Genomic DNA, 126,212 nt, shown 5'->3' with positions numbered 1-126,212 from the left:
GTATTCAGTGCCTGTATTTGAAGGGATAGCACTAAAATGCATGTTGCTACATTTTCAGAGGATAGTGTAAGATTTCCACATCTCTATTTCTCCTTCATGTCTTGGGGATCAGTTGGAGACAAAGTTAATTTGTTCACTATTCGCAATCCACCTATTAGATCTGACACGGTTTCACTCCCCCCCCCAACATTACTCCAATCAGAATGTCACATTGAAGGAGAACTAACCCTTAATTTAAAAAAAACCCTACCTGCTCCCACCCAGCCTAGCTGTTACCAGGGCATCAAAGTTCATGGGCACCATCATCTTCTCTTCGATCTTCTTCGGGAAGAAAGTGCTGTATCGGTGCATGCGCAGTTGGAGCAGTCTTCGGCTTTTTGACAACTGCGCATGCGCCTAAATTGACGGGAATTGCTGAAGCTCCAGAAGAAGACCAGAAGATTACCGAAGAGAAGAAGATGGTGCCGGTGAACTCCGATGCCCTGAATCTGCGCTGAGGGGTAAGTAAAGAGTTAGGGGCATTTACAAGGGATAACAGCTAGGCTGGGGGGAAGCCGGGAGGGGGGTTTATGTAGGGTAGGGTTTTTTAATTAAGGGTTTAGTTCTCCTTTAAGGAAAGCAGTTTAACTTGCTAATATAACAGCCTTCTCTATTTTACTATTAGGGATGCACCAAATCCACTATTTTGAATTCGGCCAAACCCCCGAATCCTTTGGATAAGATTCGGCCAAATACCGAATCCTAATTTGCATATGCAATTTAGGGGTGGGAAGGGGAAACATTTTTTACTTCCTTGTTTTGTGACAAAAAGTCACGTGATTTCCCTCCCCGTCCCTAATTTGCATATGCAAATTTTGATTCGGTTCGGCCAGGCAGAAGGATTCGGCCCAATCCGAATCCGAATTTTTATATTTTGAATTGTTTTTGACTCATTGGCTTTCCTATTGCCTGTTTCACCCAAAAACACACATTTGAAGGTCCAACTTTGTTGGTGTTTTCTTACTTATAATTGCTTTTCCTCTCTTCCTTTTGATTTTTTATTCTCCCAAACTTCTGCCTAGTTTCTAAGGCCTATAAAGACCCTTTACAAAAAAAACACCCCCCTTCATCAGAAAAACTAGATTTCAAATTTACCTAGATATGGAAATTTTTACATATATATTTCTGTAAATGTTGAAATATTTTGCATTTTAGTGTGAATGCCCCTTTAAATGTATAGTAAACGATTGACGCCATGAATAAATCATATCCAAATGTACTTGTTAACCTTTCCTCAACTTTTGCGTGTGTAATGTTAACTTCTCATGTTGCAGTATAAAATAAAGGAATTATTCATTTTTAACAGAGGAAATAATCTTATCCTATATCTTTCAGTAAAATGATTGCAGATGTTCAAGACTAATATGAAGCTTTGATAAACTGCTCAATAAACTTCTTAAGGCCTAGACCCTCGGATTGTTCATGTGAAATTTGCATTTAGTCAGCTGAAGTCCATCAGATGATATTTTATAGATAAACTAGATAACGCTCCTGAGCCACCTGCCTTATAACAAAGTTTTAGAATTTGCAAAATGCATAATAGGGGTTTCATTTGCTGAGAAGGCTGAAGCTTTTTAACTAATGGGCTTCCGAGCTCCACTGGGGGGGGCAAAACTGTTGTTTGTCTCTTACTCTATAATTTTGATTCATATATTGAATAAAAGTTACAGTTTAACTATTCCCTGATTACATGTACTTATAGAAAGTTGCCTTTGACTAATTGTGGTGTTTTATGCGCTAAGCTTTCCCTATAGAAAAGAAACACCGTATATAGATTGTTTATGTAGAAAGTGCTACAGAAACCCTTGTAAAGTGTTGACCAAATACACAATGGAGCTGTGTTATATGCAGTATAATTAATCGTAGGATTCAGGACGTGGAAGAGCACTCCCAAAGGCAAACTAGGCCCAACAACCCTGCAGCCAATAAGCTTATTGTAAGTATTTATTAGAATTGTTTAATTTTTTTACATCACACAATATTGCTTGTTGTTTGTACTCACATGACCATATTTATTTTTTACCTTTGATGTGAGTTTATTATTATAAAACATTACAAAAGGTAATTTTAATGTAAAACCACTATAATGAATTTGAAGCCAATAATAGAATCCAGTGCAGTTGTCAAAATGTTAACCTCACCTGGAAGCCTCTCATTCTGCTTGGTTTGCTGTTGTATTAAAACTGCTTCACTATCTTAGTTGGGATCTTAATGTGTGACGATGGATAGTAAATAAATATTGTAAAATATAAGGATATTAGAAGTTACAGAGGAGTTTCATGACCATATAAAAGCACGAGGCCGAAGGCCAAGTGCTTTTATACAGGACATGGAACTCTAAGGTGACTTCTAATATCCTTATATTTTACAACAAGGGGTACTTTATTTATTATAATACACAAGTTTAAGTCATATGACAGAAATTACATCACTAAGCTCCAATTATAAATGATGACATCATGATGACCATTTATTTACAGGATATTCATGGATCTTGTGTAATAAATATATATATACACATACTACAGAACAACAGTCTATCTATTGCACACCAATTAACTTATTCAGAACCGGCTGCTGATGCAGTCTCTTTCTCTGTCTCTTTCCCCACCCCCCAAAAAAAATCATACAGTCCAATAGCAGAAAACAGTCAAAGCACGGGTTTCTTGTAAAAGTTTATTCCATCTCCATTATTTTACAAGAAACCCGTGTGGTGAGTGTAAAAGGCATCCACACCATAGAAAAAAAACATACACAGTAAAAAGGACAACATTCCTAAGATTTAAAGAGTTGCCAAACAAAAATGTAAATGCAAACAATTAAAGTTTTTACACAGAAACAAGAGTGCTTCCTCCCCCCTCCACATCTACTTAAACTGTAGAGTTTTGGCGGCAAATCCCGTTGCTAGGCAACCAGAGACTCTAGATCTAAATCTAACCCAACATGATTACAGTCAGGAGCACTTCATTTGTGCACAAGATGTTTCACATATGAAGGTCAAGAGGGGACCTTTATGACTATACGGTTATGGCCATTATATAGAGGAAATGGTAATAATTCAGAGAAGTGAAGATCCTGATATTGCAGCTGGTAAAACTTGGGTTACATTATGCGTCATTTGTTTTCTTCATTTCTCAATTAGCATTAATTTGGTGAAAAAAATCTGAATGAAACCATTATTTTACTATTCATACTTCTCATTTATTATCATTGGTTGAAAATGTATCAAACACAAACATCATTTATAGTATTTTTCTCAAGAAAGAACAGTTCCACAGCCTTTGCCAAAAAGCTTTATTGGGGAAAGAGGAAGATCTGAAACCATGGAGAAATAAAAGCGGCAAAGATAACGAAAAAAATATTTTGATATACCATGGGTCTTATAAGTCGTGCAATTTCTCAAAACGGCCTTCCATGGCTGTCATTGATTCTCAGCTTAGGTGTAGCCATAAACACCTGTCTCTGTGTTTTTATCCTCCTTCAGGGCATGCAGTGGTCAAAATGGCAAAAGCCTGGGGATGTTAAAACAGTCACTGACTCATCAAATAGCCGTCTGAAGAGTCTTTGTATTCAAGCACAACTGACAGAGAGAACTTTTTTCTAATTTTGGTTCTGTACATTACCACAATGAATTTTAAATGAAACAACTCAGATGCAGTTGAACTGCAGACTTTCATTTTTAATTCAGTGCATAAAAATCGCTTCATTTAAGGGGCTCAAAAGTACGCGGCGATGCGTTTTCAATAGTCGCCCAAAGTTGCAACTTTGGGCGACTATTGAAAACGCATCGCCGCGTGTGCATTAGCGCAGGCGATTTTGCGCTGTAGCCTATGGGGAAAAAACGCTGAGGCAGTTCGGGGAGATAGTCGCGCAAAAGACGTGGCGATTAGTCGCCAGGCGACAACCTCACAGAATCTCCTCTTCTGGCTTTACCCTAAGGATGGCTTGTTTCACCTGCATTCTCCTTTGATGTTGTCAACTCCAGGGCTTTTTTCCCCAAATATTTATGGACCTAACTGTGTGTATGTATGTATATATAATATATTATATGATAGGCACTTACGTTTCAGCAGCGCTCTCCGATCAAAGCACTTTCGTGCTGTCTCGGATTTACCCTATACACGTCCTTGCTTTTTTCCTGCCACACATGTTTAAATGTGTATTTGTAACAATTTAGCTCGGTAGCTTTTGAGAAAGGCTACGGAGGTAGCATAGGCCAGGCATTACTTTGTAACACTAGTTATAAATTTAGTTTAAAAAGGGTTAAGGCCTGAGTATTGAATATGATATACTTATGAAGCCTTAAGGGAAAAAATTGAGAAATGCTGATCTTAGCCAAATTTTTTTTTTTTTTTAGAGAGAGCTTGCTTAAGATATTGGTGAGGTCTGAATGGACTCCTTGCTTATCATAGTACCAATTAAAGTCGCTCATACACTACTTCTCCCCAAAATACTGTTGCATAGCACTACAGAGGATCAGTATCCCTCAAACATACAGCACACAGAATGTAAGCGCTCATGGGGAAAATCCAATGTGGCTTATTTAGTCATTGGCAAAGTTTTGGGAGCATAGCCTTTTGTAACAATCCATTAGGAACAAAAACCATTATGGATGGACTTTTTTTGCTGAAAAAAGATGCAAATTCACAACCCCAGACAAAAAATGGGCATCTGTGTTGGATGCTCCTAATACTGTATATAATTTCTAAGGAGAAAGCATAATTACCATTCTCTGGATCAGGTCAATTCAAGTCAAACTCTGCACCCCATAAAGTGCTACTTTTATTCTGAACCAAAATGTATCTTGCATCATGATTTATACCAGAATAAAGATCAAAAATACATCTGTTTAAAAATTTGTGTAACTTTTGAACCTTACTGTTCACAACAAACGCCATTTAAATGAATTATCTTTGTGTGTGTTTGTGTCCCTTGTAACAATGTTATGCTGAATACAGTGATATGTCCTATACAATAATGAAACTAGGTCCATTACTGGTTCTCTACCAGATTTTGTTTAACATCATTTGGGTGCCCTTAATAAAATGTTAAATTACACTGGTTTTGAGGGGGCAATTGTGTTGCAGTATCCTGCAGAAAGAGGGCGATAGAGAGAGACTTTTGTTGGGGCTCAGAATATGTACAGGTGTATGATCTGGAATGATTGGGACTTGGGGTTTTCTGGATAAAGGATCATTCCGTTGTTTGGATCACCATACTTAAATCATGTAAACATTTAATAAACCCAATACGGTTGTTTTGCCTCCAATAAGGAATAATTATGTCTTAGTTGGGATCCAGTAGAAGGTAAGGTTTTATTATTACAAAGAAAAAGAAAATCATCATTAAAAATTGGAATTCTATGATTAAACTGTAGAAATGGCCTTCCCATAATTCGGAAATATATAGGTAACCGGTTTCAGGAGAACAAATCCCATACCTCTGCTTATCGTGCGTTTGACATGGTCTCTTCTTTGAAAAGACCCTTGGAAATACTACCGTAATCATGCAAAGGAATCATCTCAGTCCATTAGATTTGCTTGCATGTTCAACATATATGTCTTCTGATAAACCAGTAAATGCAATAGAAAGAGAAAAATCTATTTTTAGACTTGAAACATGCAAGAAAATAAAAGATCCCAGCAATGCTGAATGGTAAACGATACAGGATTTTAGCAGGATACATTAGTGCAAAGTAAATGATTGGAGCTCAGATACTTGATAGGAATCCATAGAGCCCATAGGCACATTGGGTATAGCCTGTGGACCTATATTTGCCTACATATTGGAACCCCCTTGTCTCGATATTTACTTAAGTGCTTTTTTGTCTGTACATGTATAGCACTTCCATGACGTAGGACTGCTCATAATCCCACATGAACAGACCAGAAAGGGATAAACTGCTCATTCTGTGAAAAGCATCAGCATTGTTTCTGCTATCTCACAATGTCTTACATACCGTACACACTCATAATCTTTCTGCTATGTCTGCGGTATATAGAAAACTTTTTCTAAAATGACCCTGAAATATCTTCCTGTACTTTTGCCCTTTATCAGTTTTTTTTGTTTTTTTTTTAAATATATTTTATTTGGTTGCAAATATTGCGCTTTTAAAGGAATTGTTCAGTATAAAAATAAAAACTGGGCAAACAGGCTGTGCCAAATAAAAAATGTTTCCAATAGTTAGCCAAAAAAGGCTGGAGTGACTGAATGTGTAACATAATAGCCAGAACATTACTTCTTGCTTTGCAACTCTCTTGGTTTCCACTGGTTATCAGGCAGTAACCAATCAGTGACTTGAGGAGGGGGGCACATGTGGCCCCTTCAAATGGCTTACTAACTCAGAGTTAGGGAGCTGAAAAGCAGGAAGAAGTGTTCTGTTATGTTAGACATTCGGTCACTCCAGCCTTTATAGTTTTTTTTTTTTTTTTTGCTATCTAACTATATTAGAAACATTTTTTTATTTTGCACAGACTATTTACCCAGTTTTTATTTTTACACTGAGCTGTTTCTTTAATGGTACAGTGGGGGCAATAAGAGCAGGCAAACTCCACATTGTGCACATGGGGCAGGTAATTATATTCCACAAATTAATTAAATTCCCAGGATTAAAAGTGCAGGTGATATAAGTGCTCCAAATGCCATGCTATGTAATGATTTATGGCTTATGATCATGTCACAAACATTTACATGACAGTAAGCTGTGTCTCTAGACTACAATATATATCATCCAAAGGCAGCGAGGGGCATCTTTCTGCTTAGCTCTTATTATAGGGGTGGTTCACCTTTTCGTTAACTTTTAGCATTTATTAGAATGGTCAGTTTTTAGTCATCATTTAATTTCTAGAGTTTTTTAATTACTTGCCTTTTTCTTCCGACTCTTTTCAGCTTTCAAATGGGGGTCACTGACCCAATCTAAAAACAAATGCTACAAACGTATTGTTATTGCTACTTTTTATTACTCATCTTTCTATTCAGGGCCTCTCCTTTACATATTCCAGCCTCTTATTCAAATCAATGCATGGTTGCTAGGGTAATTTGGACCCTAGCAACCAGACTGCAGAAACTGCAAACTGGAGAGCTGCTGAATAAAAAGCTAAATAACTCAAAAACCACATATAATAAAAAATGAAAACCAAATTGTTTCCGAATATCAGTCTCTACATCATACTAAAAGTTAATTTAAAGGTGAACAACCCCTTTTAGAAAATGAGTTTAAGCTATTTTATCTGTTGAAATAATACATTGTTTTATGTATAATTCTAAAGGTTTTTACCAGTTTTATATGGGTCATTATTACGCCAGTTTCTTACAGTAAAGTTTTCCTGGGTAAGAACCAAGTTATATTGCTCCATATACAGAATATCCTGAGGAACATCCTTATGTGAGAAGTTCCGGTCCAGTTTTTTGAGTGTGACACTGCGGTGATGTGACTCTTCACCTACAGGTAACCACTGTCTCCGTTCTTCCTCGTCTTTTGGAAGCAGAATGGTTTCTTTCTTTCCGGCTCCATCTAGAAGTCTATCAGAGTAATAATCCCTTAGAACAGACTCCTCTTGCTGCATAGATTTGACCCTTTCAATAAATAGTTTGAATTGCTTGTCAAAATCCGTGTTTTTAGAAAAAGAAATGCCTGTGGTTTTAGGTCTTCTCAGAATTTGGAAATTGCTTTCCGGCCACCTAATGCCATTTGTAGGCCTGTCTCTGTCTTGTGATTGACGAATAACCACCGGTTCTTCTTTCCTGTTCATTGACAAGGAATTGAATGTCTCTAAAACATGATGTTGAGCTTGCTTGTCTCCAGGTGTTTGCCCCACTGGTGCTGATTTTAATCGAGCAGCAGATTTGTCTGATTTTCTATTTGAATGAAATGATGTAAAATCCAGAGGGCTGGTGCCTCTCTTCATTCCATAGCTGATATCCGCTGTGTTTTTTGATTTATTGCTCCAAGCAGACAAGGGTCGGCATGGTGCAGATGCAGCTCTCAAAGGCTTGCTGCTTTTCAGCATTGCTCGTACTCCTTCCTCTGTTCCGTCATTGAGAGTGGTATTAAAATTAGAGAACATGGAATGTGTCAGGTTCCTGATCAGTTCTTTATTGCCAACTAGCCTGGCATGTGCCAGCTCTGATCTTCTAAGTTTTAAGAGAAATCGATTGTACAGTACCTTCTGGTCCAGGGACATAGACTCCATTGCTTGCTTTTTCATAGCTTCTAATGATAACATTTTCTTTTTTAAAAGGCATTCCTCTTTGGAATTGAAGGATATTATCAGGGAGGATTTCTCTGCTTCCCTGACTTTTTTTTCTGTCATTCTGGCCTTCAAGCAAGGCAAATACAGCAGCAACTGTAGGGATTTTACTCTGGTGGCAGGTGCTGAGCAACAGGCTTTCAAAATGCGATTGTTTCTCAAACCTGTAGGGAAGTAAAATTGTTCACTTTCAGTCCAAAGGCCGCTCGTGAAAGCCTTAAGATTGAAATAATAGTGTTCCTCAATAGCTTGCTCTTTTAGCAACGCCGCATTCCAAAACAATACACACCTTTTGTATGGGGAAACAAATCCCGCCTGTTGTTAGTAACCTGGATACAGAGTGCATAAAAGGCAAGCCTTTTTCATTGTTATACATTTATATTGCCTTTTAATAGTTCATTGTGTTGTCTCAGATGTATTTTGATTTGTTTTGTGACAATGTTAACTAATGGCTGTTTTTATTTGATACTATACTGCAAATGGTTTTCTCTGGATTAGGGAATCCTTGTCCTGATTTGATTTGCAGTACAAAATAAAAAATAATGCAGATTATTTGTAACGCCCGCTCTTGTCGTAGCTTAGATACAGAATATACAGATATACAGTAAAAAGCACAGAGTAGTACAGGTATGGGATCAATTATCCAAAATGCTTGAGACCCGGGATTTTCAGAGTAAGGAATCTTTCTGTAATTTAAATTGCCATATCTTTACATCTACTAAAAAATTATTTAAACTTAAAACAAAGCCACTGGGATTTTTTTTGCCGCCAATATTGATTGATATCTTAGTTGGAATCAGATACAAGGTACTGTTTTACTATAACGGAGAAGGATATTTTTAAAAAATGTATTGTTTGTTTAAAGTGGAGTCCATTCCTTTCCCGAATTTGGAGATTTTCAGGTTTCTGGATATGTAATATGAAGCTATCAAATTTGCAGTCTAGAAAATACAATATAATGACATAAACACATGCTGATCTTAAAAATGCATTAACTCGTATAAAAAAAATATACATGCATCTTACAATGTGTCCAGCGTCCATTTCAATAGACTAACATACATAGACACCCGTGTGTAAGAGCACCAATTGATACACAGCGCTTTCAAGTTTAAGAACCACCTGTCAAAGGTTGACTAATAATCAATTGAGAGGATTGATGATATTTCTATAGCAGATATTTCCTTCACTTCATTATTTGTCCTGTTACTAACTGATTCTTGATGCTGCTTTGCATTAGTGAGCCTTTGTTTTATCTCATATAAAGACCCCCTGACAGTAATCTTTTAAAAATAAATCATTTGGGAGTGGTTGAACAGCCTCTGGGATCACTGGAGGCAGGAATTGGATCAAAAGTATTGTAAATAGCAAAACATGGATTATGACCCAGGCACAGGCATGGGAATCCCCCTGGTACAACTGATCAAAAGCTATATTTAAACACATTAAGCCTTTCCTCCATTTTACAAACGTTACCAAAAAGCAATATCGGGAGAAACACAGTGGGGAATTCAAAAAAATACTGAGGGCAATCAGTTGTTTTTTTGCGCTTTGCTTTGCATTAGGCAGCACTTTATTCAACAGCGGCGGGGGCTTGTAGGTGTCCCCCCCTACTAGGTTACCTCTCCCCTTTGAAAGCTAATGGCGGGGGAGGACTAAGCCCTATGATGAAAACCAATGCCCAGGTCGGGAGACCTTATTTTTCAGGTAATGCTCTTATACCGGGAGGCTTTAGCATTTGAAATTATGACCAGAGGTCAATAGTTAGGGACCGCCATATGGGTTTTACCTTGACGTAGTATGGTGGCTTATCAATCTTATGATCATAATTTTGTAATTCCCTGGGTTTCTATGTCTGTAGTTAATTTGGCCAGATCAGTAGCACTTCCATTGTATTTCAGTACATTTTTATTAAGCCATGGAGTGCTCCCACAACCTTTCCTTTTTGTGTCCCCCTACTTTCCCCTAACTTGCATGTCATGCGCACGCAGTTAAGGAGCAGAAGGAGGTGCAGCCTGTATTCTTTTGCATGAAAAATCCTATACATTAGAGGTGCCAAGAGGTACTCACACTTCCATACAGTTACGCCCTGTGTCGCTTGACCCTTTCTGTCTCATTCTAAATTCCTCTGGTCCCACCCATAGAGGAGAACTAAACCCCCATAAATCAAAAATCCCCATCCCATTCACGCCATTGGCCCCATCCCTGCTTTCTCCCACCACAGTACCTTACTTGAAAAAGTGGCTCTGACATCATTGGTATATTCATGCAGAGTAGCGCAGCAGAGCTCTTGGGCGCGATCTTCAGTATCTTCGGATTACTCCCAGAGGTCAGTGACAACACCGTTTTTTCACACATGCGCAGTTGCAGCCAGTGTGGTATTTGTGCCTACTGAGCATGCGCTCGAAAGCTCTGCTGCCCTACTCTGCATGAATATGCCAACGTAGATGCCAGGGACACTTTTTCAAGTAAGGTACTATGGAGGGAGAAAGCAGGAAAGGGATGGGGGGGTCAATTTACTGGGGGTTTGTTCTCCTTTAAATGTTTGTTGTATATTATTTCCTCTGGAACCACAGGATTGGTGCTTTTAAAACCTAGGGTATTACTAGATAATTACGTTCCCTACAGCTACTTGTGTCAGTCAGATTTATTGCAATTTATTGTGTGTCAGAGTGTTTTTAACTGTACTGGAATCTTAGAAAGAGGGATCGGCATTGCTTAAAAATTGTCAATATGCATGAAAATGCCTGTCCTCTATCGAACGTGGGACCCCTCCTTGAAGTGAGTAGTGCTATATTTGTATGGCATAACTATTAGAATGCAAGCCTTTTGCATTACTGTATTTACTCTCATATTTTTCAGTGATTACGTTGTAGACATGTCAACTCACCTGCAATTTTAGGGAATTTCCCTGATTGAACCCCTACTCTCCCCCAGTCACCCACAGCAAAAGCCTGGTCATCCGATGTCCGTAATTTGCACTGGAATCCTTTACTTACCTAGCCTATGAAAAACACAGAAGTTGCACCCTAAATCCCTGAAGCAGTTGGAGCAGGGAGCATTATCAGGGAGTGTGGACCAGTGATGTAATTGGAATCAAGGTGAGCATGACCAGCTGCACCCAGGTCCCTTTATATCCAGGTTGGCTTGTCTGAACCAGTCACATTTGATGATAACGTCACTATACACAAGAATTCCACATAATATTGTAGTGATCTATCAGTTACCTTTCAAGTGTCAGGTGCTATACAGTCCATTGGCCCACCTGCCCTGGGTCAAATCAATTATCCAAAAATCCAGAGTTGCTGAAGCCCCCTTATCCATTATTGAAAGAGCTCAATGAGAAGACATCAATTCTGGCAACATTTCAGGCAGGCCCCTCTGGGCCTTTTATCCAGTTTATAGTCCCACACTAAGTACTGTGTTAATTAGTGCAACAAGGAGGTGGGGAAGAAAGTTGGGGATGGAAGAAAGGGTGGGCAAGGTAACTGCCAGCGTAGCCCAAAACATTGCCAGAATTGATGTCTACTATACACTAGAATTGTCTTAATTGTGTTTAATAAAGGGAAACATTTATGCTGTCACTGCTTTGTTACATAACCTAGTATGTTAGGTTGAAAAAGTCACCCACCCACTGAGTTCATACTTTTATATCTATATAAAACATGCCTAACTGCTAGTTATTCCAGAGGAAGACAAAACTCCTTCTGAAGCCTCTCCAATTTGCCTCGGGGGGGCATTTCTTCCTGACTCCAAAATGGCAATCGGACCAGTCCCTGGATCAACTTGTACTATGAGCTATCTCCCATAACCCTGTATTCCCTCACTTGTGAAAAAGACATCCAACCCCTTCTTAAAGCTAATGTCTCTGCCTGTACGACTGAAAAACCCTTTCTGAATACTAAGATGAAACCTCCTTTGTTCTAATTGCAATGGGTGACCTCGTGTCAGCTGGAAAGACCTACTGGTAAATAAAGCATTAGAGAGATTATTATATGATCCCCTTATATATTTATACATAGTTATCATATCTCCCCTTAAGCGCCTCTTCTCCAGTGTGAACATCCCCAATTTCTCCAGTCTTTCCTCATAGCTAAGATTTTCCATAGCTTTTACCAGCTTAGTCGCCTTCTCTGGACCCTCTCTAATACAATAATGTCCTGTTTGAGCACTGGAGACCAAAACTGTACAGCATATTCTAGATGGGGCCTTACCAGCCCCCTCTCACTCCCCAACTTCATCTGTGTTAAGGTGAAGTTTGGGAGAGAGAAATGGGCTGTTAGAAAACACAGTTTACCTCAGTCATCCAGGTAACATTCAGAAAAAACCCAGCAGGCAGTTACTTTTACTTACTCCCTTTCACCCAGCACACCAAGAAGGCACATCGAACACCAAACACCATCACCCAATCACTGCTTCGACCCCTTTTCTCCTCGCTGTGCTGCAACACAAAGCTATTGTACTCACTTCTCAACGTCAGGCCGCACCTCCAGCAAAAACTTAAAGATGGGCATTCCAAGGTACTTGCGGGAAGGTGACAGGGGCCAATAGGACTGAGGCCCACCAGGATTTTATTCCAGGTCTCCCTATGGGCCAGTCCAACCCTGTTGTGTGGGCTATGAGAGGGGAGTTGAAAGATGTGGCCGGCCAGCTGAAAGCAACTTCTACTGTATGTCAGAAAGACTATGGGGCAAATTCACAAACCGGCGAAAATTGGGCAGCGCTGGCTTCACGGACATTGCAACACTTCGCCAGGCGTAAATTCATCTGGACAACGCTAATTCACGAAGATCCAAAGTTGCGCACAGTGTAACGAATGCTGGCGAAGTTGTGCTAGCGAAAATATGCTCAGCAGTTCGAAGTTAGGCTAGTGTTGGCTAATTTGCATATGGCGTGCAGTTAAAGTACAATGGCCGTATATGCTGCAGCAAATACATTACGAAAATTTGCCTGGCATTAGTGTACGAAGTTGCGCCAGAGTCTATCTCATTAGCAAAGTGCCAAAATGACGTCACGCTGGCAAATTTTCGCCAGCGTTAGCCACTTCGCCCTTTAGAAAAATTCCCCTATAAACTGCAAGCTCAGCGACAACTTTAAGGGCCCTTACACATCACATTAGCTCTGTCTGGTTGTACCCACTCGGTTCAGATTTGCTTTTAGTGCTTACACAAACCATTCCATATTTACAAATACGGTATTCTGCATTTTTATGCGATAAAATACTGTAAATTTAAGGAATGCATGGAAAGATTTGTTTAGCGTGCATTGGGCGCATTCAAAAGCCTGTGTGCAATGGTCCTTAATGTTTCAATTAGAAAAATACAAAGGCAGTTAAATTAGGCATATAGCATTTCTCACCATTTCACTGTGCAAAATTAGCTGAGATGCAAAACTATGTTATAAGTAAAGGGTTTTTTTTACACTTTTTACTACTTCTCTAATGACCTACTGTGAGTGTGGATTTCCAGAGACCCTAATAATCATTCTCTTGTACTTCCTGAAGCTGAGGGTCTGGGGATGGGGCACCTGGACCACCTTATTACATTGGTGAGTTTTTCAACTGTGCCCCTTGTTTTCTGTGTAATGATATAAGGGATATTTACCATTATAAAAGAACACATACACATTAAGAAAGTCCAAAGAGTATAAATAGTCTGTAGAATTTTTACTATACAAGATTAAAATGTTGCAAACAGCCAATATATTTAAACTACTGTAATAAAATTGTAAAAAGAAAAAAAGTAAAAAGTTTGTTTTATGAAGCTATTCAGGCCTCCCCCAACATATAAAAGTTTGTAGGCTACTTGTGAATGAAAAGATCAGATGTATAAGCAGCACAGCATGTGTATAATGTATAGTTCAGAAATACAGATTGTCAAGGGGATAATCGTCAACATCGGATGTTCCTTTTAATGATAACATAAATCCAAAAGCAGGAAATCAAATGTTCTATGCCTAGAACCTATTTAAGGTCATAATATGCTTGTTTGATTTATAAACAAGTCAATTAAAAAAATCAAAAAATTCTACAAAGGGCTTGCATATAAAAATATATGAAGATAAAATCCATATTTCATCAAAGATTAAGATGGTGAGAACAGATAAAATATTTTGTTTCGAGTTAAATCTGTGCTTGAAATAGAGAAGTGAGTGGTTAATTATTTTCCTTGTCTTCTGTCCTTGGAGGATCTCCTTCTGCAGCACTGTCTCCACCTTCAGACACATTGTCACCATTGTATTTCTTTACTCTATTTTCTAACTTTGTTATTCTTTGTTTAAGTTTTAATTGAGTAGAGTTATAATCGGCCATTAGTCTGGCAAATCGAGTCTGTAAGCTATCCATTATAGTTTCCATTTTCTCCACCTTTTCCTCTATATCCTTCGGGTCTGCACCTGCCTTGGCTGCTTCTTCACCAATTAAACCATCTTTCATGAGGATCTGTCGTCCTTTTTCTTCTAAGACTGATTTAGCATCAGGATATTCAGTAAGCGCCTCCATAAGATCATCCTTAGATAAACAAAATAGGTCGGAATAGCCAATACTTCTGATGTTGGCCGTCCTTCGGTTACCTGACTTGCTTCCTTTGATGTTTAAGATGCTAATTTCACCAAAATAACTGCCATCACTGAGGACCACAAACTGAGTCACACCATCATCAGCTACTACAGCTAGTTTCCCTTCTTTTATGATGTACATCTCCCTTCCAATATCTCCTTTTCGGCAAATGTAGTCACCAGGGCTAAAGACTTGAGGCCTCAGTTTCAGTACCAGTTCTACAAGCAATCCAGCTTCGCAGTCTTGAAAGATCCTAACTTTTTTTAAAGTGTCTAAATGTACGTTTATTGCAATTTCAGCCTTTAATTTGTCTGGCAAGCTCTTTAATACCTCCTTCTCATCCATGGTTTTTTTGTTTGTCCAGAGATAGTCAAACCATTTTATGACCCTTGCCTCCAAATCCTTGGTTACCTTTCGGAACTGCATATATTGTTTTATTGAGTCAATCTTGGACTGAAATTCTGCCTTGGATGCATTCATATTAGAAATCATGGACCCAACGTTACCTACAATGGTTGCAAAAATCAGTACACCAATGAGAAAGTCAAATACAACAAAAACAAACTCAATATCCTTAACTGGCGGTGGAGTTTCCCCAATAGTGGTAAGGGTTAAGGTTGACCAATAAAGACTATAAATGTATTTTCTTGCAAGACGTCCATATTCCGGGTGGGATATATTTGGGTAAACCCATGTATCCGTTCCAAAGCCAATAGCTTTAGATATTGCAAAGTAGATGCAGGCATTCCAGTGTATAATAATGAGAATGTACAGGACCAGATTTCCAATACGAAAAAAATTTGGATAATTGGTTCTTGTCTCAGTGCGATCAAAGAATTCAAACATCCTACCAAACCTAAGCAGCCGGTTAAATCTCAGCTCCGGATAGTTAAGTCCTAATTTAACATAAGCCAGGTCTGTTGGCAGTAAAGACAACATGTCGAGCTTAAACTGCAAAGTCTTTGAGTAATTCTCTTTTAACTTCTTAGCATCTTTCACAAGTAATCCTTGTTCAAGGAAACCTGGTTGGGGAACAGAATTAACCAATAAAGATGATGAAATATATAATTTGACAAAGTAATAGAAAGTAGAGAATAACTTAGTGCTCATTTACTTTTGCAAGTGCAGTGAACAAAGTGCAATTTCGTGCACAATTGCCATGGTTTTTCCCCCCACAATGCAGCATCATTGCAGGCACAAAGGCTCACTGAATCTAATGCAATTATGCTGTGCCTGGCACAATTATGGATGTTTGCATGTTTGCTTCTTTGGAAATCGGCCCAGTTCCACCAAATAGTCTGTCTGGTGTCATTTCTGGTCAACGGAAGCAGTTGCACCTGATTTGGAATGGAAGACAGGTAGGACTGAGTGCTGCAGATTGTAACTATAGAGACATGCAAGTAAGGGGTTTTATGTGCAACTCACTGCAAGAAAAGTGCACGTAGCCCACTGCGCTTGCGCTTGTGAACGAGCCCTTTTGCCTTTACTTTCTGCCTCCTTACTCTGAACTTTCTTTATTTCAAAAAGAAAGAACATTAGTATCATTCTAATCACATTCCTGACTGTAATTTAAACTGTTAAATATGATTTGTAGGGCTATGGCTTTGCTTATATTTGCTTATATTCCTGCCATGTTCCCTACTAGCCTAGTGAATGGAAAAGATGCATTTTTTTTGATAGTTGTTATATGTAATGCAACATTTTACGGATAAAAGGGTTCTCATATGAAAATATGCTCTTATTCCAAACTACCCTTGGGCTCCACTGGTTTAATAGTACTTTGCCCAGGCAGGAGGTAACTTTTTTTAAAGGTTGGAATCCTGCCCTTCATGACAGAACCAGGTTACAGAAATGATTTGTACTTACCTGTTCTGAATCTTACTAGCGTGTCAATGATGTAAATGGCATCTGCTATGCAATCCAGAACCAGCCACAAGACAACAGACTTCCTTTGGAGCTCATCAAAACAAGCTCTACAGAGAGCAGAAATAATGTTGTTATTCTAATACTTACATCATTGTATGTGTGTTTATGGCTCTATGCAAATTTACCTGCATACTAGAAAACACCAATTGTAAAGCACTGGGACAGAGATAATTGATAGCCATCTGTAGTAGAGATTGCTTGAAGGGTCCACCACAAATATTTCTTTCTTCTTTCTGTAATAAAGATTGGAATACATTACTTAAACCATTTACAGTTTAAACGTTGATACTGGCTCCTCTTAATGAATAGCACCATTACCTGTGCACTACCTACCTGACACTTTTGCTTGCAATATGTAATATAATGTAGTTTTTTAAGGCCAAAGAATGTCACATGGGACATTATTCAGCGTCTTGTCACCTGTAGAATTTCTAGTTCAGTGCATGGGCAGTAAAATGTTGGATATTTTCCCTCCATTGACTTGAATATTTACCACCTGGACACTTTAACAAATCTCTTCTTCAGGGTGACTAATCCCGCCTGAACTGCCTTCCCCTCGGCTAGAATGTAAATCGCCGGCGGGATGGCACTCGGAGTGCTTAGTTTTCTGGAGTCACCAGAAGTTTCCTTCGTGAGGCGACTTCGGAAAATGAAGCTCTCCGAGTGCCATCCCACAGGCGAATTATATTCTAGCCGGCGGGAAAGCAGTCGCCCTGAAGAAGAGGAGATTTGTCGCCGGGCGACTAAAATCCCCGAATCTGACCGTGTGTCTCTGCCCTCAAGTGCATTTGTCAGGCAATTATTGCTCAGAAACATAACACTGAGCAAGGTAAGGTAAATCTTAACCCCAAACATAAGCATGAAATAGATAAAGCTAAAAAAAGACCCAAACCAATTAAGTTCAACCTTACAAACAAGGTCAGACAGAGCCAGTGGGGCACTGGAAAAAAACTCTGTTGGCTGGGGACCACTGACTGATCATTTTTGAATGGCAGCAAGAGTGCCGGAAAGAAGAGGGGCAGGGGTGGGGTTGTTTGTGCCAGATGGAGAGATAGACACTTAAGCTGGCCATAGATGTTGAGATTTTTAAAAGATCAGATCCTGATCGTGAGACCACGATCTTCTCAGAACGATCGTACGATCGTACGAATCTACCATCAACTAAAAAGACCAATTTACCAGGAAAACAAAGGGGAGCTGCCTGCTTGGCCCTGCAAACATAGATAGATTGCACTGGGACCGACAAAGATTTTTTGACCTGGCCGATCAATTTCCCGACAGATGTCGGCCGAAAAATCGTAAGATGTACGATCGTTCGAATACCACTAACCGCACGATAATTTCGAAGGATCGGTCGGGCCTCCCTAAAATCGGTCGTTCGGCAAGAAGAATCGTCGCGTCTATGGGGACCTTAAAGGAGGTGGCCCCAGTTTGCTTACAAAAACACTATGTTGATCCAGAGAAAGTATATTTGAGAATGCATTTTTTTTCAAGCCTTTTTCCTCAAATGTTATTTAAAATAAAGAAACTTCCAAAAAATTATAGCAACATACAATAATGAAGCAGTAGAAGCCTAATGAATCAGATGAAAGTTGAGTGTAGGGCTGGCTATAACAGGGATGACTTTGACGTAGTTGGCAAGCTTAAATATATGCACAAACAATCCCTGTATTGTATAAAGGAGAGGACATTTTTTAATAGTTTAATGCACAAAATGTACTCAAGCGATCATGTCATGATTTTTGTGTTGTAGTTTTTATTTTTAAATGACACTGTTTACATTGCAAATAATTCACTGATCAAATTTTATTCCTGAACAGACAATTTTTAATTTTAATATTGATGTGTAGGCAGCCATCTCAGGTAGTTTTGCTTGATCCGCTGCTTTGAGAAAGAGCCTGCATTTCATGATGGAACTGCTTTTAAACAGGCTATTGTTTCTCTTACTCAATGTAACTGAAGGAGTCACAGTGGGATTTCTACTATTGAGTGTTATTCTCATATCTACCAGGGAGCTGTTTTGTTGTGCCAGGGATCTGGTATCCGGTTACATTCCCATTGTTCTGCTAAAGGGCTGTGGGGGGGGGGGAGGAGGGCAGTCATATCACTCCAACTTGCAGTGTAGCAGTAAAGAGTGACTGAAGTTTATCAGAGCACAAGTCAATAACTGGGGGCACCTGGGAAACTGACAAAACGTCTAACCCTATGTCTGATTTCAAAATTTAAAAATCTGTTTGCTCTTTTGAAAAATGGATTTCAATGCAGGATTCTTCTGGAGGAGCACTATTAACTGATGCATTTTGAAAAAAACGTGGTTTTGAAGCGACAGAATGCCTTTAATATATTGATAATGTGTTGGGAGCAGAGGAGCTCTTTTTTTTGTCTGTATGGATTTTGTGGTCACAGCCTCATTGCACCCCTGCTTAATTGTTTACAATTTAATGGTGAGCAGAACTTTTGCTATAATTAGACAACTGTCCCACCATCATTATTCCCGTCCCAAGGAATCCAGGATCACTGTACCACATTCTGTAGGGGATTTGTTTTTAAATCACACTATCCAAACCACACATATTTAATAATGTTTCATTAGACACATTACCGATTTGTTCAGTACTTACTCCTCTTCCTTTTTTTTGTCATATTTTTTATCATCCTTTTTATCGTCCTTATCATCCTTCTTTTCTTCTTTCTTCTCTTCTTGTTTTGGGTCTTTGGTTTCATTCTTAGTGCTGTTAAGGGTAATGTATAGCCACAAGTGGTGATGGGGCACTTTATTTTCAGGTTGGCGGATAGGGGTACACTACAGCTACGGGGCTAGGATGCCTTTCGGTGAGTTAGAATATGTGGCCATTTTTTTCCAAGAGATCATTTGAAGTCTGTAACTTACATAATTCAGATTTCTTATGGTTATTGCTGCAGGTTAAGTTGCTGGTATATAGCTGTGTTAGCTGTATTGTTGCAGGCCCCTTTTAGGTGCCAGCTCTTTAAATGCCTGTATGAGCAGAAGCAGGAGGCAGTCGGCTTCTCTCCGGTCCCCCATCCATCTGTTCTTACATGGCAATAACAAGAGGATAGGTGGCACACACACTGTGCAAGAATAAATCATAATCAAGTTGCACTGCATAAAGTTTGAAACTAATCCCTGTCTCGGCGGAGCACAAGGTACATGCAAATGCAACAGTTGATTACACAAAACCCCTAAAGACATAATCAAAGCATTCTTTAAATACATACAGTAAATTATTGGAAGTGATTGCTTTTTGCATTCATTCATCTTTTTGTTTTGGAAATATTGTTCTTGATCTAAATCATTTCAAGATTTATCCAGAACTTTTTTCTGTTTTCTTTTAAAAACATTTCGAAGATTTCAATAAAAATACTATTGAGGTATGAAAAAACGCATTTACTAAACTAAAAATTACAATAAGGTCTTGGACACAGTTGTTGGTGCTTTCTTGTTGTCTTATGTTTCTAAAAAACAGTGACACAATTAAAACCATTTTAATTGCTAAATGCAAATGTTTTTCCCTCAAATCTGGATCAGATGTGTTAATGGCCACAATTCATTCTGTTTTCACAAGGTACAAAGGAAAGGAAGACGGGAAATTAGCTATGGGGAAAGTGTTTGGGTATACATTCTACAAGCGAGACAAAGGCTATCTAGTTTAAACTATGGTCATGAAGTCACTATGCTATTTTACATGAATGGGTAATATGCTATTTTTATAAGCAGGCATAATCTCCTATTTATAAACTGCCATGTTGCTTGCTTTGGCCAAGGCATTATCCAACATTGAGCCCTATATATTTATATACAGTAAATATGCAGCGCAGGCAACACACAGGTTATTGTGCCATCAAAGGCTATATAAATAGGATATAAGATCAACTTATATATGAGGCATATGGGATTTTACAGAATTTCATTCCTGTTATCACAGTACTTCACATACTGACTTACTCTTCTGTGTTGTTGCTGTTGTTGGCATTGAAACTGGCAAGAACCCAGTGACTGTGGCAATGTAAGAAAAAGAAATATGGTATGGCTTGAGGTCCTAGATACCCAATAATATAATAAAAACAAGAGAAGTCAAGTATACACTTTGGATATGTGCTGAACAGCTTACAATGATCTAATACTGGAGGCTCAATTAAACAAAAGCCAATCGTTTCTGCCTAACTTTGTCTATATGAGAGAAAGCATTTAAGCTATTTAGTTGTTTCATGCCCAGCTATCATCTGGAATATGCTAAAATTATAAAAATGATTTGTGAAAAGGGCCAGATATTTTGTCTGGTTCTACTTCCATTCTAAATGCAATATAAATACTCAGAGAGCTAAATACATCTGGCAATGAAGGTTAGGCGCAAACAATGAACACTCTGTTGGGCTTTGTGGCCCTTTTTTTCCCCATTACTGTAAAACAGCCCTGTACCACTGGCCAAAGAAGAATTAAATAAAATAATAAATCCCCTTAATATGGACACATTAATCTTAAACTGATTTTTATTGTATCTAAATATTTATAAACACACAAATTCTGCATAATTCATTATAAGCAAACCTTTTTTTAACGCATATCTCCTCTCCCTCAGCCTACACACACCCAAAATGCATGAAGCTGCTTCAACTCCTGCACATCATTATATTTTTGAGTTCACTTCACATTTGAATTTTAGCAGAAAGTAATTTAAGGCCCATTTTAGAATTATTCTGCATTTCCACATATTCTTTCATGTTATTTCTTATCACTGTTCTATGTTATAGTTTTTTTAGGTAGCTATTATATATTATGTGTGAATTGCAGGTATGAGGTGCTTCTTGCAAATTACCAAGTTCCATAGGCATCCCCACAAACCTGGAGGTGGTCCCTACATAATGCATGCCTCTATATATTACATATATTTGCATCTAGGGGATTTTAAAGTTATCAGTTTGTTCACTTTAGCAGTACCAATGTATCAAACACAGTCCAGCTAATGATATATCTACATCTATAATTTCTCCCCCCAATGACAGTTGCAGGGGTCAGCGACTATGGCATTACATTTTATATATGAATTAAGTATCTAAACAGAGCTAGGATAATATTAAGGCAATAGTAACCTTAACCTACCAGAGACCACCTCAAAGTAGAAATTAGATAAACTGTGAAAATCTGTGTCCAGCACTACTGCCCAAATTAGATGAAATGTGTGGCTAATAAACAATTTGCATACCTATTTACTCTTTCCAATCTCTCTTGGTTTTCCTGGAGTGACTGGATGTTGCTTTCTCTGCTGGACACTTCTTTGAGATCAGGCCCTCGAAACCGTTCCAGAAAGGAATCTGGGCGTTGGTCTTCCCGTATAAGGTGCCTCGTAGCCCAGTTCCTCAGTGTAATGAGAAGTCTTGATAACCTGAAGACCAAAAGACACAGCACTATGTCTACTAAATCTAAAATCTCCAAGTGCGTAAGATATTGGGTTCTATACTTAACAGTTTGGTATTACCCTTTCTCTGTCATTACAACCATGATTTGTATATATATATGTATGTATGTATGTATGTATGTATGTATGTATGTTTGTATTTTATATATCCAGAACCACAGTTGTACCCATTGCTTTACAAGGTGTAAACACAAACAGGGGTATAGTTATAATATGCAGTGAAAACAAATACATTTATGCTTAAAGAGGATGTAAAGGCAAAAAAATAAAATCCAATTTTTACTTTCTTTAATGAAACAGAAATCTATCTCCAATATACTTCAATTAAAAATGTGTACCATTTTTATAAGAAACGTGATTGTATGCAGTGAAATTCTCTCTTCGTTGTCCCTAACTGCTCTGCAGGGAAACAATCATGCTTTCAAACGGCATGGGGAGCCCCCCACCTTAATTCCCTGACCTCGAGCAGCTTTGTTTGTTTCCCTATATAGCAGCCGGCGAGATTCGTATCCTCAGACCAAGTGCAGTCTGCATATTCTGATTATTAATCAGTCTTGTTGTATTGACTTATGGCAGATATTATTTGACTTGTGCTGTTTTGATAATTTATGATGATTCCTAAGCTTAACCTCCCAACTGAAGCCCAGACCACACTGATCATGTGCATGGTCTTAGTCTTGCAAAGATGTTTAACATAGTTACAAGATAACAGCCCCCTGTAGCCAAATTTGAAAGCATACATAATTTTTTTAATTAGGCTTCTGGTGCAGTAAGTTCATGTTTATATTTAGTATACAAAATACAGCATTTCTAGCATTATTCTATTTTAGACTTTACTTCCCCTTTAAGTGCTAGGTGTTTGAGTACAAAGTTTGACTGAGATCCCTGCCCCAAAGAGGAAGAGGAGACAGAAACAAAAAGTGTTGATGAACAAGTGCATAGGTCAAGGGGTTATTGCCAGTAAAGTGCTTCATCGGTCTAGACTAAAGGATGATTTATAGGTGCTTTGAATAAAGTATAGTGCAGGAGCTTTCCAGCTTCAAGGAGGTAGAGCTTTCTAGAGGCAGGTGCAATCAGCAAAAAAGAAAGGTTTCATGAGCAACTTTTATCAGCTGTTTTGGTGAACCATATGGTTAAGCGATTCCTGAGCTGAGCACAATAGGAGTGCATTGAGAGTTGATGTAAACATGCTAGGAAAATTGCACCAAAGAGTTTGTACACAACCCTGTGAAATCATTTTAATGTTGTGATTCACATTTAAATTAACCTTTAAAATTATGCAGACATTCATATTCTAAGAATATTTGCATTTAGTTTTAATTTTTTTTTATAATTTTATGTTTTTTGAATTATTTAGTTTTTTACCCTAGCAACCAGGCAGTGGTTTGAATGAGAGCCTGGAATATGAATAGGAGAGGGGCCACACAGAAAGAAGAGGTAATGAAAAATAGCAATAACAATAAATTGTAGCCTTACTGAACAATAGTTATTTTGGCTGCCGGGGTCAGCGACCTCTATCAGACAGCTGGGAATAACAAATAAATAAAAAATGATGACAAATCTTTATATATATATATATATATATATATATATATATATATATATATATACGTTGCTTAGAACAGGCCATTCTATAACATACTAAAAGTTAACTTAAAGGAGAACTAAATCCTAAAATTAATGTGGCTAAAAATGTCATATTTTATATGATGAACTTGCACCAGCCTTAAGTTTCAGCTTGTCAATAGCAGCAATGATCCAGGACTTAAAACTTGTCACAGGGGGGTCACCATCTTGGAAAGTGCCTGCGACACTCACATGCTCAGTGGGCTCTGAGCAGCTGTTGAGAAGCTAAGCTTATGAGGCCTATGTAAGTCCAATCAAGAGGATCACAGTAGCATTCTGCCCCAATGTGACATGCTGTTTGCAGATGGCTGACTGTAGAGTGTAAGACTGTTAGTGAATTCAACACACAGGGGCCTTATATAAAACCCAGAGTTATGTCATACTGTATGTGTTACGTGAGAGCTTTTTTGTGCTTTACGTAATTTGGATCTTCATACCTTAAGTCTACTAGAAAATCATGTGAATATTAAATAAATCCAATAGGCTGGTTTTTCCTCCATTAAGGATTAATGATAACTCAATTTGGATCAAGTACAAGATACTGTTTAAAAATCTGGATTATTTGGATAAAATAAAGTCTATGGGAGTCGGCCTTTCCATAATTCTTAATAACGGGTTTCCAGAAAACAGATCCCATACCCTTATAACTTTGTATATAACAGCTAAAGGGGCTCATTTACACACAATAAGTACATTTGCACAAGGGCATTAGTAATTATCTGAAGGTATATCAATATGTTAGTAAATGAGCTGCAGACAGTGGCTTTTAGTCTATTAGGAAGCATAGCACAGTTTTGTGGTTATAAGGTATAGGTATGTAACCTCAGGCTGAACATGACAGCTTGTATAAAATGTAAAGCAAACATTACCTAGCCATTCCTCCCCTTCCAGTGAAAGAGCTCCTGCGAGACTCTGCTGGGCCCTTAGGCTCCAAGGCAATCACACGCTGGAGCTCTGATGAAGAGCCTTCACATAAGGAATGGTTCCTGCAACACAACACAATCACATTTATTAGCAAGTCTCCGCCTGGTGAAAGAAGCAGTTATCTGATATATACAAACGCAAGACAGAATCTGTCTGCTATTTCTCATTTGATTTGTCTGAATAATAAATAGGGAGGTGCAGATTAGTGTGTGGCAAAGTAACTATATATGCTGTCTGTTGCAATCATTCATGGATGGCCATTATAGTATTAGCTGCCATTTTGTCATATTTGTAATGAAAAGCCAATGATGGCTGCATGTATATTTTATATTCATATTATTATTATACAATACATTGCAAAAGTCCTATTTTATCTTCTCTATGTTATCCTTTGTCTGCTCAGTAGAGATGTCGCGAACTGTTCGCCGGCGAACTTGTTCGCGCGAACATCGGGTGTTCGCGCTCGCCGGAAGTTCGCGAACGTCGCGCGACGTTCGCCATTTTGGGTTCGCCATTGTTGGCGCTTTTTTTTGCCCTCTCACCCCAGACCAGCAGGTACATGGCAGCCAATCAGGAAGCTCTCCCCTGGACCACTCCCCTTCCCTATAAAAACCGAAGCCCTGCAGCGTTTTTTCACTCTGCCTGTGTGTGCTGAAGAGATAGTGTAGGGAGAGAGCTGCTGCCTGTTAGTGATTTCAGGGACAGTTGAAAGTTTGCTGGCTAGTAATCGTTTTGATACTGCTCTGTTATTGGAGGGACAGAAGTCTGCAGGGGTTTGAGGGACATTTAAGCTTAGGTAGCTTTGCTGGCTAGTAATCTACCTTCTACTGCAGTGCTCTGTATGTAGCTGCAGTGGGCAGCTGTCCTGCTTCTGATCTCATCTGCTGACTGCTGCAATAACAGTAGTCCTTGTAAGGACTGCTTTTATTTATTTTTTGTTGTTTTACTACTACTACTACTACTACTACTATAAGAGCCCAGTGCTATTAGTCTAGCAGTGTTGGGGAGTGGGACTGGTGTGCTAATCTGCTGCTCCTAGTAGTTCAGCAGCACCAACTTTTATTTTATTTTTTTTAATATTCATTTTTTTTTTATTTTACTTTTTTTTATTTTACTACCGCTGTAGTAGTGTATAAGTTGACCTTTTAGGCATTATTTGCCCTGTAGGCATTATTTGCACACTGTTTTCTTCAACCCGCCATCTAGCTGTGTGACCTTGTTCACATTCTGTCTAAATATCCATAATATTACCGTCTCCAGAAAAAACACCGGAGTGACTTTTTTCAAGCAGCATTCATATATTTTACGTAATCCGTATCCACCGCTGTAGTAGTGTATACGTTGACCTTGTAGGCATTATTTGCACAGTGTTTTCTTCAACCCGCCATCTAGCTGTGTGAGCTTGTTCACATTTTGTCTAAATATTGATAATATTATCGTCTCTAGAAAAACCACTTGAGTTACTTTTTTTCAAGCAGCATTCATATATTTTACGTAATCCGTATCCACCGCTGTAGTAGTGTATACGTTGACCTTGTAGGCATTATTTGCACACTGTTTTCTTCAACCCGCCATCTAGCTGTGTGACCTTGTTCACATTCTGTCTAAATATCCATAATATTACCGTCTCCAGAAAAAACACCGGAGTGACTTTTTTCAAGCAGCCATAATATATTTTACGTAATCCGTATCCACCGCTGTAGTAGTGTATACGTTGACCTTGTAGGCATTATTTGCACACTGTTTTCTTCAACCCGCCATCTAGCTGTGTGACCTTGTTCACATTCTGTCTAAATATCCATAATATTACCGTCTCCAGAAAAAACACCGGAGTGACTTTTTTCAAGCAGCCATAATATATTTTACGTAATCCGTATCCACCGCTGTAGTAGTGTATACGTTGACCTTGTAGGCATTATTTGCACACTGTTTTCTTCAACCCGCCATCTAGCTGTGTGACCTTGTTCACATTCTGTCTAAATATCCATAATATTACCGTCTCCAGAAAAAACACCGGAGTGACTTTTTTCAAGCAGCATTCATATATTTTACGTAATCCGTATCCACCGCTGTAGTAGTGTATACGTTGACCTTGTAGGCATTATTTGCACAGTGTTTTCTTCAACCCGCCATCTAGCTGTGTGAGCTTGTTCACATTTTGTCTAAATATTGATAATATTATCGTCTCTAGAAAAACCACTTGAGTTACTTTTTTTCAAGCAGCATTCATATATTTTACGTAATCCGTATCCACCGCTGTAGTAGTGTATACGTTGACCTTGTAGGCATTATTTGCACACTGTTTTCTTCAACCCGCCATCTAGCTGTGTGACCTTGTTCACATTCTGTCTAAATATCCATAATATTACCGTCTCCAGAAAAAACACCGGAGTGACTTTTTTCAAGCAGCCATAATATATTTTACGTAATCCGTATCCACCGCTGTAGTAGTGTATACGTTGACCTTGTAGGCATTATTTGCACACTGTTTTCTTCAACCCGCCATCTAGCTGTGTGACCTTGTTCACATTCTGTCTAAATATCCATAATATTACCGTCTCCAGAAAAAACACCGGAGTGACTTTTTTCAAGCAGCCATAATATATTTTACGTAATCCGTATCCACCGCTGTAGTAGTGTATACGTTGACCTTGTAGGCATTATTTGCACACTGTTTTCTTCAACCCGCCATCTAGCTGTGTGAGCTTGTTCACATTTTGTCTAAATATTGATAATATTATCGTCTCTAGAAAAACCACTTGAGTTACTTTTTTTCAAGCAGCATTCATATATTTTACGTAATCCGTATCCACCTCTGTAGTAGTGTATACGTTGACCTTGTAGGCATTATTTGCACACTGTTTTCTTCAACCCGCCATCTAGCTGTGTGTATTATCGTTTCCAGAAAAACCAACTGAGTTTTTGTTGTTGTTGTTGTTTTTTTAAAAATAATGCCAGGCAAAGGCAGGCCGCCACGCAGAGGCCGTGCTAGGGGCCGTGCTGCTATGCAATCCTGTGGCCCTAGCAAATTGCCCAGTTTTAAAAAGCCAATGACCCTGAACTCCCAAAATGCTGAAGAGGTAGTTGACTGGCTTACACAGCACACCCCATCCTCTACCGTTTCTAACTTTACCACAACATCCTCCTCATCCTCCACTGCTATGGCCACCCCACGTAACACTTCCTCCACCACCGGTGCCCCTTCTTCACTGGGGTCAGAGGAGTTATTTTCCCATGAGTTTCTTGAACTGAGTAATGCGCAACCATTATTGCCAGAAGAAGATGAAGGAGATGAGGACCTTACACCAGATTTAATTCTGGCAGAGAACACGATAGAGATGGACATAATGAGTGATGAGGAGGAGGTCCCCGCTGCTGCTTCCTTCTGTGATGTGTCAGAAGAAATTGATGCATCTGAGGAGAATGATGATGAGGAGATTGATGTTTTGTGGGTGCCTAGTAGAAGAGAGCAAGAGGAGGGTAGTTCAGATGGAGAGACGGAGAGTCAGAGAGGCAGTAGGAGAATAAGACTTAGAAGAAGCAGGGAGGACAGCCCGCAGGGATCAGTAGGGCAACAACATGTATCGGCACCTGTGTTCAGCCGGCCAACGCACCCGCCATTGCCGCCAATGCCGCCAACTTCTACTGTTACCGCCAGATCGCACACTTCCAAAAAGTCAGCAGTGTGGGATTTTTTTAATGTGTGTGCCTCTGACAAAAGCATTGTAATTTGCAATGAGTGCAGTCAGAAACTGAGCCTTGGTAAGCCCAACAGCCACATAGGTACAACTTCTATGCGAAGGCACATGAGCGGCAAGCACAAAGCACTTTGGGAGCAACACCTCAAAGGCAAACTAAAAGCCACACTCCTTCTGGTCCAGCATCTTACTGCTCTACCTCTGCTCTCCTTGACCCGTCTGAACCACCCTCCACTCCGCCTTCCACCTTGACCACCTGTTCCCATTCCCAGTCATCTGCCACCAGCCAAGTTTCTGTGAAGGCCATGTTTGAGCGTAAGAAGCCAATGTCTGACTGTCACCCCCTTGCCCGGCGTCTGACAGCTGGCTTGTCTGCACTCTTAGCCCGCCAGCTTTTACCATACCAGCTGGTGGACTCTGAGGCCTTCCGCAAATTTGTAGCAATTGGGACACCGCAGTGGAAGGTACCCAGCCGCAATTTTTTTTCTAAAAAGGGAATACCACACCTGTACCAACATGTGCAGAGCCAAGTTACCGCATCTCTGTCACTTAGTGTTGGGCCAAAGGTCCATATGACTACTGACGCATGGTCCTCCAAGCATGGTCAGGGCAGGTATGTCACCTACACTGCCCACTGGGTGAACTTGGTAATGGCTGGGAAGCAGGGAATGGGTAGCTCAACAACAACAGTGGAGTTGGTGTCACCGCCACGGATTGCACGCGGTTCTGCCACCACCTCTACTCCTCCATCGCTCTCTACCTCGTCTTCTTCTTCTTCTTACTCTGCTGCTGGGTCCTCCTTCTCCTCCTCCACACCTGTGCACCCCCAGCTCCCCCTAGGCTATTCGACGTGCCAGGTACGCCGTTGTCACGCTGTCTTGGGGATGACGTGCCTGGAAAGCAAAAACCATACCGGATCTGTACTCCTGTCATCTCTGCAGTCACAGGCCGATCGGTGGCTGACCCCACACCAACTGCAGATCGGAAAAGTGGTGTGTGACAATGGAAGCAATCTGTTGGCAGCGTTGAGACTAGGCAATTTAACAAATGTGCCCTGCATGGCACATGTGTTAAATTTAATAGTCCAACGTTTTGTCTCCAAGTACCCAGGATTCCAGGACGTTCTCACCCAGTCCAGAAAGGTGTCGGCCCATTTCAGACGTTCCTACACAGCCATGGCACGCCTTGCTGACATTCAGCAGCGCTACAACATGCCAGTCAGGCGTTTGATTTCTGACAGCCAGACTCGCTGGAATTCAACGCTCCTTATGTTGGAACGTCTGCTGCAACAACAAAGGGCCGTCAACGAGTACCTTTTTGAACTGGGTGGTAGGACTGGATCTGCACAGCTGGGGATTTTTTTCCCCCGTTACTGGGTGCTTATGCGCGATGCCTGCAGGCTCATGCGACCTTTTGAAGAGGTGACAAATATGGTCAGTCGCACCGAAGGCACCATCAGCGACCTATTACCCTTCGCTTTCTTCCTGGAGCGTGCCGTGCGACGAGTGACAGATGAGGCTGTAGACCAGCGTGACGAGGAGCTGGAAGCGCACGATTTCTGGTCGGAATCACCAGAACGAACCCAGGCACCTGCTGCAACGCAGGGAGAGGTGCCAGAAGTGGAGTCAGAGGAGGAAGGTGGCTTTGTGGAGGAGGAGGAGGAGGACCAACAGGAGCAGGCTTCCCAGGGGGCTAGTGGTGACCTTTTGGGGACCCCTGGTCTTGTACGTGGCTGGGGGGAGGAGACCGTGGATGATGCAGTCCTTGATAATGAGGAAGCGGAGATGGATAGCTCTGCATCCAACCTTGTGAGAATGGGGTCTTTCATGCTGTCATGCCTGTTGAAGGACCCCCGTATCAAGAGGCTTAAGGAGAAGGACCTGTACTGGGTCGCAACGCTACTAGACCCTCGGTACAAGCATAAAGTGTCAGAAATGTTACCAACATACCACAAGTCCGAAAAGATGCGGCATTTACAAACCAGCCTGCAAAACATGTTGTACAATGCTTTTAAGGGTGATGTCACTTCAGGAACTCATCAACATTCCAGGGGCAGAGGTGCCAGTAATCCTGCCACGAGCACACCTGCAAGGACAAAGCCCTTTGGCCAGTCTGTAACGTCAGACATGCAAATGTTTTTCTGTCCAAGGCAGCGCCACAACCCTTCTGGATCCACCCTCAAAGAACGCCTCGACCGGCAGGTAGCGGACTACCTGGCATTAACTGCAGATATCGACACTCTGAGGAGCGATGAACCCCTGGACTACTGGGTGCGCAGGCTTGATCTGTGGCCAGAGCTGTCACAATTTGCCATGAACCTCTTGTCTTGCCCAGCCTCAAGTGTGCTCTCAGAAAGGACCTTCAGTGCAGCAGGAGGGATTGTAACTGAGAAGAGAACTCGCCTAGGTCACAAAAGTGTCGATTACCTGACCTTTATTAAAATGAATGAGGGGTGGATCTCGGAGGGTTACTGCACGCCGGAAGACTTGTTCTGACTTCTATGCAGCTGTCCTTCTCTTCAAGCCTCATGACTCCACACACAGCTGTCCTTTAGCGTCCTCCTCCTCCCTCCGCCACCGTTACAAACTAGGGTGCAAACCCTACTGGTTTAATTTTTTCTGGCCTCTGTGCTTCAGTGGCTGCAACCAAAAAAACTGGGCAAACAATGTCTACAAGGTCAACGTATGGCAAAAAATGACTATTTTCAGCATTTATATGGCATATTTTTTCTGGCAACTGTGCTTCAGTGGCTGCGTCCAAAAAAATGCATATTTTCTGCATTTATATGGCATAATTTTTCTGGCCTCTGTGCTTCAGTGGCTGCAACCAAAAAAATGCATATTTTCAGCATTTATATGGCATAATTTTTCTGGCAACTGTGCTTCAGTGGCTGCGACCAAAAAAATGCATATTTTCAGCATTTATATGGCATAATTTTTCTGGCCTCTGTGCTTCAGTGGCTGCAACCAAAAAATTTATATTTTCAGCATTTATATGGCATAATTTTTCTGGCCTCTGTGCTTCAGTGGCTGCAACCAAAAAAATGCATATTTTCAGCATTTATATGGCATAATTTTTCTGGCAACTGTGCTTCAGTGGCTGCGACCAAAAAAAATGACTATTTTCAGCATTTATATGGCATATTTTTTCTGGCCTCTGTGCTTCAGTGGCTGCGGCCAAAAAAACTGGGCAAACAATGCCTACAAGGTCAACGACGTTGACCTTGTAGGCATGGTTTGCCCAGTTTTTTTGGCCGCAGCCACTGAAGCACAGAGGCCAGAAAAAATATGCCATATAAATGCTGAAAATAGTCATTTTTTGCCATACGTTGACTCAACGTATATGGCAAAAAATTACTATTTTCAGCATTTATATGGCATATTTTTTCTGGCAACTGTGCTTCAGTGGCTGCGACCAAAAAAACTGGGCAAACAATGCCTACAAGGTCAACGTATGGCAAAAAATGACTATTTTCAGCATTTATATGGCATATTTTTTCTGGCAACTGTGCTTCAGTGGCTGCAACCAAAAAAACTGGGCAAACAATGTCTACAAGGTCAACGTATGGCGAAAAATTACTATTTTCAGCATTTATATGGCATATTTTTTATGGCAACTGTGCTTCAGTGGCTGCGTCCAAAAAAACTGGGCAAACAATGCCTACAAGGTCAACGTATGGCAGTTGTTTAAAGAGAACAGTAGATTACTAGCCAGCAAAGCTACCTAAGCTAAAATGTCCCTCAAATCCCTGCAGACTTCTGTCCCTCCAATACAGAGCAGTATCAAGCAGATTACTAGCCAGCAAACTTACTATCATCTGTCCCTGAAATCACTAACAGCTCTCCCCCTACACTATCTCTTCCAAGCACACACAGGCAGATTTTTCAGATACATTTTTGCCCTTGATCCCCCTCTGGCATGCCACTGTCCAGGTCGTTGCACCCTTTAAACAACTTTAAAATCATTTTTCTGGCCAGAAATGTCTTTTCTAGATGTTAAAGTTCGCCTTCCCATTGAAGTCTATGGGGTTCGCGAACCGTTCGCGAACCGCTCGCATTTTTGCGCAAGTTCGCGAATATGTTCGCGAACTTTTTTTCCGACGTTCGCTACATCCCTACTGCTCAGATAACTATAGCTGTGGATGGGGGAAAGGTTGGTGAATATTTTTAATTGTATTGTGAAACCTGATTGTAAAACTGCTGTGTGTAGTTCTTTGTGGCCCCACTTGATGGCACTGCCAGACATTCAGTAGCGGTGGGGCCATAATATGGCCCTACGGTGGACTGTTGACAGGAGATGTGGTAGCAATTTGAATCTCTTACCCAGTCAACAATTCAGCTCCTTAGTTTCTAATACAGGTATAGGATTCATTATCCCGAAACCTGTTATCCAACAAGCTCTGAATATATTCCTTATTCTCTGCTGTAATAAAAAAAAAAGGTACAATGTACTTGATCCCAACGAAGATATATTTAATCCTTATCGGGGGCAAATCAGTCCTATTGGATTTTATTAATGTTATATGATTTTTAGTAGACTTGGGGGGCCATTTACTTAGTTTGAGTGAAGGAATAGAATAAAAAAAACTTTGAATTTCGAATGTTTTTTTTGGCTACTTCGACCTTCGACTACGACTTTGACTTAGAATCGAACGATTCAAACTAAAAATCGTTCGACTATTCGATAGTCGAAGTACTATCTCTTTAAAAAAAACTTCGACCCCCTACTTCGCCACCTAAAACCTACCAAAGTCAATGTTAGTCTGTGGGGAAGGTCCCCATAGGCTTTGGAACAATTTTTAGGTCGAAGTAAAATCGTTCGATCGATGGATTAAAATCCTTCGAATCGAACGATTCAAAGGATTTAATCGTTCAATCGAACGATTTTTCGTTTGATCGAACTAGTTGCGGTAAATCCTTCGACTTCGATATTCAAAGTCGAAGGATTTCAATTCGGCAGTCGAATATCGAGGGTTAATTAACCCTCGATATTCTACCATAAGTAAATTTGCCCCTTAATGTATGGTATCCCTTATCTGGAAAACCACAGCTCCCAAACATTCTGGATAACAGATTCCATACCTGTACTAACAGTAGGTGTGAGTTGCACCTATTGGCTTAGCCCTAGTCACAGGCCTTTGGCCTGTCCATTCAAAGTTAAAAGTGTTATTTTCATTATTTTTCCCTTGCAATACAAGTACTAGGAAATACTACAGAGTGCTGTTTTTGTTTTATACATTTCTGGGTGCTGGGTCACCTTTGCTTTGATTAGAGCAAATCATATGTTTGTAAGAGCAATCAGGCTGTAGAGGGGAAAGTGCATGTATTGCAGGGAAAGAGCTGTAGGTGGCAGTGTTCTGCAATAGGATATAGATGGTGGTTAAATGTCAGGCAATATCTAATGAACTTGCATTCTCTCCTGTTGCATTTGATTAGAAAATAAATTGGTTTCTGTGCTTTGCCAACACAAATGTATACCTATGTACTGCTTTTAAACAGTGTAATTTAGAAAACTAATTAACTCGTCAGCTCTGTTGTTAATGCATCAAGACAAACATTGTTCATTAATAAATATGCTGTATTTACAGTAAAAGCATGCCAGCAACACAAGGATGTTTTATTTATGTAATTTATGGTATAGGAGATCCACTCCATATACCTGATATGGGGTGTGCAAGGCCCATCAGGGCTGATACCCCAGAGGCTGCCACACCCCCTCTAGGGCCCCTGCCACCTGCATGCTCACCCAACGTCGGACCCTCCCCTATGCCCGCACACCATACTTTTGAATCGATCGGGGAGGGTGGGCAGTGGAGGAGTGAGGCCACAATTAGGTATGGATCAAGGGTAGCGTGTAGGGTTGCCAGGTTGGTGGTTTTCCAGCCAAATTTGGCTGCTAATTTAAAGCCCAGGTGGGTTTTGAAAGTACAAACTTTTGGGCATTTGGCTGGTTTGTAGTTTGTAGTTTCTTCCCCTAATGTGCCAAGACCGAGTCTCCCAATGCATGTTGGGTAATGTAGTTTTTGTTAGCCAACAATTTGATGGGTATTGACTACAATTTCAGACCATTTTGGGGAAAAAATCTGCTGGCCACCAAAATGTCTAGAAGTTGACCTGTTTCACCAATATTTCTTGAATTTTATAGGTATTAGAGCCTTATGGGTCCCCTGTACCTTATGGGTCCCCTTCTGTAATTATGCCCCTTGTTTTGTTTCATGAAAAATTAGTAAAACAGTGAACATTTTAAAAAGGCATATTTTCAAATCCATTCATTTATTTTTTAGCCACTGCACATATTGTGCTCTTTTTGGGCTACTTTGGAAGTGCCCCTTGGCTAGTTGTGGACTGGTTTTGTAGCTGACTAGCAATGGCTAGATCGGGTCTACGTTGGCGGAGCCCACAAAGGCCGGTGCCCACTTGGTTTTTTCCCCTCTGGCCCAGTCCATTCTTGAGCTGCAGTTACAGAAGGCAGCTGATGCCAACGGAAGGGCTGGTTCTGAGCCAGCATTTATCCACACAATCCAAAGTTGAAACTCCCCAATATACTAAGGTGGTCCATGTGCTCCAGGCAAGAGGACAAGCCATAACAATGCAAAAGAATGGCACTCCAAAGGATCCACAGATAGGTCAACAAAAAATAGTAAAAAGCCTTATACATTTTAAGTCCAAACAGCATTTAGTAATAGGCTTGAATGCGTAAAACACAATAACAGTATTTATAAGGAAAAAAAAACAATAGAAAAAGAAAAAGGGAAAAAACTAAATACAAAAATGTAAAGGAACAGTGTACATACAGCAAATTTAAAGATAAAAAAAGCCATATTTAAATGATCAAAGATGTATCATAGGGTACAAATAATACAATATAAAGTAATATGTCCAACCATTCCCATATCCATAGGAATATAATTGTTTGCACAAATTCATAAATAATTAAGAAGTCAAAAATGGATGGTAACTACTCTACAACTGAAGTCAGTTAACCAAAAGGCTGCAAATAAAGCATGACGTATCCTGCTATAGTATATTGGATTAGTAATAATAATAATAATAATAACAGGGCACATTAAAGTTAGCGTTCATACATCCTAAGTGATCTAGTTTCTTGAACACCATCATTAAACTGCATGAAGTTTGCATATATTACATACATATTTTACACCACATTTAATGTATGTAACTCTTGGCATTACAATTAATATATTGTTCAATATCATGGGATTTTCTTGTGACAAATGAAGTGAAGGAATCATTCATGTGTATGTAAGAGCAAACCATGCAGTGTATGGCCAACATTTGAAGGTACCTGCTTGAAAAAGCCAACTGGTTGTCTTTGACTTTTAAATTGCCACTCACACAGGTATAAAACCCCAGCCCAGTCAGTAAATGTTAATACTATATTATATGGCATTTAGCAGTGAGGGGTTGCCTTCATCTCTTCATCAGCCTATGAGTAAAGCCCATTTGGCACGAAACGCATTAGGCTATATATGTCCTAAAAAATACTTTTTATATTTTGCTACTGCATTTATTAATTGTGGATCTTCTTCACATACTTTGAGATGTACAGTATGTATGTATATGCACTCGGCTTTATTTGGAGGGGTTGAACTTGATGGAGTTTGACTTTTTTTTCCTTCCAAGATAATGATGCAACTCTCATCTCCCTTAACTATCTGTCAAAATAAACAGTAGTTAATGAGACACGTGCATCACTGGTTACAAACATCTTCTGGGCAAAATTTCCCACCTAAGGGTCAAAGATAAATAAGTAATGCCAGCAATAGCACAGGTGTGTTCTACACAGAAGCGGATAGAACAAAACCCTCAGTTCTTAGGATTTTCTTGCTGGCAGGCCTTATGCTTTCCCAAGGTTAAAAAAAAGAATCCAACAAGAGCAGAAATAGAGGGAGCAAAGGATACCAGAATGGAGGTGAAAATTGTCTATTAATGCTTTGATTCACTGTCCTCACACAAGGAAGGCGCACATACATGCTAGGCTATATCAGTCAATGAATGGACAGACTTTACTGCCACACTTCTTCCTGTTAGAAGTTAGAGCTGCATTATTTCCGGTCAGGTGATCACAGTCCATTGGTGGCAAAATGGTGGCTCAAGGTAAAGAATGCAAAAGGGGAATATATACTATGTATAAGCCAATATGGTAAGATTCTTTAATAGGTCATCTATGGGTGTAATAAATGATTTGTTGGTTAATTATTCATTTTATTCATCGACCACCAACCCCCTTTGACAAGGGGAGGTGATAGAGACCAAGCCCTATTGAGGAGAGAGTCCTGTTGGATTTTGAGACTGGACACAGTTGCCCCCCGTGGACTAAATGAAACCTTACCCCTCGGCTGTTTTCTTTGATTATATATTTTTCTCTCAGCTCATTTACCATTATATGCATAGCCTTTATGTTTTTTTCACTGTCTGATAATTCCATTGCTTATGTCTTTTTTGAGGCCCCATAATAGACCTTTGAACAGTACACTCTTTTTCTGCTTTTGCTCACACTCACCCTGCTGCACCCTTGTTTTCGCCCTAAGTGTGGTCTTAATAACCTAGGTGGCACAAGAATGGCCCGACATGGCTTTAAACCCTGAATCGTTACCCTGCCCTGCAAGTGGTTTCTCTCCCCCTGTGAGCAAAGTGTCAGCAGCATACTTGGCGCTTTAGAGGCTACCGTGACTGCCACGGAGGTAAATGGGCTTCTCTGCGGTGGTGAGGAGCTGTTGGTTTCAGTGGCTCCACCCCGCAGTGCCCCTCACCTCGTCTGCACTGAAGTGGTGCAGCCTTTGACACCTGAACGGGTGCTATCGGTTGCACGCTGGGCTATGTGCAGTTTTCCACGGGTTGCCTAGCAACGCTCGCAGAGGAGTCTTGGCACAGAAGAGTGACTGCATTTGGGTAATTGGGCTTCATCCTGGAAGTGGGGAGCTGTTGGTCTCAGTGGCGCCCCACTCCGCAGCGCCCCTCACCTCGTCTGCCCAAAAGCGCTACGGCCGTTGGTACCTGGAAGGGTTGCCATCGGCTGCATGCTGGGTTACGTGCAGGTCCTCACGGGTTGCCTAGCAACGCCTGTGACACTCCTCACAGAGGAGTTCCGTGCACTTCTGGTCCACCAATACAGGGAGAAGGACAGGTCGATTGCTGGGCTCTGAATATTGTTGCCACCTCAGGTTTACATCAGACTACACCAGGGTAAGGATATGTTTCTTCTTTCATATAAGAAATACACCTCTGCAGCGCATAGTGTTTGTTTGCTTAGTTGTTTGTTCAGTTAATGATGACTGACAGGCACCTGGGTACAGGTGTTTTGGCGCCATTTGTAACTTATTTAAGTTTTATTTCACTTGTGCACTGTTCTCCCCCTGACAAAAGCTCCTGTGTGGAGCCGAAATGTTGGACCACAAATAAAATCTCCACTTTATTTGCCATATTGACCTGCTGTGAATTATTGCCTTGGAGTACTGTAAATCCTTGCAGCTTTTTACATATCCTTTGGACTAGCACCCAGGCTGTGGATGAACTTTTGGTCGTGCACTCCATTCTGCCATTTTTATATATATTTATATATATATATATATATATATATATGTTTTTTATTCTACAAAATTAATATTATAAGTTTGTCATGAGCTGCTTTAAACCAGTAACAATTCTCATCAAACATGTATAGATGTTCTATCATCCCCAGCTTGCACCCTCTCTAATTATATGAAGATATACAGCACATTTCTTAACCTTGTCTGCCACAGACGTATAATCCTTTGCATTAGTTTAATCCTTTGCATCATTTACAGTTATATTTAAATATGAGCAAGTTGTGTGCAAGGGGGTGCACCTCCCATGAGACCTGCCAGAGCATTGACGTGTGCAACATGAGGGACACAAGTACAATGGGGGGCTATGGCAGGGGCACATCCAGCACCTGGGCCTGAGCTTCATTAGTTACACCACTGGTATGAGCTCTTCTGTGTATATTCCTGTGAGTCGTGTGGAATTAACATTCTTCTTTTTCTGTAGGCAGGAAATAATATTTTGGAAAAACACGGTTTCCTTTATACAGTATGTTGCTGTCAGTGCTGACCATTGTGTAGTGACTTACCGGCTTGTACCATTTTCTATTCTTTCTATTTCTTCATCAATGGTCCTGACAGATAGCCTGTGCGGCAGTGGATAGGAACTTTGGCTGCTGACAAGACTCGCCATCTTGACTAGGTATCACAGTTCAATGGTTACCTGTTCAAAAAAGTACAGTAATTATTATATTAATTGTGCTGTTTTTTTAAAAAAAAAAAGTGTTTAGAATCATGAATGTAAAATGGTTCTCCTGTAAGCTGTAAAATGTTAAACGTGGAAATACAAAGAAAGAAAAGTACCATTTTCAGCATGTTTTGTATAAGAAGAGCATGTGGGGGAGTAATGTATTATCTAGCCTTAAAATAACAGATCCTACAAAGTTGTCTTTGTACAATAACATTAAACTGCATTGTGCTGTACAGTGCTGTATATCCTGCAAGCCCTAGAAAGAGTGTGATATCATGGAGATTCTCTACATTGTGCATGGCTCCAGCAACTATAAGGTACTGTTTAATATTATATTAAACAGTATATTAAAAGTCAGGGAACGTCCACAGGAAGCAGTTGATTTCTCGGCGCTGTGCCCTTTCATGCGATACTGACACTAAAAATGTTCTTTTCAAAATATTAATCTACATTAAAAGTTACATATAGGTCACGTTGATCGTTTTGCTCATAGTTCTGCTTTTTAAAGTAATTATTACTTAAAGTTCCTAAACCTGACTGTTTTGCCAACCTGACTGTCCCATCTCAGTCTGTCAGTTAAAGTTTCTAATGCTAATGGACTCCTGCTGCACAAATATGGCAGCCCCCTCATACATGAACATGGGGCATCAGATAGGTAATGTAAAAGCATCAGGCAAATACTTTTATGAATTATGAATAGCATTCAAAGATAATGTTATAATAATGTTTTAATTGTTGTTCTATTAGTCTTTCGGAAATAATTGAAACACACCAGCTATGTATAAGCAAAGGTTTTATTACATACATAGAATGAAAAAGATATACATTACCAAGTGAGCAAAGTATGCAAGCAACTCCTTTCTGCCTTCAAGACTGGGAGATCCACAAAACAGTCTGCAGATCGAGGCTCAAACGGTTCCAAAGATCCTATGGCTATACCACAGGCCTTGTGGTTGTCACGCTTAAACCCCACAAGCGAATCTCAACTAACCAAATGGAGACCCCCAGTTTATATAGGCGTAGCAAACAATTAACTCATATAGTAATTTAGTAAGAAGATATAATGATTTGGTTAATAACAGATCTTGCTTCCCATGCGCTCATCAGGATCTGGCCAGACTCCTAACAAGCATATCCAAAACAGAGATCTTATCTTAGCTAACTGGTAGCTGAATAGCATATCGTGCCCCTATCTATAATAAAGAAGAGTCTGATAATGGCTTCAGAAATCATAAGCATATCAGATAATACACATGAAAGAACAAGTATTAGGTCATCGAGTTGATTAGTTCCCATGATTTCTCTTGCACAATGCTTCATTATACAGGATTATGGATTATATGGCTGCCTTGTATACTACGATACAAAGCTTTGTTATACACAATTATACGTCATAAAGTTGTCTTTTTACACTATATTGGGCTCAACATACGACATCGGGTTCAACAGTAGAACAGTTCTTTGTGTTATAGTTTTATATAGTTCTTGCAATGAGCTATTGGGTTTAATCCAAGTATTTCCATGAGCCATTATTGAAAAAAAACTCATATTATTACAAATAGATATAAAAAAAATAGTTTTTTCCTGGTGTCAGTATCTCTTTAAAGCCCAATAAAAAGGACAAGTGTTGTATCAGGTTGAAACAAACAGTTCAAACATTTTCATGTTCAAATGTTTTTTCTATATAGATTCACAAATCTGTAAAAAATACTTTGCATTTATCAGTTCTGATATATTCTGTAAAGTGCACTGGTTTCTTTGCACTATTGCATGTTTGAATTGCCTCAATCAGAGGCAGATTTATTCTATAGGTACAAGTTCTAAAACATTGCACTGCTGTGCACGTCTTTCCAGTTTTTGCGAATTCATATTATGAATAAGTTTTCGCAAATGAGACGGGTGTCTCACTGTTGCCCATTGTGCAAGGTTGCTGTGTGCAAAAATAGCGTCAATAGTAACTTAAATTCACAATTTGCAAAACTTTTTTGCAAATATTTTCTCCGCCACCAAAGCTGTGACGTAATTTAAATGCATAGTGTGCAAATAAATATTCACAATTTGCCATATTTTAAAAGCTCTTATAAACATTCGCAATGTTAAAAACACATTGCTTTAGAAATATAACCAGTTGGAGGGCAAATATATTCACGGTGCAAACCAATCTACCCTGCGCGAACTGTATAAATGACCCTCACAGCTTTTCTGTTAAACCTTCCAGTGATAAGACTTCTGCACACATATGGTACATTTATTGTGTTTTACACCTGACAATCAACAAATGATTCAGATGATAAATGTTCAGAAACTGTATTTATATTATCACGTGAAGCCTACTCGTTGCATTTTCAGACATAGCATTTTGTTGCAGCTAAAAAAAGAAAGGTGTGATGCTTTGCACAAGTAAACACAGTACACACTGGGCTAATTGTAAAGACAGTCTGCTAAGCAAGCCAAGCTGCATCTAAGTCTGAAGTCTGGATAATAAAATTAGTGCTTAAAAGGGATAATGCGGCATGGCAACGGTTGGTTTCTCTATAGTAATCGCACCCAATTAAAATAACAAAACAAGACAAATAAAAGTAAAAGAGGTACTGCAATGTATAAGCAAAAATAGAAAGCTGTTTTCATTCTTATTTTTTTAAGTGAAACAAACTCCAGCTTGTATTTCAAGCCAACATACAGTAAATGTATTTCAAATCAGATTATTCTTATTTGATGTTTTAATACGTTTAGCGCGAGCAGAATTTACCAAAAAAAAAATCCAATTAGAATTTTCAACACAAAAAGCCATTGCAAAGATCCCTACACATAGTTCTCATTCCTCTAAATAAATAGACTCTTTTGGTTTAAATAATGCATTCATTGAGCAATAAGGTATGTTGCATTCCTTTTAGTCTAGAACTGCGGCATGCGGCCCGCAAACCCCCCTTTTGTGGCCACCCAAATACTGTGTCTGATTACCATATGTAAACTTTAAAAGGTATCACTACAGAGATTAACTGGCCCCTGCATTGTTTAAACGTCAAATTCAGGCTAATCCCCCTGTATTGTTCACACCTGTGATCCCCCTGCATTGTTCACACTTGTGACACCCCTATTGTTCACTCCCCTAAAACCCCTGTACTGTTCTACCTGAGACACAGACTGAAACTGCCCACATTGTTCTCCTGTTCACACCTTATTCAAAATGCTAATGGGGCACCAGCACTGTGTCACTGTATGTAGTACATATTAGACTGATAGCTTCCCCTGTCTCCTGCTCTGTTCTAACAATGCATTCTCTGCTTACTCAGTGCTGCTTGTGTGTGCCATTCTCTGCTTACTCAGTGCTGCTTGTGTGTGCCATTCTCTGCTTGCTCAGTGCTGCTTGTGTGTGCCATTCTCTGCTTGCCCAGTGCTGCTTGTGTGTGCCATTCTCTGCTTGCCCTACGCTACCTGTGGAATGTAAGCCTATTAGGGGTTTGTTCTTGGGGTTTTTAGCATTTGGAAATTGTTGTTAAGGGCCCCTAAGGTTTTTAATCATGTGTTGGGGGGTTGTTGTATTATCCACAGGGGAGGATGAGGCATATGGATTTAAGGGTATGTTTTAACATGACTTCAATTTTTCACATATAAGTGATGAGGGATTTCCCTGCAGTGAGAACCAACCATTTGTTTTTTTGGTGTGCTACCACCGTTGATGTGGATATGATCTTAAAAGTTCTTGTGCTAATATGGGTGTGGTTTACAGTGACTGTGTTTTAAAAGGGGGAGTGGCCAACATAGAACATGGATGTAACTAGCAGCTTTTGACTGTTTTTGGGTTATACAACCCAGTTATTCACAAAGGTGCGTAACTATACATTAACTTGTGGCAAGAGGTAATGGACCAATCAGCCTGCTCTAATGATTTGCAGTAAGAGAAACATGTGCTGCCAATTTGGTGCATAATGCCAAAGCAGACATAATTAGAAACACGTGCTGTTTTACAAGTGCCCACAATGCTGGAATTCTGGGGGGGTGCTGTTTTTGGGTAAAACACAACAAGTTGTGTGCTAATATTACAGTTTGAACACAGGCAGCATTCTGGGTGTTATTCAGTCCTATTATGCATAATTCTTTATTGCATTCAGTCCATCTTTTCACAAATCTAAGCATTGTTTTGTGCACTGCAGGGCAAATTTATATTTATAGCATATCACTTCCCGCTATCTTTCAACCACAATTTAAAAAGCTAATCCTGGGGGTGAAGAGGTAGAAGTTCCCCATTACATGGTGTATTAATTAATTAATTCTTTTTTTCATTCTCGTTGGTTACTTAAATTAAGCCTTGTAATTTATCCATTTTTGTCCTACTGGGCATTTCTGTGTCTAATATGAATAAGAGAAATAGCAAATCTGATACAAATAAAGAGAAATGCAGAGAACATAATTCCATCAGATTTATTGACTTATGTGGTTTATAAGAGCACGTGATGTGAAAGGGGGGCCACATATTGTTAGCACTTTCTATGGATAGAGTCACAGGATTCAACACATTTTGAAAAATTCCCTAGTTGAATGATCCAATTTGCATCTTCTATAGAGGTCTGGTCCTAGATTTGTTCTAGGGAAAGGAAGGACTATAGTTTTGAAGGTTTCCTCTAGTCCATTTAGGGATACTTTGGTAAATCATAATAAGTAGGTCTGTTTAAATCTGATGGCTACTTTCACTCAGATAAACACATCTATAAGGCATTTGTGCAGAATAACCTCTATTTTTTAATTTTTAAAAATGTTACTACTGAAACATAGTAGCATGAAACATGACTTTATTTATTCATTGATTTCAGTTGGTAAAAGATGTGAAGATGCCTAGCTACCGCTTTTATTAATATATTAATGTCAGCATTTAATAAGATATGATTGACCTATATAATCCACACTGTGTGATCCTGATCTGGTAGGATAGTGATAGTGATTGAAGCTTGTCTTAAGATATGGCTTGTAATTACATCTACAGGAGGAGGAGGAGAGGGTTTTGATCCACTTACTATTTTTATAAAGCTCAATTTGGATTTTGCAATTGGGAATTGCCAATTTATCAATAACGTAAATGTAAAGTTGATATGACATGATTTACTTTTGATATTCTTTTAAAGGGGTTGTTCACCTTCCAAACACTTTTTTTCAGTCCAGTTGTTTTTAGACTGTTCCCCAGAAATAAAAACTGTTTTCAATTACTTTCCATTATTTATTTTTTACTGTTTTTCCAAAATCTAAGTTTAAAGTTGATGGTTCCTGTTAGTGATGTGCGGGTCAGGGTTTCCCTGACCCGCACCCGACCCTAACCCGCCCTGCTACAACCCGTGTCCGTCCGCACCCGCTTCCAGGGTCCCTTTATAGACCCGTCACAATGACGTCACAAAAGGGGCGGGGCAAGCCGACTTGAGACTATAAAACCGGAACCCAGAAGTTGGATGCGGCATTTGAAGGTGGCGGGGGGGGGGGGGAGAGCAGAAGAAGAGCTCAACCCGCACCGCCCGCCACCCACGAGGAGCAGTGCGAGGTCGACCGGAACCCGCGGGTCCCACAGGTATCGGGTCGGCCCGCACATCACTAGTTCCTGTCTCTGGTGTTTGAGTCTGGCAGCTCAGTAATTCAAGTGCAGACTCTAAACTATTACAATTTTGCAACATTTAGTTGATACATTTCTCAGCAGCATCTCTGGAGTATTAGCAACTATTGTATCAATTCTAACAGCTGCCTGTAATGAAACCCAGGGATTCTGCTCAGCAGGGACAAAGATAAGAAATGTATCAACTAAATGTATCAATTTAGAACAGTTCACTGGTTCGGCGACCCCCTTCCCAGGGCTGCTTCAGAAGGTGAAAAATGACATTTTACACTTCAATATTAGAAAAAAGGTGACACATAGAAAATAGAAAGTCATTGGAAAAAGTCATCATTTCTGGTGATCTATCTGAAAACAACTAGTTGCTTGAAGGTGAACCACCCCTTTAATAACAAACAGTAACATCTGATGGAAAACAATCATAATGGCACATCAACATTGCCATAGAAAGAAGCTGATACAGCACACAAGGACTGACTATATGTTTTACTCTCTAATTAGCAATACAATGCTTGAGAATGTATTGTGTACATATGGCTCCAGATAAACATGCAAAATAAAGCAAAAGTCCAATCAAAGTAAGAGTGTATGTGCATAGCAATTCCCAGATTGATTAATATTTTTTTTACAAAGAGATTTGCTATGTTCATACTACTTCCCAAGTGATTCAGTGAATCGGCATAAGCTGTGTGCCTATTACCCCAAGACAGTTGAGCAATGCAGGGCAAAAGGTGAGCTGTATTCCTACAATCTGATAAAATGCCAAAAAAACTATATAAAATGATGGGCCGTGTGCAATAAATTCAAAAAAACTAAAATACTTATCTCTTGTATCTTCTCCAGTTGGGGCTGAGGAACACAGCAAAGTCAACTCCACATTGTGAAATCCATTTTTTTTATGCAATTAGATCTGAAACTGATTGCAAGTCCCTGAATGCGTGGGATCTTCAATTCAGAGGTGGTCATGAACAATATTCTTCATTGAACTGGTTATTGTGACATTGAATGCCCTGAGGCAGTGATTGCTCAGCCCCTCTTTAATATTTAGCAAAGCAGTTTGGGGTAGAATATAAGATGTAGGACTAATTGAGTCCCCTAATGCAGAGGAATATTGGCCCCTCATTAAGTTCCAAAGCAGAAGCAACCAGGACCAGTAAAAAGTACAAAAATTAACAGAGGAAGCAGGCCCTGCAACTACATGGGGGCCCAGGAGGTATAGGGGCCCCATGAGGCCCTAATTCATATACAATTTCAATAAATATTGGTAAAACTGGTCAACCTGTAGACATTTAGGGGGCCTGAAAAATAATTTGCTGTGGCGCCAAATAATATCAAGTTATGCCACTGGCTAAAATAGCTTATTTTCCCCATGAACTATCAAGTTATTACAGCTATTATAATATGTATTACGATCTATGCCATCGGCAGCGAAAGGAACCATTTTTCTGCTGCAATTCTAGGACAGCATTTGTGATCTTTTAAGAAGCACGTGTTGTGCTCTAATCTGACAGCCATATGCAAGTGACCAGTGGGTACATGTTGCTGGCTTCTGAGGTAAGGCATTTAGCCAGACATGATTTATATATATATATATATATATATATATATATATATATATATATATATATATATATATATATATATATATATATATATATATATATATATATATATATATATATATATATATATATATATATATATATATATATATATATATATATATATAGAACTTCTATATAAGTTCCCATGAAGCTCATATCAGGTAATTTCAAAGACAAATCTGCAGAATGAGAAAGTAGGAATCTCCAGATGGTTGACACTAATATGAAGCCATTGATTGACATCTAATCAGATTCTATTCATCCCGCTAAACTGATTACAGTAATAATAATGCAAACAAACCCTGTTAAGTCAATGCATGGGACGTTACAGTTGAGGTTAAGAACCGCCCTGTGTAATTAACACGAAAGGAAGTCGGTCAAAGATGACTATAAAGCAACTGCTAACGGAACATTCAGATCACATTCAGGGCCTATTTTATTTGTTTTGTGCACCCAAAACAAAATGTCATGTCATATCTACATGCTGTGACTTTCTGGCTGAACCTGTCTAGGGAGAGTCATTGAAATTAAGGAGGCGTTTTTTCCAGTTGAGCAAACCTGTTGTTAGACGTGACAGAGTTCACTGGACACAGCCAATTCACAGCAAAGCTCTGGCTATACAGTGAAAACATCAGATACCACAAACAATAGAGGGCTAGCTATCTGTGGCACCCTCTATCAGCAAATCACTTGGCTGCTATACGTGGCTGATACAATTCACACAGACACTCTTAAAGTGAAAGTTCATTCATCTTAGAAGTTGCTATTAGAATGCTGTAGTCTGATCTACTGACAAAAAATTCCTAACAAAAAGAAAATCCCAATTCTCACTCAATGCTTTTGAGGCTACATTTATTCCTTATTTTTCTATTTGGTCTCTCTAATATTCATGTTCAAGTCAGTTATTCAGCACACTGCCTGAGATCTAGGGATGGTGGGATCCAAGCAACCATAACATTGCAAAGAGTATAGCTGTATAAAAGAGACCAACTGCAAATTGTTGTAGAATAAAAAGGTCTACAGTTTCCTCTTGCTGCCAGCCAGTCATAATGACAGACTTTTCTTTTTCTCACATTCGCTTTCTCCCCGCAGCTTCCTCACAGGGTACAATATGTCTGTTTTCATTTGTATAAATCTGTTTCTTTTCTTAAATTGCTGGGAAGTTCAATATAGCTGCTGTCAGTATTAATCAAGGAAACTAAGGGACATGCACTTAGACATATGTGCCAGCTCAGTGCATCCTACATTGTGAGAATATCTCACTGCTAGCTAGTGTTTTGATAATTACCGTCACTATGACAACTAGGACTATTTACATTTGAATATGTGTAAACCTGACTACACAACATTGTGGGATAAAACAAACAAACAGGATATATAGTTACCTGGTAAATGAGCTTGTTAGTGGCATGCTCCAGGTAAGGCGAAGTTTGCTTTTTCCACAGGTATAACAGATCTGCTGCACAAGTCAACTCTTTGGGACATTGTAGAACAAATCAAGCAGCATCCCATTATAATGAGATTCTGAGAACAGTAGATGGTTCTTTATTATACCCCTTGCTCCTGTGATGTGCTCTTAGGCTTTTGCCATTCATCCTTCTCTCCTCATCTACTGCTCTCAGTCTGTGCTCCAGAAACGATTGTCAGCCAGCCCTCTCATCCCCTCTGCTTCAGTAAGAAAACACATAGCTCCCTCCTCGGCTGCCCAAGAAATAACGACTCTCAGTAGCTGGGGATGTGAATGGATGCATTTTATTCAGGGGGTGGGAGCGGGCAGTGCAGCTAGGGCATGTGTTGAGATTTCAGCACTGTGTATGTGTGGACAGTTCAGTGCCAGGCAAATCCAAACACTCAGCACCATGGGGGATAATAAATGTGCAGCTGACTAGTATGGGGGTTATTATTATTATTTATCATTATTATCATTATCATTCCCCACACACATCCTTCATTCTGCATTTAAATAAATGGCAGCATAATCACAGGTGGTAAAAAGACCGGAAAGGCACTAACGGAAACATTGGGAAACAATATCTGATTAAGCCACAGGGGTTGAAATCAGGGGTCTCTAACCCCCCCCCCCCCATGTATATTTTTCTTAAAGGCACAGTTAACTGTAAACTACAACTGTGTAAAAAGGCTGTGCAAACTAAAAAAATATATATATATATATATAATTATTCAGACAAAAATGGAATCTATAAATGCTGGAGTGAACGGATATATAACATAATAGCCAGAACACAACTTCATCCTCTGCAGCTCTCTTAGTCAGTGCCTTGAAGGAGAGCCACATGGGACATAACTGTTCAGTGAGTTTGCTTTTGGTCCTTAGCATGTAGGTCAGATTCAGAAGTAAACTATCTGAAAAGTTATTCTCTATATGGCTCCTCTTCAATTCAGTTAAAGTCACTGTGTGGTTACTGACAGGTAAAAGGTTATAGAGCTGCAAAGCAGGAAGTTGGGTTCTGGCTGTTACGTTAGACATCTGTTTACTGCAGCCTTTATATATTACATTTTTGGCTAACTAACAATATTGAAAAAAAAATATATTTTGCACAGCCTATTTATCTAGTTTTATTTTTCCACTGAACAATTCCTTTAAGAAGCTCTAGCAGTGCAGTGGTCCCAAGACAGCAACTCTTTAATATGACAGCACTGTGCTGCCTGAGCTGCTGTTTGAATTTTATGCCGTTGAATGTGCAAGTTAGATAGTGTGACATGCCACTGGCCTGCACATGCACTCTTATGGGGGAAATTAGCATTTGGTAGGCAGGTAGCATAGGATTCAGACAAAAACACAGGTTTATTAAGCACTGGGCATTCCCAACAAAAAGGCAACAGAAAAAATGTTCAGGTTACAGTTCAACAACTTCACAATAGAACGTGTAGGGAACAGTTCAGAAAATACATTCAGGGTTTTCCCCCCTCTGGTCGCTTACCATCAAGGGAAACTCTCAACCTCTTGCACTTTGAACTATTTGGGCTTCACACTCAGCCCTGCTGGCTTACCCTTCTGGGACTCAGACTCACTAGCCTCTGCCAGTCCTTTCCTCTTTCTTTCCCCACAAGGGATTTAGGCTCCAAGCTCTGAAACTCTCTTGCTGGCAGCAAAGCTCCTTCTGCCCAGCTCTGTCTTTCATAGCACCTCACTTCCCTCCACTCTTGGAGGTGTTTGGAGACCCTGAACTGTGCTCACACAGCCCTTTTACATTGCCAGGTAGATCCTCTCTCAGCTGCCACTTAATTACCTGGCTGAGAGGGAATATTAACCCTACCTGATCCAAATATTCCTTTGCAGCACATACAATGCAGTTTAAATGCAGTCTTTTATGTGCCTTTTGCTCTAAGACAGTGGTGTTTCCCAAACACCCTGTCACAATAGCTTAGCTGATAAGCTGCCATAGTGCTTTAGTTGCTCCACTTTCAGGTAGGGCTGCAGGTTTCAGGCTCAGCTCCAATGAACTTGTTGGGGCTTTGGACAAGTGGAGGGGTACAGTAATACAGATGAATGTGCTGCTTTTCACTGTGGGGCAAATGTATTAAAGGGCAAATTTTCCCTTTGGGAAGCTTTGCCATACTTTGCTCAAATTCGTTGTTTTGCAGCAAATAAGCTTATTTATCAAAATGTGAAGTTTTGTCTCAGCCAATGAATGCTGGCATACTTTTTCCAGCAAAACTTTTGTCAGCGCAAATATTTCTAAGGGAATTTTTTCTAGTGTTACTTTCTTCCTATCGAAGCTATGGTAACATACGATTATGTCAATTTAAATATGGCAGGTACATACAGATTATATATATGTGATTGTTGCTGAAATTGCCAGAAATGGGCAATTATTATTAAAAATGACCAAGGAAGCAAAATAAAGACAAAATGGATCTTCTATTGTCCTATAAATAAGTCCACCCTTAAAAAAATTTGACATGACCTTCAATTGGTTAACAAAAAGTGTCAATAACATATATTTAACAGTTACAAATTGTAAACATAATCCCACATTAAAATATTACTTTTTAATTACTTTTTTGGTATGAAAGATATAATGTCACTGACATAATAATGTTGAGGATGTAGCTTCATCCTATCAATTTATCTTTGATAAATTTGCAGAGTAACGATCGATCGCCTAAGCGAAAATTTGCCTGGCGAAATGGTGAAAAAAATTCTCTATTGCTGAGCTTTTTCACTAGCGAATTGTCCTTTACACCTTTTAGTAACTTGGCAATGTCCCTGTGAATTGTCATTTGGCAGAATTTTCGCTAAAAAACCCCACTTCACTCTTTAGTAGATCTGCCCCTGTATGGGTTATTTACTTACTGAAAGTGCAGTGCACCATGTGCACATTTGGAAGGAAAATGCCATTTTCCCCCTAGAATTCCATTGTTATTATTTCTGTCAGGGAGAGTGTACCTGTTGCAATTAAGGTCACTGTGTCAAAATTCATATGCAAAATTCATACACAAAATGAATACACAACTAGGCACAATTGTGCACAAGAATGGCACCACTTTTGGTGCTCTCTATAAAAATGAAGATCACAGTTATTAAGGCTCAACTTCACTGCACAAATTGACACAGGCTGCTGCGGGAACTGTGAAACTACTTGCACCTTTGGATTGAATGATCCTACATAACACACATGCACAAAGTAAGAGCTGTGTCACACATAATGGGCATGAATGTGCCCCATCTACACTGGGAGCATCCAATGAAGAAATACTATGGTTTCCCCCAACCAGGGAGATCTGCTATCCCTGTCTTTTGTGGTTATCACATTTAGATGTAATAGATTCCCTTTAGTGTAAAGTACTCCTCTGAGTTTTACATTGTAAAATACATTTTCTGATTTTTTAGACTGCAAATACTAGGCTTTCAGCTCCCAGACTCTGAGGTGGTGTTCTTCTGAAAGGTTAACTGATTATTCAGGCAACAACTCCAATAGGTGCCACACTGCACAGTTCTCTTTGAATGCAAAAAGCTAATGTGGAGGTTTTAAAGGGGTCATTTCAAATACTGAAATATAATAGTGACTTCTTCAACATTGTTCCAACCTCAGTTGGAAACTTACCAGATACACGGTTTGTGTGGCTTACCTCTCTGAAATGAATATTGCACAGATAGGTCATTGTGAGATCACCCCTGAAAAGAGACATGCGAACTACTACTATATCTCTGTAAGAAAAAGCAGCAATTCCTCAGCGTGTTTTCTGTAATAGCTACTGTATCTGTACTTGTGCTTCTGTTCTCCCTCCTCCCCTTCCCTTCACTATTTGTCCCTGCAGGAGGGCAGGTGCATCAAATACACGGCACACTGACAAATCCATTTGTGTGATGATTAAACCACCTGTGCTTCTCTTCAGTTATTTGGGTAAAGCAGTCATGGTCAGGAAGGGCCTGAAGACACATTAAATCTAACTGACCTGGAATTAGGTTATTTGCATGCACAAATAATTTCATCCGAGCATTTTGAATTCTGCAATCCAGGAAAGGGGTTTAAATGATAGAGTATAGCTAATAAATGGAAAAGGTGATGCAGTGCCCATCTGTGCTTGAAATGATTCTTGGTACAGTGATGAATATTATTAGCTTAAACAAAATACAAATATTGTATCAAATTGAATCGCTAATGATATACAGTATGTAACATTCAGTTAATCTGCTAAACCAGTGCTCACAGCTTTACCGTAGCTGCTTAGTTATTGCACCCTTTGCTCAGAACAGCTGTAACTATTTCTCAGGGGAAAGCAGCCATCAAACCTGCAGCTTTCATATAGGTGCAACTGAGGAGTGGGCGACCCATATTTATCAGACACCTATCCCAAACCATGTTGTTATGTATGCAGCAATGCCAACTAAGTTATGTGATAAAGATCTAGTCCTAGATTTTTTAAAAGCGATTTCTTGTTTACAATGATTGATAATATGAAATAATGTCTCAGTAATACCCAGAGTGGATCATTATCACACCCGCCTTGTACAGTGGTTCACAGCCTGATGTGTGCAGATATCTTTTCAATATCCTTGTATTCTCATGCAGGTAGGTGGCTGTATACTGAGATATATATAAATCAACATTAGGGTGTATATGGAATAGAAAAGGCTTTACGAATGTTAAAGGGTGCATTTCAGCTTTTTTTTTTTTTTTTTTTTTAAACTGAGCTAAGCAATTATGGTTAATATCAGAGAAGTCAAATCAGGAAGGTAATAACCGGCTCCTGGAATATGAAAGTGTATTCCATGCTTTCATTTAGTGTAAACGGTGAGATTGGATCATTATCACCCTGATGACATGGAGTTTGCTGACATCTAGGTAATATGCTTTGCTAAATGTCATAAGGGTCTCATGGTAAGAGTATGCACTGAGAACTATTTGCCATTTAATGACATTCTAATCACAAACTGGAGAGCCCTCTTACTGCCCTGTCTATATTACTGCTGATTGCTGCTTTCATGTAATCATTAGCTGCTAGCTTCAGATTTCCACTCATGGCCACACTGTGGGTACAAACACTGAATGAATCAACCATTAATACATATGCCTTGCTCATGTCCGATTCTGCCTTTTCTGCTTTATATAATGTTTCCTAATGCAAGTGTTCAATATCATGTTTGTACCTGTCAGTTATGTATGATTAGATCACATAACATACTGTTTTATTCAATGTCCTTGGGAGAGTATTTGCCATGTCCTCTGGCATGTCACATCCGTGTTATTATCTGCTCAGCCTGAATATGTCTCTTAGCCTGTTCAACTCTGATGTGACTTTCACTTGCAGCTTGCTCCCTGTGTCACACACTTCCAATATTTACAATGTAAGCTTTGTTGTATGGCCTTGTAGTGTCACTTCCTTTGTCTACGCTCCAGCTAGGCTTAAAATTCATTACTGTTGTATCACTGCACTTTCCTTATAGTTACATAGTTAGATTGGGTTGAAAAAAGACAAAGTCCATCAAGTTCAACCCCTCCAAATGAAAACCCAGCATCCACACACACACCCCTCCCTACTTTTAATTAAATTCTATATACCCATACCTATACTAACTATAGAGTTTAGTATCACAATAGCCTTTGATATTATGTCTATCCAAAAAATCATCCAAGCCATTCTTAAAGGCATTAACTGATCAGCCATCACAACATCACCCGGCAGTTCATTTCACAACCTCACTGTCCTGACTGTGATAAACCCCCTACGTTGCTTCAAATGAAAGTTCTTTTCTTCTAGTCTAAAGGGGTGGCCTCTGGTACAGTGATCCACTTTATGGGTAAAAAGGTCCACTGCTATTTGTCTATAATGTCTTGTAATTAGACAACTTGTTATATACAAAGACCCCTAGATCCTTCTCATTTAAGGAAACTCCCAATACACTGCCATTTAGTGTATAACTTGCATTTATATTATTTTTGCCAAAGTGCATAACCTTGCATTTATCAACATTGAACCTCATTTTCCAGTTTGCTGCCCAGTTTTCGACAAATTACTCTGCAAAGTGGCAGCATCCTGCATGGAACCTATAGTTCTGTACAATTTAGTATCATCTGCAAAAATAGAAACAGTACTTTCTATGTCCACCTCCAGGTCATTAATAAACAAGTTGAAAAGCAAGGGACCTAGTACAGAGCCCTGCGGTACTCCACTAACAACACTGGTCCAATTACAAAATGTTCCATTTACCACCACTCTTTGTAGTCTATCTTTTAGCCAGTTCTCTATCCAGGTACAAATACTATGTTCCAGGCCAACATTCCTTAATTAAACCAGTAACCTTTTGTGTGGCACTGTATCAAATGCTTTAGCAAAGTCTAATTAAATCACATCCACTGCCATCCCAGAATCGAGGTCTCTACTTACCTTCACATAAAAAGAAATTAAGTTAGTCTGGCAAGATCTATTACGCATAAAAACATGCTGGCACAAACTCATAGTATTATGATTTGCTATGAAGTCCAGTATCTTATCTTTATTAACCCTTTGAAAAGCTTTCCTTCCACTGACGTCAGACTAACTGGCCTATAGTTTTGAGGCTGAGAATGGGATCCTTTTTTGAATAGAGGCACCACATTAGCAATTCACCAGTCTCTAGGCACTATGCCAGATCTAAATGAATCCTGAAAAATTAAAGGGATCCTGTCATCGGAAAACATGTTTTTTTCAAAACGCATCAGTTAATAATGCTACTCCAGCAGAATTCTGCACTCCAATCCATTTCTCAAAAGAGCAAACAGATTTTTTTATATTCAATTTTGAAATCTGACATGGGGCTAGACATTTTTTCAATTTCCCAGCTGCCCCCAGTCATGTGACTTGTGCCTGCACTTTAGGAGAGAAATGCTTTCTGGCAGGCTGCTGTTTTTCCTTCTCAATGTAACTGAATATGTCTCAGTGGGACATGGGTTTTTACTATTGAGTGCTGTTCTTAGATCTACCAGGCAGCTGTTATCTTGTGTTAGGGAGCTGCTACCTGGTTACCTTCCCATTGTTCTTTTGTTTGGCTGCTGGGGGGGAAAAGGACTTGCAGTACGGCAGTAAAGAGTGATTGAAGTTTACCAGAGCACAAGTCACATGACTTGGGGCAGCTGGGAAATTGACAATATGTCTAGCCCCATGTCAGATTTCAAAATTTAATATAAAAAAATCTGTTTGCTCTTTTGAGAAATGGATTTCAGTGCAGAATTCTGCTGGAGCAGCACTATTAACTGATTCATTTTGGAAAAAAATGTTTTTTCCCATGACAGTATCCCTTTAAGTATATCCATGTTATTTCAGTGCAATGGTTTTCAGTAACAACTTGTTTATTACACCATTTCTTGTAGAGAGGACCAGAGTCAATTCCAACAATAACAATAAATTTGTAGCCTTACCCATTGTTTTTTTTAGATGGGGTCAATGACCCTCATTTGAAAGCTGGAAAGACTCAAAAGAAAAAGGCAAATAATTTAAAAAGAAAATATGAAAAAATAATTGAAACAGTTTTTTTTAGATTTGGTCACTATAACATACTAAAAGTGAACTTCAAGGTGAACACCCCACCCCTTTACATGTAAAATGAAAGTCATCTTCAGTTTAACAGTTCTGTCCTGTATGGTTCAACTTGTAATAAAAACTAATGCTAAAAGGATTCATATCCCAGTAACCACAGTTTCACCCTGTGCTAGTGGCACAACCAATAATTTGGCTGGTTTCTAGAAAACCATTTTTTCTGTTGTTTAATTATTGTCCTTAGATTGTATACTATTAAAATGTAAGCTGTGTTTTCTTTTTCTCAAAATATGTTACATTTTTAATGCAGATTAAAGTTCTGAATAATATTTGTTAGCTTTATGCTCTATGTACATAAGCCCAAGCACAAGTATGCCAATTCTCAGATACTTGCTATCACTTGCCAGATGTCACCCATTCAGATGCAAAAAAGCAAAAATTATTTCAAAGCTTGAAAATATATTGTAATAAATCACCATGTTGTTTATTAAACCCTTTAGATCAGCCATAACTTTACACACTCAATCTTGTAGGCAGCCAAGGGATAAGAAATTTATCAGTCATACATGGGTTTGTTTTTAGATCAAGAATACGTAAAAGTTCAAATTGTGCTTGTGCATCTCTAGTCGCTCCTTTCACTTTCTGAATCACTTGATGATATGGTGACAGAGGAGATCTCTGACAGCGAGTCTTCATTCTCGGTATCTGAGCCAACTTCACTACCTTCTTTTTCATGGTTTTGTTGGTGAAAGAATGTCACAGCCAAGTTAAACTTCTTCTCAGACAGACCAAAGCAGTGAGGGGGTTCCACATTCTGGCAACTAGAAGATGTTAGCCAGAAACTCCATTACTCAAGAATGACTGCACAAAAAAAGACACTGCCAACATGTCTATCTATCTATCTATCTATCTATCTTTCTATTTAGCAATTTCACTCATGATACTGAAACCACTGCCAGGGAGCATCATCATAACACAAGTGTAAGGAATGTGTATGGGCATAAATGCCAGGAAAGTATGAATGCCTTTGATATGGACACAACTTTGTGTTCACTTTAGTACACTGTCTGCACTTACGTTTGTATTTGTAAATACACCTAAAAATTCCCTTAACAGCCTTGCCCACTACTTTGTTGCAACAAGCCATAAAAAAAGTTGAAAATGTTAGTTCATTGGATATTAATTACTGTGAGTGTAAAAATAACACATTTTAGGGACCAAATTCACTTACCTTTTGCCATTGCAAAATGCAACCTTTAGCCGTGCTCCATTGTACTCAGTAATAATGCCAGGTAAAAATGTGAGGGATGATGGATTTGCTAGAGTTAGGACGTGGGCACCAACTTTAAGTACACGTGGCTGGCTAAATTTCCCAAAGATCCACTCAATGTCTTGTCTTGCAGTTTTGCCATCTGCCCAGCAAATGATGTACTGCTTCCCATTCCCAATGCATTTCTGCACTTCAGCTGAGGGAACAGAAGCACATAATAAACAGCACAGCCTAACTGTGTATGACTGTATATATGAACACAATTAAGTTGCATCGTATAATACAGGTGTGGGATCTACAGCATTATCTGATAGCCAGAAATATCTGAAATAAGCCATTTCCTATAGAGACTCTTTTAAAAAATATTTTTTTTAATGGGAATTTCTATTTCTCTATTATAAGTAGTGCCTTGTACTTGATGGTAATTAAGATTGCATAATTCTATACCAAAGCTGGGCCAAGTAGTATTTGTGCCCACTGCAATACTACAAGGCCCCCCAGCCAACCCCCCATCCTGCTGCTCAGTATTCCTGCGGCCCCCCACAGTGATAATTCCATCTACAATTTCACTTCTACCAATTGCGTCTTAGTCATGTTTCTCTTAACGTTTAAATGTTTTATAGGATTTTCAACGTATGGTGTTTTATCATGGATTTATTAAATTATTATTGTATTGTATTAAATTATTATTAATTGATTCAATTATCATACATATTTGCAAAACCCAATGTCCCAAGCATTCTTTATAATAGATCCCATATCTGTTTTGTAATAGGATCATTTTCCTAACAGAATGAGTTCGTTACAAGCAGGTCACTGAATGAGATTTTTAAAAAATCATTATTTAAAAACAAATAACATTTTATTCATTTTTAGTAGGCCAATTAAAGAACCGGTTTCCTTCTAAGGTTTCATCAAATTCTGTAGCTGCTTACCTAGTTGAAAAGTTCCAGTTGTGTCATTCCTTGCAACAACCGGCTGACCAACCCATCGCTCTTCACACTCCATGATATATGTGGTGTCCCTCTCAAACCTTTCTATGGTTGTTGAATAAATCTGTTCTCTTGGGACCAAATCTTCAGTCTTATCATAATACTGTACCTAGAAATTTGGTAAAACTCATTAAATTACGTAGCAAAAACATAGGCTGAATAGGTAATTATATTAAACCACAGACAAGTTGCAATGGATATAATTTGAATACACCAATTTTTACGGCATCAGCCACAAGGGCACTAATTCAGAATCTTGGCTGAGGAAGATGAAAGCTGTTGTTCAGCAATAACTGCAATTTTGCTGGATTATCTTTTTTCAAGAATAATATGGTCAAGAAGCTGCTTCTTCATGGATGTCCATTCAATTGTGATTTATTGGGGCTCAGTTATAAACACTGGGCAAATTTGCACCTGGGCAATAACCCATAGCAACCAATATGTGATTAGATTTTTCACCCAGTATTTTTTCAGAAGTATAGCAGCAGTCTGTTAAAACACATCTTTGTGAAGAGGCATCGCTGACTCTAACTGACAAGGGACATTTATTTTCTAGTATTTTCTATTAACTGATATACTGTAGGTTCATTGTCAGCATGAAGGAGCTTGCATCAGGCTGTAAAAATGTTTTATTAATTCTTACCACCAATTTCAAATCTGCCATAACCTTCAATACGACCCCTGGACAGTAACTTCCTTCGTGCAGGGGGTGAGCCACAATCACTGGATCATAATCCTGCATAAAAACAATGGATGATTTGCTTTTTCATTCAGTGCCAAAACTGATTATTCAAAAACCTTTTGTAGAAAAGGGGTTTATATTTGTCGCTACCATAAAGAATTTCAAGAAACATTGGAAAAGGATTTGGTTGGGTGTGGGAATAATAGAGAGATGAATCATGTCAGTATAAGTCACATTTACAGCATTAAACCAATCTATGAAGCCATATACAACTAAAACCAGGCATATGGCATTTCTCTGTAACCCAACATAGAAACAGACTAATAGCGAGTGTTGTTTCTATTGTCCGTAGAAAGTTATGTCATTTTGCATTATGCATTCGTATGTGTGATGAAAGGTTTTTTGCATACAATGATTTTCATTAAGCAGAATAGTCAGACTAATAAAAAGTGTTCTCATATTTTATGGTATAGGAATGCCTGTAAGCAATATTCATAATTCATGCCTTGTGGTGAATGGGTTGGTAGCAGCATGTGGCAGATGTTGTAACAGGCCAAACTAACAGACCAGGCAATCAGTACACAAATAAGTTCCATTTGTGCATATATAATCTGGTTATCCAGTGGGTGTTATTTACTTTTTCCCAGCTAGAACTAACATAGTTTGATCCTTATTCTGCATGTTTCAACAAAGGGTTCAGTGCCTACTGCATCCATCCATTATTGTTTCATTACAGGAGAAATTATAGGAAGGTGAAGCGAAAGTCCCACCCTTCTAAAACATATTCATATACAGCAACAGAGTCAGCTTCAGTTTTGTGTGGTCTTAAATTTGCCACAGCTTCAGATCCCATTCATAGCAATCAATATTCAGGTACCAGACTGAAGGTAAAGGTATATAATACACAAAAGGCATGAATATCTTGTAAATTATATCCTTATAAATGGTGAGTTCTGATGTCATCAGTTATAAATGGTGAGTTCTGATGTCATTTCTGTCACATGTCACTGAAAAGTGTGTATTATAATAAATAAAGTACCCCCTGTTGCAAAATATGAGGATATTAGAAGTTACCTCGGAGTTCCATGACCTGTATAAAAACACTCAGCCTTCGGCCTCGTGTTTTTATATGGTCATGAAACTCCTCGGTAACTTATAATATCCTTATATTTTACAAGAGGGGGTACTTTATTCACTATATTATTCCCTGGAATGCAGAAATGTATTTTGCATTTAAGTTATCACTGGGGGATCAGAAACATACAACATGTAACACAGGGGAACATAAACCAGGCTTTATCTTTAGACCAGTAGCATTTATAATGTCCCTTGACACAAAAAGTCCTCTTTGTACTTCTCTTTACTTGTATACTGTATGCAGAACTTTTCTCTGAACAGGAAGAGATTCTGCTGACGTTTTAATAAATGTTCCAGTCTACAAACATCAGAGAAGCCGATTACTATTATTTATGATGTAGGCTATGAATTTCCACTTAATCATTCCTGTAAGTAAATGTGTTATGTTCTCATTTTTGTCCCAAGGGTTTCATTAATAAAATCAAATGTTACAGACAATTAATATGCGTCAGAAATGCTTACTTAAGATCCTGCTTTGCATACATTGCAATGCTTTTCTTTCAGGTTTTAATGCAAAGATTTCTCATTAGGCCTTGCAGCTTTTACTTGGTTCACTTGGTTGTTCAGCTTAGGGTTGTGGGAACAGGGAATGTAGTTTAGGGGGCTGTTGTTGTTGTTGGAACCCAGTTGTGACTATTGTAGAATATGTCATCACAACATCACCCAGTGTGGCATTCTCCAACCTGCCCTCACAGTGAACAATCCTTATTTCAAATTAAAGTTCTGTTCCTCAAGTCTAAAGAGGTGAACTCTTGTGTGTTGCTCTTTTCTAGGTAATAAAGATTCCCTGCTATCTGTCTATAATATCTACCCTCATTGTTTAAATCCTCCATTCTTTTCACCAGTTTAGTTGCACGTCGCTGCACTCTCTCGAGATCATTAATATGCTTCTTAAGGACTGAAGCCTAAAATTGCACTGCATACTCAAAGTAAGGCCCTACCTGGGACCTATAAAGAGTCAAAATTATGTTTTATGCCTTCAGTTATTGGCCTTTTTATGCAAGACAGAACTTTATTTGCTTTAGTAGCCATTGAATGACAATGCCTAGAATTGTGTAGTAACACTATTATTGTTTTATCTAGTACAATAACTCATAATATCCAAGATGTTGGTCCAATTAAAGCTAACTGCTCTGCTGCAGGTAAATGGACCAGGACAAAGTTCATAACTCGAAATGCCGGTAATGTAATAATAGATGAAATGTTTGGTCCAGCTCTAGAAAGCCATTTACAAATTCTACTGACTCATCAGTTGCTGCCAAATTACTTAAGATATTATATAACCCCAAAAAAACTGTTGCTATTCTTCTTCTATTTTTGGTCTATATAACAAATACCTTTATATCTTTCTCGTAGTCATCAGTATCACTAAACATATCGTCTCTCCACAACCTTGCAATCTCTCCAGATGGTCTCTTAATAAAATAACTGAAATCCCCGCAATCATGGACTATGGTTGCTAGAATGAAAATGTTAAAACAGAAATGAGAACATGGTAAGCAATCACAAAATTAACAGATCTGCCATTAAAAGTGTTCAATCTAAATTCTGCAAAAATGCTGTAGTTAGTAAATTTTTTTTAAATAAGTCACATTGTCCAGGATTTTACCTTTCTCATACCATCCAGTGTATGAAGATCGAGCTAGAACACTCTGTCCAGGAACAAGTGGGCACTTGTATGATTGGCTTTTATTTACAAGACTAGGATGGAGGTCTAGGAAAAAAACAGAGCATGCAGAGAATGCACTTCTGAATATTGCCATGGAGAGATAATCTTGATTTTCATTTACTTGCTCTTCCTAAACATTCCTATCTCTTCACTTCTGCTGGTTAGGTAGATAGATCTACATCCATAATATCATTGTTAGAATTCTATTCCATGGAAAATATTACTTAAATATTATATTGATTTATAAGAGAAATTATATTGCTATATTAAAAAAACAACAACAACTATTTCTTATATAACCTTATCAGAGTAACTAATAAATAATTATAATTATAATAATAATAAAACAGAAGGGTCATTTAGACAAGCTGTTTGTTGATAGTGTCTTGAGATCTACTGATCACCAGCCCGCTCTACCTTTTGGACACCCCTGCAATAAAGTATATATATATTAATATTTTTTGGAAGAATATAAGCAGCAACAGTCACATTATTGTAAGCAACAATAAAAAAAAACTAGATAGCTGGATAAATTCCCAGAGGAATGGCCAAATGCCATAAATTAGCCAAAACAATAGCTATAGGTGCTGCAATCACTGCAAGAACCATTGTAGACGTTATGAAATATGTTTGATAAAGATTAAAGTACAATATAGCCTGCAGTCCACACTGGTGTAAGGAATACCTGTACTAAATGCCATAAATTATTTCTACCAAGATGATGAGGCACAGGAAAGCCACCATAAACCTTTGCCTAGTGACATTTGAACAGGAAGAGCATTTGTGGCCCACTGAAATGTAAGAGAACCGAACTCCATACTGACTGTGTACTTTCTGTTTTGGCAGCACTTTTTGCACATTTACATTTGAAAAACATTTAAAGGAGAAAGAAAGGCTAAAATTAAGTAAGCTTTATCAGAAAGGTCTATATAAATACACCAGTAACCCCTCAAAGTAGTGCTGCTCCGAGTCCTCTGTCAAAAGAAACACATCATTTCTTTCCTTCTATTGTGTACACATGGGCTTCTGTATCAGACTTCCTGTTTTCATCTTAAACCTCCAGGGCTTGAGCATGCTCAGTTTGTTCCTCTCCCCCTCCCTCCTCCCATACCTGCTGTAATCTGAGCTCAGCGCTGTAAGTGAGCAGGGAGAGACTCAGGCAGGAAGTGATGTCACACCAAGCTTATATGGCAACTTCTATCCTAAACAGAAACAGTGTCTAGAGCTGTTTACTCAGGTATGGTAAAGCATTCTGCAGAATAAATAAAGCGTTTTAGCTCACACTTTTGTGGCTAATCTGTTGGCAATAAACTGTCTTGGAGCTTTCCTTCTGCTTTACATATGGATCTGGAACTATTTAAATGTTAGATTCTGCATTTTACACCATACAATTAAGAGATACATATTAAACTTAATGGGTTAGCTTAACTTCATAAAACAGTAGACACAAATTACTTTTTCAAATGCATATATTCATTCTTACAATTTTCCTTCAAATTTCTGAAGTGAATTTGTTCACTCTCCTGTTTCATGTCAACAAGCTTATCAACAAGCTTTAGTAAATTAGTTGCTGGCATTTTATAGCATTAGCCTATAAAGAGCATGTTTGCTGACCCTAGAGCTTTGACCAGTGTCAGACTTTGGGGGCCACGCCGACACAGGACCACTCCCTGCTCTGATCCCGGACTTGTGCGGCTACTCCCCTGCCCTACCTTGAATGCGCGGCAAGGCGGCCACAAGTAGAGATGTGTGTCGTGCTAAAAGGAGCAAGGAAAGGTGCAAGCTTGCTGCAAATAAAGTGACTGGGTGGGGGGGCCTTGAGGTGTCGTGGGGTGGGGGGGCTCCAGACAGCCCAATCTGACACTGGCTTTTATAGCATCTAATGCATGGAACTGAAATTGTTGCTGTGTAATAAACATGAATAAACTCATACTAAACATCAGTAAAGCTAAAAGTATTATTTATGGTTTACTGCTGGTAAACAAACCCCAATATGTAATTAAAGGCACTAAGTTTGCCCAAGAGCAGTTACCATTAGCTACAAATATGATCTTTGCTTTTACACAGGTGACTAGTGAATGCAACCTTCTGATTGGTTGCTATGGGTTACTGTTTCTGGGCAAACTAAGTGCCTTTTATTACATTACCCCCAATATGTTTTGTGAAGGTGACTTACCTTTTAAATGCAATTTACATATACATATATATTCTAACTGATATTATTTACTTTTCATGGCTGCACACACAGAAACTTAGTGTAATGGCAGATAAAAGCAGCATGACACAGTGTGCAGATATCATGGTTACCATCTCCTCTCTGCAAATGCATCGACACACTTACTATAGTTTATGTGGCTCTGCATATAACACAAAATAAAACCTCTCTCGTTGCAGGTTCTTACCTTGAGGATAATAGCCTGTTCTGATAAAAAAGCTACGTTTTGTTTTACAGACACAGCTTTCCTGTTCATGATGGACAAGGCAATAATCATCTCATACAGTCACTCATTTACATGCTTTGTGTTCTCTGTATTTGCAGATTTTTTATGTTCAAGGACACACAGAACTCTGTAGCTTCATTTACACTGCTGTGTCCTTCTGGTACTTCTTGTCAGTGGCATGTGACTAATGCCACAATAACTCAACCCTGTCTCTTATATATATATATATATATATACTCGTTAAAAATAATTTTTAATAAAGTGGCAACATTTTCTGCTGTACAATAGAGAGAGGTGTGTACATTAAATATGCAGATTACATAATACTGACTAACACAGGTTAAGTGGTCCTTGTACATCAGAGTTTACAGAGTTGTACAGAAACTAAAGTAAGCTCAGTACTTACCAGTAAGAGAAAGCACCATTCATGGAGTAGGAAAAGGGGATATTTCCACCTTTTGGGATGCGACATACAGAGGAGAACATCATAAAGTACTTAAGAGGTAGGGAGAGGTTGTTTGTAAGAATAAAACATTAGGCTTATGGCCACAACACAGCGAACAGAATGACCCTCTGGTGGTGAACTCAGGATGAACTTGTTATTCCTTATTAACAAGCTAACCCACCACTCAATGGAACACTACTGAGACTGAACTTGTTATTCACAATGCTATATCAAGTCTTCTAAAGTTCCATCTCTGAAAATAATCCTTTAATTGACATTAGGGGGCAGATTTATCAAGGGTCGAATTTAGAGTTTATGGGAGTTTATAAAGACTCCCATATGATGTATCATCTCCAGGGGCGATCCGGGCCCCTCCGCCACCTGAGGCAGCAGCAGTTGCTGCTGCCCCCCCCCTCCCCCGGAAATTCGCTCTTAAAGTACCAGGAGCAGCATTTTTGCTGGCCCTGGTACCTAGTGGGGTGCTGCCGTCTGAGGCAACAGCCTCAACTTGCCTCATTGGCGAAGCACCCCTGATCATCTCTTTAAAGCTCTGCAGAATATGTTGGCACTATGTAAAGGATAATAATAATTTCCTTGCACAGTAGGGGAATGTACAATTAGTCTATGATATACTGGTTAGCTCTATGACTTGCGAAAGGTCACAATCCTTACCTAACCACCACTATAGTTATGTTGTTTCTATAGTTACTAATTAACTATATCATGGAGCAAATGGGGTGTTGGAGCTTGTAAAAATGTACTAAAAAAGTATGAGGAAAGTTAAAGTGGAAATATTTTGAGTATGCTGTTGAAGCTTGAATGTATTGATGAAGGGCAATAAAGGTCATACATAAGGTGGTGTATTCTTATGGACAAGGCCTAGCTGGCAGCTTGTTCAGTGTGCACATGCAGAGTACATAGGACACGGTGTGAGTGCTAACAGCTTTCTGATCTCTCATCTTTGCAAGAAAGACTGTCACTTTCAGAAGCAGCCCTGGAAAATCCAGCAAAATCCATTAGGCAATCTGTTAATCTGGGATTTACGCCTTGCTTAGTATTAGTTTGGATACTCTTCTTTTTGTATCCCAGAGAACCACTATATGATTCTGATCTACAGGTTTCAGCAATGTAATTGTGCTACAGTTCATGGAACACTCACTGAGGGCTGACAATTGGCAACGTTTGTCATATCAGCTGTTGTGCTTCAGGATTGAGAGCAGGAGGATTAGGGGGAGTTGTGTAGTTAAGCAATGTCCAGGAAACAACAGTTAAAGAACTATTTTTAAAAAAGTGATTCAGATAAAATAAAAAGTGTTTTGTCAATATAACAGAGCAAGTTATGACATCAAACCAAACAACTGATAACCTGTGTTCCCTTAATATTGATATTAATTTGCATTGTAGGAAATTAACTCATATGTAATTAGCTGGGAGCAACTCTGATCTTGCAGTTTTATTCTATATTTATTTGTAAGGATTTTGTTGTATATATTTTTTTAAAGGGCTTAGAATTTTGCTGATGCTATAGAAATGAATCATGATAATAACATGACTGAGTCGTGCCTTCTTTGGGACTGCAAGAAATACAGACAATTTTTTTTCCGGTTTGCTGCTCTTAGACAAAAAAAAGTCGTATGTGCTCCTCTGTACCATGATAGGAATTAGTCGGAGTAATGGGCTAGAACTAATCTCCTGGTGTCTTGGGAAGGCTAAATGAGAAACTATGATCCAGCAGCCACCGTGAAAAGGGATTTCAGAGAGAAGTGACTGCAAAGTATAACAGGGAAAAAATGTTCTAGTTTGCTCTTGTTATAAAATCACAGCCAAATAGTACAGCCCAAAGCCGTTATCTGTTGTAAACCACAATAGTAAACAAAAAAAAGGAAAATGTATATTACTGTTTTGGGGTAAGATTTAAAGTTAAATTGTAAGCTGCTTGTGAGTAAAGTATATCCAGGCAAAGAAATTAGTCCAGCACCCACAATATTCAATAAAACGGCCTTTATTGGACCAAGGGCATTACAGCAACGTTTCAGACCAAATGGTCTTTTATCAAGCTAACCAACATGTGATTCAATAGTGCTACTTATACTCTCATACACCATCTAGTGGTCATTTGTGTAAACTAATTCAAACAACATGGAACAATTAATAATTCTTTTTCATTTGCCAGTGTAACATCATGTAACTAAAACAATACACAATCAAGTGCACAATACCGATTTGAAGCCGACCCAATGTCTAATGTGAAATTATCTGTAAGACATAAAAAGATAATAGAACAAATAAAATCAGAATAAAACCCAATCAGAAAAATATTAAAATCATCGGAAAATGGGACTCAAGTCATATTCTTTATTTAGGCCCCCTGGTTCTAGGGTTTCAAGTTTTCTAATCCAATATGCCTCCTTGTATAATAACTCCTTTAACCTGTCCCCTCCCCGACGCTTAGGCTCAATGGTCTCTACAATCTGAAATTTTAACTGATTGAAACTTTTTTCCGGTATTAATTGCAGATTTGTGCTCTCGTATCCGTTCACGAACCGTTCTCTTGGGTTGACCCATGTATGCTAGTCCACATGGACATTTGATCACATACACTGCATATGTGGAACCACAAGTGTAACGGCCTCTTATTTTTATGGGGTTACCTTTTCTGGGGTGAAAAATACATTCCCCTACTTGTACATTAGAGCAACAATTGCAATTAAGACAAGGATAGGACCCTACTCTCCCCCTAATTTCCATACTCTTTTGTTTACTATTTTTTCCAATATCTGAATGCACTAGCATTGAACCAGGTGACCTCCCTTTCTTATATGCTATAACTGGGGTTCTGTCGAATGCCGTTACTTGGGGTAAGTTATCCTTAAAGGGGAAGGAAACCTAGTCGCCCAAACCCCCCACCCCCCCTCCCGTTTGTTGCCCACCCTCCCTCCTCCCCCCTGGCCTACCCGTCCCGCTGGGCAAATGCCCCTAACTTCTTACTTACCCTTCTGCGCCGGTCCAGTCCAGGGAGTTCACCGACGACATCTTCTTCCACGCGATCTTCTTCCTGCTGTGAACGGCGCATGCGCAGTAGGATCATTTCGCCGGTACGATCTACTGCGCATGCGCGTGACTTTTGGCGCATGTGCAGTAGATCCGTACCGGCGAAATGATCCTACTGCGCATGAGCCAAAGCGCTGTTCACAGCAGGAAGAAGATCGCGTGGAAGAAGATGTCGTCGGTGAACTCCCTGGACTGGACCTGCGCAGAAGGGTAAGTAACAAGTTAGGGGTATTTGCCCAGCGGGACGGGTAGGCCAGGGGGGAGGAACGAGGGTGGGCAACAAACGGGAGGGGGGGTGGGGGGTTTGCGCCGACTAGGTTTCCTTCCCCTTTAACTAGTGGCCAGTGTCATCGTAAAATGTTAGCAACCTGCTTACTCAAGGTGTTGTATTGTGTTACAAATGTGACATGGTTTTCCCTATTCTTTTCTTTCCCTTTAAGCATCTCTGATCTTTCCTGACTTTTTACCTCCTCTAGTTGTCTATTTAAGAGACTATCTGGGTATTCCCTCTCACGAAATTTGTTACACATTTCCGTCAATCTCTTGTCTGCTATTTCACTTGAGGTCACTATTCACTTTACTCTACTTAATTGGGATTTGGGAAATGCCCTCTTTAATTGTGGCGGATGAAAGGATCGATAGTGTAACAGTAAATTTCGGTCCGTGGGTTTTACATACAGATCTGTCATTACCCATCCACCCTGCTTATAGACCCTGGTATCTAAAAACGGGATCTCCTCCAGATGTGCATTTAGGGAAAATTTTATAAAGGGTAAGGCATTATTTATTTCCTGAACAAACATCTCAAGCGTCCAATATGGCCCCGCCCACAGCGCAAACACATCATCTATGTAACGTAACCATTTTTTACAATGTGTTTTAAACAATTCATTACCATATACAAATTTAGTTTCGAATTGATTCATGAAAAAGTTTGCGTATGCGGGGGCCACATTGGACTAGCATACGTGGGTCAAACCAAGAGAACGGTCAAACCAAGAGAACGGTCAAACCAAGAGAACGGTCAAACCAAGAGAACGGTCAAACCAAGAGAACGGTCCGTGAATGGATATGAGAGCACAAATCTGCAATTAATACCGAAAAAAAAGATCAAGCAGTGGCCGGGCACTTTATCGAGCATGCTCACAGGGTCAATCAGTTAAAATTTCAGATTGTAGAGACCATTGAGCCTAAGCGTCGGGGAGGGGACAGGTTAAAGGAGTTATTATACAAGGAGGCATATTGGATTAGAAAACTTGAAACCCTAGAACCAGGGGGCCTAAATCAAGAATATGACTTGAGTCCTATTTTCCGATGATTTTAATATTTTTCTGATTGGGTTTTATTCTGATTTTATTTGTTCTATTATCTTTTTATGTCTTACAGATAATTTCACATTAGACATTGGGTCGGCTTCAAATCGGTATTGTGCACTTGTTTGTGTATTGTTTTAGTTACATGATGTTACACTGGCAAATGAAAAAGAATTATTGATTGTTCCATGTTGTTTGAATTAGTTTACACAAATGACCACTAGATGGTGTATGAGAGTATAAGTAGCACTATTGAATCACATGTTGATTAGCTTGATAAAAGACCATTTGGTCTGAAACGTTGCTGTAATGCCCTTGGTCCAATAAAGGCCGTTTTATTGAATATTGTGGGTGCTGGACTAATTTCTTTGCCAGTATTGCCAGTGCTAAGTGGCCATTGGAGGACGTGCACCAAGCCAAAGAAGGGAGTAATAAAGTATATCCAGGGTCAGACTGGGGGGCCTGCAAGTGCACACACACATGCACATATACACACTTTTTTGTCTCTTTTTGGTGCGGATCTGGGCCGGTGGGGCCCTCACCACCTTGTATGATGGTATATTTTCTAATACTTTTAATACAGTGAATGAGCAGATGGCAAAATGTTCATAGTACTTCAGGCATATCATGTTTTAGAGAAATTTTACAATTTCAAGTGCTTTAAAGGGGTGGTTCATCTTGCAGTTAACTTTTAGTATGTTATAAAATGGCTAATTCTAAAAAAACTTTTGATTGTAATTATTTGTTATAGTTTTTAAATTATTTGCATTGTTCTTAAACCTGTTTCCAGCTTTCAAATGGGGGTCACTGACCCAATCTAAAAACTAAATGATCTGTAAGGCTACAAACGTATTGTAATTGCTGCTTTTTACTTCTCTTTCTATTCAGACCCTCTCCTGTTCATAGTCCACTCTCTTATTCAAATCAATTCACGGTTGCTAGGGTAATCTAAACCCTTGTAACCAGCTTACTGTCATTGCAAACTGGCGAGCTGCTGAATAAAAAGTTACATTACTCAAAACCCACAAATATTAAAAAATGAAAACAAATTGTGAATTGTCTTAGAATATCATTTTCTACATCATACTAAAAATATATTGAAAGGTGAACAAGCCCTTTAAGTAGTGTAAGCAGGGCCATAACAAGGGGTACATAGGAGAGACATGTGCCTATGACGTAATAGTCGGGTGCTTGTCACTTATTTCTAACCTGAGTTGAGAAAACAAATTAAATGTGCCATCCCCACCTCTCCCACCCGAAAAGAATAGGTTTTACAGAAGTAGACAGGACTGGTCTCTTATGCACATACAAATACAGTACACAGTCCTACTGGTTTCTATAAGAAAAATTCTACTATGCCATAATTTAATTGCAAAACACAGCTGGGCAGCAGAGAAAAATGCTGGGAAATGCATCTGGCAAAAAGGGCCTAAAAAACACAGTGGAGGGCCACCAATGAAACTTTTGCTCTGGGCCCACTGGTAGCTTAAAGCAGCCCTGGAAATAATGCAGATAGTAACTGTAACAGGAAGAAGTGTGGGTATTAAAGACTCCCTCTATCTGTTCCATATATTTTATGAAAATGGTTCATTTAGATGAAGCATTGTTTACATATGAGCTGTTTTATGCAATATATTTTTAGAGAAACCTTCAATATTCAACCCTTACTGCATGTTGGGGAACTTAGAAACATTAGCAAAAGCCTTGGCAGTGAAGCACAAAATAAAGGACTATCTCAGAGGATGTTAAATTGTAAGTAAAGTAATTGTAAAACAGAATCCATTGTCTAGTTCTGACAATGTGGCAGAAGCCATCTGATTAACAGACCTGTGAAGAAGTTAGGAAGGTATTTGAGTAATTGGTGTAATGGCTGGCTTCTGTTACATTATTTCAAGACAGAGCCAGTAATGAGTGCAGAGAATAGCAAGGGACAGATATAGCTTTCAATAGCAATTACGTTTACAATGACATTAAAATAATTTTTGTAATTAATATATTTTGAAAATTGGTTGGGAATTATACTTTCTTCCATTAGGTAAATCATCATAATCACCAGTATCCATGCATTATTACTAATGTATATTTGAAAATACATTTATGTGTACATAAAGTAGAAAGAGCGAAGGACAAAGGACTAAATAAATGTGCTTACCGGACTTTGTCTGTTGAATACTGTTAATAGGTGTCAGCATTCTCAGCTGCTGCAGTAGATCAATTTGCTGCTTAACAAGATCCCTCTGTTCTTCCTCCAGCCCACATTTATCTTGATGAGACTTTAAAATTATGAGCTGTTTTAGGTATTCTTGAACTGACTGTTCATAAAAAAAAGTTTAAGAAAAGATGATCATTTCCATGGATATTTTTTTTATTGGGGATATTGCAGCTAGTTCAAATACATATTACGTTGCAAGGAAGATTCAGTTCAAAACAGTAATTTTTTATCAATAGATATGAAGCTGATAATTTGTACTTTTTTTAAAGCACTGAAACTAAAAATATATTTATTTAATGTATTAGTATTCAGTGGCGGAACTACCGGGGGAGCAGGGGGTGTGTTGGGCCAGGGTTCGCACCCCCTCAGAACTCCCCGGTAGTATGCGTGCCACTGATTACGGGCAAAAAAACGTGTACGGAGGGGGATGGGGGGCCCGGCTGAACGTCCTGCACCAGAGCCCACCCCCTCTAGTAACGTTACTGTTAGTATTATTTTTCAAAACAGTGGCCTAGATGGGAGGATTGCAAATCGATAGATTAGAACAGCGGTCAATGGGAGTAAAGAGATGTATCTGCATTGAACTGGTTTCTGAGCTGTCATGTAATCTGAATCTAAATTATTTACTAATCAACCTTGTATCGTGACATTTAGATTCTATATGTAGAATATGTATAATGTGAGTTGGTCCCTAAATTTAAGTAACGTGACAGCAGTCCAGAGCATGTGCTGTGAATGAGCAGAAAAGAAGAAGGGGAGCTACTGGGGCATCTCCAGAGGTACAGAATTTTACTGCTTAAAGGCTGTGGTTGTCTTGGGCTGGTAGGTACAGAAGCCCAAAACATAAGGTGCAGCATTTTTAGCTACTTCTTTGTTATGCTTTAGTTCTACTTTAAGTTGTGCTTGAAATATCACAGAAAGTAGTGTATTTAAAAAAGCACACATTTGTGTGCCTAACCTGAGAACTGAATGTTCTGTATTAAGGTTAAAAACTTTCCTTAACATTTACTAGAGACTAGTCCCTATATGTAATAAAAGTCATTATGTTATTTCCCAGCTCCAATAACTCAAACAATAATTTGCTTTAAAACAGGTGACAAGTAAATGTGCTTGATGTTATAGTATAACAAATGTTTCACCTTTTGTTGCATAACCCCTTTAGGGACACACACATATATATCTATATTTATAAATTAAAAATGCAACAAACATTGCCACAAAAATGTCACGGCACACAGTATGTATATACAGTATATATACAACACCATATCACCTGCTGCTTTTCTCGCTGTTTCTGCTGGAACTGAGTGATGTGTAAGATAAGCTTTTCTAGTTTTTTGCTAATATTTATGCTTTGCGACATCTCTGAAGAATCCAGAGATTTAATGTTTATGGAAGATAATGAAGATCTGGGTGTTGCCTTCCATGATGACTGAAGAATTGAAGGGACTGTAGTAAGGGGTGAAAGTGGGTCTCGTGGGGTTCCTAATGTGGCTTTCTCAAAGTCAAAAGCATTATCTGCAAAAAAAAAATCAAAACTGTGTAAACACACAATCCAGTTCAGTGGCAGTGTCAAAATCTGATCAGTAAAACAAAACATACAGTAACTACAGGAATGAAGAGTAGCAACTGTACTAGAAAATGTACCTAAGAATTGTGCTTTCAGCTCATTGCAAACCTGTGGGTGATTGAGGGATATTTGTGGATAGAAATATAAAACTGTTGTTATTGGGCTTATCATTGTTCCTGGCCAACACATCACATTCTGCACCAGGGTCCATTATAGTCTAGGTTTCCCACTGGTTGCTGCCTTTTCCAGATTAGAAAAAAAAAAGAAAATACATTTTCTTCACAGGCACAAGCAAAACCTTTTTTCTTTTCCCTTGGAATGTTTTTGAAAATACTTATGCAACTGTGTGCTTTTTAGAATTAACAACAATTAATGCCTATAGATAACTTATGTATATGATTTAAAAGCCACATAATATATCCTAAGTTTGTGTTATTTCCATTCTGAATCCAGAAAAAGCTCTGAGTTCATCTTCTCTCAGGAGTCTTATAGCATTTTCTTCTTTGACAAAGTCTTCCAATAATAATACAGACATTTTTTCCGTTATTCTCCATCTAAAAGGTATAATTTATCTGTGACAATGAAAAAAGGAAGACCATCTGAGACTTTAATGAGTGCTTTCAAATGGGCAGTGTGTGAAGAAGATAATGCCTACAACAATTTGCTCAATCCAAATGAAATGAATTATGCAAAAGGCAGAAATGGCAGAGTGAGAATGAAATATATCAGGAAAATGAGAGACCAGAGCCGGCAGAATGAATTCCAGTTGCTTATATAAATATCACCCAAGCATAAAATATGCTCTTTAAATACAGACATGTTATGTTTGCTGATTACCATCATAACTGAGTTCAAAGAGTAGCCGAGTATGTTTCCTTTTAATATTACACAGTTTTTCCCAACTAAATGAATGTTTAAAGGGGAACTATCCCGGAAATAATTCCATTTTAAGTATGATATGAGTTGACCAAGGTTTTTATATACTGAAAGCAATGTACGTAAATTATGAGATATCAGCCAAATAGGGCATTATATATGATTAGTGGGGACATCACAATCTAATCTAGTAAATAAGTGTCTTTTATTCACTCTAAAATAAAACATGTTTGTGCCAGGTCTAGCAACCAATCAGATTGTTGGTATGAAACAGGTGACCAGTAAATGCTACCTTCTGGCTGGAATAAGCCCATCCTGGTGCAAATGTGTATGTTTTATTATAGTATGCTTAAAAATTTGCAAAAGCCACTAGAGGTAAGCTATGCTAAAATCCAGAATCAAAACTGCATCAGTTTGGTTATATTATACTTCATAATGGGCATCAACAGGATCATATCATTATAAATTTTTAGTAACATGTGGCTTCATTGGATAAACAATGAGTGTACATACTGTAGGTACAGTGTGCAACCATGTATTTAAAACCTGGTCAAAGGCAGATGTAGAGTAGATATGTGTTCCCTTGCACAGTAGTAGACACTATGGGGGTTATTTAGCAAAGTCAGATTTTATCCAACCATTTTCTGCTGCAAACTCTGATCAAATCTGCTCAGGGTTTTTTATGCTTATATATAATTAAATTTTCCCAAACATTTGGTTTTTTTCGGAATTTTCATCTGAAAACTCAGAATTCTTATGTTTTTTGTCCGAAAACCCCGAAAACTTTGGGGTATTGCACAAAACCCAGACCACATCAAAAGAAAATCATTGGGACTTCTCCCACTGACTTACAGTATATGCAAGCTCGACAGGTCTGACATGCCGGATTTTCTGATTCAGACTTTTCCATCCTCGGGGTTTAATAAATCCAGAAAAATTTGTGATTTTTTTTTTTTAAAAGTCTGAGTTCATTAAAAAAAAATCACGAATCTTTCGTGATTTTTGCATTTGGAGCTTAGCAAATAACCCCCTATGTGTAGAGTTTTCTTAAGCAGAAAAGAAAACATAGGCACAAGTGATTTATGAATGACGCTTTAATGCATGAAAGTTTATGCTCATTTTTGCACTCAGCACTACTACATATATGATGCATGCCACCCAGTTTTATGCAGACTAATAAAAAAGTTTTGCATTTAGTTTTACATTGAATAGACAGATGTAAAATTGAGAAATTGAAAAGAGGGAAGGCCACAATTTAAGTGCAATAACAAACAAGGGATCATTAACTATGGCAGAACAGTAGGCAGAGTCATCACTCAGCTATGCCCTCTTAATTCATACTGATTTTCCCATAAAATAACCCAAATTCTGTCCCCCTGCCTTGCAGTCTATGTGTGGCAAGTGACCAACTTACAATCCATTTAACATCACCATGGCTGCATAAGATGACTGCACTAGTCGTATAAAAATGTTTTTTAAGATAGTAAGCCTAAGGTAAATCCAAGGTAAATCTCTTTGGTAAGTTCTAGCCACTTGCCCCGTTTAACATGGAGTTATCAAACTCTCTGCTTCTGTCTGCATACTAAAATTATTCTTTCTATGTAACTTAGAGGCAGCCTCAATACCCTAATTAATTAACCTAGATTATAAAAAGAGGTTGAATGTATCTTAAATTTAGAACTATATAAGGTGTATCTACAAAATAGATAAAATATAGTCATGTCTTATCTCCAAAGGTTATGTTGATACTAAGCTATATTAATCCTTTTATTAAACTGTTCTCTATTTAGTACAGTAATGTATATAAATACTTAGGAAACTATTAAAGGACACTGAAGTTTAAAACTACCCAATACACACATAAATATAGCAAAGTATAGTAATCCTATAGTTATCATATTGACAGAAAAAAATGGGATGGACAAATATCCTCTTAGAAACCATAACAATGGAATCATCCAATTAGACATTAGAGAGGGCATATGGGCAATTTGAAAAGTAATACTGCTGGTTTCAGCATACAGCCATCTGAGTCCACTTCCAGGGGTGATTGAAGGACCAGGGTCAGGTCTCAGTGCAGGGCTTGCCTTAGGCCATTTAAACCTGATTTACACAAATGCCCTCTAAAGTCTAAACTATCACCTCCAGCTTTAAAAGTAAGTAATGCCATTCAAGAGAGGTGCCAGCCGGCAAGGGGCTCAGACAACAAAACAAAAAAAGGATAATTACATAATAGTTCTGCTCTGTCATGTAAAATCAGTAATACTCTGAACAATATTGGTTAAGATCACTTTCTGTGAATTGATTTGATAGTATCAAAGCTGAAGGGGTGTTAAAACTTGCCTTGACTGATCTGAATCTTTTTTATTATACAAATACTGTGCCTCAAAGGCTAGGAGAACCCTCCAAATAATCCATATAGGGACCGCAATGAGTAAGGCAGGACCTATCTAATGATATGTCATAGCTTTGCTCTGCAAGGTAGCCTTGAGGGACCCATTTATGTACTGTGTGGCTTCACTTGTGCTTTTATTTGCCTCACTTAAGGAACACCCTCAGCAATACAGTACAACACACACACAATCTTTGAATCAAGTGACTTCCCTGGTTTGCAGCAAAATGATCCTTTACTTTTCCTCTGCAGCATGAAGAAATAAGAATAGAGAAAAAAGTATGAAAGTCATAAGTGATACGATTATTTTCAGATTAAATAAATCACTATGACAACTCTTTGCCCTTCCCTTTGGTCTAGTCTGCTTTTCAAACAGAAGGCATTAGATACATTAACTGGACTAGGCCTAGCTAAACAATAGAGGAACAAAGGGCACACTCAAAGACTAACCCTGCTCTGGATTCTTCCCACACAATGGGCATTTCTCTGCTTGAAAAAGCAACAGTGCTCGTCAACAGTGCAAATAAATATTGTCATCTATCGGGAACCTAGAAATACAGTTGAAATCACCTTAATGTTATTTGACTGTAATTTTATTTTTCAGTGTTTTTAACTATGTAAATGTGTTGTTAATTATGTCCAAAACCTCATAAACAGGAAAAAGAATGAAAAGGTTTCTTTAACCACAAACAGACTCTTAAAATAATGTGGCAGGAGTAATTTTTCATATACTTAGAAAGAAAGTCCCAATGTAAAAACCTAAATTTTTTTTTTATCTCACCAGTAATATTTGGGGCGTGGGAGCTCATGCCCCACACCTACAGCTCGAGATGGAGGTGTCCAACCAAAGAAGAAAAACGGCAGGCACTCACAGATCCCACATCAGGCTTGTAATATAACGGAGAACTTTATTTAGGCCACAAAATAGATAAATACATAGCCTTACATGTTTTGTGTCAGTGGGCACTTAATCATAGGCTATGATTAAGTGCCCACTGGTACGAAACGTGTAAGACTATGTATTTTTTTTTTTTTTAAATATTTTTATTTCTGAGATTTTTAGACATAAGTAGATTTTTAGACATAAGTATTGCGTTACAGTATATATCCATTCAATATTGTACACATGCATTCCGTCCATTAGTCATCATATGCATTACATTTATAATACACTTTTTAAATGAAACATTAGGATAAATGTGTGATCATTGTGGGGAGTTATCCCCAAAAAAGCACTTAACATCCGTCCCATTCCCTGTATTGACATTAAATGCCTTCAAGTTGAACTGTCAAACTCACGTTATATTTACAACTAATTCTCAAACAGATGATTACGTTTAAACATTTACAATTATTGATAACATAACTAAGCACACCGTTTAACCTAAACTTTTCTGGAGACTTGTAATAATATACTCAAGACAGATAATTACCTTCGGTTCAAGACTGTAGGTAGAAAAGTTACATTGCAAGAAGTTGTGAGGTAGGCCTATCTCCAAATCTATATGTTATCCATGGTTGCCAGACATTTTGGACCAACTGAAGCCTGTCTGTTGCTATTCCTGTTAGTTAAAAATATAGAAATCCAATCTATTTTATTTCTAAACATAGTAAAGTTAATGGTGGAAGATTTCCAAGATTTTGCAATCGTCTGTCTCGCAGACAGAAATATATGATTTAACAGCTTACTTTTGAGTTTTGGGACCCCTTTGGGGGGTGCCCCCAGTAAAGCCTCATACGGGTTCTTGCAGAGATTTACTTGTAGTATAGAATAAACCAGATGATATACTCTTATCCAAAATCTTGTTACCCTTGGGCAGGTCGACCATATATGCCCTATTGTCCCTGCAGCACTGCAGCCCCTAAAGCAATGATCTCACTGGTGTTAGGTACCAAAGCATAAGGACCTTATATCCTGCCTCTGTCAATATTACATTCACTGAACTATATTTCAAGTTATCCCATATTTTATACCATTATTCTTCTGACAGAGTGTTCCCCAATTCCCTCTCCCAGGCTTTAATGTATGGAAGATTAGTAATCTCTTTCGTTGATATCATGTTTCAATATTCATACACCATCTTTCAAAATAGGTCTGAGCTACTGCGTCTGGGTCTCTTTGTTCGTAAGGCTATGTATTTATCTTTTTTTTGGCCTAAATGAAGTTCTCAGTTCTTTTACAAGCCTGTTTGTAGGATCTGTGAGTGCCTGCCATTTTTCTTCTTTGGTAGGAGTCATTTTTCCCCTGAATGCTTTTTTCAGCTGACTTGTAACATTGTTACAGGAGGTAAAGCCAAGAGTTCAGACATATATAGCATTTAATAACAATTTAAAACAATTAGACATGTTGGAAATGTGCTTAAAATTAAATTTTCTTTCACGGTGCAAAACTGTTTTTGGGTGGAAGAGCCCTTTAATAAAATGCTGACACTGAGAACATCACTCGTGCTGGCATCATGTATACCCTCACCTCTTCTAACAAATATTCCATGTGCAATATATATGTATCTCAGTGTGGGAAAACTCTAGAGGGAAGGTACATATCTCTTCTGTACACACATATATACACACACACTCATATAGTTCAGACAGCTCCCCGTTTTATGTCAGTTAATTTAAGCTTATTAATTATCATCAAACTGTTTTCCATAACAATGAATGCTATGACATACTTCTTAAAAAACTGCAGTTTTTTTCCAAATAAATTTCATTTGGAGAATGCTTTTCTAACATGAAAAGTTAACTGATGTATATGTGTATTTATGCTATATTTTGGGCCATAAGTAAAAAAACAACAAATACTACTACCTACCTTGCTCTTCACTTGCACTGTCACCAGATAAATCACTGATGGGGTTATGGGACATCACAGACTGATTTCCAGAATGAGCTTCAGCGAGAGTTTTTTCATCAGTTTCCTCTTTCACAGGTTTTCCCTTAGATGTGATTCCTCTAGCTTTTCCTGCTTTCCTCTCCTTTTCTTCATTCTTGGGTGTTGGCTTTGTGAGGGGTTTAACAAACTGGACACTTGGTCTGACATTCAATATGGAAAAAGACAAAATCAGATTAATTAAATTTATTGCAAATTGTTTCCAGTATGATTTGCTTAAGATATGGCTATTTAAAGGAAAGTATAACATAACAGTGTGCATACACTTACCTAGAGGCAGTGAGCAAGGTGCAATATCGAATGAAATCTACATTTTTTTTAATTATCTTTTTATTTATGAATTTTCAATTATATAACAAAAGAAGAGTAAAACCAAGGGGAACATGTTTAAATTAACAAATAATAAAAAGGAAAAAGCAATGAAAAAAAATAAAAAGGGAATTAACAGTCAACGTCAGGCTTTTGTTATTTCAAACAATTTTATCCTAAAAAGTGAACTCCAGTATAAAGGAAGCCAAATGGGCATATAATGTACCCAGTGTAATTTGACAGAGCATCTATCAACATTTAATGGAAAGTCAGAAGCATGACACTTAAATTATCAAGACAGAAAGACTATTGTCCCTTTTCGAATTGACTCCCCAGGTTCCCAAAAAAACGTACTGGTCTACTTTGTTGCTTAGCAAGGCTGATAAATAAAACATTGAACATACATGGTCAACTCTAGTTTTTATTTTAGACAAAAAAAGAAAAGGAGATAACCAGTTCAAGGCTATTGTCCACCTTGTGACTGCCAATATATGGAAAGATAATTTATTCTGAAACATTTTGGCCATGCCAATATTTGTGACCACACCTCCTAATTACCATGTTCATTTTACAAAATTGCCAGGTTATGAAAATTTGAACTGTAATAACTTTGGTTCAGTTATTACAGTTTTGCTAATGAAGGGGAATTTCCCTTTAAGCTGCAAGTCAGTTTCCCCAAGAGACCTGCTTATCTTAAATTGTTACAATAATTTATTTTGCTTATATTAAATTGTTACAAAAAGTATTTTAAGTGCACCTGGCAAATATTCTGGGCTCTCTGCCAAAAGCCAATTAAGTTAGAAAAGTTCTATCTTTTTCTGGCTATTCAGTGCAGGAGATCAAAAAGAAAGTCAAGACATTCAGTAACTATATGGGACTGCAGTTTAAGCTGTCAAAGTCGTGACTGTCCCGCGAAGAACTGGACAGTTGGGAAGTATGAGATTTGGCCAAATTAAGAACCAAATCTGCATCCCTAATATATGTACTGTTATACCCTAAATATGCAACCTATATGAAAAGGTTTGAAGAAGCAATAGCTGGTAAATAATAAAATGCCAAAGAGCTCATTGCTTAATTGTCTGTGTCTGAAAGCAGATTTCTAATCTTGATGGGGTTTTTTTTGTCCTGTCAGTTTGATTTTCCGCACCATGCAAGAAGCATGAATACAAGATGAAAACTAAAATGATCTATTACTGTGATTTCTTAAGTAGCAACAGAATGCCCTAAGCACTTTTCATTAATAGACGCTATCAGTACACAGGCATGGTTTGAAAGTAATTATAATATTTAATATAGTGTTTCTAAAGCTAAAGGCAGCCTTATTAAGCATTTGAGCTTGATGTGTATGTAATTGTGACAAAACATAATTTTATGAATACAGTAAATTCACAGGAGTCTGCCATTTTTTTTTACATAATTTAGCATCTGATTTAAAAGGATGATTTACTATCATGGGTGCTAAACTGAACTGGCACAGTGCGATTTTTTAAATAGTTTTCGAGATGCATGAGATGAACATTTGTCCCTGCAGCAAATAACTTACTTATGGTGTGAATCCCATATTGATGCCATAAGCAATTGCCTATGCCATTTAAAAATTGTTAGGTTTAGGTGCTTTATAGGGACCTCAGATAAATAAGGCTCAGCTCAGTACAATGTACCCCTCCTAGTACATGTAAGACAAATCTGGCTAAATAGAAAGTTTTGAAAGCTTACAAAATCAGTATGCTTTTACTGTATACATTAAGACAAATAGCAATACCACTAAGAGATGCTACCATTGGCATGCCCTACATTGCTCACAGAGCCATAACCTGAATGCAAACGTGTGAAAACACAGCGCGTCCTGTCAAGTGTGAGTAAAAACACTAATCTGTGTATTTTAGAAGAAATATGTATGAGCACAAAGCCACCTATAAAATGCCCCTTCTGACTCCATTAAACAATGAATTCACGTCACTTTTAACACATTTCAGTGGAGCAGGTTCAAGCTGGCAATCAGACAGATGCACAATATGTTGGAGGAGCTGATGGAGCCAAAGCTTTAGGGCACATCTTCATAATGATATGAAATAGGACCTCGGCTAGTCTTGGCGTTTTGTCTATCAGTCCAATTTTGACACAAGAATTGATAGAAACAAATGTGATCATGTTTTGGCTGCAAAAAAAGTATTTCTCAGTAACAGACACTATGGGCCTAACTATCATGCTGGAAAAACAGTGTAAAATAAATGTCAGCTTTTTAAAACTGTATGTTTTCACTCAATCCACCTGATCGCCATATTTCAAGTGTTTAAGCAGCAAATAAAATATTTGATTAAAAAGCATATTTTTTTTTTTTAGCTAGAGGGTCACTGTTTTTTAAACAGCATTTTCAAGCAGATGGTAATGTGTAGTGTCTCTGTTTTTTTGCACAGCATGATAAAAAGGCCTTTATCGGTGCAGACTTAGGAATTTCCCCCCAAACATATTTATTGATGCCAGGGAGCAATAATTTTAGTTTTCTTACACATTTTGTGCCTCCTTTTAATCTAAGTATATTTTGATGTATAGCCAACAGAAATTCTTTGTCTCAGCTTCCGAGTTCCTGCAAGTTTCCTCCCTCAGGGGTCTGGTGGAGGCAATGGAGCTTATATAACTGACAAGTCTGATCTGTGGTAGTAAAGAGGCTTACTCTTAGGGCTCTTACACATGGGCATTTTTTTTCTTTTTTGACACAGGAATAAAATGAATGCGACATGTCAAAATGTATCTTATTTTATCGTTTTTGTCTGCTTCATGGAGTACTGGCTAATAAAACAGACTTAAATCCATTAGCTCTTGCATTGCATTGCAGTTATAGGCACCACAATACACAGCATATTAAACATATTAATAAGTGCCTAAGTGTAGTGTCCTCATGTTGTCTGTTTACATACTTGGTAACTTTCAACATGCTCACATGTATCTTGTGAATTATGTAATTAAAAAGTCCATTCGAGTAAACTGGAAAATTGTTACAGCAGCTTAAAGCCACTTTTCATAATACACATCAGTTCCTGCGCCTGCGCCACTCGAGTATAAGCCGACCAGAGTATAAGCCGGGGTACCTAATTTTACCTGAGTAAATTGGGAAAATGTATTGACTCGAGTATAAGCCTAGAGGAAGAACTGGCACTTAAGCAAAATAAGTTTAGTGAAGATCAGGTGTCTTTGGTGTTGCCCAGCATCTTAATTGACAATAATATGGTAATCCCATAATGTTTTATTTTTAATTGGAAAGCATTTTTTTTTTATTGTTTTGCTGCTATAATATCTGTTAGGTTGCCTGTCTGTGTATTCCCCCAGCTCAGCACTAAAGAAATCCTCACGACCCGTCTGATCTGCCAACCTGCCCACCCACCAATGAAGCCGTGAGGATTTCTTTACAAGAGTGCTGAGCTGAATCTGGGGGAATACATGGACAGGCAACCTAACGGATATTATAGCAGCAATACGGTAAAAAAAAAATAATGCTTTCCTAAAATGCTGACTCGAATATAAGCCGAGGTAGACTTTTTCAGCACATTTTGAGTGCTGAAAACTCGGCTTATACTCGAGTATATACGGTAAGAACCCTACAATAAGCACACACTATGGTCAGTTTAATTAGCAGACAGTCTGTATGTATTTTTAGACTTGGAGTACCCAAAAGAAAACCTGTACAGGCACATTGAGAAATGATAATTCTCTGGCTAGAAAGCAAGGGCTGCAAGACAGAAATGCTAACCATCTGTGCCACCAGTAGAACTGTTTTATTCGAACTCTATGTCTAGAAATGATACTAAAACAACAGTAATCTATAAATGCATTTTCAATAATATTATCAGCAATAACAATTGAGATAAGTGAGTAAAGGAGATGGTAGACCTCTATTTTTAATTAAACCTCAAGTAAATCTATTACATATTCATTTTAACAAATCCCATTGTTTGGTAAGACACAATAAAACAAAATGTAAATGTATGTAAATGCTCAGCACTTTTTTTCAAATCTGTATGGGACCTGTTATCCGGAATGCTCCTGACCAGGGATTTTCCAGATAAGGGGTCTTTCCGTATGTAGGATCACCATACCTTAAGTTTACTAAAAAATTAATTTAAAGATTAATTAAACACAATATGATTGTTTTGCTACTAGTAAGGATTAATTGTATCTTAGTTGGGTACAAGATTCTGTTTTATTATTACAGAAAAAAGGAAATCATAACAAATTTGCATTATTTGATTATTATGGAGTATAAATAATAATTGGGAGATGGCCTTCCCTGTAATTTTAAGCTTTCTGGATAACAAGTTTTCCAGATAACGCATCCTATATTACTAACAAGTATGTGTTTGGGGGCACTATCCAATAACTAATTCTCGGATAGTAAATTAGAGTGTTATCAATGTGATTGAAAGAAAAAGATATCCCCTCTTTATCAGAGATGTCTTATAAATTATTTCTTATGGATTTAAAACAGTAACTTAAGAATTACACAACGCATTAAGTTAAAACAACTGTTATAGTAAGTTTCAAAAGAGTAGCCTTCCTATGTAATACTTCAAGAGTTTTGTATTATTCTAAAGTGCTAGTGCAAAGAATTGTCTTGGGAATTAAAGTTAATAAGTGCTTAGTTTAAAGTGACTAAAGTGCTAAGTTAATCAAAGATTAAACCACAAATTAATTTCATTTTTCATAATCACTTAATTCTCACCATTGTATATAACATTTTACAGAATATATGTCAGATTCAATTAACTATTAAATTAAAAAATTCTAAAGTGAATAAATGCCAAATTAAATAATTCATTCAGTGAAAAATTAAAATAATTGCTCAGAATTTTTAAGCAAATGAAAAGGAAATATAAGAGGGTGGAGAAGTCCCGTAGTAACTATCTCAATTTTTTCTATCTTCGGGACCCCGCAAAGGAGGAGAAGTCAGCACTTCTGGGACTGTGGTCTCGATTTGTAACTTTATCTGTCTGTTTTGAGAGCTAACTTATCTATAAAACCACAAATCCCAGAGTACTTAGCGATAAAACAGTTTTGGAGAGTGTGGATAAGATTTCTGAGCAGTAGAAAAAAAATTTGCTTTTAGAAAGATTTTTTAAAAACAAACAAACAAAGATTTGTGTAAAATGGTATAAACCGTCTGTTTAAAATCAATTGATTTTAAACAGACAATTTATACCATTTTACACAAATCTTTGGGGGGGGGCTCAGAAATCCCCATGTGGGGCCTTTTAAAAGCAACTGGAACAATGTGGTGGTTGCCAATACATTTAGGGGTTAAAGGAGAAGGAAAGGCTAAAATTAAGTAAACTTTATCAGAAAGGTCTATATAAATATGCCAGTAAACGCTCAAGTAATGCTGTGCTGAGTCCTCTGTCAAAAGAAACTCCATGTTTCTTTCCTTCTATTGTGTACACATGGGCTTCTGTATCAGACTTCTTGTTTTCAGCTTGAACCTCCAGGGCTATGGCTTGAGCATGCTCAGTTTACTTCTCTCCCCTTCCCCTACCTGCTGTAATCTGAGCCCAGAGCTATGAGTGAGATGGGAGAGACTCAGGCAGTAAGTGATGTCACAACAAGCTAATATGGCAGCCGCTATCCTAAACAAACAGAGAGAGCTTATAGAGCTGTTTACTCAGGTATGGAAAAGCATTCTGCAGAATAAATATAGTGTTATAGCTTGCACTATTTTGGCTAATCTATTGACAATAAACTGCTTCAGTAGCTTTCCTTCTTCTTTAAACAGTAATTTCTGTATTTGAAAAGCACCAAAATAAAAATACAAAATCTTGCAGGTAGTCTCTTTCATACCTTACTTTGTAATAAAAATCAGCTGGCATCATACCACAAAACTGTATCAAAGACAATTTTTATTTAGTCTTAATTTATCATCAAGAATTTTTATCATATGTGTTTTGCATACTATAATAAAAAAAACAGATTTTAGTATTATAAAATACAGTATTTCACAGTGAACAAGAAATAATTTTTTCCATGCATACTTACATGGTATGATCCACCATTTGTGCTTCTCTAATATACCGACAGGCAAAGGTAAACAGAGGCTGACTGATTTTAATTAGTTCACTTCTTAAACAGTGCTCCTAAACAACAAAAAATACAGTTTGGGATGCTTGCCAAATATTGATGTGATATTTCTAGCAAAAGCAGAGACTTTTCCAGAGACAATGCAGTTATTAAGGATGCACCAAATCCAGGATTCGCTTTAGGATTCGGCCTTTTTCAGCAGGATTCAAATTCGCCCGAATCCTTCTGCCCAGCCGAACCGAATCGTAATCCTAATTTGCATATGCAAATTAGGGGCAGGGAGGGAAATCGCGTGACTTTTTTCACAAAACAAGGAAGTAAAAAAGGGTTTCCCATGCCCAGACAGAATTAGCATATGCAAATTAGGGTTCAGATTCGGTTCGGTATTCGGCCGAATCTTTTGCAAAGGATTCGGGGGTTCGGCCGAATCCAAAATAGTGGATTCGGTGCATCCCTAGCAGTTATCATAAATGTTTTCAGATTTCCCTTAAATACGGAAATCTGCAAACATGCATGATAAAACTGCAAATATAGTGGCAGGAATGTCATGAGAGCAAAGGCCCTCAATATGTGTGAGGATATCTCTAAAAATCAATATCTTATAAATGGGTAATATTTTCCTTTTAAAGGTAATTTCAACCCAAAATGATGCAAAATATATTTCCAACAGATATGTACAAATAGAAATTTCTATGCTTTTAAATTTATTGGTAAATGTACATGCAGTTGAAAGCAGTTATTTATCTTTCTTTTTCTAGATTTTTTAACAACGCGGCAGCGTCGGCTTTCTTCCATGTCCGTTAATCAGCTGGTTTCAGCTACAAGCTATACTATTTCAGAAGTCAGAACCAGAAGTTCACAGAATATAAACAGCTAGATATATATACTGCTTTCTATAGCCATTACATTCGGACTGAACATTTCTCATGAATGTATACTTGAAAGTTACTTATTGCTGCATTTTCTTGCAGGGCACGGTTTTTGTGTTGATGACCCCTTTAATACCAACAGTGAGGTAGTGCTGTGAGTTCTGTCTTTACACTTGTAATAGAATCTGCTGTTTTTAGATATCCCTATAGCCTTAACTGAAGGAACCTGTGGTCTGACTAATTATCAGTGGCAAGTAGGATTTCTTTTAAAGGAATTAACATATTCTCTTGCTATAGTACTGGTTCGCTGTCAGTGAACGAGTTAATGCACAGATTAGTGAGCCATTGCATAAGGCATTGTCGTGTGAAGTACCAGAGGCTACAGCATGCATTGTACTCAGAGTGAAAAATAGACACAAGTGCTCGATGGAAGTCCCACTTACTTTCCTATCGTTGTATTTCAGAACAGTGTACAGTTTATCTATTGCTTCAGTCCTTGGAGTTGCTATGACCACCGCAGGTACGTAGCAACCACTTCTTGCTCGTGTTTTTGAAAATACAAAATCTCCAACCTGTAAACAAATATCATACAAAGAATATAACTCATGAGACAGATGAACTAATGCTTTTGAAATTGCCTGTTTGTGCTCAGGAAAAATGTGATAATCAGGATTTTGAATGCAGCAATTTCCAGGTCCTCTCTTTCCATTTAATAAACCACAAGCTGTGAAAGAAGATCAGCTTCACATGCTATTACAGAGAGTATATTTCCTAAATATGCTTATATACAAGACAACTCTGAATATAAACATTTGATGCCAGTACATACAGACCCATCTGCTTTATCTTATATAAACTATACAAACAAGCGGTTTGTTGTATTATAGCTGTCATGTCCACAATGGACAACAGAGCCCAACTCCTATGTTACTTGTGAGTCTGAAAGTGTTGAGAGCATACATAAGGATTCATTTCATTGCTCAATCTACGTCTAGAAATAAAGAGGGTGAAATATAAGTGAAATGTTAATGCCTGTCATGACAGTGTGCTTGGCAGTAAGAGTTAGGGAAGAGGTTTAATGAAAGAACAGGTTGTAGTGAACTCCTGGGAAGTTGAACATAGAGAGACATACCTGGTCCCTGCCTATCCTTTGCCAAACCTCTCCATGTTGGGATTTATAGCTTGTGTCCAGCTCTTAAGGATAAACAGATTGTAGCTGTTAAAAAAGAGCCATTACTTACCTGCATAACATGGGTAGCATAGGTATATAGTAATTGAGATTGAAAAGAAAACCCATGTCCATCGAGTTCAACCTTTTCATAAAAATGAAACCTGTCTAACTGCTAGCTGATCTACAGGAAGATGAACTCTTCCTTTTGATTCCTCTCTTCAGAGGGTGAAAAATTCCTTCCATAATGCTAAGATTGCTGTTGGACAAGTCACTATATAAACTCTGTACTATGAGCTAATTTCATTAACCCTGTATTTTCTCTCTTGCTTAAAATCTATCTATAGTATGAGTCAGACATGCTATGTTGAATGGCCCAGTTTTGTACTATTTCCTTTACATTTTATTTCAAGGTTCTATCCCAAAGAACTGAAACGTTATTGGAAAACAGCAATATGGCCTGGTATTACCTCTTGCAGGTGGCTGGATATAATGTGGTTGAGCAGAACAGGTACATGGTCACTTTCCTTCCTACCTTGATGGCAAGATGAGTGGCCGCTCAAGGTGGGCAAGAAAGTCTACTTCATGTCACATCACTCAACTTTGAGATACCATGTTGTGGAACCCTCCACTGAAAGTTTGTGATAACTGTATGGGAAAATACCTATGGTCTGTCTGTCTGTCATTGATGAGAAACCAGTCAATAAAGGGAAATGTAGACATTTCAGCTGAGCAATTTTTTGATGAAATTTCTTTTACTTTACAATAAGTTGGGAGAGTCGCAATTACTCTCAGTATTAAACCTCTCTTGCTAAATGTGGACACATTACAGATATTCACTATACAGTAAAACACTGTTGTCTTGTATTTTAGGGAATAAAATCAAGAATAAGAATGAAGAATAAGGACAAGGCAAAAAGGCAAAGCTATGTCTATATATATTTTCACTTTTTTTTGTCAAAAACTCAATCATGAAAAAAATTGCTTGTTTAGTTTAAGACCCATTTGGCAACAAGGCAAAGCAATCAATTACAGAAAACACAAGTGAGTCCAAAAATTCACCTGCAATTTCTGCAATCAATTGCCTTTCTTGGATGGGAAAAGCTTTATGGATTTGGCTGTCTACACTTTTTAGTTAGAGAGGAAAGGTATTATATGAACATCAGTTTATTACACAGAGGAATATAAACTGGAAGGGAGAGCAATTCAACAATCTACACAAAAGCTGAGAATGAGATGAGAATGGAGTTCATCACAGGTCACCAGAAGGGAACTCTCTTGACCTTTATTAACTTGTATAGGATGTTTAGGGGTATACCGTATATACTCGCGTATAAGCCGAGTTTTTCAGCACCCAAAATGTGCTGAAAAACTCGACCTCGGCTTATACGCGGGTCATACGCCAATCCCTCACCGGATCCCTCACCTCCCTCTCCCATATATACTCCGTATATACGCCAATCCCTCACCGGATCCCTCACCTCCCTCTCCCATAGCGCATCAGGACTCTGTGACTGACTGTCACGATCGCCGCCCGGAGCAGGTCCAGGAGCTCCGGGCGGCGCGTCCTTCCCTGCCGGCGTCCTTCCAAAATGGCGGCGCCCATGGCCGCCACGTGGGTAGAGGCGCCGGCGCCGCTACCCACGTGGCGGCCATGGGCGCCGCCATTTTGGGAGCGACGCCAGCAGGGAAGGACGCGCCGCCCGGAGCTCCTGGACCTGCTCCGGGCGGCGATCGTGACAGTCAGTCACAGAGTCCTGATGCGCTATGGGAGAGGGAGGTGAGGGATCCGGTGAGGGATTGGCGTATATACGGAGTATATACGGTATTTGAAAGAAAATAACCCCTACTTTCAGCACCTGGGTGTGTCATTAGTAACTCCTCACTTCATTGATATTCATAGGCTCACAAAATGGGGTGTGGGGACCAGGGCCCTTTTGTATAAAGTGTTGTGTTATTTCCCAGCACCCACTGCTAGCCCTGTATTCTATATGGATTATCTTCTCCCTACAGGAACCAGCATGGGCAGCACCAACTGCTAAACAGGGGCTTATTTATAATAATGGGATTATTGGACCCCCTTCCCCCATCCAGGCCATATTCTCCTAGAAGAGTTTGTGACCAAAATAAGCAGAGGAATTTCAAAGCTCTTGCTGCGGACTGTAAACATTTACATGTGTCCTGCACACTGTTGGGGCCGCAGAAGGAGCCTCGTATGTAGTTGCTGCATCTTTCCATCTCTCTGCCCCTGGTTGAGTTATAAGTTATTTTACTGTGACTGGTGTGCTTACAATTTTTTTTTTTTAAACTGTGGGCAGGCCTACCTTTCATTGTTATTCAGTGGGTGCAGGTACAGATTGATTTTCAATCAGCCCCTAGGCTTATACACGAGTCAATAAATTTTTCCAGTTTTCTTAGGTAAATTAGGTACCTCGGCTTATACACGGGTCGGCTTATACACGAGTATATACGGTAATTATTAAAAAGAGCAAATATGCTTTACACTTAATTTCCAAGTAAATAGAGTGCTGTGAAATTTCCCACTGGTGAACTGTGGGAATATACTATGAAATAATAATACAAGCCAAAACTTTCACTTTTTTGAACTTCTGTTCATTCATAATGTGAGCATTAATATGAATATAATCCTCTAGACAGAAAATCTGTTCAATTTACAAGTGTTACAAGTTTGTCAATAGCTTTAGTTACTTAGTTACATAATGAAATCAGGTTGAAAAAAGTCCATCATGTTCAACCCCGCCAAATGAAAACCCAGCATCCATACACACACCCCTCCATACTTTCACATAAATTATATATAACCATATCTATACTAACTATAGAGTTTAGTATTACAATAGCCTTTGATATTATGTCTGTCCAAAAAAAACATCCAAGCCATTCTTAAAGGCATTAACTGAATCAGCCATCACATCATCACCCGGCAGTGCATTCCACAACCTCACTGTCCCGACTGTGAAGAACCACCTACATTGCTTCAAATGAAATTTATTTTTTTCTAGTCTAAAGGGGTGGCCTCTTTTATGGTGATCCACTTTATGGGTAAAAAGGTCCCCTGCTATTTGTCTATAATGTCCTCTAATGTACTTGTAAAGTGTAATCATGTCCCCTCGCAAGTGCCTTTTTCCAGCAAACAACCCTAACCTTGACAGTCTACCCTCATAATTTAAGTCTTCCATCCCTCTAACCAGTTTAGCTGCACGTCTCTGCACTCTCTCCAGGTCATTTATATCCCTCTTAAGCACTGGAGTCCAAAACTGCACTGCATACTCCAGATGAGGCCTTACCAGGGACCTATATATATAATTATGTTTTCATCCCTTGAGTTAATGCCCTTTTTTATGCAAAACAGAACTTTATTTGCTTTAGCAGCCACAGAATGACACTGCCCAGAATTAGACAACTTGTTATCTACAAAAACCCCTCTATCCTTCTCATTTAAGGAAACTCCCAACACACTGCCATTAAGTGTATAACTTGCATTTATATTTTTTTTGCCAAAAGTGCAACCTTGCATTTATCAACATTGAACCTCATTTTCCAGTTTGCTGCCCAGTTTCCCAGTTTAGACAAATCAGTCTGCAAAGTGGCAGCATCCTGCATGGAACCTATAGTTCTGCACAATTTAGTATCATCTGCAAAAATAGAAACAGTACTTTCAATGCCCACCTCCAGGTCATTAATAAACATGTTGAAAAGCAAGGGACCTAGTACAGAGCCCCGCGGTACTCAACTAACAACACTAATTAGAAAATGATGCATTTACCACCACTCTTTGTAGTCTATCTTTTAGCCAGTTCTCTATCCAGGTACAAATACTATGTTCCAGGCCAACATTCCTTAATTAAACCAGTAACCTTTTGTGTGGCACTGTATCAAATGCTTGATGCCACTGACATCCCAGAATCAAGGTCCCTGCTTACCTTCATAAAAAGAAATGTAGTAAGTCTGGCAAGATCGATTACGCATAAAATCATGCTGACACACACTCATAGTATTATGATTTTCTATAAAGTCCAGTATCTTATCCTTTATTAACCCTTCAAAAAGCTTTCCTACCACTGATGTCAGACTAACTGGCCTATAGTTTTGAGGCTGAGAACGGAATCCTTTTTTGAATAGAGGCACCACATTAGCAATTTGCCAGTCTCACTGCACTATGCCAGACCTCAATGAATCCTGAAAAATTAAGTAAAGAGGTTTGGCAATCACAGAGCTAAGCTTGCTAAGTACCCTGGGATGAGTACCATCTGGCCCCGGACCTTTGTTTATCTTAACATGTTCTAGTCTCTTTTGAATTTCCTCATGTGTGAACCATGCATCATTAGTTGTATTACTAGAATTGGGACTATTAAGAAGGAAACCTTCATTAACTGGTTCCTCGTTTGTGTAGACAGACGAAAAATATGAGTTCAGAATCTGCGCTTTTATTTTGTTTTCATCAACCAGCTGACCCCCTCTGATACTAAAGGTCCCACCCCTTCCTGTTTAATTTTTTTACTATTAACATATTTTAAAAATAATTTTGGATTATTTTTACTGCTTGCTGTAATATCCTTTTGCATATCAATTTTAGCTTGCCTTATAGCTTCTTTGTATGATTTATTGGCTCCTTGTACCTTATAAATGATTCAACTGTCCCAGCTAACTTGAAAGCCTTAAAAGCACGTCTTTTCTTTACCCACCTCAACACCAACACTTCTATTTAACCAAAAAGGTTTTGCTTTGCAACGACATTCCTTGCTTACAAAAATATGAACAATTAAGTAAGGTCCAGGAGTCTCAAAATATTTGTAAAGTAGTACAAAAAAGCTTTATTGCATCTTGTATAAAAAATAAACTTTACTTAATTCTATCATATTTTGGGGTATCGGAGTAGTGCCAGCTCTATTTTTCTGGTTTTGCAAGCATTTTCTCCCCCTGCTGAGGGCGGGGGGCTTGAGCACCCGGACCCCATATGGAAAGCGGTAAGCTTCCTTAAATACTTTTTCAATGTCTATGCTTTTTATTATTTTGTTCAATATTGGATCACAGCTACGTGGATTCAGGCCACATCAACGAGCCAATGCAGTCATCACCCTGATGAGATTTTTAAACCTGTCCGATTGATAATCGGAGGATTTTAGGCCAGATCAGTCTGGTAGACTTGTTGTAGTGCCCTATAGACAGCAAGATATGCTGCCAACTTGGTTTTGGAATCTGCCCATGGCCACCGTAACATTGCATTTTAACAAGTAAAACAATAACCTTCAGAGATGGACATGGCACAGCACCTCCTCTTCTTATGATAAAACTGATTGGAACAATTTGATTTTCTCCATGGCTGAAATCCACAAGGGCACACTTTGAACTTACACTTCTTACCAGAGTTCCTACAAAAACAAATACAAACACACAGCATCAGACACAAGGAAAACATTTTTTTTTTTTTGTGCAGTATAAATGGGTAAGTATATTTAATTACTTTAAGTAAATTATAAACCTGTATTTTGAAAGTTCTTTACTACGAAAACCTTTTTTTACATGAGCTCATTCAGTTGGGGTTTTGTAAAAAAGTGCCTAAACAGTATTTGATCTACCAAAAATATGTATAAATTAATTTTTTATACAGATATACCTGATTTCACAGAAAGGACTACAAACTATGAACATATGTCTGCAGACTCTGGGACCAGTTCCCCACCCCACAGTGCAATTCAACCCCTACTCACCTTGTTCCTTTGTGAAGCAATGGATTCTGGGACTTCCTTCTGTTTACCATAGCGGATAGTGCATAGATTCTCTGGAAAGCAGGGGGAACTTCAAGTCCCAGAATCCATCATGCCATAACGAACAAGGTGAGGAGGGGTTGCATTACACTGTGAGCCTAAGGGGGGGTGGGGAACTGGTTTATTGGTGTTTCATGGTTTTCTTTACTTACACACAGGTATATCTGTTTAAAACATCCATTTGTATTTATTTTGGAAGGTCAAATGGTGTTTATGTAACCTTTTCCATAAGTGCAACTGAAAGAGCTCTCTCTCTCTAAAGAGCAGATTAAGGGAAGATTATAGAGCCTTTATGCACCTACAGTATGTTCACCATATGCCTACATCCTGCTCGGCAGTTTGCAACATTACCTGAGCTGTATAATAAGGAATGCTATATGGGTCATCTTTAAATTCATAGCACTCTGCCTTCACCTGAACAACTGACAGACATAATTCTGAAAGTGTAGTAGGCCTGCAGTGAAGACAGGATGATTACTGCTGGCACTTGCCAACTGCAGCTAAATGAGAACCTGATGACTTGGACATCTAATGCATTCAGTGGTAAATGCAAGTTTTACTTTAGTAATTATAGTCATAGGTATGTATATAAGTGTTCCATAACAAAACTTCAAACAAGACTTTGGTACCTTGATAATAAAATCCATCAATGTCCGATCTTGCGATGACTTTTTGACCTCTCAGTGCATCAAATGTTTGTTTTTTTATCTTTTTGGGCATTTGCTTCTTTTTTTCCTCATTACTCTGTAAATTAGTGTATTTAAATTATTATAATACAACTTCACTGTTATTTTACATTAACATACATTGTTAGTTCACTGATCTGTAATAGTGGCAACAAAAGAAAAAGCATGTTATTGAAAGCAGAGAATTTACAGTAGATGAATTTTAAAAAGCACTGTAATAAATTAAGGCTGTTCACTTAGAAAGACCTAACAAAACCAATCTGTGCTGTCTGAAGTTTACCTGATACTATTTTTACAATACAACTCTTTATCTCTGTGAACCAAAATGCATTTGTCAATGTTAGCAGTACAGTCTATGTATTTGCAAAGGTAGGACTTTTTAGTGAACCCTAAGGTGAGAATCATTTATCAATGAATTGCAATATGTTCAGGAATGACCTTGAAATACAAATATACAATAACTATGATAATGTTTTATTATCATCAGTTTCAAAAAAGCTTAAAGAAAAAATAAGCATAAAAGCTAAAAGTGTAGACGTATTTAAAGAAGCAACTGAAAGTTAATAATATATTAGGGGTCAAGTACTATTGGACTTTACAGATGCCTTTCATGAGGGGCAGAGAGAGACATGTAGGCATTCAGATGCACACGCTAGGGAGCAGCATAGGAAGATATGAGATACTGCCTTCTCCTTCAAAAATTAGTGGACCTCTAAAATAAAGCAAATAATCCAGGCACCCCTAGAGTTTTGTATCTCAGTAACAAAAAGACTACATAAAAAATGAAAAGCTATCTGTATGTGAGGTATGGACTCTACTACCTTGGGAGATTAATATAAAATAAATGCACAACAAGAAAAAAAAATTACATTTTTGGTTCCTGTAAAAAGGCTATAAAAAACAAAAAATTTTAAGACCGTAAAAAAAGCATCATCAAGGCAACTTTTTAGCAGCTACTTGAAATTTGGAGGGATTTTGGATGTAAGTTGGAGTAAAGATAAGCGGTTATGTATAAGGGGGCAGTGTATATAAATAAAGTTATAAAAAACAGTTTGCGATATGCTATGTTTCTAGTAACACGTAGAAATAAAGAAGCCAATAATATGTAGTAATCTGATGTTTGAAAACAACATCTGACTTACTGCTATGGGTACGTATACCTGGAGCAAACTTTAAACCTGTTAAGTAGTATTAATTTTACCCTCAAGTATGTAATATCTGTCACATTAAAAAACTCTTATGTTTGATGGCTTCATGACAATATTAGTCCAACATTGTCTGTAAGTATCTTATAGCCCATACAGAACCACACAGCCCACAACCATCCTGATGGAAACCTATAAAAAGAAATAGTGGTGGTTGCTCTTTCCAACAGCAAAAGCTGTTGACTTCATTTTTGGAAGGCAGGAGTAGAGGTGATGTATGCAATATCACTGTAAGATGACATTCAATTATCAATAAAAGATTTTTTGCTTTACATATGTATCCCAATTTGCTGCTGCATCTGGGGTAGTAATAAATACAATGACTCTAGGTCTGGATTAGAGAAATCAGATTTGTGATAATGGGCCAAGAACAGATCTAGCAGTATGAAGGAAGGGCACCTATGGGTCTGTGCCTAGGGTGCAGCCCTAAGGTGCTTAAAATCCACCCACCCTGGACTTGCAGCTAAATTCATTTTAGTGGGAACTGTATGCAAAGATAAAAAGACAAAGTAACAGTGATAAGAAAAAATGTTGAAAAAGACAGAAAAAAAAGAACATTTTAAAAATGCATGCTCAGGTGCAGTGCTCAATAATGGAAACAACAACTTTGCTCCAATGCACACTTGTACTGCTTTCATGTTCTGCCTATGCACCTATTCAGCCTGCCCTGATAAACTGAGTTAAAAAAAAAAGTCATAACAGAAAAAATAAAGCCTGCTTTCAGGAGGTGATACTTCCAGGGTTACTTTAGCAAGTTGAGTCAATGCTATTGCTGTTATTGTGCACTGGAAGTGATGCCACTCACACACAAATGAACAAAAACATTATGAACTACAACTTTCATACAATTTACCACAGTGGATGCTAGTTGGGAAAAAAAGACTGCATTGTGGTCCAAAAACATGATTATTTTGGTCTGAATGTTGCACTTTACATTAAGTATTACTTTGGTAAATGAGCCCTGAAATGTTTAACATTTCACACCATAACCTTACAAGGAGTAATTAACTGACAGGTCATGAGTCTATGAAAGAAATTCTATTTTCTGGCATTCAAAGCATAACCGATGTACATGAGAATTACCAGTTCTTTTGATGCATTGTCTTTTATAGCTTCCTGAAGAAGACAGGTCTGATTGAAATACATTTTTGCAGTGTTTATTTCATCTTCCAGCAGAGTTACATCTTCAGATGTTATCGGCCAGCCTAGCCTGTCTAATGCTTGTAACAAAGCCTCTTTGTTTTCCATGTATGAGACTGGAATATCGCTCTGAAACCTGTAGGTAAAGATAAATGTATGAGCATTTCTATATAATTTATATCTACCTGCAACTGCTGTGTGATCTCTCCAACAGTAGCCAGTACTGTATGTGAAGAAAAAAAACACCTCATTTGTATGGATATATTTAGGTTTGTGACTTATTATTCAGAACGCTCTGAAAATTGGTACTGGCATTTCCCATAGAGTACAATATAAACAATTCTTAATTTTTACTGATTTTGTTTTTTTTCTGTAATAAGACAGAAGACATTTTCAAATATTATCACAATTCTATGCTGATGACTAGACAATACAACTGGTCTAACCTTTTAAATGGTACAGCATCAACATATGTGCCAACATGGCAGAACCACAGTTTTCCAGGACCCCTTTTCTCTGTGTTGCACTGCAGGTTCACTGAAAACATATGTGACAAGGCCAGCTCTTAAAGGAGAAGGAAAGGTTTGAATCCTCAATGGCTAGGAATCTTAAGTATTGTGAGAAGAGTATATTTTACTCACTGCAATGCTCCATGGGTCAGTTTTAGCCTTCAATCTCTTCCTTATGGATGCATAATTCCTTAACTTGGTCGACATACTGTAAGACTGAATGTAATTGCTGCTACAAATCTTGCACATGAGCATTGGACCCTAGCCCCTGAAAAAATTCATAGTGGTGGAAACAAAGACGGTTGTCACAAGTGCTGTCAAACAGAGCATATAGGATGCATATAGGTGGCTATAAGTTATATACTGTATATATGAATTGTCTAGTCATCAGCATAGAATTGTGATAATATTTTAAAATGTCTTCTGTCTTATTACAAAAAATTACAACTGTTTATATTGTACCCTATGGGAAATGCTAGAACCATATTTCGGAGCATTCTGTATAAGTCACAAACCTTAATATATCCATTCAAATAAGGTGTATTTTTCTTCACATACAATACTGGCTGCTCTGTTGGAGAGATCACACAGTAGTTGCAGGTAGATATATATATATATATATATATATATATATATATATATATATATATATATATATATATATATATATTTATGTATTTAAATAACTTACTTGTCTCTTTCCTCCTGTGATAATGCTCTCCAAATAACTAGATTTAGGCGCCTGGCAAATGACACAAACATTGGATTGAATACATTTTAGTTGATTAGCATAAGGCAAGATAAACAAATAGATTACACAGTTGAAATGATAGCTAGAATAATTTACATTCCAAAGGCACCACATCATATCACATGCATGAAATTAGCATCTACCCACTGAGATGAGTAATTTATTAGGCTCTGAATTCTTCATGCTAAATCAGTATCCTCTGTCAGTTTAGTCATTATACCAAAGTCACATGGGATAACTCTTGGAAATCACTACCTTCTTCTGAAACACTGTTCAATGAAGGTTCATGAATGTTCAAAATACAATATAAGATGGCTGAATTTAAGACAAACTGGCTGCTATGTCAGTTACAGCATTTAAATCATATACCAGTTTAGGAAACCAGAATATATTGTACATGGATTTTAACAAATAGTTTTATAAGGGAACTACAGAACTACAGAATGAACAAACTCTTAAGTAACTCTTTAAGTGACGCATAATGCACCATGGCACAATATTAAAAACAGCTTAATAAAAAAGGACTGATATTAATCTCAGTGGAGCAACAGGGTGGGACATGGTGACTCATATGGACCATTAAAAGGGGCCACCACACTTCCGATTTCTATCAACCATTTTTAGCACTTTGACAAATGTTTTTCAATAAAAAATACCTACCATAACTACCACAATAAATGAAAACCCAAAAGGAGCTAATTCTGGATTTTGTAGACAAGTAATACATGAAGAGCCACTATAACTTACTTTTATGTTTTCCAATTGCCAGCATTAAGAAGTTAGTGACTACTATGATAGAAGTCACTAACTTCTTAATGCTGGCAATTGGAAAACATAAAAGTAAGTTATAGTGGAAAAAATAATTTCTGTTTTTAAGAAAAAGCATATATTTTTATTAAATTTTTTAAATATTTCCATAACCAGCGTCCGTTCAGCACATCTATTTGTTATTTATTAGTAACTCTGGTTATGACAGGGTAGTAGGTAATTATGTTTATCGTGTTTATTTTTCTTCATGATTTTATGTAGAACACAATTGAATAACATATTCAATCATGAAATAAAATGATTCATATACCACTGTATATTCACCCTGTAATCATCTCAAGACCCTCAGCCAGAAACACTGGAAAAGAGAGGTCAGTAACATCCTTGCTGCTCCTTTTGTATTTCTCTTGCCAAACAAATTTGAAACATCTGACATACATAAAACTGGACATCCCCCCAAGCCCAGTGTGGGAGCAGATGATCAACTGAGTGTCTGCCCAAACATACCAGGTAACACCAATGCAGTTTAAGATGCCTGTAATACATTTCTGATATCCATGCTTTGTAGATTTTTTATTTTGAAATCCATCATAGCAATTACACATGTGCCATCAAAGCCTACACCCCCCAACACTGCAGTCTCTACCATGCACCAAACTTTTATCCAGCACTAGGTGCAGATCACAGCTGGATCAGAGAAAGAAGTGGTTGCTGAATGAGCAATACCAAAGGCCATACTCTTGTGTGGCCATACATGGGCCAATAAAATCTGCTGACAGACAGCTTATTAACCCGCGTGTGTGTGATCTCTATGTTTATGGTCATGTTTACAGCTCTGCACTCCGTTGTCTGGTCCCTGTATTACTTCAACAATCACACAACAGAAATAATAATCTGTAAATTCCTACTCACTGTAAGAGAGCTTCTGTCTATTGACATAAAGCACTGTTATACTCTACTCATCCTCGGCTACCAAAACATAACACTGGGTAGTGCACATTATAAGGTGATAGTGGTTATATAAGATGAGGAAAGAAACTCATACAGTAATTTCAGCTCAGTTAAGCTTATGAAGCCTGGTAGTGGTCCAAGACCAACCAATTACTTCATGTCTCAAGCATCTGATAATCGAGGTTTATTGCCTACCTGGTTGCACAGAGGAAACCCACAAGGGTTAGCTTCTAAAAGCAACTGTATTGGGGCACACAGGGGTTGCTTTATGCACATATCTGGGGTTACTTCCATTGGAAACAACCTGAAAGCATACTATGAAGATGGCAGATGATGCCATACTTGACATTTGAAATAATTTTCAGATGGATTGAGCCAACACAAAATCAGCGAGTGAGGTGAATCGCAGAAACTGTAGTCATGGAAGGGCATACAATCTTGAAAGCCCTCACAAAGTGAAACATAAGGAAAACAGAATTCATGAGCAACTTCAAGAATATCCACACTCTCATTTTACAATTGATCCACAAATGGCCTTCAAAAATCATCATATTCCCTCAACATGTGAGTTTTGTAAAAATGTAATTCACACATATATTAAATATTACAAATCCCTCCCCTAATATGGACAAAATCAACTTAAAATGACAACAAATATATTCAATTGATGGCAATAATCAAGAACCACACCTTTCATAAATTGAAACTGCCTTTTCCAGCTTTTGTTGGTATTCCTCCAGGTTCACAGCTTGGGGATTCACTAACAAAACATGCTTCCTGTCTCCACTAATATGGGCCAAAGGTAATATCTGAAACAAATAGAGTAGGTTATTGTTTACAGTTTTATAATGCTTTTATAATATTGCTTTGATGCTTAAAGGTGTAAAGTTTGTTCCACGTCTAGTAACCCCTAACAAGCAATGAGCAGACAGCATTTGCTTATTTTTTTTAACCTGAAAAAGTATGTTTTGACCAAAGAAAATGAACTATAAAACTTGAATTTACGTGGAAAACACAACTCAAACCTTAATAAATCTGCCCCTTAATGCTAGAATTGTGATTTCCAGTTTTGATCTCTATTATTACTTTAAGGGGCAGATTTATCAAAATGTGAGATTTGAGCTCAGTACAGAAAAACTCACACACTTTCTATTCAATCCTATGGGATTTTTAGAATCATATTTATCATTGGGTGAAAGGTGGAGGCCTATTTATCAAAGGTCAGGTTTTAGAGATTTCTGAAACCACACTAAACTCACAAACTCAAACTACGAATGCCATGATATTTGTTACTAAAAGTTCAGAATAAAAAAGGTAGTAATGGATATTTACACTAAACAATGTGTTAAAAAAAGGAATATCTAAAAAAACCTCTAAAAATTCAGATTGATTTAAAATAGTCCAATAGAATCAGAGCAGCTCCCATTGACTCTAGGACCTCAACAACTTTTACCAGGCAAAGTTTTGTATTAGTGGTTTTCGTGGTTTTTACAAAAGGCAAGAGGAATATTTATGAACAGCATGTCATGGAAATACTGTGATAACTTGTGGACCAATCACAGACCATGCTTTTAAACACCCAAATGTGATCTCAGATGCCCTCCTGACACAACTCCAGCTAAGGTGCTGAGATGGGAAGTCTATAGGCCACAAGGTTACACCGCAGGTCCATAAACTGAATCTCATTAAAAGATAGAACAGGGAAAATGTACAACTTCTGTGAAAAACAGACCTTAACTGGCCAAATAATTCCTATTATCCCTAGGCTGTGCATTATAAGATAAACACATCTGCATTTACAGTTTACTGTCTGTGTATAATTAACTAATGTGATAAGTATCTCAGGACTTCCTATGTTTAAATATAGCTTTATTAAAACAAACAATCAAATAGAGGATTAATATAATACAACTAAATTATTTTATAAACTCACAAAGCCTTGCCCATTAATGTATAATTACTTTATTGGCATCAGGGAACACCAAAGCAAAGAAAAGCTATGTTTTTGTTATTGATTTTTTTCATCAAAGCTGCATCTAAACTTTTATAGAACATATGTAATTTTCTATAAGTAGACACCAAGCCTGTTGATCCATTAGAGGCAACTGAGCGATGTAATGAGGGACATAATTATTTAAAGCCTGCATCTCACATGGCTACTGTATTTCTCTTTGAAATATAATGCATTCTAATGACAGTTCTAATTATTAATTATATACAGGTTTTGTCATCAAGGTGCTGAGAGCATAGACTGGAACGATGTTAATGAGGGGCTGCCATAGAAACACAGATGCACACCACTTAAATTAATATGGTTAATAGAGGGCATGCACCAAGGCAGAGAAGAGCACAGCCAGCTGTTCATTTTGTAAAGGATAATTTCAGCCAGTGTGTGCACATGTGTATATTGCATACACACAGATATTTTAGGTGTTTTTGCATCCTCTAAAAAATTGTTTTATCTTTCAATTGTTTTTAAATTTCAAGGCACATAACGTTACATATAATTCACTGCAATATCAGAAAAAAATTTGTACAGTACAAGATATTGGTCATTACATTTTGGTTACATTTGCAAATGCCAGTGGGGCTATTGAAATAGAAAATACATATAAAGGAAATAAACTTAATATAACATAGTAACATAGTCAGCACTGCGAAATATGTTGGCGCTATATAAATACATGTTAATAATAATAATAATAATAAATAATAGTAAGTTAGGTTGACAAAAGACACATCCATCAAGTTCAACCTTTTATCTTTTTTTAACCTGCCTAAAATATAGGGCTTTTATATAGGGCTGCTAACTGTGGAAGAATACAGTTGCCATAATAGGAAACAAAATACCTTTTACTTATCAGAGGCTTTAGTTGCATTTTAGTTTGACAGATTCAATTACGGTAGTACAAAACACTATTTGTATTAGGGACGATATTCTGTTGGACTGCTATGGCTCCACGCTGCCATCTAGTGACAGAAGCTCAAATGTGTTCAGTAGTTTCCTACATAACTTAACCAACGCCGCTCACGTGAACGAAATATTCCAGATTCCCATCTAAAAAATGTTGTGATTTATATACGTAGTACTTTAATGAACATTATAAATTAACCCATTACATGTTTATGTAGAGGGTAGAGGAACACTTTCAAGTCTTGCAGTTGCAATAAGTTGAGGCTATGATTTGGCCTAAGGTTTCCAGCAGGTTCTGACATGTTGCCAGGTGATCTCTAAGCAGACTTCTGACATAGGGGTATCCAGTGAAATGACTATCACACAGCGGCATTAACACATGTTTGAATTACTAAAAGTGTTTTTCCAATAGATACAGTAAAGGCCTTAAAAGGACTTCATCTATAAGGTGATTTCTTTGAAAGGTTAATTCTGTTCTTCAGCTACTTTGAAAGCCGCATAATATTGGAACTGATAATGCAAGATATTCCCATGAAAGGATTATATGGAGTACAGTGTTATTAAAGACAGTCCTGAAAAATGTCCTATTGGTATGGTATTAACTATTACCTCATCAGTACCAATATTTTTTTCCAACCTTTTGCCATATTCCAAGAGGCATGTGTGGAGGAACCATGCCATACTGTATCAAGTGTCCAGAACAACCGCATACATTTCATTCTCTTATAAATACCATTACATACTTGTATTGAAAGCTGGCAGAGTGTATGTACTGTAGAGTGTATGTTTCTAAACTGCTTATGGCTGCACAAAATATTTTGCAGAGAAGGAGGAAAATTATTATGCTGAAAAACATCATGATTTATTTCAAACATACTTTCTCAATCAGGTTACGAACTGTCATTGTTTTAAGTTTATATATCAGTTCACTCTTACCTCATTAAAAACTTTAGAAAAGATATGCTTGTCAAGAATTGGGACATATTTAGCCGTGTGTGGTACAGCTGTGGGAGACAGAGAATCCATTATAGTAAGCCTTCTAGCAACCAAACCATTGGTCTTCAGCCATCGGGAAGAAGACATGTCCAAGCAGCTGGTCCAAGAATGGAATAATAATAAATGTCAGTAAAAATCCAAACAGAAAGACTGCTGAAAGATAATGAAATAAATTGAAATTAACTTACTCTTTGGGTGGCCTTTTGGTTTTTTTTGGCGATGTGGTGTTGTCAATAATGTTAAAATCTACAGAAAAGTACAAATATTATTATATATATATATTATTATTATTATTATTTAAGAGTCAAAAATTCTAAAGGAATGTGTTCAAGGGATTTACACACCAAAACTGCTCAGTACAAACAATATTCAAAGAATGGCTGGTAGACTTGGAGGCATCTGCCTTTGTACAAGGCTTACATCTGGGAAGTCTGGACTGAGAATCAAAATATGCCCTAACATTTTAGGTACACAGAGGCCCAAACAGCCCACTAAATACTGACTGCCCATGGAAACTTACAGCAGCCCCTCTGGCATTTGCCAGAATCCACAGATTTCCAGTCGGGCCTAGGGAAGACTGTCACATTTCTCCACATCTTGGTTTGTGATGTTAGATAAATAAAAGATTTATAAAAAAAGATATACTATTTAGGGTGTGGAATTAAGTAGCAAAGGCACAACAAGTAATTCGATTATATCCCTATAAAATAGAAACATGGCTGGTATACTTTGCTTGAAAAGATTTCTTTATAAGAGATTTGGTAAACAGATGAGTGGAATATCCATCTTGGGACCACTGATAAAAAAGTGAACCTTTTAATAATTGAGTATTGATCAAAAATCTCATGGCAGAAAAAACATTTTCTAGGTTATTTTTATATCACTTTTCAGGCAATCATCACTTGGCAATGTGATAGTCCACGGTTCAATTGACCATTACCTGACTAGTGATTAGTACTAGTACTTTCAGGTGATTGCTGAATTTGCTGTAGAGGTGAATTGAGAGGTAACTTTAGATGGAAGATTGTAGGAAGAAAGGTAGTGGTATTGGTTCATGGGACAGAGTAAGAAAGGTAAGAAAAGAAGAGCCCTGTCCCTTTGGCTAGATTTAACCTTAGGTCAACCAATTAAGCACAGTTGCAGGGCATGTAAAAAAAGTGTCCATGTCCTGTCTTCTGTGTCCACATATATGACATGCACATTCTTTACAAAGTTTTATGCAGGTGCAGAATTTTGCAGTAGTGGCATGTGGCAAGCACAATGATGCAGGAATTCTGGGAAGAAATCCACATGCACTTCATCCACATTTGTAAAAGGGCACATATAGGTATATAAAAAAGCTAATGCATGACTTGGATATAAAGGTTTCACTTTACTGCAACAATTAATGAAAAGAATCTGTGAAAGAGCCAAGTGAAATTCAGCAGATGAGATGTGCTTGATGCTTTACATATATGTCAGTCTGGTTAACATGTGAAAGCTCCTAACGCTGTTTTGATAGGTGCACCACTGAACCATTGTTTTATACTGCTTGCCTACACATAACTAACACAGATCAGGTTTAGGATGAAAGTCTTGGAGCTAACTACACCATATATAAGGACCCAAGTAACTGTTTCTTCAAGAGAACTTTTAGATTTACCTTTAAGTAGAGTAGTTTGTTTGGTGCTGTTGCTGAGAAAACCTTCTCTGGTTTCCTGGGGCATGTTTATTTCTGTTGGGCCTCCACTGAGTTTCACCCCATGACTCAGTGCCCTGAGCAGACTAGACTTTGTTTGCTCTGTTGGGGATGTCAGAACATGCAGAATAAACAATGAGTTTCATTTCTCACATCTAGTTTATTTTTAATGTCATCGTGCAGGATGGAGCAGTTCAACTGAGCCCTTTAGCAAGAAGTAATATAAAGCAGAAGGGACATTTTTCTTTATCATTTGATTTTCCCTTAATCTATCAGTAAATGCATACCGTCATCAAAGTTCTAGTATGCATTTCAAGGGATGTACTGTATACTTCCTGGAAGGTGTTTCCATAATTTCCTTCAAATAACAGCAAAAATGTATTAGATCATATCGCTTCAGTAATTCTCATTCTGCACTTAGGAACATTTAGGTTTGCATTTCTAAGATAAAATAATGCATAGCTAACTGTGGCAATATAACTGCTTATGTAATACAATAATATGATGTTTGCAGAACTAAATTTTGATTAGGCAATAATATATGAAATGGATGAAGTCTTAATGCTGAGAGGGAAAAAAGAACCGCTGACCTATACCTGCATGCCTGGTTTTCTTTGGCCGTAGAAGCCTCAGTACAGTATTCCTTGGCCTATGCAGAGTTGTTGAATCAGTTGTAAGATCCTGAACTGACTGAGCTTTTTCATGGAGGTTCCTATTAAAGAGGCAGAGAACATTATTACATTAACCAGGATATTTCCATCTGTTTAATAATGTAATTGGTGGGCATTATTACATAAATCCTTCATTACTTATCAATATATCACAAACAAACATAAATTAAATTAATGGACTGATAAAGTGTATGTATACTACAGACACGTGACATAAATTAGTGCATAATATCTGTCCTGTAAGCAGCCAACATTGACAGAGAAAAGAAACACACATTCAGTCGCATAAATATAAACACATACACCTAGAACTTCCTTAACAATCATTCAAAAGTTGTCAATATTGTTTGAATAGCTGACAGTTGGTAAGTACAGCTATAAAAGTCCTGCATCCAGAGAAATGTGGTACATATATATTTCCAGTGGGGTACTGTGAGATGCATCAAAACAAACTTCATCTAAATACCTGATATATGATATAATTGTACATGAGACCCCAAAATACATTATAATGTTGCCTTTGTACAATAAACATATACAGGGTAATGTATCATAATATTAAAATTAGGAAGCAGGGATGCATCACCTGGAGAAAAAAATGTTAGACAATCCATTGAAGCCACATGAAACCAAGTATGAATTTGGTGTAAACCTAATAATAAGTCATTGAGGAGTTCCACAGCCAGGCTAAATGATATTACTCTGCAATAACTTCAAAGGATTATTTACAAAGTGCAGCATTCAAGATGTACAAAATTGTCATGAAGCATGAATTCTGAACTTACCTAGTAGTTTCTTTGTCTCCATTGTGGTACCAGTCTAACATTAAACACTCTGTGTACAGTTTTTGCACCTTCTTTAGATCTGCTTTTCCCTGCTTAATCTCATTCTGAAGTAGGTGGATATCTTCACTCTGGAAAAAACATCTTTTTGTATTAATCTAAATAATATGTATGAGAAAAAAAGATGATTGGTTTGGTACTAAAAGAACTTACCACAAAAGGCTGTGGGGCTTTAGGGTCCCTTAAGTAACTTGTGTAGCAGTGAAAGCGTCCATCCGTTTTGCAGGAAAGCTGATGAAGGAAGCTATTGGCCTCTGTATCATTACAGTTGAAGGAAATTGTATGAACAGGGACTGCTTTCTGAAAGTTCACTTGAGCAAGAATTGCTTCTGTAGGCTGTAAAATGAGAAACAGAATACTACAGAATACTTATTTTCTAAACAGACTTGGAAACCTCAGGCTAAATTTTAAATTCTGCTGAGTGTTTGACCAAAAGATTTCTAAATAGTTGTACGGAAATTCCAGACTGAGATCCATGCCAAGGCAATGCAATAATATGCTTTAGCAGTCTAAATACTCTCTGTATTTGTTCCCGGAAAAAAAACAATACAGTTTTATTTACAAGCGTTAACTTCCCTAGGTGTGTAATAATTGTATGACTAAATCAGTTTAATTAAATATAATCACAGTCTTAACGTTATATTGCCATTTACTATCATGTACAGTACATAACAAATAAGCATATTAAAGGGGTAGTTCACTTCCTTTTTAACCTTTATTTAAAGTGATAATGGCACCTCTACAAGAATGGAAGCACAGATAGCATCACTGTCAGGTCTGAGTACTGTCACTGCTGTCTGGTTAATACCTGGTCAGGGCGTCCATCTGTAAGTAGATAAATAGCTTCTGTACTAGGGTCATTAAGGGCCACCTGCAGAGCTCTGAGGGTGTTGGTTGAGCTTCCGACCTTTCAACAAAAAAAATTTCAATAAAACCAGTGCTTTATTAGACTGACTTATTTTATGGGCAATGGCAAGTTGTGGCTCTTTCTTTATCACCCAACAATTATCACCCCTTTCTAATCACTCAACCAGACTCCTCTTTTGGGTTGAAGAGGCTGCAGCCAATTTATTTATTTTTAATTATTTTTAATTATTTATTTTAAAGGAAAACTATACCCCCAAAATGAATACTAAAGCAACAGATAGTTTATATAAAATTGAATGGCATATTAAAGAATCTTACCAAACTGGAATATATATTTACATAAATATTGCCCTTTTACATCTCTTGCCTTGAACCACCATTTCGTGACTCTATCTGTGCTGCCTCAGAGATCACCTGACCAGAAATACTACAACACTAACTGTAACAGGAAGAAGTGAGGAAGCAAAAGGCAGAACTCTGTCTGTTAATTGGCTCATGTGACCTTACATTTGGTTTGTATGTGTACACAGTGAATCTTACGATCTCAGGGGGCGGCCCTTATTTTTTAAAATGGCAATTTTCTATTTATGATTACCCAATGGCACATACTACTAAAAAAGTATATTATTATAATAATGGTTCATTTGCATGAAGCAGGGTTTTACACATGAGCTGTTTTACTCTGTATCTTTTAATAGAGACCTACATTGTTTGGGGGGTATAGTTTTCCTTTAACAAGTTATCCATAACATCATTTTACACATAGATCATTTGCTCCCATCCATATTGAAACCTGAGGCTAGCCCCCTTGTATTAATGACCCACTTTAAACAGAGGCTGATAGCTGCAACCCCTAGTTACATATTTAAAATTTCAGCCACTATTTTTGTGCCCCAGCTACCCTCTCATACAGCATTTCCATTTGACTACAACAGTTTATTTTCTCCATAACTCTATCATTACCCATAATACAGGAGGGAAGGGGGCTGCAAAAGTAAAATGGCAGAAGCTTCATGTTGCACTGTATTCTTAACACCCCTCAGCCAATCACCAGAAAGACTATGTGCCCCATAACCCCATGAAACCTAACCTTTTTTAGAGACCCATTTCTAGCCCTGTAATGGCCCCGTCCCCCTACTTTTCCTTTCCAGTCCCCACAACCCACTGAATAAAAAATTACATTTGGGATGTAATAAGATAAACAATTAAAGTCTAGCGAGACCCAGGCTTGCATATTCTTATATATTCATACTTTATTAACTTACCAATTCCACTTTCCATTATTTAAAAAAAAACATTTTATATCATCTTTTTTACTCTTTAAGGAACAATAATTGGTAAGGGATCCATAAAGCTCATAAAACCATCACAGATTCATAAATGATTACATTGCATGAACATACATGATTGCAACTTTGCCTGTGGGCAGCACGTTTTCCCCCATGCAAGGTGTACCATGCCTCAAGAAATACTTACTGAGAGGATACATAACTCTGCAAAATGGTACTCTATTCTGTATAGTTATATATGATTTCTACTAATATTTTCATAAAGTCACAATTGATGCAAAGTACAATTTCTCAAATTTTCTAATGATTTAGCTCCTTTCAAGGCAAATCTCTATAGCCTCTGAATCATGTTAAATTAAAAGAACCATTTGTTTGTTATTTAACTATCTGTTATTCTTGCTGCATGCAAGGTCACTTAGCTGGCCTTCTCTAAATATCATAGAGTGAAACAAATGTTTTGTCTATCATGCTATCAATGAGATTATTTTGCCTGTTTAGATTTTGTTGTTTATGGGGTTAAGCAGATCACTCTAAGCAATTCACCACAGGCATAAAATCTTAGTAGAGGAAATGCATTTGATTTGTGTATTACAGCAGACTGCACAAACCAGTACAGACATAAAACATTCTGTTCCGTATCATTTGCCACCAATTTATTCAGTGTTTATCATAAAAATCAAATTAACCTGTTGAATTTGTTTGCAATCTAATGTATTCTTGTTCTTTGTCAGCAAATGATGTAGTTGTGCTATTTAAAATGATTTTTAAAATCTTTTAGACTTAAATAAATGATTATGTAATATTGCACAGAAATTCAGACCATATTTTTTTCATTTTGAATTATGATTGTGTGTAACATGATAGAAACAATAATAGCCAAAGTACAAATAAGTTTAGCATATAGATTTATAATTTTATTATACAAGATTTCCCAACAAACTATTTGGTCATGCAAATAGATACCTACGAGTAAAAAAATTTTAAATGCTCCAATATATTTTTCATTACAGTTGTTGCAGTGACACCAAGAAATAATCATACAGTAAAATTAAATAATTTCAGTTGTTTGAAAATGAAATTGCTATTACATGCAGATTCCTTCTCTTCCTTTTACCTCTGTAACCATGCTTTATGAAAATATTAGAAGTCACCACAAAGTCTCTATATATTAATATTAATTTATTGCAGTTTGTCCTACCACTTGTCTTGTAAAAATATGGAGCATTACATATACTAGTTGCACTATATAAATACATTTATGCACACATACAGTAAATTGAGACATTTTGCTGTTGTACATGTTAAATTGTCCCTCTGGTGGGGTGGTTTCCCTTTTTTATCAAATAATTGGAATTTTTAAAAAATATTTCTCATAGTTCTCTGTAATAATAAAAGAGTACATCCTTATTGGATGAAAAATAATTCTATTAGGTTTAAATGATTTTAGTAGACTAAAGGTATGGAGATCCAACTTAGGAAAAGACCCCTTATCTGGAAAACCCAATGTCCCAAGCATTCTGGATAACTAGTCCCATACATGTAATTTGAATTTATTTGTCAGAAACTAAAAATGTTTGTTACCTGAAGTTCTTTCACCCAACATAAGGCCTCCTGTAGAGTGTCTTCATTAACGCTGGCTAATTTTGATTTCCAAGCTTCTACTTTGGAATCGAACTTTACAAAGTTAAACATCTGCTTGTGCTTTAGTTGCTCCTATTCCAAAAAGAACTTATACAAATTATTATCTTATGCTTTGATACCTTTTGTATTTTTAACCAGATATGGAGTGGTGTCAGGACAACATTACCTCCATTAGCTGAAATATTTTTTCCTTCACCAAAAACAACTTGTCCTTCATGGAGTGTGAAGTATCAATAAGAATGTATACCCGGTCTTCAAGAATAGTCCCAAATAGTTCTCTGCTCCCTTGTTGTAGCCATTTAATTCTGTAAGAAATTACATAAAATATTATTTATTAAAATATACACTTTGGAAAAAAATACATGAAATGCTTGTTATCCATTAACATAGGAGTGCCCTTACTTTACTAATGTGAGGTCTACTTTTAGTGAGGTTGTCCTATTATGAGCTACATCCATAAAAGCACTTTTGAAAATATTACTTATATTGATTTATGAGAAGATGTATATTGCTATATTTAACAAACAACTATTTATTATGCTATCTTAACATAATAAATATCTGAATGAATAGCATTAAACAGGAGGGTGATTTAGACAAGCTGTTTGTTGACAGTGTCTTGAGTGTCTGATCACCAGCTAAATGTCTACTGTAGAGATGTGCGGGTCAACCCGATACCCGCGGACCATCGCACACTCCTTTCCAGGTCGCGACCATCCAAATGATGGCTTCCAACTTCTGTGTTGAGCTGTTATAGATGTGCGCCTCTCGCCCTGCCCCTTTTATGACATCATCAATAAAAGGAACCCAGAAGTCAGGCCCGGGCTGGCGTGGGTGGTGGGAGAGCAGTTAACCTGAACATCACTAGTCTACTGGTAGATCCCGATCTATCTTTTGGGCATCCCTTCATTAACATATTGAATAAAAAGTTGCATATGTGCATCAATGACATGTTGAAAGAGAGCCTTAATACAAATAAATGCAAGTAATTCTTTGGAACCAAATAGTCATGATTTATCAGAGAAAAAATCTCATAAAGACGCAAGAAAAAAGACAAACTCAAAACAACTCTATTTCTCAGTTTATTAAAACTTTTGAGATTTTTAGCCTCACTGAAATTTAATTGAACAATGAGATTTTGGCTTGTCAACTCTAGTAATTAAGGATTATTTTCTTTACCCTAGCCTTTTCATAATTTGTAGCTTTCTGGATATTAGATTTCCAGATCCCATACCTATGCTGCAATACATTTTTTGGGGGTCTTACCTCCTTTCCATATGGTCTAGCACAGTCTCCATTCTTTCTTCATACCATCTCCATTTTTCCTTAGTTATATACAAATGAACCACAGAACCATCTTTCCACTGCGTATGTACAAATTGATCACAGTATTTTGCATTGATATGTTTCATTTTGTTATCCTGTAGAGTTAAATAAGAAGCAAGTTATACTGTATATGTCACCTGCTGAACAGAAACACATTATGGTACTATATGTAGGTCATAGATTTGCAGCTTCTTTTTTTTTTACTTTTCTCTGAATCATTCCTGATTCTCTTCTATTATTAGTGAAGCTGAGAAGAGGGAAACTGAAAATACTTTCAATTTCTAGCTTATCACATCTACTTGGTTCTTCAGTGCAACTATGAGAGCTCATCATGACTAACTCCCACTCTCAAGAAAGGGTAGGGGGCAGAAGTCAGGGACACTGTGAATGAGGTTCTAGTTAGTTACAATTAGGGTGAAGACACACAGAGCAACCAGTAGCAGCTAGTAGTAGCAGCTACTTGTCTACAAAATAGACAATAGTGACAATTGGCTTTGCTAAGGCTCTGCATGTGCTACAACAAGAATTGATAGACTGGAGGTAGCTCTCTCAGCTGGAAAGGGACTCAAACTAGTTTTAATTTCTGAGAAGCTTCCAATGGAAGGAATCCGTACCATTATCAGGTATACCATTACTAATAACTTTAAGCCTTTACATGTCCCATTGAAGTTACCAGGAGTGGCTTTTTGCTACCCCTAGTAATTTGAGGCCTGCTGCCATCTGACACGAGTTTTTCAACTTGGTTTTTCATGGCAGTAGTGCCACTGGAGAGGGCACAAATGTAAAAGTGTTTTGACAGAAATTAGCTGGATAAAGCCATAAAAACAAGAAAGGGTTGCATTTACCTTGTTTCTCAGACCTATACTCAGTTTCATTCTCAGACTTGGAATTATAAGTGTTATTTGGTTGCTATTGTTTAATTACACTAGCAACCAGGCAGCAGTTTAAAGTCAGAATAGAAAATCAATCAAAGAGGGCTCAAACAGAATTGTCAATTCAACATAATAATAGGGGCAGTGATCTCAAAACGAGACACCATTTCATTTTAAGGATGAAAAGTGGCAGAATAAGAAAGCTAAAAATTGAAGTTGTAAAAAAAATGCTAAGACAAGAAATGTTCCTTATACTAAATCTATTTCTAAAAAAATAAAGGGTTACTTTATTAAAGAATCAGCAAAGTAAAAAGTTAAATAGACAGATTTCTTTTTTTCTTTTTTTACTTTGCTCCCAAGAAATTTGAAGCAGCTGTGTCTGTCACTGTATGTGGCACTGCCAAAGTTCAATAGTGCTGCTTAGGAGAGGCAGGTGGTGGGTGACACTTGGTCTGAACATTCAAGACAGAAATGTTGCAGTATGCTATGCACAATGGAGCCCTGTTCTTACATATTGCAAAAAAATGAAAAGCCAATACCTTGATCAAATTTGTTCACGTCACTATGCACCAATTGGTCCCCTAGGTTTTTGCCCCATCTATAGGCAAACAAAGGGTATTCTTTGAATACCTTTGAGGTACCTTTGAGAACACGATTGAAAATTATCTGAGTGAAAGGTATAAAATAGAGTATTTTCCTTCTCCGCAGCTAGTAAGTATTATGATTAACATATCTGTTGGAAATTACTAATATAACATAATATATATACCAGTCCTGTCTGTACTTTGAACTAATAATGATGGACTCAAGTGGATTGAAATTTTTTGGAACTTTACTTTTTGAAAAACTTTTATCACTATTTTTGATTCATGAAACGAGTTTGTGAAACTTTGTGTTACACTGTATCTGAAATGTCACTATTATTGCAACTGTTTTATGTTAATTATATACAATGTATCATTGCTTGCGATATAGTGGTTGTACACTCGATGGCACTATATTTATTTGTATATAAGCAATGTTGGGATCTATGGTGGGTTGTCACTTGAGGAAGGGCAGTTGTTTGTCCCGAAACATCTGAACATGACTCACGTGTTTGGAGCACTACAATAAATTTGGGAACACCCCACATTTGATCAAGGTATTGGCTTTTCATTTTTTTGCAATACGTATAACTGGCGGTGGAGGAGGCCAGTACCAATACCTTTCCCCATTGCCTCGTATTTTTGCATCTTTGACCCATTGTTGAAATGTCCGATACATTATTAATATATTGTGCTCCACAAATATCTCTTTATAATGAGTTCATAGTGGGCTAGATATCTTGTTTTAATTGGTGGGAACAGAGCCCTAGGTCATGGTATTATATATAGGTCATGCATAAAGCTGAAGTAGCAACATCTCGACAGCTAGAGCCAGCTGTGGGCAGTAACTAGGTGTGAATGTTGATGGTGTACTTACAGCGTCTGTCTGCACTGACTCATCTTCTGGCTTTGTTTTAATATCCACAACACCATCACTATGACGAAAGGCACAGTCAGCAAAAGCATCATAAAACTGAAGTTTTTGTGCTTTCAGCCCATATCTCACTAGCCATTGCTTGGAGCTAACGTAGTCTTCAAGTTTAATCTCAGGCATGAGATTGTTAATGCTTTCTATGAAAACAGAAGATAATGTAAATTTAGTCAAAAAATATATACAATACCTCAAGGAGACAGCTACAAAAACTCTACTCTTAGCAAAAGAAAACAGGAGTATAAATTAATTAAACTAAGTAGCAGTAGCCTATATTTACTCATTAGAAAAAACATTATTCCCACACCTAGCACATAGATCAATTGGTCAGGCTGGACATCAACCTATTAGGTAATACTCGCCATCATCAGAGTGAATATATATATATATATATATATATATTCAAGTCCATTAATCCCAAAAGCTAATGCCCAATGTGCAAGCACATATTTTTTGTTTTTGAGACCTCATGGTCAAAAAAACTACTCATTAGAGATCATTTAAGAAGTGCAGTTTGCAAAGTGCAATATCAGACAAAAAGGTCCAAGATTTGCAACATTTCCAAGATAATTGCAGGGACACTAAGTTGAGCCCACTGCACTTGCACCCATTGTAAATTCCCCAATGTGTTTAGAAAAACCATAGGACCAATTACTTCTCAAGGTATTCCTCCTATGTTCTTCAAAGCAGTCCATTATTATAGTAATCATATAGTAATCATTTGGTTTCCAAACATACTGTAAACCACACTCAAACACTTAAACAAACAACTAATCAACATATATGGCGACCACTTTAAATCCCCTACACCTTAGTTTGGATCTGCCATTTGGTATAAATCCACCTGCAACCTATTACACTTTCATAAAACTGATTGTGGAGTGATAGCGAGTGGAGTGATGGTTACGTTTACTGAGTGACAAATTATTTTTGAGGGAATTAGCTTTCGTAAAATACATATACACATATATATCTCTAAAACTGGGGTTAAATTGGGTGCTGAATGTTGGTTTAATCTTAGCTGATCAGATCCCATTGGAAGTTTTCTTTTTTGAGCTCCTAAACATAAGCTTTTTCTCATATTCGATACAAACAACATTTAACTAGAGTGCTCTTGCGTCCTCCTCAAAAATAGATTGAGAGGAGCAGTTTGTTTTTGGTCTACATAATTAACTAAAGTCAAAGTCTTGCGTTTCTTCAAACTGCCGAATGTGTTCACACTGGAGGATACTGATTTTAGCAGGCTGATTTCTGCCCCATCTAGCCCTGGCCTAAGGAATTTTGGTGAGAGAGAGATTGAAGAGAAGAATCATTGGTGGACCCCTTGAAATGATGGGTATGCAACAATAATGTGTTAATAGACAACCATATTTTCCATATTTTACCATACATAAGGTACAATTTTGAGTTAATTGATTTTTGGCCCAGAAAAGTTTAGAAATAGTAAAATAGGCAATAATTACCATCATCACTGGTATAAAAGAGCTTTAATATATTTTGCAAATTTTTGATAGTATCGTGTGCTTCATCCAATTCTTTCACCATCAAGAATTTGTCTTGCTGCAAATCAAGCTCTGCAAACACAATGTTACCAGCAGTATTATTATATTTAGTTTGGTACTAAAATGTCACTGGATAAAACATGTATGATATTTGGGGGGTTATTTATCAAACATCGAATGTGAGTTTTTTTATACCTTGCATTAACTCAAATTTACTCGAATGATATCTTAATTAAGAAAAAACTGGAATGGAAATAATTTGATTCTGCAAGTTCGAGTTGCAAAACCCAAAAACTCGAATTTATCGAGTTTTCCACAGGGAAAAAACTCAAATTATTAGAGTTTTTGGGCAAAACCCTTCATCTTCAAATGGTTCCAGGGACCTCTGCCATACACTCCTAAATGACCTCGAAAGGGTTTTAGATGGTGTATTTTTGGATTCAAGCTATTTCCAGGGTCGGGTGGAATAAATCTCGAAAAACTCTATTTTTTTTTTTTAAAAAACGGATACAATTTTAGATGTTTTATTTTAAACGGAAAAAACTTGAATTTTCATGTAAAAGACAACTCGAACCTTAATAAATAACCCCCTCACAGTATAATTATAATACAAAAATATATGACAGCCACAGTTCAAGATTCACATTTTTTATATTACATTGTAGAAATATGTTGGGTGTTGTAAACAGCATGCTGTTCCACAAAGCTTCAAATAAGTCAATTTGCTGCAGGAGTGCACAACTGCAGCATTGTGTGTTTCTTTTTTATTTAATTTTTGATGCTATATAATGAGGCATGGCATGCGTTTAACCAGGAAAACCAACTAAGGTGGTGTTAGATAATTCTGCATGACACGACCTGGGACACCATGGAAACAACTACTGTACTATGAATTTATCATAAATATTCTAAAACTGTGTTTTTCTGCCTCACATTCTTTTATTGTACCTTCATGTGTTTTTGCTTTTGTTGATGCAGGTTGAGCAGAATTTTCTCCCTTTAGTTCTAACGCCATGTTCAACTGCTTACTGTCTTCTTTGTAAACATGGAATCTACAAGAAAGGATAACTTTAAATATATCTTTCCCATAATAGATTTACAAGTGTAAACTTCATTTTTACTGAAGCTTGTCAGTTATTTGCCTTGATTTTATTTCTATATTCTACCTTTTGTTTTCAATACAATGAAGAATGTTTCTTGTTTAATATATGCACTTAGACAAGAACCACAACTGTATGGTATAGCCTTTCATTTCTAATTGAGTATAATATATATGGCTCTACCCCATCAAACACTTATGCTACCTGACTGGATTACTGAATGGAGCCAAGTGCTGATGCCCTACACATAAGCAGCTGACATTACATGCACCTAATTTATTACTTTGTGTAACAAGATCCAGTATATGTTGTAAACAAGGCATGCATCTGTACTAGCTGTGACAGAGCAGTTATCTTAAAATGGAAAATATTAAACTTTCAACAGAACAAATTAGAGGGCATTAGAACTACAATAGAACCCCAATTTTACATTTTCCAAGGGACCACTTCAAAACAGCGTAAAATAATTTTAGTAAACTGTGAAATTCTGTGCCTGTATGGGACTGTGAATTAATATTAATATTAATTAGAGGTATTGGCCTCAATTGGCAAGAATGGAATTAATTCCCGGGATTAGTGATGTGTAGGTTGACAAAAATTCTACATGCACTGACCCTAACCTGCCCGCTCTAAATCTGCACCTGACCTGAACCCCATCTGCACCTCCATTTATAAACATGCACCCGCCCATCTCTGACATCACGAAAGGGGTGGGGTGCGCCGATAAATTGAGGTTACTGAAGCCCAAAGCTGTCAGGGTACTGTCATGGAGAGTGAAAGAAGGGCTCAAGTTGTACCAGCCCAAAATCTGCAAAATATGTGTGGAAGTCAATCTGCGGGTATTGAGCCAGCCCACACACCACTACCGAGGGTGTCAAATCCTGTTCTACTGTAGTAAGTAGTAATTCTTGCCCTGTTGAGGTACAGGTTTTTGTGCTGATCTGGATAATGGATTTATATTCCCTGCACTGTGTACGGTACAAAAGTTTGATTATGTTTGTTATCTACTATCAAAACATTTGCTGAGAGGCAAGCATAACTGAAAATACCAGACTGACAAACTAGGCCGCTATATTAGCACCATACTAGTAAAAGTTTTTTGTATATTTTTTTGATGTGTCATGTTTGCCCTTTGAAACTTGACAAACTGGATAGCCCAGTGGTTCGAAGTTATAAATAATGCCAAGAACAAAGACCCACCCACTATAAGGATTTGCAAGCTACGGCTCAAATATAGACAGATATATATTTACCTTCCAGATGTTTGGTGACTTATCTCTTTCAAAATTGTCACAGTTTCTGCATTCTGGGGGTTATAGGACACAGTATGGACTGGACATGGGCTGTCAGACATACATTTTAACAACAGCTGCATCTTGGCTTCAGAAATATCTTCTGCTGTAAAGTAATAAACAGCTTCAACCTGCAAACCAGAAACATGTAATTTACCTTTAAACACAAACTATGCAACTGATGTATGTTCGTTATAAACACATACATATACTGGTGTGAAAAATAGAACTGCTGTTAAGTTCTCTAAGGTTAAGATGTGCAACTTTGCTATTGTCTATGTTTTCAGTTGCTGCAGGAAAAATGCACTTAATGTGCATGCCAACGTAGAGTTACAGTTGTAAATATCAGCAGAGGGAAGCAAGCGGCTAGCAGACACGGCATCCCATCCCAGTAACTAATCAGGAAATATTGTCAGCATGGTCCTTGTCCTCTCTAAAGGCTAATAGCCCAGGAATAAATATATATATATATATATATATATATATATATATATATATATATATTATATATATATATATATATAAATGTGTCAACCATTTTTATATTCCCTTTCAAATAATGAAATTAATAATTAAGATGTTATGATAAATATACTCTAACAGTTATATATGTTATATATATATATATATATATATAATACACAAAAGCCATGAATATCCTGTAAATTATATCCTTATAAACGGTGAGTAGTGATGTCATCAGTTATAAACGGTGAGTAGTGATGTCATTTCTGTAAAAATTTGTGTATTATAATAAATAAAGTACCCCCAGTTGTAAAATATGAGGATATTAGAAGTTACCTCGGAGTTCCATGACCTGTATAAAAACACTCGTGTTTTTATATGGTCATGAAACTCCTTGGTAACTAATAATATCCTTATATTTTACAAGAGGGGGTACTTTATTCACTATATATATATATATATATATATATATATATATATATATATATATATATATATATAGATAATGTTGCAAACACAGTACTATAGAACCACTGACAATTAAATAAACCATTTAAATAGGCATGCTTAAATACTTTGCTATCAAGTAGCATGGATCAAAACACACTGTGCTGTGCTACCACATAACCCTTTAATATACAGTACACTGCAGGAACAATAGCTGTGATGTGAAGCCCAAGAAGAGTAATAAGTCATGTTAGCTATTATGTTACTCCAGCTGCGATAATTACATTTGTATTGCTAATGATGCTTTACTCAAAGATATTTCTATTCCTCTGAGAGTCCAGAAGTGCGCTTACAGATGGAAAAGACCATGGGTTGTGTGCTGTTTTAAAACAGCAAAACTAAATAAATACCAGGAAATAAATTTAAAAAAAAACAAAAACATTATAGAGTGATTAAACAGAAGAAGGTTTTTCCATAGTTTTTACAATAAGTTCAACCTGATAATGCAGAGCTTCTGAGAGAGCTTTTACAGCACTTTCTGTGTTTTCCACTGGAGGGTGCTGTATGTTGCGTATCCATTCCACAGCTGTCTCAATAGAGTCCTGACTCACACGGATCTGTTTGTCATGCCACTTTTCTGGCACCTGTGAAACCCTAAAGCAGTAAGAAAGTATAAAAATTCTGTTCCAGGTAATTTACTGGTAAATGAAATACATGCAAAAAATAGGCTAAGGTACCAAAAAATTATTTGGTTGTGTAATTTATTTAAAGAAGCTCATCTTTAATTTAAATTTCAGTATTTTATTTATGGATGCATTCTAAGGACATTTTCAATAAGTTTTATTCTTTACTTTGAATTTGTTTTAATTATTTGCCTTCCTACTCTTTATTCAAACCTTTTAGGCCCTATCCTATTAATATTTCATTCCAACTTCTATGCTGTTTCAATGTTGCTAGGATAATTAAGACCTAGCAACCAGACAGCAGTCTATATTACAAATCAAAGAACAGAAGAAGAAAAAAAGCATAAATTATTTATAATCATAAAGCATACAAAACAAGATGAACTCCAATTTGTGTTTTAATACTACAGTGTACTCCATAATAAATTCATTTTTCAGGTGAACTACCGCTTTTAAAGATTTAATATTTACAAGTGTACACCAAAATAAATATATACTGTATATATTGCAAATAAATATATACTGTATATTGCAATATATGGACGAACAATCCCTGTTTTGTTTAAAGGGTAAGGCATTTTTTAGTAGCAGTATGCACAAAATGTCTCTGTCTTAAATATATTGATAATGGGTTGAGTGCAGAGGACTCTTGTATTTGTCTCTATGTATTTTGTGGTCACAGCCTCATTGCACCCCCGCCTAATGGTTTTAAAAATTAGTGGTGAGCACAACTTTCCCTTGTTTGTTATAGTTATACAGGAGCAGTGACCAGCTCCATATTGTAACTCCCACCCTTCCCAACTCTAGTCAGGTGATCCCACTGGTGTCTAATAAAAGGGCAGCCAAGTTTGGGAGTTTTGCTTTGAAAGCAGCAAGTAAGTTGCAGGTAAAACTAAGTCCCTTTGTAAAATGTATAATGAAGCAATAGAATTCTTAATGTATCAGATGAAAATTGAGCATAGCACTGGCCAGATATGGGATGACTTTGACGTAGTTGGCCAGCTTAAATATATTGCAATATATGGACAAACAATCCCTGTTTTGTTTAAAGGGTAAGGCATTTTTCAGTAGCAGTATGCACAAAATGTCTCTGTCTTAAATATATTGATAATGGGTTGAGTGCAGAGGACTCTTGTATTTGTCTATATATACTGTATATATATATATATATATATATATATATATCATACAATAAGTATCATACAATCATACATCTCAACAGTTTGTTGCTTTAGCAATAGGAACAATGTATCAATAAATAAAAACAATGTGCCCCATCGTAGCTGTATCTGTGACCACTTTGCTTATCAGCTACAATGCACATTGAAACCACTGTCCAGGGTTTCTTAGTGGTTTGTCATGATAAGAAAACAGAGCAGATAACGTCACTTGACTCCTAATGAAGATATGTGGTTTCAAATTTTTATGCAATGACAGCAGTTTAAAGAGGGCCCATGGGACCTGGCAAATGGCAATGTAAGAATGGGGTCCCCAGTCTACAAAGCAGAAACATATATAAATCAACAGTGTACAACCTATGGCCCTTACTGACTGTTACTGACTAAGCTCCCAGCATCCCCTAGGGGAAAGACCCTAGACAAGCTAGACTTTTTTTTAAAAGTTTGTTTTTAAAAAAAAAATTGGAAAAATAATCAGTGGAATAATTGGACTAAGGATCACTAATCTATGGCTTTGTGGCATACTCATCTTAGACCCAGTACCTGAAGACCTCTGAACAAAACAAAAAACTTACCAAATTATATTAAATTTTGAAATCTGTGCAACCTGTTCCCTAAGTAAAAGACAGAAAGCATCTTGAAACATTTCAAAATGCTCTTTAGACAGAAAGCCACTGTCTACAACAATGATAACAGAACGTTCCTGGATAACACCAAATATTGCTCGGCTTCCACTGGTAAGCCAATCAAGTCTTTCATTGTAAAGCCCAATAGCGTTTGTGAGAGATTCCACCTTCTGGAGAAATTGTTCCTTCTTGGCTGTCAGCTAGGCAAAAAGAAAAGGGAATCATTTTGTTAATATTGTAGTTATGGCTTCTAAGATTGAAGTTTTATTTTGGGCCATTACCAAATCAAAGCAAATTACAGTATCTAAGGTACACAAAGGCATGGCACACAGGATTTTATGGCTCAATCCCCTTGGAGAAAACTATTAATAAGAGGCATACTGTCATCGGCACACACACCAGAAGGAGTGTATTGCTCGAGAATACTGACTTTTTCCACTCCTAAGAGATACTTGTCTACATGCCACATGTGCCACAAACAAAGTATTTGCCATGCCACTGTCTTTGGGAAGAGCCTTTGGATTGCTACAGCTCATCTGACAGACTCTAGGACTCATTTACAGTGAAAAAACAGGGCAAATTGTCATGTTTTCCCACCACAATTACCATTCTTACACAACGTGAAATACAGTATGGTAATACAGTGTATTATTTTACCCATGACAATCTGGTATATACTTTACTGTATATTAGGGCTCTGTCATTGGGTGCAAAACTGTCTACTTGACTGCAGCATGTAGTAAATAGCAAATATTTAGGTATAAGTTGTACCCAGTTGTAACCAGATGCCCCTTAAATTACACTGTACACAATAGGCATAATAGTGACAGCTATATGCGTAACATGCATAGAGAATCTTATACTCAAGAGAATTTCTGCAAATACTAAAACATGGACTAATTTAAGGATTGTATACTTACATTGTATATTTTATCAGCAAAGTTATATTGAAGAAAAAGGCCTTGAGAATATCGAGAGGATACTGGTCTCCCTAATTTGCTCACAAAATCTATATAGAAGAAAATATTATTATTCATAGCCCAATGATATATAGATGGATATACATAGATGATAGATAGATAGATAGATAGATAGATAGATAGATAGATAGATAGATAGATAGATAGATAGATAGATAGATGATAGATACTGTAGATACAATAATTATATAAATAACAAAAGTCCTCTGATTGCTTGCCCTCATACATATTATACATTTATTTATACTACAGCTAAACAATTAGAGCTTTGAACAGAAAGAAAGGATGGGCAATGCAGTGGAACAAGCCTTCATTTCTGATCCCTCTCAACATTATTGGTTGAACACGATTATCTATCTATCTATCTATCTATCTATCTATCTATCTATCTATCTATCTATCTATCTATCTATAGATATATATATATATATATATATATAGGGCTTTATATAACTGACTATAATAGACAAATTAGGAATGTTCAATTTATCAAACAGTTCAGTAAGTAAGTACATTCATTTTCTAGGTTAATTCCTTATTAATTAGCATTCAGTGAGTCCATTTATGAATTAAGGCACAGAAGCATCTCTACAATTTCTATGTCCTCCCTCATAATGGAAAACTCCTCTGTTCTCTTTTTTAAGTAGACCAAGTGGATCAGCCATTTATATACTTGTTAAACAGGCCTAATGACTCAATAGTGCTTTAGGAAAGGAAGTTGGGCTGCTCCATAATTTGGAAAAACAGAATGCAGGTCAGTTGCCACAGATTGCACTGGTCATGAATAAGAAGCTTTGAATCAAATACCTTCTTTTTGCTGGAATCCAAGTTGAGAAAGGATCTGCATCATAGAAAGTTTTTTCTTCTTTAGCCCATGTGTTTCCAACCATTGTGATGAGGAGGTAAGAATATGTGCCTCTTCTTTTGCTGACATTCTTTAATGTAATCCGATGCTATATAAAAGTGGCTTGTCTATATTTGTTTTCACTAAACATGTAAAAAAGAAGGCAAACTTTGAGATAAAAGGTAAGTATTTTGAGAAGCATACTTGCCAAAAATACATTTTCTTTAAATGGTAAATATATCTATTCATAAAAATAGTAAATATTCTATTTCATTTTTATGAGGTAATTACGTGCTATATGTATATGCCTATTTATATCTGTGTGGGGGAGTTTTCATACTTTACATACTAAGGAGGTTATTTACTAAATCTGAATGCCAAAAAATTTGTGCTTTTTTTACTATAAAATTTAAGTTTTTAGTGGAAAAAAAACCACAAATTTTTCCGGATTTATTATTCCTTGAGGATCGAAAAAGTCTTAATCCAAATATCTGGCTTCTCAGATCTGCAAAGGCTGCATATAAGTCAATGGACCAAAAAGATATTTTTATCTGCGCTGGGTTTAGTGCAAAAATCAGAAGATTTCGCAGTTTTCGGGCTAAAATCAGGAAAAAATCTGAGTGGAAAATCCTTTCTTCTTTTCAGGAAAGTGTATTAATAAATAAGGAGAAAAAACCCGTGCAGGTTTGGATGGAGTTGTTTTCAGAAAATATTGCGATAAATTTGGACTAAATGGGCCTCCCCAAGTGCCTACTATATTCCTAGTCATCATAGTGTAAGCTTGGGGGATCTACAACAGACACTTTTTTTACAATAAGGCTTTTTATTTAAAGACCCGGGCCATTTCAGTATACATAACACAATTTATAATATTAAATTTGATTAACAATATTAAAGCTTGCCCTCTGGACACATTTGGTGAGTTTCCTCACTAAACTGGGCCCCTTATGTAATACCAGTAAATACACGGCATAAAATCATTACATAGAAATGGCATATATTTTCCTTTTAAGTCCACACAACGATGCAGTAAATAGTGGGAGTGGTTCAGTTAGAAATCTTCAGACCTGTCCTTGGATATGAAGGCTTCGAGATTGATGCTTTATTTGTTAATTACAGGCTTGCAAAATAATCTCTTTGAACTGGACAATAACAAACTGCGCTGGTTTCCATGCAACTGGCTTAAATATATATTATCCCTACAACTTGTGTAAAAGCGAAATATATCTCACTTTTTGAAATTAACTCATTCAGTTGGGCTAATGTAAAAAACATGCATAAACACTATCTGAACGTCCAAAAATAATTTATTTTTGTCATCCAAATATTTTTTACACAGACATACTTGGTTTGACAGATTGAGGAAACCATTATAGCCTGCCTTCTGTGTGGCCAGTTTCCCACCCCCATAAGGTGGCCATACACGGGCCGAAAAAAGCATATCACCCACCTCAATGTCGGCATATCGGGGAGAGATCGGCTCGTTTGCGAAATAGTGTATGTGTATGGTCACCTTAAGTCTCACAGTGTAATACAACCTCTCCCTCAACTTGTTCCATTGTGAAGTGATGGATTGTGGGACTTGGAGTCCTTCTGCTTTCCAAAGAATTTGTGCATCGCCCACCATAGGCTGCAGAGGGACTCCAAGAATAGTATATTGCGTGTTGCAAAAGCCCCTCAGTACCTGTTCTTAATAAATTTGTTAAATATCACCTCTTTAAGATCAGTCACATCATAAAGTGAAAATATTGTTTCTTATGGTTGCAGTTTGTACCTGTTCATCTAGAAATACAAGTAAACAACTATGGATTTTGTCCAGAGAACATGCATGTATACATTTTTTTTGGCTAAAATCTATGGGCACTGGCATCCAGATGCCATTCCTTTCACTACCTACACGCTTGTGGTGGTACTGAGCCTCGTAGTGTTTTTACATGGGTGGAGAAATAGCTTGTTACACTGTTCAAATCTACACAGCAGTTCTTGCTTTTCAGTTACACGCAAATGGGAGAAAAATCAAGCATGTCAAGATTATGGGTCTGTTCTAGAGAGCACCTCCATTCTCAGCCCCCCCCCCCACCTATTAACTGGCTGGAAAGCAGCAGGTATGACACCCCACAACTTTCTATATACATACCGCTCTCATTACGGATCCAGACACAGGATTCTCTAAATTTCCCGGGACACAGGCAATTCCCTCACTGACATTGTTGTCTGTGGAAACGGATAGGTTGCTATGGGTGTCATGTTTCCAGCATAAGCTGTCATCATGTTGTTATATTTCGTTCACTTAAACTCCCTCTGCTGGCCATTTAGGGCATCTATCCAACACTTACATACAGACATTTGCAGCATTGCATTGGAACTTATCTGGCTTCCATCATACTTCCATCATGTGGCCTTGTACAGTGCAGGCAACAAGTCGGATGTAGTCGCAGGCGTCAAAATATAATGGGACGCAACGAAAAGTTGCAGGTAAAAACTACATTACTTAAAACACGACTGTCGGATATGAACGCAGAAAGCAGCGTCTTCATCTGACAGTCTAACCGTGTAGTTTTTACCAGCGACTTCTCATTCAGTCCAATTATATTTTGACGCCTGCTACTGCATCCGACTTGTCACCTGCTTTTCATCACTGTGTGCCGATCCGACGAAAATCGCCCGTGGAGTTAAGCCAAAAGACTCAGGTTGTGGATAATTAATTGAAGCAAGGATAAGCAACCTATGGGCATCTAGCTGACCCTTAAGATGTTGGAAGGTTCAACGATTAGGAATATGGAGCACACAGGTGGTTTGGAAAAATCACGCCTTCTTTATTGAAAAAGTAATAGTAAAATCATCCGTGCAGTACAAATGTGGACATGACAACCCCCACACTTTACGCGTTTCGTGGCATCTCGTGGAACGCGTAAAGTGTGGGGGTTGTCATGTCCACATTTGTACTGCACGGATGATTTTACTATTACTTTTTCAATAAAGAAGGCGTGATTTTTCCAAACCACCTGTGTGCTCCATATTCCTAATCGTTGAAGCTATGCACATACGTCTGGATCCGGGGACGCTTTATATGTTGTAGCACTGGTGGAACAGGACCCGTGATGTATGAGGGTGAGTGCATGCGGATTGAAATTCACCTTAAGATGTTGGAGAATAGTAGTAGTGGCAACTGTATCTCAGTGGTAGTTTGTGGGCCACAGCTACAAACCAGTAATTTCTTATTATCTGATGCTGCCCCGATGTGTGTTAAAAGGGGCTATTTATTATGTAGTGGAGCATGAAAGCTGTAATCTATAAAGCCACAAATTCTGATATGACATGGCATTAAAATTAATACCAATGTACAGGTATAGGATCCAGTGCCGGGCCAACGCGGGCAGGTGCCCTAGGCAGCCTGGTCCGCCAAAGTGCCCAATACGCGAGTGCGTATGCGCGAAAAAAACGCTAGTGCGCATGCGTGAAAAAACAAGTGTGCATGCACAAAACAAAGATACGCGCACGTCGGCCAGAGCAGGGACCGGACTAGGGGATAGCAGAGGCAGAGAAGGTACGTGCCTGGCGCCCCTCCAGCTTTGCACCCTAGGCACGTGCCTACTCTGCCTACCCCTAGTTCCGGCCCTGATAGGATCCCATTATCCAGAAAGCTCAGAGGTATGTAAAGGCCATCTCCAATAGACTCAATTTTATACAGATAATGAAAATTTTTACAAATGATTTCCTTTTTCTCTGTAATAATAAAACAGTACCTTGTACTTGATCCAAACTAAGATATAATTAATCTTTATTGGAAGCAAAACCAGCCTATTGGTTTATTTAATGTTTACATTATTTTCTAGTAGACTTAAGGTAAGAAGATCTAAATTACGAAAAGTTCAATTATCTGAAAAACCCTAGGTCCCAAGTATTCTGCATAACAGGTCCTATACCTGTACCTGATTTTCAGAGACATCAATGTATATTGCCTGTTGCAAAAGTTCATAAGAAAAGGATTCCTTAGCCTGATGAAAGTTGCAATCTTTACATGATATGACAGAAGCCATTGATGCCATAGCAAGTGCTTAAAGTGGTTGTTTACCTTTAAACTAACTTTTAGTATGATGTAGAGATGTATATTCTGAGACAATTTGCAATTGTTTTTAATTTTGTATTTCTGATTTTTTAGTTATTTAGGTTTTTTGTTCAGCGGCTCTTCAGTTTCAATTTCAGCAATCTGGTTGCTAGGGTCTGAATTACCATAGCAACCATGCATTCATTAGAATAATAAAGCTGAATTTGAATAGGAGCTGGCCTGAACAGAAGTATGCCTAATAAAAAGTAGCAATAACAGTAATTTTGTAGCCTGACAGAGCATTTGTTTTTTTTTAGATGGGGTCAGTTATCCTCATTAGAAAGCTCAGAAAAAAAGGCAAATAATTAAAAAATCATAAAAA

General features: G+C 37.7%; 2 protein-coding genes across 4 annotated transcripts; both read right to left on the bottom strand.

Moving 5' to 3' along the window:
* Positions 1-13,938: 13,938 nt before the first annotated feature.
* Positions 13,939-51,181, bottom strand: cnga3.L (cyclic nucleotide gated channel alpha 3 L homeolog). Of its 3 annotated transcripts, XM_041582378.1 has the most exons (9): positions 51,019-51,181; positions 38,567-38,700; positions 24,701-24,817; positions 21,993-22,172; positions 20,735-20,785; positions 19,392-19,502; positions 16,896-17,003; positions 16,711-16,817; positions 13,939-15,866 (listed from the first exon to the last, which is right to left on the bottom strand). In XM_041582378.1, the coding sequence occupies exons 2-9, from the start codon at positions 38,668-38,670 to the stop codon at positions 14,443-14,445; spliced, it is 2,202 nt and encodes a 733-aa protein (XP_041438312.1). In that variant the 5' UTR covers positions 38,671-38,700; positions 51,019-51,181; the 3' UTR covers positions 13,939-14,442. The 3 variants fall into 3 exon arrangements, with proteins under 3 accessions (XP_041438312.1, XP_041438311.1, XP_018102605.1); XM_041582377.1 differs by lacking the exon at positions 19,392-19,502; XM_018247116.2 differs by lacking the exons at positions 19,392-19,502; positions 20,735-20,785.
* Positions 51,182-55,368: 4,187 nt separating this feature from the next.
* On the bottom strand, positions 55,369-124,053 carry vwa3b.L (von Willebrand factor A domain containing 3B L homeolog). Its single transcript, XM_018247113.2, has 35 exons — positions 123,920-124,053; positions 121,746-121,925; positions 120,879-120,967; positions 119,908-120,158; positions 117,969-118,125; positions 116,521-116,690; positions 115,116-115,219; positions 114,129-114,239; positions 112,612-112,805; positions 110,219-110,373; positions 109,119-109,257; positions 108,893-109,024; positions 105,964-106,062; positions 105,309-105,491; positions 105,099-105,226; positions 104,239-104,354; positions 103,607-103,744; positions 102,153-102,210; positions 101,905-102,061; positions 98,745-98,863; positions 96,276-96,326; positions 95,019-95,211; positions 92,674-92,788; positions 91,524-91,648; positions 85,531-85,659; positions 84,177-84,274; positions 77,769-77,989; positions 71,392-71,636; positions 70,059-70,218; positions 60,597-60,701; positions 60,325-60,446; positions 57,812-57,904; positions 57,112-57,277; positions 56,138-56,372; positions 55,369-55,727 (listed from the first exon to the last, which is right to left on the bottom strand). The coding sequence occupies exons 2-35, from the start codon at positions 121,870-121,872 to the stop codon at positions 55,529-55,531; spliced, it is 4,884 nt and encodes a 1,627-aa protein (XP_018102602.1). The 5' UTR covers positions 121,873-121,925; positions 123,920-124,053; the 3' UTR covers positions 55,369-55,528.
* Between the last annotated feature and the right edge of the window lie 2,159 nt (positions 124,054-126,212).

This window comes from Xenopus laevis, chromosome 2L, assembly GCF_017654675.1.
Source record: "Xenopus laevis strain J_2021 chromosome 2L, Xenopus_laevis_v10.1, whole genome shotgun sequence".
In the NCBI taxonomy this organism is placed as follows: Eukaryota; Metazoa; Chordata; class Amphibia; order Anura; family Pipidae; genus Xenopus; species Xenopus laevis.
This window is presented reverse-complemented; position numbering and strand designations above follow the sequence as displayed.

Coding starts and splice junctions, on each gene's coding strand:
- cnga3.L (XM_041582378.1), bottom strand. CDS start 38,670: ATGGCGAGTCTTGTCAGCAGCCAAAGTTCCTATCCACTGCCGCACAGG. Junction 19,503..20,734: donor AACAGCAACAACACAGAAGA/GTAAGTCAGTAT, acceptor TACCCTTAACAG/CACTAAGAATGAAACCAAAG. Junction 15,867..16,710: donor GCTAGTAAGATTCAGAACAG/GTAAGTACAAAT, acceptor TTCCCCAACCAG/GTTTCCTTGAACAAGGATTA.
- vwa3b.L (XM_018247113.2), bottom strand. CDS start 121,872: ATGTCAGCAAAAGAAGAGGCACATATTCTTACCTCCTCATCACAATGG. Junction 109,258..110,218: donor CTAGACCATATGGAAAGGAG/GTAAGACCCCCA, acceptor AATTTCTTACAG/AATTAAATGGCTACAACAAG. Junction 56,373..57,111: donor AACTGGAACTTTTCAACTAG/GTAAGCAGCTAC, acceptor CTGTTCCCTCAG/CTGAAGTGCAGAAATGCATT.